The sequence below is a fragment of the Pinus tabuliformis genome, chromosome Q, assembly GCF_031772625.1.
Source record: "Pinus tabuliformis cultivar Carrire ecotype Pingquan chromosome Q, CPIR1, whole genome shotgun sequence".
Classification (NCBI taxonomy): Eukaryota; Viridiplantae; Streptophyta; class Pinopsida; order Pinales; family Pinaceae; genus Pinus; species Pinus tabuliformis.
In genome coordinates, this window is record NC_142296.1 from 612,614,685 (window position 1) to 612,758,863 (window position 144,179).

Consider the following 144,179-nt stretch of genomic DNA (forward strand, 5'->3'; position numbering starts at 1 on the left):
GATTTGATGAAATTTGTCTGCAGCCTGTGGAAGTCAACGAGGGAGCGTTGACATTGAGGTTAGAATCCCTAACCAATGGGCAATTTTCACAGTGAAGATTGGTGATTGGATCATATTCATATGCAGCCTGTGGGAACCATGTGTTGGGGTTGCCTTGAGTGTTAAGAAACCCCAACTTGGAACAAATCTTGTAGTGGAGTACCTAGTGTCCTAGGAAAGGACGAATTGGAGAAGTTTGTTAGCATCAATGTGGAGGTGTTTCCTAGGTGTCGGATTCCCTGACTAGAAGCAGATGTTATAGCAGACTTGGTCACTTGTGGACTATTGGAGGGTAGCGTGAGAGTGGACCAAGTGTGGATAGTGATTGGGCATTTATGATCTGCTCGAGGACAGCGTGATAGTGCCCAAGTTGGAGCTCGGTGTGCAACACTTCCATGGACAAAAGTAGTTGCTAGAGTGGCAGTTGTTGAGCTCAAAGGTTGACGAACCAGAGGAGCCGTTGAGAAGCCCTAGACTTGCGTGTGGAGAAGGACTTCTACACCACTTTATGGGCATTCCTCCTAGCCAATGTTCAATGTGGGAGATGGACATCTTGCAGTGATAGGTGGTAGCCCTTCGTTCCCTATGTTGGTCTTCATCGGAGAAACGCAAGAAGACCATAGTAAGTTGAATTCCCTGAGTCGCTGAGGAGCAACAGTGGGCAGTTGAGAGTTGTTCACAAGTGGAGTTTTGAACAAATCAACAAGAGTCTCAATGTGTTGTGCCCTTGATCGAGTAAGGCACAACTAGTGAGAAGATTGATGGCCAAGGTTAAGTGGCTAGATGGACTTGGAGCATTGATAGAGACGGGAGCTATAGATCGGGAGTCACAAGACCGACCAGGTACAAGGTATGACCGAGAGGAGCTGAGAGAGCATGCTACATCAGCCAAATGGTTAGTGTATCTTGTATGGGCAGATTGGTTGCCAATGGACTGACACCAAGCCCTAGTTTTGTATCTTGTATCAGTGGATTTATGAGGGCCATTATCCTTGGTACAGTAGCCCTATATGGTTGTATTATATGTTGATTAATATAACAAATTTGGGTTGAAAATTGTAAACAGTTGTCCATATTTTGTGCACTAGTAGATTTATTGTTGTTTATATTCCATTGTGCAAAGTAGTATCATTCTGATTCTTGGTTTGGTAGCACCATAGATTTTAAGATTCTATCCTAAACCCAAGATCATGGAAAAACAATAAGTCACAGAGCTCAATCAGCATAATACAATATGAGAATGAAATAATAAAAAATTATGGAAGCGCAATAGTCATTATCTCATCTCTAACCCTAAGAGTGACTATCACCGTTGATTTAGAGTAAAATCCTCATCACCGTTGAATAATCAAGTTGGAAAGACTTCAGTGGATGAATAATCCACAGATACGTATACCACAGGGAAAATAGAACAATAAATTCTTATTAACCTGCCATAAAAATCCAAAGGATACGAGAATAAACCTTAAAGGTGGAAAAAATCGTCGATCTCATCAAACTACAAAAAGACTGTCGATCTGGTAGGTGAGTACGAGCATCCATGGAGGCATTATCAATTGACACATAAGGGCATGGAAGGTTATCGATAAATGTAAATATAAACAACTATGTATAATTTCGAGCCAACACCTGACGCCCTCAACAAAATACCACATTGTTAACAAATAAATATGTTGGTGAACTTTATGATAGAATGGTGTTACATGAGTAGTATCTAACAAAATACCACATTGTTAACAAATAAATATGTTGGTGAACTTTATGATAGAATGGTGTTACATGAGTAGTATAAGAGATAGTTGTCTTAAATTCGATGGTCCTATTATTTTTTATGAAATAGAGATAAAAGACCAAAATTTGGTAAAACTACAATATAAATAGAATAATGTATTTCGAAGTTAAATATTGAGACAAAGTCTATGAAAGGGACTATTCATAGGAATTAGCAATAACAATATAAATGATGACCAAATGGCTAAAGAAAATAAGATAAATGAAAAAAGACCACTATTGGAAATATTTCAATAGTTCAAAGGTAGAGTAGGAACTCCTTTTATACATATCAAAAAACCTTGTATGTGATATTTGATAGAAAACAAGTTAAAAAGGGGGATTGTAGTCCCTGAACATAAATAATCAATTCTAAAACTGATAGGATGTTTTGATCATGAGATAAATGAATTGCAATGATGTGTGTGTTTAAGTATGTATAGTTTCTTTAAAAAAAGATATGGTTAAGTGAGGTACATTACAGCATACCTAGCAATACTTTATTTTCATCTTGAGATTTGATATCTGATTTCTTCCCTTTCTCTTTCCATTCCTTCAAAGCATCATCATTATTGTGCAAAGGATTTTCATTCATTCTTTCTAATGGTTGCAATTCTTCTTTAGCCAATGAAGAGGGCTACTTAGGATCCATTGTATCATAAGGGACCATTGGTGGTTCACAAAATACTTTCACCAAGTGCACATTTCATAAAGCCACACCCCTCTTTATGATCATCTCCAAGGTTAATATCATTCTACAAATCAGAAATAGCACCATCTGCTAAGGTCTGATTCAATGGATTAAGATTTCATAGCTTTTACCTAAATTTGGAGTACATTGAAAATCTGGTAGTGTATGATTACTACCCAATTGTGAGGCAATATCATCAAATCAATTGAGTGGTGATCTCCTCCCTGTGGATCTTTATCAATAGGTTCCTCTTGTTGTATCTCACCACCAAATTCTTGCTTGCCAACATCCCTATCAAAAACTGATGACGGAAAAACCGCCTTCTTCTCCAATGCGCAGCAACGCTGCAACTTTCTTCCACACGCACAGCCTGTGCGTTATGGGCCTACAGAATTTGTTTAATTTCCACAGTGCACATTGTTCGCAATAATAAACTGCAATACAATTCCAAATTGCATCGCAATATTGAGTCGTATCAGACATCACCACTCCACGAGTTACCGCACTTCGCAGAACTATCTCATCGCAGATCCAAACTCTTTTGACCGAATGTGATATGTGATATCGCTCATACCTCACGTTGTTGCCAAAAACCCTCACCAGGAATATACGTTTAAACTTGAAACTTAATTCAATAAATGTACACAAATAATACATGAACAAAATACATAAAACTACATCGATTTCATTAACGTTTCGAGCTCGAATTACAACATGCTTCCATGAGCCAGATCGCTCTCTCGCTCTTGATGTTACATGGTGTCTAGCCCCCCCTACAAATGCACGAAGACTATATTTTATAATGAATACAATACATCGAATGGATCATTTCAAATCCATTCTTTTCTCTTAGGATCTCGTAACAAATTCCTAAAATCACTCACAATCTCTTAAAATAGTAATTTCATTAATAAACAATTAACAAATTCCTGAGCAAATCTGGTTCTCATGTCACGCTGACGTTCTAGAAGGTTCATGAATTTCAGTTTTGACTTGGGGTGGTTTTTCTCCTGCATCAAAAACTTTCAAAACCGAATGTTCCTTGTCCTATTTGACGGTGTCCTCAGTATTCTTATCATCCAGATTAGAGCCCAAGTTCAAAAATTCGACACCCATATTTTCTTGATGTTTTTCTCCATTCAGTGGCCCATCCTCTAATCCAACAGAAGAGTCATTGCCAATAGTACCACCTTCAATGTTAAGATATTCTCCTTTTTCACAATCAAAGGGTGCATTAGTTATGGCAGCTAAAGTTGGCATTCCATGATTGGACATCCATCACTATCTTAATTTATTTCAAATAATTTTGGTTGATCGTTTACCTTATATTTAGGGGGATACAACGATGTCCATGCTTTTGTCTTTGCTTCAACTTTTGTTGCACTTTGTTTTTCATGCTCAAGCTTATGATCAACATTGTTTGATTTGCTTTTCTTGCCACTATTCTAGAAGTCGTCCCATTCTTTCTTTCTTAAATGTTGTGGTGTTTTGTCAACTTCTTCTAATCTTCTATTGCATTCTTGCAACATGATGATATTTTCTGCTTGTTGCTCTTCAATTTTTCTCAAAGTCTCTACTTATTGCTCTTCCAGCGTTCACAATCCTACATACCTTTGCCAAAAAAATTCTTCCAATGCTTCCATTTATAATTACCATCGAGGGTGGCAGGATTTTTGCTTTGATACCATTGTAATAAGATAGCGAAAAAATTTCCCACTTAAAGGTTTCATAGGATTTCAACAAGATTCTTTTTAATACACAACCAATTCAACAAAAATTATATCCTTTCCAATAAATAGTACCAATATTGCGGTTAAATTGAACCAGCAATAAAATTGTTTTAATTCTTCAGTTAATACCACGGCAAAACCCTAGTAATGCAACGTAACATCCATAGATTCAACAATATGATATAGAGACACAATACAATCCACATTCGAAAACTGGAGTCAATTAGACAATATCCTAACCAATGTTTAACCTTGAGTTTTGGATTGTTCAAATGACGATACCCAAACTTGCAACAAATCCCGAATTCGTTTTGTTTGTTTTGGATTGTTCAAATGACGATACCCAAACTTGCCACAAATCCCGAACTCGTTTCGTCTTAGATTTTAAATGCCTATCCTTCGCGATTGTTGTATCCATCCTTCAATTGTAATGTTGACCAGAGAGCCGCTACAGGTCTGTTCTTTAGCTTCGAGACCCGCTACAACAAGCGGTTCACTCCTCTCACTGATCCCACGAACAGTCACGCACGCATCAATCTGAGTGACTCGTTTAATTCAAGCTCGGACCTCCCAGCGGATTTTTGTTTGCCACAAGCGTCTCGATTTGATTTGTCAACAGAACCCCAGTCTACTGCAGGAATGATTTAGGGTGCTTTGTGTGCCTTAGAAACGAATTGTCCAGGACTTCGCTTATCTTCCAGACCAGCTCACATAGCCCAAAAAAATTCCTAGAATTGAATGTTGCTTGACCTCAGTCTACTTCAAGAATAATTACCAAGTAATGCGACTGCCCTTTTCAATACTCGTTTATTCTTCAGATTGATTTGTATGGCCAGAAATGAATTCGGATTGCCTTGTACAGATGGGCATTCCCTGGAACGATTTTTCCTTTTTCCTACAGAGATGCAGAAAGTATATTCAACATTATTCTACCACTCCAGGGTGACAGCCCAACTCATACAACTTTTGTCTTGCCTCCCAGAATTTCGTTTTGACCAGAAACCCTTCCCTGAGTAACTTATCCAACCCAGGATGTAAATCGAACTGCTACAGAATTTCTTCCACATACTTCGCTAGTATGATTGGAGAATTCTTGTGACCAGAAAGAATTTCGTTCTCCCAAAAAGGTTATCCTATACCAGAACAAGAATATCAAATAAACAGAATACCTTGTGACTCTTCATATGATACTCATGTGCCATAACAGAGTGAAAAATGATAGAATTGTGTCAATTAGGGTGGAATCTTTCACCACTGAAATTGACAAGGAGAAAGGGGTCTTAAAACCCTCAAAGCCTCGGGATCAAGAAAAACACAGAGAAAATTTGATTCACATGATCTAAAATGAATCCATTCCTCTCAAATTTATAGATGTCTTAGAGGGGTCTCTTCTTCTAAAATGATTGAGTAAACTTTTCTCTAAGCCCCAAATTTGGAATTCTTTGCATAGATGCCCCAAAACTTGCCCAACAATGGGAATTTTGGGCTTTTTCCCTTTTATGGAGGACTATAGCCTAGGAGGATTGATAGGTTATTTTGTCCCATAGGCAAATAATTTCTCGGGAACGTTACATTGTTCTAAGTGCACTCCTCCCATTAGTCTTTATTCCTTTCGCGATAGAGCCCATTAGGTCCAAGTATTGAACTTGGTGCTCTGATACCACTTGTGACACACTCCTTTCTCTTTCACAAGAATGAGGTAATTGTGTTATTTATAGATAGATAGAGCTATTGTTCTTCTTACAATTATTTTTTAATAATGTTCTGATTACTAAGCATGCCCAATAATTGTTTTTTAAATTGTTACTACAAGTTGCAGTGTTAAGCATGTATGAGCTGGAAGAGGCTTTCCAAGTACACCGACATATCAAGACTATGCAACCTCTTTTATACCGAAGTGAAACTATGGCTTATTGGATGTCATTATCAGCAAAAGGACTGCGATGTTTATCTTCTTGCTTGAGTAGTTGTTCATTGTCAACATTGGAGGAGTTGGTGAAGGAAGATGAGGAGTACATTAAATTTTGAATTTCAATGGATGATGTGATTAGAAACCAGCGGGTAGACTTGGATTACCTCCGACTTATATTTATCCTCAATAGACTGGAAATGTATTTAGCAAGCCATGAAGTTCTTCCAGCCAACTTTAATTTCAGGCATGAATCTCTTCATGCATGGAGAGATATCCAGGAGATCCTACAATATTCAAGCTTCCCATTTAAAGATCATGTCAAACATTTTGTTATGGAATCCAATTGCAACAGCCCTAAAAGCATATTGGGTGCCAATAATATTATTAGTTTCAGTGACTGATTTCTTCCAAAGAACTTGATATGGTAGAGACCAACAACTCGGAGGGTTTCTTGGAGCAAGATATAGCCCGCTTGATAGAACTTGTTTCATTTGCTTTGGATTCCCCTCAAGTTTCAATAAATCATTTTGCTTCACTTGATGATCTGATATTCACCTTATGAATGACATCAGTTAAAGATTTATTATTTGAAGGTATTACAGACTCATGTGCTGGTGTGTTCTGTGTTATTGAAGCAACAGATCGATCAGATTGCCAATACACAGACAATAAAATGAAAAGATAGCAGAGAAATACAGTAAGCAAACACAAAGACACAAGAAATTTTAATAAGGAATTCACCCTATTCTCCAGGGCTACATCTCCAGTCCAGCTTTCAGTGGTGGCCTTGTTTTATTGTATCTTTAAGCAGAGAATTACAATACAAGGACTCAATGTGAGTTCTCCTGAAGCAGGTTTTGTTTGGCATGGTGGATCTTGGATTCCCCAAGCCACTGGAGTGCACAGACTCTTCTTCTTCCTACCAGCGCTATGACTTTATGGTCTACAATGGAAAGAGCCAAATGTGGTGCTCAGTCCAGACAGATTTCTCTATGGGATGGCTCGAATCTTCAAGCTCGCTGGTGCTCGATGCTGCCTCTAGTCAACTCGGCCCTCTGTCTCTTTCTGCTTTTGCTTTACTGTTCTCTGTATTCCATCCTCCTCTCGGGATTCTGGTCTCTCTGTCTTCGTCTCTCGGACTGACTCTCTTAGTAACTGTCTAACGGTGTATTCTATCTTTGTTCATGGCTTTTAGCCATTCGTTCCAATGCATGTTCAGTTCATCTTTCGCCTCTGTCGATTCACCTTCTGTAGTTGTGCTTGAAGTTCCCTGTTCGGCGTCATCATCAGCACTCAGGGGGTGGCCACATGTCCTCCTCTAAACGGCGCCAGCATGCTTCGTCGGTTCATTTCTTCAGTTACATCGTGGATGCGTTCGTCCTCCACCATGGCGGTCAAACAGATTCCAAATCCTTCTAAAACGCAACGTATTCCTTCGTCGATTATGCTTCCTCCATCAAGCGCAATCTCAGCCGTCCGATCTGAGTCCCCCGGATCCAATGCCATACACACATTTCGCGCGGTTGACTTGCTCGACCAATAGCGCGCGATCAACGACAGTTTTCTCTCACCTCCGCTTGCCACATGTCGATCAATGTATGGAATCGCTCCGCTCTCGTCCAAAACCTTTTACCGTTTGAGGGTGCCCCGATCAATACCGCTAGTTTCCAAAGTCCAGGTCCCGCCTTTGCACGTTTAGCGCTTTTTGCATTTTCCGCCCGTGGTTCTCCGGCTTCCCATGCGTCCGTGTGCTCGGGCTTCCTCCTTCACAGCCCTGTTCGCCCAGCGATGCGCGATTAGCACTAATCGCGCATCAAAAACCACCTTCTTTTCCCGATCCGGGGCTCCCAGAGGCTACTTTGACCTCTTGCGCAATGTCCATGGGCCTTTGTCAGCACGCTTTAACCGAGGTCCTCGTCGTTCCACGCTAGCTGCCATTGCCACTGGTTCAGGGGTGTTTTTGATCGTTGTTTTGGATTCTTTAGAGATTTGTTCCGACCTGATACAGTCATGGTTCTTTGATAGTCTTCTATGGATCCAATTTGGATCACAGCCTTCCCACTGAAAAAGCTTTTGGACCACCAAAAGTTGGTTTTTAAGCATCGACTAAGTGAGGTATTGCTTTCTCATTTGTCCAATCTCAATCCACTTTGCACTGCTTGGCTTCGAACCTTTGAGTCCAATCCTGAGGTATTCAACATCTCCCCTGCATGTCATCCTCACCTTCTTGTCCAGCACTGTGTCTTCCTGCAACTCATTAAGGTATTCAGGTAGCAAGTCATCAATAGAAGGCAATTGACTCTACTCTTCAGGGTCCTCAATCATGGAAAGTTCAAACAATCTCAAGCAATCTGCATTTACGACTGAGTAGATGTGCATGTAAGCTGGTAAATCAAGGCGAAAATCATTTTTCCCAATCTTCTCAAGTATCCTAAAAGGTCCATACTTGATAGGCTTTAGCTTTTTACCTTCACCTTGCATCTTGTCCTTGCTGATATACAGTCAAACTTAGTCTCCAACTTGAAAACTGTGCTCCATCTGATGCTTGTCATTCCTAGCCTTGTACTTGGTCTGGCTCTTTTCCAGTTGTTCCTATACTGCCTGGTGGATCTCCTGGATCTGTTCAATGAACCTAGTTGCCTTGTCCACATCACTGTGTCCATCAACCATGGTATCTTTATCAAAGACAAAATCCAAAGGAAACCTTGGTGTGAAACCAAAATAGGTCTCAAAAGAAGATCTCTGTGTAGAAGAGTGTTTTGCTATGTTGTAAGCATCTTGCAAATAACACAAATGTGCATCCCAAAGTTTAGGATGTTTGCTGCAATATCCTCTCAGTAACTGGATCACTGTCATGTTTACTAATTCTGTCTGGCCATCTGTTTGTGGATGAAAAGTTGTGCTTTTCTTCAGTTTGGTGTCCATCAGTTCCCACAGACTAGACCAAAACTTCCCCACAAATCGGGTGTCTCGATCAGATACAATGGAAGTGGGTAATCCAAAATTAAGCATACATGTTCAAAGAACAATTTTGCACTCTGTTTAGCTGTGATCTGTTTACTACAAGATATCAAAATACACATTTTGTTGAACCTATCCACAACAACATATAGATAATCATGACCCTTCCTAGATTTAGGCAGTCTTCCAACAAAATCCATGGAAACACTTTCCCAAGGGTGAGAAGGAACTGGCAATGCAATGTACAAGCCTAGTTTTCTGTTACTGGGCTTGCTTTTAGCACACATGGCACACCCTCTTACATATCTAGAAACTGTCTCATTCATTTTCAGCCAATAGCAGAATTTTTGCAGTTGTGCAACTGTTTTACTTACCCCAAAGTGACTTGATATCATAGAAGTGTGTGCTTCCCTAATTATCTTTATCCTCTCAATTTGTGGAATGCGAGTTTCCCACAATAGTATAAGAGTCGGTCCTTCACATGATAGTCCAATTCTTCTACTCTTTTGCCTTAACTCAAAGTTGCATATACATCTTTAAAGTCCATATCCTGAGCATATTGTTCTATGTAGCTTTCATGTAGTACAAAATTATGTTTAAGTATGGTAGATGCATTTATAATGGGCCTAGATAACATGTCTGCAACCTTGTTATGTATGCCCTTTTTATATCTGATGACTAAATGAAACTATTGTAGAAAACCCATCCATCTATAATGTTTTGATTGCTGCAACTTAATTTGGGAGTGTAAATATTGAAATGGTTGATGATCAATATGTATTACTGTCTCTTTGCCCATTAAGTAATGTTTCCATTTTTTCACACTCTAAACTAATGCATACAATTCTTTATCATATGTAGGATAGTTAACTATTGTAGGATTAAAAGTCTCATAATTATAACATATGGGTTTACCGTGTTGTGTCAACACTGCTCCCATGACATAGTCACTGGCATCAGTTTGGATCTCAAATGGTCTTTGCAGATCTGGCAGTGCTAGTACAGGTGTTGTACTCATCTTTTCTTGTTAGATGATCCAAAAATACTTTATTATCATAGGTTATAAAATTGAAATAAAATAATTATTAATTTAAGAAATTAAATTTATAATTATTCTAGAATGATTAATTATTTTAGAGACAATTAGAATTAGTATATTGTTGTAACAAGATATGACTCTCCAAATGAGTCGTATCTTAGGCTCTATTATAGGAGATTAGTTAGCTAGTTGGTTTGAATAGCATTTATTGTAAATGGACACTTGTAAGTGATCCATCATTAGAGGTAGTTAGGACATGGAGCTTATAAATAGCTCATTGCAAGAGTGTTTGGTTGTTCGGGTGTAAGCTCTTGCAAATCAATTATGTAATTGTTTTTTTCTGATTAATAAAATTACGTGTCTGAGGACACTTCTGCCATTATTGTGGTATCAGAACTCCAGTGATGCTGCAGTTGATTTGAGGAGGAGATTCCAGCAATTGATTTGAGGAAGAGATTCCAGCTGTGAAAAAAACTCAATTCCGTTGAGCAAAAGATTGGTATGCAATTTGCAAAAAAAAAAAAAAAAAATATTTTAGATCTGCCCATTCTAAAATCATTTTAAAAACAACTGCAAATGCAAATCTGATGATTTTTTCAAATTGTTTGAGTGAATTAAAAAAAAAAAAAGAGGACAGCGCTGTATATTTTAATGTTTTTTAAAAAAGTCCTTTTAAAAACATTCAAATCGATGCATATTTATGGAAGTTTCGAGTTGTTGGTTGTTTTGGCTGTCTTGGCGATTATGTTGCGGTGATGCCTGGATTCGTTGAAAGGAAATGTCACAAGCCGAGAAGCATTTGCAGAAGACAGCGGATTTCAGTGTTGTCGAATGGTGTATTTAATCTCTGTAATTGATTGATTGAAAGCCGGCTGCATCTTTCAAATAATTTTCATACTCTATCGAGTATGGCACAATCAAAAGATTGTGGGCATTGAAAAACTTGACATTGCAGAGCGGATTTACTGTTGATAACTCACTATGTGATGGCATATTAAAGAATGAGTTTTTTCGCCTTCGAATTACAGTGAAATAACCAACACCGGAATCCTGCTGGTCCTTGGAGACCATCGCGCTGCTGACTTGATTCCGCATTCATTATTCTGGTATCCGCATGATTGTTCATACCGGTTGCAATGTGTTCGTGGTTGCCTTTTGTGTCAACGTTTCAGACACGCCTAAAATTTGAGATCTGCCAGCATATATAACAGAGCATTAGTGGAGTCCTTTCTGATATAAATCTGCAATCTCTTGCCTCGCTTCTGAATGGATCGCGGGAATTCGAACGGCATACATTGATCTCTCTAACGCTGTGAAAAGGAAAGCCATGAAGGAGCCAACAAAAATGGTTTCACTCACACTCACAGGTCATTAAATCATTATTTCATATTACTTACTTTTCCCAAATTAAATCTTCACGTCATTTTTTTATAAATCACTTTTGGAAAGTGATTTGAAAGTTTTATCACATTGTTTTGTAAAGGTGTTTATAATGTGATCATAAAGTTAATAAAGGATAGCGTATGTCATACATATATTTTTGGGAGTGATAAGTGAGTGGGAGTAATAAGTGATTTTTTTGTGAGAAATAAGGTGAGTTTTATAAAAGTATTTTTTAAAGCTGTGATGAGTGAGCTTTTTAAAAGTATTTTTTTAAAAAAGCTTTATCATGGAGTAATAAGGGTGATGTTTTGAAATTTTTTGGAATAATAAGGAGTTATATTTGTAATTTGTAAATTGGAGAGATAAGGTGTGCTGGGTAATTTGTTTTTAAGAAGTTCTTTGGGATCATCACATTGTAACTCAAAGTAATTTTACTTTGAGGGGGGGTAAATTTTTTTACCAGATTGTGCAAAGCACCATTGTAAAAAGTCAAATTTTGAAAGTTGCCCTGTAAAAATTTGAGAAATTGACTAGAGCCAAGTGCAAAGCTCAGTCAATATTCTCCTGTTTTGACGACTATTCGAGGGTCAAGGCCAAGCCCCGATAGATCGTGTTTTTTGCGTGGTATGTTGTGTTGACTATCTTGTCCTTTCTGTTCTGCTTCTTGGTGCGTCTCTTCATCGCTAAAATGTCTAAGTTGATTAACTTATTTTCTGATTCCGACAAACTTGAGGGCACCAAATCTTATAAAACGTGGCATCGTCTTATTGAAAGCACACTCATTTACAATGAATTATGGCAAGGAATATGTGATGGAGATGTTAAGCCTAATAAACCCACAGATGCAGTTCCACTGGCAAAATGGGAAATCAAGAATGCTAAAGCCTTAGCTCTTATTAAATCGTCTGTGAATGATGAAATGTATGTACATATAGAGAATGCCACAGATGCATGGACTGCCTTGAAAACTTTTAAAGACCTCTTTGATACTCAGCCAGAATCAAAGAAGGTTGATCTACAGTTAAAATTATTGCAACAAAAATTAACTGAAGATGGTGATATTCTTGAATATCTCTCCAGACTTAAGAATATTAAGCAGGAAATTATTAATGCTAGTTTTCCCGCAATTGATGATAGCTTTATGGTCACAATTGTAATTGCTGGGCTTCCTTCTTCCTATACGCATTTTTTAGAAACTTTACAAGTAACTGGGAAATTAGAAAAACTAAAGTTTGATGAACTTTGTGAAATGTTAAGTCAACATGATAAAACTTTTGGGAAGAAGAAGAAAGTTGGTGAAGATGTTTTTCTCACAGAAGCCAGCACAAGTAAGTCATCAGCAGATAGTTCTCGAGGAAGAGGCAGATGGAATCAGAATCAAGTAGCACATAATCGAGGTCGAAGCCAAAGCAGAGGCAACAATTTTAACAGAGGAGGAAGAAATAATTTTCAAGGTAGAGGAAACAACCAAGGAAGAGGCAATTTTCAAGCACAAGGATATAATAGTCAAGGTAGAGGACAATCTCCAAATAGAGGTCAAAGCAGAGGCCGAGGACAATCTTCAGGACGAGGAAGAGACTTAAGTCAAATTGTGTGTCGAAGATGTAACAAAGTTGGCCATTATGCTGAAGATTGTCGAACTTCACTTAATAAAATTCCCAAGTTTCAGCAGCATTCAGCACAATTTGCAAATGATCAAGATGACGACAGCTCAGAATATGTTTTTACTTCCTCACCAGCATCACAAATTTCATCTCATCTTAGAAGTGACTATGAAGATGCCTGGATCTTGGATTCCGGGGCAACTCAGCACATGACATGTCGACGTGATTTTTTCTGGAATTTTCAAGAATGCCAACTTAATTCAATTTTTCTTGCTGATGATACAAAACATACTCCTTATGGAAAAGGAGTCGTAAAAGTTTTTCTCCCTGACATTGGAGAAAAATTGATTTCAAATGTATGGTATGTACCTAGTTTCAAGAAAAATTTGCTCTCTTTAGTCACGATTCGACAAGCAGGACATCAGGTGATTATGGAAGATGGTTTAGTGAAGATTAATTCAGTGAAACAGAACTTGAAAACAGTTATGACAGGTTATGAAGATGGAAAACTGTTACGGATGAAAGGGACAGTTATTCCAAGGCATTCTGATTTTGCAGGGGCAGTGACTACAGGTATTTCACCTATCAGACTATGGCATGTAAGATATGGACATTTGAATTTTGAGAGTCTTTCTCAATTGCAGAAACAAGGAATGGTTAAAGGACTTCCCACATTCAAAAGGGAAAATGCAAAATGTGAAGCTTGCATTTATGGGAAACAAAATAGAGAAAGTTTTCCAACAAGTTCATGGCGAGCAAACAGGGGGCTTCAACTAATTCACAGTGATGTTTGTGGTCCACTACAAACCTCATTTGGTGGTTGCAAGTATTTCTTACTATTCGTTGATGATTTCAGCAGAATGACTTGGGTTTACTTCTTGAAGAACAAGTCAGAAGCATTTGATAAGTTTAAACTTTTTCGCCAACTTGTTGAAAATGAAGTCAAAGAAAAGATAGGTACTCTCAGGACGGATAATGCGGGAGAATTCACTTCAAATGAATTCAAAACTTATTGCAGTGAAAATGGCATAAGACGACATCTCACTAATGTTTACACTCCACACCAAAATGGAGTAGTCGAAAGAATGAATCGCACTTTGTTAGGAATGGCGAGATCCATGTTAACCTTCAAGAGGTTAAGTCCAACATATTGGGCTGAAGCAATTCATACAGCTGTCTACTTAAGAAACAGATCTCCAACTGCTTCTTTAGACGGAATCACACCTTATGAAGCTTGGTTTGGTTTCAAACCTCGAGTTAAACATCTTCGAGTTTTTGGGTCAGTGTGTTATGCCTTAATTCCGAAAGAAAAACGAACTAAGCTTGACTCAAGAAGTTTAAAATGCACAATGATTGGCTATTCTGATGAGAAGAAAGGGTATCTTCTTTTGACCAATGGAAAATTCATTGTGAGCAAGGATGTCATTTTTTATGAAACAGAGAGTAAGAGTGCTGAAGAAATTGAAAATCTTCTTCACAAATTGGAAACTAAGGGAAGTAAAAGAAATGGAAAAATGCAAAGTCAACCAACTTCACCAAATTGGTATGAACTTGATTTTCCTTCCTCTGAAGATGAGTCATCCAGTCCATCTACATCAACAACATCATCCGGGTCTTCTAGCAGTTCATCCGCATCTCCAAGCAGCAGCAGTTCTTCAGACAGTGAGTCTCCACATTCTTCACCTGAACGACGAACATCAGTTTATATTAATCCTCTTTACAGTGATGGGGACTTTACAGAAGCGCAAACAAGTGAGCACCAACTTCCGAAATGGGCAGTTCAACTTTTGAAAGATGTAAAGCCTGATGAACAGAATAAAACTGGCACCAGAAGGACACATAGAAGTGAAGGCAATTTTGCCTTGATAGCAAATGATTTTACTGAACCTTCCACATACAAAGAGGCAGTAAAACATAAAGAATGGCAACAGGCTATGGTTGAAGAATATAAAGCAGTAATTGATAATAACACTTGGAAACTTGTTGATTGTCCAGCAAATGTTAAACCCATAGGATGCAAATGGGTTTACAGAATTAAGTATAATCAGAAGGGTGAACTTGACAAGTATAAAGCACGACTTGTCACCAAAGGTTTTGCGCAGCAGGAAGGCATTGATTATGAAGAAACTTTTGCTCCAACAGCTAAATGGAACACCATCCGATTAACACTTGCATTGGCCGCTCAAAAAGGATGGAAAGTTCATCAAATGGATGTGAAAAGTGCTTTTCTCAACGGGGATTTACAGGAGGAAGTGTATATGACCCAACCACCAGGTTTTGAAGTGGAAGGACAAGAACATAAAGTCTGCAAATTGATCAAGGCTTTATATGGGTTAAAACAAGCTCCCCGAGCCTGGTATGCAAAGATGGATGATTACCTTAAGAAAGTTGGTTTTCATCGCAGTGAATCTGATGATACTTTGTATGTGCGACAACAGGGCAAATATCTGGTAATTCTTGTTATGTATGTCGATGATTTGATCATCACTGGCAATCATGATGATCATATTGCACAGGTCAAAAAGGAGTTACATGCAGGTTTTAAGATGACAGATTTGGGATTACTTCACTACTATCTTGGAGTTGAAGTCTTCCAACGTCCACATCATATTTTCATTTCTCAGCGTAAGTATACCGCAGAGATTCTTCAGCGGTTTGGCATGCAAGATTGCAAGCCCATTCTCACCCCCATGGAGCAAAACTTGAAACTTTCAAAATTTGAAGGGAGGGAAAAGGTGGACAGTACAACTTACAGACAGTTGATTGGCAGCTTGATTTATTTGACAAATACTCGTCCTGATCTATCTTATGCAGTCAGTATTCTTTCACGTTTTATGCAGGAACCACGAGACAGCCACTGGAATGCAGCCCAAAGAGTTCTTCGATATATCCAAGGAACAAAAGATTTTGGTCTTCTTTACACAAAGACTAAAAATTTTGTACTTGGTGGATATTCAGATGCCGACTTTGCTGGGAGTATTGATGATCGAGCATCAACATCAGGTTATTTAATGAACATGGGGTCAGCAGCAGTATCTTGGAGTTGTAAGAAACAAGCTACAGTGGCCACTTCTTCAGCAGAAGCAGAGTACATTTCAGCATGGAAAGCAGCATGTGAAATTGTTTAGTTGCGCCGAATTTTGCAGGACTTGGGCATTTCTCAGGGAGAAGCTACATCATTGTTCATTGATAGCCAGTCAGCGATCAAACTTGCCAAGAACCCAATTTTTCATTCAAAGACAAAGCATGTGGACACCAAGTATCATCATATCAGGTCACTCATTGCCAAAGATGTCCTCAAACCAATTTATTGCCCTTCCGAAGATCAGTTCTCCGACATTTTCACCAAACCGCTTGGCAGAATAAAATTTACTAAGTTCAGGGATGAACTTGGTATTTGTTGTAATGTATCTTTGGATCATAGGGGGGAATGTTAGATGATCCAAAAATACTTTATTATCATAGGTTATAAAATTGAAATAAAATAATTATTTATTTTAAGAAATTAAATTAATAATTATTCTAGAATGATTAATTATTTTAGAGACAATTAGAATTAGTATATTGTTGTAACAAGATATGACTCTCCAAATGAGTCGTATCTTAGGCTCTATTATAGGAGATTAGTTAGCTAGTTGGTTTGAATAGCATTTATTGTAAATGGACACTTGTAAGTGATCCATCATTAGAGGTAGTTAGGACATGGAGCTTATAAATAGCTCATTGCAAGAGTGTTTGGTTGTTCGGGTGTAAGCTCTTGCAAATCAATTATGTAATTGTTTTTTTCTGATTAATAAAATTACGTGTCTGAGGACACTTCTACCATTATTTCTTTCAAGGTGTCGAAGGCTTTTTGATGTTTGCCTCCCCACTGAAACACCTTATTCAATCCCGTTAAAGCATGTAAGGGAGCTACAATTGAGGAAAAGTTAAAAATAAACTTCCTCCAATATTGTGTTGCTCCTAAGAAGCTTCTCACTTCTGTAGCAGACCCGGGATTAAGCCAGTTCACAATGACTGCCACTTTAGAGGGATCTATTTTCAATTCACCTCACCCTACTATATGAACCAAGTAGTTTAGAGATGTTTTTCCGAATTCACATTTTTAGAGTTTAATATAAAGTTTTTCTCTTTTCAAAACATCTAATGTCTGTTTAACATGCTTTAAATGTTCTTCCCACGTTTTACTAAAAATCAGAATGTCATCCAGATACACAATAACAAAATCATCAAGAAAAAGTCTGAGTACATCATTCATTAATCTCATGAAAGTAGCGGGAGCATTAGTTAAGCCAAAAGGCATAACCAGCCATTCATACAATCCCTGATTTGTTTTGAAAGCAGTCTTCCATGCAGCTTGCTTTGCAACTCTGACCTGATGGTATCCACTATGCAAATCCAGCTTGGTGAAATAAACAGCGTCTTTCAATTGATCTAAAAGATCATCTATGCGAGGAAGGGGATAACGATTTTTTATTGTTATCTTGTTCAGTGCTCGGTAATCAATGCACATTCTCCACGAGCCATCTTTCTTTCTCACCAAAACGATTGGTGACCCACATGGTGATGTGCTAGGCCTGATGAAGCCCTTCTCGAGCAACTCCTGCACCTGCTTCTTGATTTTAGCATTCTCTAAAGCAGACAACCTGTACATCCCAATGTTAGGCAATGGAACATCTTGCTGCAAAATAATATCATGTACTATTCCCTTTTTGGGTGGCAGACCTTTAGGTTCTTGAAACAAGACATCAAACTCTGAAACAATGTTTCCTATATCAGCTTGTTGTTCAGCGTTACATCCCTCAAATACATTGGTTTTATCAGGTTTATTTTCCTTAACCACCATCAGTAAGAATTGTTTGCATGAATTTATCATTATTTTCATCTATCCTAAGTTTATGAGAGTGTAATTATTCTTGAGCTTATGAGCTCTTACAAAGTATTCGATTCCATCTTTAACAAGTAGATACTTGTTCTTAGCTCTATAGAAAATAGCCTTTCTATCATACAAGTAAGGACTTCCTAAAACTTCCACATATATCCAAAGGAATTATGTCTAACTCAACCTCATCTACAAATGCTGACCCAAAAAAAAAACTTGAGTTTGCATTGTCTAGTCACTTGTAGTTGTGATTTATCATTCAACCATCCTAATGGGTATGGCTTCTTGTGAGGTGTAGTTGTTAATCCCAATTTCTTTACAATTGCTTCAGAAATTAGATTTACTTGTGAGCCACTATCAAATAAAGTATCAATCTTTTGGTTTTTGGAAATAACTCGAATATGGAAAAGCTCATGTCTTTTTCTCTCATTTTCTTCATCAATAACAGATTGAGCAGAATTACTAGTAGATGCTTCAGAATTCTTACCTTTTATACCTGTGGCTGTTTTAGTTGTTTCATCTCCCTAGTCTGACCCCAAATCTTTCTGAATAGCTGCAGCTGTCTTCTTCTTCTTGCCCTCGGACTTTTTAGGTCTCAGCTCTGAATGCAGAATCCAACAATGCTCATCATCATGCCCCTCCTTTTACAGTGAATGGATGAAGCGTTGACTTTCTATGTAGTGTTAGCCTTCTTTGCTTTCCACTTCTGCTTTCTTTTCTCCTTGATCTTGTTTACAGTGGGTTGGGATGGTCCCCCAACTTCTGGATTTCCATTCTTTCCTCTAGCTTCTACTTTCCTCTAACTTCTAGATGAGTAACTTGTACAAATACCTCATCCATACTAGTGGGATTAAACATGAGGATGGTATTCCTCATGTAGCTGTGTAGACCACCAATATACTTCAAAAGAGTCTCTGGTGAGTCTAATGAGATACCCAACATCAATGCTCTCTCTCTGAATTCTCGAGTATACCCTTGCACACTTTGCCCTTTCAACTGTCAAAGAGTTTGGCAACTCATCATGGCTTGTTGCATGTAGGCCAATGGGTAGCACTGCTTTTTGATTGCAGCAACAAATTCACTCCAAACAGAGATGGTCTTGCCATGTCTTTTCATATCAGCTTGGGTTCTGCCTTCCCACCAAACCAAGGCAATGCCTCCTAGGCGTAGGCTTGCCAATTGAATCTTACTCTTGTCTGAGTCTATGTTCTGTACCCTGCAACACACATCAATTTGTCTAATCCAATTGTACAACTTTTCAACATTTAACTCTCCATCATATATAAGCAAATCAAATTTAGCATCTAGTTTAATCAAAGATGCTTTCTTATTATGCACAGGGCTATTAGGAGGTGTGAGAAAGCTTTTCTCTTTCCCCTTTCCTTTGGAGTAGTCATGGAAGTGAGACTCATCTTCTTCTTTATCTTGCTTAGAGCCTGATGAATCTTCCACCTTATGCTTTCTAAAGACTCTGTACATTTCTTCAACAATGGACTTTATAGCTAGGAAACTCTCTATGAATTGAGGGTCTGGTCCTGTAGAACCTTCCTCTGACATTGTCTTTCGAGAATCGACTCTCCCAATTTCAGGATTAGTTTCCACCAACTCTCCTTCTCCTAATTTGAGCTTTGATCTAGTGAGCATTCACAGCTAAACCAACACAAGCTTGTCTAACCTTACAGCCTAAAGCTCTGATACCACTTGATCTGATATTCACCCTATGAGTGACATCAGTTAAGGATTTATTGTTTGAAAGTATTACATACTCATGTGCTGGTGTGTGTTCTGTGTTATTGAAGCAACGGATAGATCAAATTGCCAATACACAGACAATAAAATCGAAAGACAGCAGAAAAATACAGTACGCAAACACAAGGACACAAGAAATTTTAATAAGGAGTTCACTCTATTCTCCAGGGCTACATCTCCGGTCCAGCTTTCAGTGGTGGCCTTGCTTTATTGTGTCTTTAAGCAGAGAATTACAATAGAGGGACTCAATGTGAGTTCTCCTGAAGCAGGTTTTGCTTGGCAGGGTGGTTCTTGGATTCCCCAAGCCACTGGAGTGCACAGACTCTTCTTTTTCCTACCAGCTTTGTGACCTTTTGGTCTACAGTGGAAAGAGCCAAATGTGGTGCTCAGTCCGAACAGATTCCTCTATGGGATGGCTCGAATCTTCAAGCTCTCTGGTGCTCGATGTTACCTCTAGTCAGCTCGGCGCTCTGTCTCTTTCTGCTTTTGCTTCACTGTTCTCTGTGTTTCGTCCTCCTCTCGGGATTCTGGTCTCTCTGTCTTCGTCTCTCATACTGACTCTCTTAGTAACTGTCTAACTGTGTATTCTGTCTTTGTTCATGGCTTTTAGCCATTCGTTCCAATGCATGTTCGGTTCCTCTTCCGCCTCTGTCGATTCACCTTCTGCAGCTGCGCTTGGAGTTCCTTGTTCGGCATCATCATCAACGCTCAAGGAGTGGCCACATGTCCTCCTCTAAACGGCACCAGCATGCTTCGTCGATTTGTTTCTTCAGTTACATCGTGGATGCGTTCTTCCTCCACCGTGGTGGTCAAACGGATTCCAAATCCTTCTAAAACACAGCGTATTCCTTCGTCGATTCCGCTTCCTCCATCGGGCGCGATCTCAGCCGTCCGATCTGAGTCCCCCAGATCCAACGCCATACGCACGTTTCGTGCAGTTGACTTGCTCGACTGATAGCGCGCGATCAACGGCGATTTTCTCTCACCTTTGCTAGCCACGCGTCGATCGATGTACGGAATCGTTCCGCTCTCGTCCAAAACCTCTTACCATTTGAGGGCACCCCAATCAATACCGTTGGTTTCCAGAGTGCGAGTCCCGCCTTTGCACGTTTAGCGCTTTTTGCCTTTTCCGCACGTGGTTCTCTGGCTTCCCACACGTCCGTGTGCTCGGGCTTCCTCCTTCACGGCCCTGTTCGCCCAGCGATGCGCGATTAGCGCTAATCGGGCATCAAAAACCACCTTCTTTTCCCGACCCGGGGCTACTTTGACCTCCTGCGCAGTCTCCATGGGCCTCGATCAACGCGCTTTGACCAAGGTCCTCATCGTTCCACGCTGGCTGCCATTGCCACTGGTTCAGGGGTGTTTTTGATCGTTGTTTTGGATTCTTTAGAGATTTGTTCCGCCCTGATACAGTGATGGTTCTTTGACAGTGTTCTATGGATCCAATTCGGATCACTTGATGACTTGGAAATTGCTAAATATAGTAACCCTACCATGAATGGCACAGGAAAAAGAAAAATTCCAACACAATATCATTTAGTTTCTCCTCATTCTACATAACTATATCAAGCCCAACATTTCAAACACTTTGTAAATGCTTATATCAATCCCCTACTTATCCTTCACTACCATCTCCATGTCTAATTTTTGCAACCTATGAAAAGCATCCAGCACACAACCATGTACGCCACAATCCCTAAGTACCGACTACAACTCCAATTCCTCAAATAAATGAACGCCCCCGCTTCAATAACAATAGCAATTTTGGTGTAGTATTTATAATATAGGACCTACACCCACCAAATAGGATCCATTCTATTATAACTTATAAGCCTCCTCATGTGGTAAGTGAAAATACATCTAGGAGATACTCCACAGGTAGTTCATCTTGCAAGCGTGTCCCTCATTTTGCTAAACCAAAAAGGTTTTGTCACAAGAATAATGCACAACCCAAATCATGCCTCACAAGATTCAATCAATAAGAACCTTGATATTCTTCAAAGCATAAGGGGATTGCTTCTTGAAGTGAAATCTAAACCAAGGAATGGGAAACAGGGGTGGTTGAATAAATAGAGGAATTAGTTCCTCTGTAAAAGCTACCATCCCCAGAATTAGATCAACGTATGGCACCAAGGTCTGCTATATAATAGATAATGTGGAGTGTGGTATGTAGAAGTGGAAATTGAATTCCTAGAAAGCAAATCATAATCATTGAAGGCAAGTATTGATAGGGCACTTCAGAAATCGTAATCATATGTCAAACCACAAGTTAATACCTCCCCCAAGTGTTGATTTGTGTTGTCAGACCATAGAGTGTCTCATGGAGGAAAAAGAAATGATGAATGATATGTGTGAACTGCTTCCAAGAATTGGTCAAAAGCTAATTAGGAGTCAAAGCATGCCAACAAACATCTTAAGAAGCTTGCTACATGTAATGTACAAATTGAGGGATGAAGGATGGAAGTGCCTGGGTTGGAGTCCAGTATTGATCAGCTCCTATTGATAAATAGTATGTTAGTAGCATAGCTTCCTCATCTGTAGTCATGCAATGGCAACATACAAAGACAACTATGGTCACCATTGGCATGCAATAGTAGCAACTAGAGGTAACAACATTATTAAATGAAACCTCCAAAAGCATCAAGCATGATAAAGCAAGGAAGAATGTGGTATAGCTTGATGCCTTGATGCCTCTCGCTCACCGTGTGGAGACTGGAGATGATGAACCCACTTTCCTTTTGTTAGTGCTTTGAACCTCTGGTCTCGATAGGTTAGTGTTGTTTACTTGCCTATATTCCCTGTGGTGGCAGATAAATAGTTGAAGAGGGCAATTTTGACCTCTGGCGTGGATATTTCTGGTAGGTGAAAAGGGCAAAGCAAATGCACGCACTCCATGTTTAGTGACGAAATCATCGTTTCTTACAAGGGTCACAAACCTTGCCGCTTGCCCTCTGCGAGATTTGGGACCCACGACACACAAGAGGTGACCAAGAACATCATCAGCGTAAAGAATAAAGGAGAGTTGATGAGGAGCTCCATCTCTCCCGGACAGTCTTGTCGGTAATGAGTTTACCAACCATCTTAATCGTGGTTGTAATCAACCAGCAATTCATGCACAGGGAAATCAAATTCTAGTTCATGGTTTATACAGCAATGCAGAATTAATTTACACAAACTATCCACTAGGTGACAGGGTTATGGATTCCAGCCAATGATTCAAACGAAATGATAAAGGCATAATGTATTTCAAGACAGTTGTGTTGCTATGAGGAATGTAGTTTGAACTTCATGCAACGGGTAAGCATACCAAGGGTCACTGCTATACTAAATTACCCTTGTAATATACTACAGAGATCCATTTTTAAGCAGTCGAATAAACCTACAATGATAATTGGAACACCCATAAAACATCCACAGAGTAGATTAATCAATCACACACCACAAACATAATATATTATCGTTACGTGAAACCATGATACAATCACACAGTAGCAGCGTATCCTAATTCATGATGGACCAAGGTGATTTGAGTAACTCACTGTGTACATATCCTGGAGTGAATATGAGCTATTGAATTTGGGGACTGTTCTCATCTCCAAACCACAGATGAACTGCAAAAGAAAGTGGGAAGAATGCGGTGTAGCTTGATGTGTCTCTCTCACTGTGTGGAGACTCGAGAGGATGAACCCACTTTCCTTTTTTTAATGCTTTGAACCTCTGGTCTCGATAGGTTGTTGTGTTGTTTTCTTACCTATATTCCCTGTGGTGGCAGAGAAATAGCTAAAGAGGGCAATTTTGACAACTCCGGCGTGGAGATTTCCAGTAGGTGAAAAGGGCAAAGCAAACGCACGCACACACTCCCATGTTTAGTGACGGAATCATCACTTCTTACAAGGGTCACAAACCTTGCCCCTTGCCCTCTGCAAGATTTGGAACCCATGACACCCAAGAGCTAACCAAGAACATCATCAGCGTAAACAATACAGGAGAGTTGATGAGGAGCTTCATCTCTCCCAAAGTCTTGTCGGTAATGAAAGCGAAACAGTCTTGTTTACCAGCCATGTTAATCGTGAATGTAGTCAACCAAGAATTCGTGCACAGGGAAATCAAATTGTAGCTAAAGGAAGGCATAATGTATTTCAAGACAGTTGCGTTGCTATGAGGAATGTATTTTGAGCTTCATGCAACAGGTAAACATACCAAGGGTCATTGCTATACTAAATTACTCTTGAAATATGCCACAGAGAGCCATTTTTAAGCAATCGAATCAACCTACAACGATATCTGGAACACCCAGAAAACATCCATAGAGTAGAGTAATCAATCACACACCACAAACATAATATACTATCGAGTGAAACCATGATATAATCACATAGTAGCGGCAAGTCCTAATTCATGATGGACCAAGGTGATTCGAGTAACTTATTGTGTACATTACTTGAAGTGCAAATGGGCTATTGAATTTGAGGATTTTTCTCACCTCCCAGCCGCAGACGAACTATAATCAAACTTCCTGTGCAGTTGTCTCCCCCTAGCCAAATTCCAGGGCTGGTGAAGGCTGTTCCCGATACCAAATGATGATGTCATTCGAACCAGGAATCCCAAAGGCACTGCCCAACCAGACAAGCTCCTCCTTCCTATGTTCTCCTAGACTTTTTTTCCTTCTTTGAGTTGTGGCCTCCTCTGTGCTCCATCTTGCTTCCTCCACTTCATAAACTCTCATGCCTTTCCTAGCTCGATTGCTCCCTTTTACAGCTATCCGAAATCTGGTTGTGGTTAGTGAGATCCTAGCCTTGCCCAACCCTTCTGGACCAACCAAAAGTGTTCCACTTGTCCTTTGTGTACATATTTTTGTGATGGTTGTTTCAGGCATCACTACTCAGTCTTGCAGGCCAATGATCCCCATGCCATTTGGCCTTTTCCCCTTGCTCGCCATCTATCCCAAGCAGCATGTCCACCTCAGACCTGGAATTAGTTGTCCCTTTGACTAAACCCATGTGCATATATTTCTTTTCTATTTACAATAAATGAAAGGGTAATCGGGGCTGTCACAACAACTATTGGGGCATGATGTTTTGCATTCGGAAGTCTTGATCAGAAACCCTTTTGTATGTATTCAATTAGTATATGAACATTTAGGACAAAAAATACCAACTTTTGCCAATGATTGGGTTTCCAATCTAGCAGACCAAGGAAAAAGGATTTTGATATTTATGTAATCTAGTATCAATTGAATAGAAAGCTTATTTACCACAAAAGGAGGACAGCGGGTCTTGGAAATCAATTAGTTAATATACTTGTAATGGAAAATGTGGACAGACATAAACCCTGGGTATTGATGATGTCAAGAACATGCTAATCTATATTCTAATTTCTACATTGATTATCAATATCAGATTTTTTTCCATGAAAAAAAATGTCTAAATTATATAGGCAATTACATAGAAAACTTATCAAATTAAGAAAGTTAACTACATCTATAAACTTTAGCTACTGAGCTTGAAATATAATCAGAGCTATATCTATTTACATTAATCAAGTTTAACATATGTTTACATTAATTGAGTTTAAACTGTATTAGAGAGCGTCAATGAACTTTTACTTCAGTTATTAAGCTTGAATATATTACAACAGGGACAGCCACTGCCCAAAAATACAAGTTAGAATATATGGACAGTTTGAAATCAGTGTATTACCTCAAGTTTCCACTACTAGGCTGCAATATTGAGAGAATCTTGATATGTGAATTGCTGTCATCAATGTGTATAACCACACAGCTGGGTCTTGAAAAACTTATTAAACAGGTTTTAACATTGAACTTTTGCACTTTCGCAGGTAGTTACCACCAATATCCGGCAATAAAATTGTTGGTGAGATTGCAACTTTTCATTTCTTAAATTGTAGTTTAGAATACAGATAGATTCAGTGCACTGAAAAAAACCCACAATCTACCTGGGCTGTACAGTCTCAATAACTAACAACTGCAATTCCATCAATTCTTCTAAATTTCTGACTAGATTTTGGACGAGTCAAATGTTTAGACTACAGGGAACTTCTTAGCGAATCAAAAAAATTAACATCTATGACCTCCAGCTATTGAGCAACATCTATTTACTGTAGTTATGAAACTATATTAGAAAACATCAACACATTTTAAGGTTAGTTATTAAGCTGCAATATATTGCAATAAGGGTCTTTGTGGTCCTTTGGTCCTTCGTCATAGTTGAGTTCTATAATTCTGATATAAACATGAATACAAAATTATTTAACTATTCTTTTTAAATATATTTTTACATTTTGTTTACGTTGTTCAAAGATATTTATCTCTAGCGGAATGTTATTAAAACCAACCTACAACAAAAATACCTGAGGAATCAGAATCCAAACCCCATATCAGGATCTTGATAGCACAAATTTTCCAAGTCCCCTGTGAGGATATATTCGATTTTTTTCTGCGCCGAACTAATCCAAATACAAGATATGCCAAAATAGCATTTCCTTCCCAAAGTTTTGGGGCAGAGGGGGGAAATTAGAACCTTCATTGGCTGAAATTGCCCAAATGGAACAACACACGCCATGAGATATAGTCACAAATTTCTTCATACTGCATGTATTAAAGGACCGTTAAATCTAGTTCGTGACAAGGAATCCATCCAAGTTTGCATGTATAATACACTTCCATAAAAGAGCTTTACTTGTTCAAATCCAGTTGGGGATGGAGTATGTACACTTCCATAGACTTTAGCAGTTGAATCTACTGGGTGGAGATGAGTTTCTTGTCCTACAAACAAGGGGTCCCATGCACCAATTTGATATATAATTTGACTGTGACCTTAAAAATAAATTATTGTTATTAATTAAAGAATGCAGATACCAACAAACACCATTTCTTCAATTTCTTAAAAGTTAGAAAATATATTGGTACAAAAAAACTAGTCATTGCCATTTATAGTGGAAACAAGTAGTACAATTCTTGAGAAACCTCATACATTCCACTTGATTCGTCCCATCATATAATGGAATGCGGTGCCCAAAACTCACTGAGAATGGCACGTTTGATTAAAGCTGCAGCCCCGTAAAACATTCTCCACTCAAAATATTTAGTACATCGGAACTGATTATCAGCTTCGAGAATAGGGTGCCTCGCAGCTTTTCACTTCCAGAATGTTCCAGTAGCAGTACACTGGTGAAACAAAGAAAATTATAAAACATACAGGGAAGCAATAACAAGGCAGCATGGAAATAATTGATAGCTTAGTGAGATGCCTTTCATATAAAAAAAATTGTGCTTGCCTGATGCTGACCCAAATTTCAATATCTTAGAATGAAAATACTAAACAATATACAGCACCTGAACTAAGCTGGACTGATTATAGTATGCCTATGGCATCAGCACACTGTGACTACCATCATAGCAGTCCAAATGTTATCAATTACGTGCTTCCGTGTAGGAGAAATACTAAGCAAGTAATTCAAAACCCAACCCCCTCTTTGGGAACCGTCTTGTACTACAATACATTAGCAGGGGAAACTGACAACCTTCAAGCTTTATGAGAATAAATGAAATACATGTGAAGCAATTTTAATTAACTTGTGTTAATGGTGAGCGTGAATCTCTGGGTATGAGGGACTCCTGATGAGGCTTTGACTCCTTCAAAATGCCGTTCTCATGGTACATCTTCAAATCGACATCATGTGGATTATTTTCCCTAAACTCTTCAACAAGAGCTTCAAAGGGAGGTGCACGCATGTTCTCTATCAAATCTCTGCTTGGAATTTCAATGTTCTCTCTAGATGGAGTTGTAGATGTAGGTTGATCCTCCTGAGACATTATTTGAGTGAGAATCATACCTCAAAATGAGAAAAAGAATGAGTTTTCGCAGTTACATTTTCAATTGATAAAACCAAGCTTGCAAATAAAAGGGAAAGAAAACCAGCTAGGAGTCATTACTGACCATATATTCATTGCAAAAGCAGCGCTCTGCTTGCTCTTCAATCTGTGTCACTCTGTTGAGATGGTCATTTTGAAGCTTTTGAAGTGTATGTGAGTGAGCTTCTACAGTCGATAGTATTTCAGATGCAACTTTATGCTCATGCTCCACTGAACCTGGCCAATATTTAGAAAAATTAAACCATTAACAAGTTTTGAAAAACCAAGAATTCAAAAATGGTGAAGGAGACATAAGAGAAGTTAGCCTTACTGTCAACATGAAGGAGAATGCTCTCATTATTCTTCTCTATATCTACTTCAGCTGAAACCCTTGATTGGTCAATTTCAGCATCATGTTTATCATTTGCTTCCACACCATTCCTGTATACAACAACAAATTTACAAGCCAGATCATCATAATTGTATTTACCTTCATAATTCAAGGTTGCAGTCCAAAATTCATGAACTAATGAAAAACATTATGGTTGTTAGGGAGATAGAAGCCACCTGACTAGCGACTCCATTACTGTTACATATTTTCTGCTATGATCGTCACCAGATTTCTTGGTTGTCTTCCAGTGCTGGGAAGCAGTGCTTGTAATATTGACACTAAAGAAACAAAATGAATACTTCCATTAGAAAACAATGACTGTTGAAAAGATAAATGCTAGAAACTATGTATATTAGACCGTTCCTGAGGTACAAGTTTCTATACCACTGCTGAAGTAGCAATTCCATACGGCAATGTTTTGCTGCTGAAAGTGCAGCACTTTCATTTGCATCATTGTCAGCCTGTTTAGCAAAAGTCTCCCATTTCCTTTTGGCATCAGATGTTGCAGCATCAATACTTAATATACCTTGCTGCATAGCCTCCTTGTCCTCAATGACTTTTTCTCTCAAATTGGAAAGTCTTGTGTTTACCTGCATCATAGTTACAAATTACAATGAGACTTCAAATGCATGAATGCCTTTGTTATCCTATACAAGATAATAAAAATCCAAAATCCAAGTGCCACAAAGATACCATGTCTGCTTTCCGGACCATTGCATTTGCAACAAGGTTAGATATATCGTTTATAAGTTGCTGTTCCTCCTGTCTTGATTGTTCCTGTTTTGATACATAAATCAGACACGCCAGATCGTAACAGATTAAAAAAGCTGACACATGACCATATTATTTTAACATTTTAAGACTTGACACCAGTTGTGCATTGGATGTCTTAGAAGAATAATTATGATTGAAAAAGGAACACACCTCGTAAGCTTTCTGAAAATCAATGATACTCTGCTCATGAACTTCATGAGAATGCTCAATGTGTTGCTGAAACTTAGATGCTTGATCTGCTAAGTTCTCAAAGAAACCCATTGTAGCCCCAGATATTGATGTTATTAACTCGATACTTGTGCGGGCTCTCTGACGCAACAAATCCTTACAAATTAATAAAGATGAGAAGGAACTTGAAGTTCTAATCAGAAGTCAAAGATGGATGCTCAAAATTCCCAGTGAACTTTTTTAAAAGCAAATATAAATAAAAGAGAAGAGCAATCACTTCACGCATTTGCTGAGCAAATTCAGCAATTTCTCCCTGCTGAACCGAAAGAGTGGTTTGAAGTTCCCTGAGTATTGAATCGGCTTCCCCCGCTGCCACACCAAGCATCTGCCAGGCAGTTTACATAAGATTGCCAAACTGAGTATAACATGATGAAGAAAGCAGTGTAAACAGAAAATAAGGTTCCAACTAAAATCACTTACTTCCTCAAGTGAATTGCCATTAGTAGAGGCAGCAGATTTCATCTCTTCCAGACTAGCATTTGAGTTTGCCTTATGCAAGCGAACTATATTTTGCAGACCTTGAAGGTGAGAGAAATACAATAATTTCAGATCCATCACTTTTTTCTTCAATTCCTCCAGTGACTGCCATCATATGCCAAACTCTCTAGTAAGATTGATATAAGCAGAAGCATACAAAGCCTAAATGTTTCCAGTTATCGATAGATACGTATGATTGTACATCCTTGAAATGATTCAAGTAAATCAAGATAGGTTTTTCACTGTACTACCTTATCATTAAAATCCATACAAGACTGAAATTGTTGCTCTACGGACTGAAGGTGGTGGTTTTGTTTCATCATTGATTCTACCACAATATTGCATAGAAGTCCTATTTGTTCCGAAAGCTCTGTTTGAAAATTATTCACCAATTCCCGATTTCCAGCATTCACTTTTTCCTTTCTTTCTGCAAGAAAAGCACATTTTTCAGAGAAAAAGACAAAGAAATGGGGAAGAAAATGATATGAAGGCAAGGAAAGTTCTATAACTTGTATGCTAGACATAGATACAATCAGAGCTATACTCACTTTTTACGATGCTTCTTGCATGAGATGATTTTATATTTATAGCACTTGTATATGCCAAACGAAAATTTAGAACAAAAACAGTGATTCTAACAATCCACCAGATTCTAATTGCACAATCTATTCATTTTAAGCATGCTCTTCATTAGAGTTAGTTGATATTAATATCTTTTAGGCTATAGCTACACCTCTAACATTAGAACTATTACAGTGATGGATTTTATATGGGTGTTCAATTCAACCAGCAGATACTTGTTCCGTTGCATAAAGCGCTATCAGATTTAAGCATGGGAAATTAAAATGCCGACCACCCCTTTTAAACTTTACTTTCCCATCAAGCTATCCTAATAATTTAGATCATTCTTGTAATAACTGTGCTAGTTGAACGGGGGCATATTGGTTTGAAAAACATATGGTACTTCACAAGGTCCAAACATGCAGCACCATGACATGCTTTTCCTCACAATTAGGGTTTCTAAGGTGTTGGTACCTTCACCTTCATCTTTGAGTGAAGCACCTTTCAATTTCAGTTTTTTACCTTCAGTTCACATTTTCCAACAAAAAGTTAAGTACAATGGTGGTTATTTTGTTTTATCATTAATGGTTACGTAAATAAGACAGTTATGTTCAACTAAAAATGTTGAACCATCATAGCTCTTTGAAATTTTTCTAAATAACACTCTCCTCTTCCACCTTAGAAAGCAGAGAGGATAACAATAAATATAACTTCTCTATATTTATCCTGTGTGGTTGATGTCTTGGCATATTTAGCACATTCAGAGTGATCGTCAATTTACAATGGTGGTTATTTTGTTTATCATTAATGTTTACGTAAATAAGACAGTTATGTTCAACTAAAAATGTTGAACCATCATGGCTCTTTGAAATTTTTCTAAATAACACTCTCCTCTTCCACCTTAGAAAGCAGAGAGGATAACAGTAAATATAAGTTCTCTATATTTATCCTGTGCGGTTGATGTCTTGGCATATTTAGCACATTCAGAGTGATCGTCAATTTACTGGTGCCTCCATTCTAATACTGGTCAGCCCACCCGCTTCTTCCAGGGCATTGTTTAGGTTTATTTTCATTTCTTTTAGCAATTTTCATTTCAATAATTCCAGAAATATTCAGTCTGGGTTATTTAGTACTGCAGCTAGATGAAAGATGATGTGTCAAAAATATAGTATATAAAATAATCAGGGATTCGAAACACCAATATTCTGCAAAGTTGTGAGTTGAGAAACATGTCAAAAGTGTACATTCTTGGTTTAACATGTTGGCAGAGCACTTGGTGATGATTGTGTGCAGTATTTTTAATCCCGAGGTCTTACCCAATATTTTGGTTACAATTGAGTACAGCATTTTAATCCTCAGGACTTTCCCAACATTATTTTGATCATAATTGAGTAGGGCAATTTAATCCACAGAACTTACATTTGTGCCCTCACAGTCATCATCTGCAATTAGGATGGGGAATAAGGTGTACAGTGAGACCTTCTCAATTCCTTATTGCATAGAACAATGGCATCTTTCATAAAGAGAATCAAACAATTTAACTTTCTCAAACACTATAAATGTCGCCAAAAACTCTCTATTGTGTTTAGATACAAAGCAAGCCCTCCACCTCCCCAACCGTAGCCCAACCGTGTATATTATTTTTCATGCACTTCCTCGACCTTTGTTTGAATGAGCATTTGCACAAATATAAATGGATAGAAGATTTATAATGGTCTCTGATTAAACCAGCATAGATCCATCTTAACACCGTATCTATCAAGCGTCGAGAGGAATCAAATATCTCGAGGTGCAAAACTCCTTTTCGAGTGCAAAAGTTGAGGAAATGTTTGCACCTCGAGAGATTTGATCCCTCTAGGCGCTTAATAGATTTGGGGTTAAGATGGATCTAGGCTAGTTTTAGCCATAAACGGTCACACAAAATTTGTTGAACATCTAATTATTTTGGTCATTTTAAAATCCTAAATAATATCTAAGATTAATTTGGTCATTTTAATTTTGAATTTTCCCAATTACCTCAATTTTTTGAAATGATAGAGATTGTTAATAACTTGACTGATGCAAAATGATGAAATAAAAATTTTAAACCCAGAGTGACAATGTAACACTGTTGTATAATAGAAAATGTGAATAATAAGAATGTTGTCAATTATGATAGTCTTCATTGTGATCATTCTCAAACTATTTTCTTCTATTGTTTTTATTGTCATACTTGTTAGTTTTGTCATCTTTTCATATCGATCATCTGAAAAGAGCGATTGAAATTGTAGACCATTCAATCTTTAACTAGAGCTATTGTAGGAAACGTCATACCTTGTCTCTCTTGCTCTCCAATATTAATAGTAACTTTCTTCAATATCAATCATTGTGACTTATAGAGTGTTAAACCCCAAGTAAGTTTCAATGGTAGTTGTTTATATTACCCTGTTGAATGCAAACTTACTAACAATGTTGGCTGATCAAAAAAGGGAATAATAAAAATGTAGTTAATTAAAAATAGTTTACAATTTCAAGAAGCAAACATTTCATGTAATTGAACATTTTATTTAAGATGAAAATTCAAGTATTTTATTTATGGTTAAATTACTATAACACAGAAATCGTTGCACATTGTCAACAAGTTTTTTGTGTTTACACTGAAATCAATGCACACTATTAATCTAATTACTTTGAAATTAATGTACATCACAAATCTAGTTACATGAAATAAGGTATAAACATCTCCATTGAAATCAATGAATCCAATGCAAGAAATCAAATAGGATTAGAAATCTACATATACACTGAATTTAATGCATCTAGTGCAAGCAATCAAATAGGATTAGAAATCAACATCTACACTAAAATCAATGCATCTAGTTCAAGCAACCAGATAGAATTAAAAATCAAAACCTACATTGAAATCAATGCATCTAGTGCAATCAATCAAATAGGATCAGGGAATCAACATCTACACTAAAATCAATGCATCTATTTCAGTGAAAAAAATATATATTCATGGCTCCTTCGTAAAATCCTTACTTCCTCTTTCTCTATGGTTAATAATGTTCAATATTATACAATACTATATATTATTGTATTTATCTTTGTGTGTCTCTTTCTTCTTCCCTTTAGGCTTTTTCTCTCCCCTTCGTCTTTGTGTCTATCACCCCCTCTCCTCCCTCTCTCCCCTATCTCACTCTCTCTCTCTTTCTGCCTCTCTCCTCCTCCCTCTCTCCCCTATCTCTCTCTCTCTCTTTCTGCTTCTCCCTCCATCTCTATCCATCTCTTCTTCCCTCTCTTTTCCCTTGCAATTTATATTTATATCTTCCTCCATCTCTCGTCTATCTCTCTCTATCTCATACCCCCAAACACACATGTTGTAGGAATTTACAGGGTAAGTTCCTCAGAAAGAATACCAAAAGGACACCGCTCACAACCAGATCTCAAATCAATACACCAGTATTTTTGACGTGGTTAAAACCCTCAAAGTGCAAGGAGGGAAACAGTCCACGGCCTGTCCCAACGTGGGTACTACAGGCAATTTATTAATCAAAGAATGAAAATTTACATAAGCTTCTCTCATGCACGGATTTCCCGAACAATGACCCTCCATGCGCTTTAAATAGAACTCATGGACCAATCGGGTGTCAAGCCACGGATCAAGTGTCGGTAATACCGAGGTGAGAGTCAACCGTCGGATCACTACATATCGTGACCGTCGGATTGTAAGTTACAAAATGTACAACGGTAAAGAAACACACTTTACCTAACTCTAACCTAACTCTATACTAGACCAAGTTGAACTTAACTATATCCTATGTGTCGGAATATCCTAACACATGTTCTCTCTCTCCATATATATCTATCTCTTGCTCCCTCCATCTTTGTCTCTTCTTCCCTATCTCTGCCCTCCATCTATATCTCCCTCCCTTCGTCTATCCTTCTTTGTCTCTATCTAGGCTAGTTTTAGCCATAAACAGTCACACAAAATTTGTTGAACATCTAATTATTTTGGTCATTTTAAAATCCTAAATAATATATCAGATTAATTTGGTCATTTTAGTTTTGAATTTTCCCATTTACATCAACTTTTTGAGATGATAAAGATTGTTAATACCTTGAATGATGAAATAAAAATTTTAACCCCAGAGTGACAATGTAACAGTGTTGTATAATAGAAAATGTGAATAATAAGAATGTTATCAATTATGATATTCTTCATTGTGATCATTCTCAAACTATTTTCTTCTATTGTTTTTGTTGTCACACTTGTTAGTTTTGTCATCTTTTCATTTCGATCATCTGAAAAGAGCGGTTGAAATTGTAGACCATTCAATCTTTAACTTGAGCTATTGTAGGAAACGTCATACCTTGTCTCTCTTGCTCTCCAATATTAATAGAAACTTTCTTCAATATCAATCATTGTGACTTATGGAGTGTTAAACCCCAAGTAAGTTTCAATGGTAGTTGTCTATATTACCCTGTTGAATGCAAACTTACTAACAATGTTGGCTGATCAAAAATGGGAATAACAAAAATGTAGTCAATTAAAAATAGTTTACAATTTCAAGAAGCAAACATTTCATGTAAGTGAACATTTTATTTAAGATGAAAATTCAAGTATTTTATTTATGGTTAAATTACTATAACACAGAAATCGTCGCACGTTGTCAACAAAATTTTTGTGTTTACACTAAAATCAATGCACACTATTAATCTAATTACTTTGAAATTGATGTACATCATAAATCTAGTTACATCAAATAAGTATAAACATCTAAAATCAATGAATCCAATGCAAGAAATCAAATAGGATTAGAAATCTACATATACACTGAATTTAATGCATCTAGTGCAAGCAATCAAATAGGATTAGAAATCAACATCTACACTAAAATCAATGCATCTAGTTCAAGCAACCAGATAGAATTAAAAATCAAAACCTACATTGAAATCAATGCATCTAGTGCAATCAATCAAATAGGATCAGGGAATCAACATCTACACTAAAATCAATGCATCTATTTCAGTGAAAAAAATATATATTCATGGCTCCTTCGTAAAATCCTTACTTCCTCTTTCTCTATGGTTAATAATGTTCAATATTATACAATACTATATATTATTGTATTTATCTTTGTGTGTCTCTTTCTTCTTCCCTTTAGGCTTTTTCTCTCCCCTTCGTCTTTGTGTCTATCACCCCCTCTCCTCCCTCTCTCCCCTATCTCACTCTCTCTCTCTTTCTGCCTCTCTCCTCCTCCCTCTCTCCCCTATCTCTCTCTCTCTCTTTCTGCTTCTCCCTCCATCTCTATCCATCTCTTCTTCCCTCTCTTTTCCCTTGCAATTTATATTTATATCTTCCTCCATCTCTCGTCTATCTCTCTCTATCTCATACCCCCAAACACACATGTTGTAGGAATTTACAGGGTAAGTTCCTCAGAAAGAATACCAAAAGGACACCGCTCACAACCAGATCTCAAATCAATACACCAGTATTTTTGACGTGGTTAAAACCCTCAAAGTGCAAGGAGGGAAACAGTCCACGGCCTGTCCCAACGTGGGTACTACAGGCAATTTATTAATCAAAGAATGAAAATTTACATAAGCTTCTCTCATGCACGGATTTCCCGAACAATGACCCTCCATGCGCTTTAAATAGAACTCATGGACCAATCGGGTGTCAAGCCACGGATCAAGTGTCGGTAATACCGAGGTGAGAGTCAACCGTCGGATCACTACATATCGTGACCGTCGGATTGTAAGTTACAAAATGTACAACGGTAAAGAAACACACTTTACCTAACTCTAACCTAACTCTATACTAGACCAAGTTGAACTTAACTATATCCTATGTGTCGGAATATCCTAACACATGTTCTCTCTCTCCATATATATCTATCTCTTGCTCCCTCCATCTTTGTCTCTTCTTCCCTATCTCTGCCCTCCATCTATATCTCCCTCCCTTCGTCTATCCTTCTTTGTCTCTATCTAGGCTAGTTTTAGCCATAAACAGTCACACAAAATTTGTTGAACATCTAATTATTTTGGTCATTTTAAAATCCTAAATAATATATCAGATTAATTTGGTCATTTTAGTTTTGAATTTTCCCATTTACATCAACTTTTTGAGATGATAAAGATTGTTAATACCTTGAATGATGAAATAAAAATTTTAACCCCAGAGTGACAATGTAACAGTGTTGTATAATAGAAAATGTGAATAATAAGAATGTTATCAATTATGATATTCTTCATTGTGATCATTCTCAAACTATTTTCTTCTATTGTTTTTGTTGTCACACTTGTTAGTTTTGTCATCTTTTCATTTCGATCATCTGAAAAGAGCGGTTGAAATTGTAGACCATTCAATCTTTAACTTGAGCTATTGTAGGAAACGTCATACCTTGTCTCTCTTGCTCTCCAATATTAATAGAAACTTTCTTCAATATCAATCATTGTGACTTATGGAGTGTTAAACCCCAAGTAAGTTTCAATGGTAGTTGTCTATATTACCCTGTTGAATGCAAACTTACTAACAATGTTGGCTGATCAAAAATGGGAATAACAAAAATGTAGTCAATTAAAAATAGTTTACAATTTCAAGAAGCAAACATTTCATGTAAGTGAACATTTTATTTAAGATGAAAATTCAAGTATTTTATTTATGGTTAAATTACTATAACACAGAAATCGTCGCACGTTGTCAACAAAATTTTTGTGTTTACACTAAAATCAATGCACACTATTAATCTAATTACTTTGAAATTGATGTACATCATAAATCTAGTTACATCAAATAAGTATAAACATCTAAAATCAATGAATCCAATGCAAGAAATCAAATAGGATTAGAAATCTACATATACACTGAATTTAATGCATCTAGTGCAAGCAATCAAATAGGATTAGAAATCAACATCTACACTAAAATCAATGCATCTAGTTCAAGCAACCAGATAGAATTAAAAATCAAAACCTACATTGAAATCAATGCATCTAGTGCAATCAATCAAATAGGATCAGGGAATCAACATCTACACTAAAATCAATGCATCTATTTCAGTGAAAAAAATATATATTCATGGCTCCTTCGTAAAATCCTTACTTCCTCTTTCTCTATGGTTAATAATGTTCAATATTATACAATACTATATATTATTGTATTTATCTTTGTGTGTCTCTTTCTTCTTCCCTTTAGGCTTTTTCTCTCCCCTTCGTCTTTGTGTCTATCACCCCCTCTCCTCCCTCTCTCCCCTATCTCACTCTCTCTCTCTTTCTGCCTCTCTCCTCCTCCCTCTCTCCCCTATCTCTCTCTCTCTCTTTCTGCTTCTCCCTCCATCTCTATCCATCTCTTCTTCCCTCTCTTTTCCCTTGCAATTTATATTTATATCTTCCTCCATCTCTCGTCTATCTCTCTCTATCTCATACCCCCAAACACACATGTTGTAGGAATTTACAGGGTAAGTTCCTCAGAAAGAATACCAAAAGGACACCGCTCACAACCAGATCTCAAATCAATACACCAGTATTTTTGACGTGGTTAAAACCCTCAAAGTGCAAGGAGGGAAACAGTCCACGGCCTGTCCCAACGTGGGTACTACAGGCAATTTATTAATCAAAGAATGAAAATTTACATAAGCTTCTCTCATGCACGGATTTCCCGAACAATGACCCTCCATGCGCTTTAAATAGAACTCATGGACCAATCGGGTGTCAAGCCACGGATCAAGTGTCGGTAATACCGAGGTGAGAGTCAACCGTCGGATCACTACATATCGTGACCGTCGGATTGTAAGTTACAAAATGTACAACGGTAAAGAAACACACTTTACCTAACTCTAACCTAACTCTATACTAGACCAAGTTGAACTTAACTATATCCTATGTGTCGGAATATCCTAACACATGTTCTCTCTCTCCATATATATCTATCTCTTGCTCCCTCCATCTTTGTCTCTTCTTCCCTATCTCTGCCCTCCATCTATATCTCCCTCCCTTCGTCTATCCTTCTTTGTCTCTATCTAGGCTAGTTTTAGCCATAAACAGTCACACAAAATTTGTTGAACATCTAATTATTTTGGTCATTTTAAAATCCTAAATAATATATCAGATTAATTTGGTCATTTTAGTTTTGAATTTTCCCATTTACATCAACTTTTTGAGATGATAAAGATTGTTAATACCTTGAATGATGAAATAAAAATTTTAACCCCAGAGTGACAATGTAACAGTGTTGTATAATAGAAAATGTGAATAATAAGAATGTTATCAATTATGATATTCTTCATTGTGATCATTCTCAAACTATTTTCTTCTATTGTTTTTGTTGTCACACTTGTTAGTTTTGTCATCTTTTCATTTCGATCATCTGAAAAGAGCGGTTGAAATTGTAGACCATTCAATCTTTAACTTGAGCTATTGTAGGAAACGTCATACCTTGTCTCTCTTGCTCTCCAATATTAATAGAAACTTTCTTCAATATCAATCATTGTGACTTATGGAGTGTTAAACCCCAAGTAAGTTTCAATGGTAGTTGTCTATATTACCCTGTTGAATGCAAACTTACTAACAATGTTGGCTGATCAAAAATGGGAATAACAAAAATGTAGTCAATTAAAAATAGTTTACAATTTCAAGAAGCAAACATTTCATGTAAGTGAACATTTTATTTAAGATGAAAATTCAAGTATTTTATTTATGGTTAAATTACTATAACACAGAAATCGTCGCACGTTGTCAACAAAATTTTTGTGTTTACACTAAAATCAATGCACACTATTAATCTAATTACTTTGAAATTGATGTACATCATAAATCTAGTTACATCAAATAAGTATAAACATCTAAAATCAATGAATCCAATGCAAGAAATCAAATAGGATTAGAAATCTACATATACACTGAATTTAATGCATCTAGTGCAAGCAATCAAATAGGATTAGAAATCAACATCTACACTAAAATCAATGCATCTAGTTCAAGCAACCAGATAGAATTAAAAATCAAAACCTACATTGAAATCAATGCATCTAGTGCAATCAATCAAATAGGATCAGGGAATCAACATCTACACTAAAATCAATGCATCTATTTCAGTGAAAAAAATATATATTCATGGCTCCTTCGTAAAATCCTTACTTCCTCTTTCTCTATGGTTAATAATGTTCAATATTATACAATACTATATATTATTGTATTTATCTTTGTGTGTCTCTTTCTTCTTCCCTTTAGGCTTTTTCTCTCCCCTTCGTCTTTGTGTCTATCACCCCCTCTCCTCCCTCTCTCCCCTATCTCACTCTCTCTCTCTTTCTGCCTCTCTCCTCCTCCCTCTCTCCCCTATCTCTCTCTCTCTCTTTCTGCTTCTCCCTCCATCTCTATCCATCTCTTCTTCCCTCTCTTTTCCCTTGCAATTTATATTTATATCTTCCTCCATCTCTCGTCTATCTCTCTCTATCTCATACCCCCAAACACACATGTTGTAGGAATTTACAGGGTAAGTTCCTCAGAAAGAATACCAAAAGGACACCGCTCACAACCAGATCTCAAATCAATACACCAGTATTTTTGACGTGGTTAAAACCCTCAAAGTGCAAGGAGGGAAACAGTCCACGGCCTGTCCCAACGTGGGTACTACAGGCAATTTATTAATCAAAGAATGAAAATTTACATAAGCTTCTCTCATGCACGGATTTCCCGAACAATGACCCTCCATGCGCTTTAAATAGAACTCATGGACCAATCGGGTGTCAAGCCACGGATCAAGTGTCGGTAATACCGAGGTGAGAGTCAACCGTCGGATCACTACATATCGTGACCGTCGGATTGTAAGTTACAAAATGTACAACGGTAAAGAAACACACTTTACCTAACTCTAACCTAACTCTATACTAGACCAAGTTGAACTTAACTATATCCTATGTGTCGGAATATCCTAACACATGTTCTCTCTCTCCATATATATCTATCTCTTGCTCCCTCCATCTTTGTCTCTTCTTCCCTATCTCTGCCCTCCATCTATATCTCCCTCCCTTCGTCTATCCTTCTTTGTCTCTATCTAGGCTAGTTTTAGCCATAAACAGTCACACAAAATTTGTTGAACATCTAATTATTTTGGTCATTTTAAAATCCTAAATAATATATCAGATTAATTTGGTCATTTTAGTTTTGAATTTTCCCATTTACATCAACTTTTTGAGATGATAAAGATTGTTAATACCTTGAATGATGAAATAAAAATTTTAACCCCAGAGTGACAATGTAACAGTGTTGTATAATAGAAAATGTGAATAATAAGAATGTTATCAATTATGATATTCTTCATTGTGATCATTCTCAAACTATTTTCTTCTATTGTTTTTGTTGTCACACTTGTTAGTTTTGTCATCTTTTCATTTCGATCATCTGAAAAGAGCGGTTGAAATTGTAGACCATTCAATCTTTAACTTGAGCTATTGTAGGAAACGTCATACCTTGTCTCTCTTGCTCTCCAATATTAATAGAAACTTTCTTCAATATCAATCATTGTGACTTATGGAGTGTTAAACCCCAAGTAAGTTTCAATGGTAGTTGTCTATATTACCCTGTTGAATGCAAACTTACTAACAATGTTGGCTGATCAAAAATGGGAATAACAAAAATGTAGTCAATTAAAAATAGTTTACAATTTCAAGAAGCAAACATTTCATGTAAGTGAACATTTTATTTAAGATGAAAATTCAAGTATTTTATTTATGGTTAAATTACTATAACACAGAAATCGTCGCACGTTGTCAACAAAATTTTTGTGTTTACACTAAAATCAATGCACACTATTAATCTAATTACTTTGAAATTGATGTACATCATAAATCTAGTTACATCAAATAAGTATAAACATCTAAAATCAATGAATCCAATGCAAGAAATCAAATAGGATTAGAAATCTACATATACACTGAATTTAATGCATCTAGTGCAAGCAATCAAATAGGATTAGAAATCAACATCTACACTAAAATCAATGCATCTAGTTCAAGCAACCAGATAGAATTAAAAATCAAAACCTACATTGAAATCAATGCATCTAGTGCAATCAATCAAATAGGATCAGGGAATCAACATCTACACTAAAATCAATGCATCTATTTCAGTGAAAAAAATATATATTCATGGCTCCTTCGTAAAATCCTTACTTCCTCTTTCTCTATGGTTAATAATGTTCAATATTATACAATACTATATATTATTGTATTTATCTTTGTGTGTCTCTTTCTTCTTCCCTTTAGGCTTTTTCTCTCCCCTTCGTCTTTGTGTCTATCACCCCCTCTCCTCCCTCTCTCCCCTATCTCACTCTCTCTCTCTTTCTGCCTCTCTCCTCCTCCCTCTCTCCCCTATCTCTCTCTCTCTCTTTCTGCTTCTCCCTCCATCTCTATCCATCTCTTCTTCCCTCTCTTTTCCCTTGCAATTTATATTTATATCTTCCTCCATCTCTCGTCTATCTCTCTCTATCTCATACCCCCAAACACACATGTTGTAGGAATTTACAGGGTAAGTTCCTCAGAAAGAATACCAAAAGGACACCGCTCACAACCAGATCTCAAATCAATACACCAGTATTTTTGACGTGGTTAAAACCCTCAAAGTGCAAGGAGGGAAACAGTCCACGGCCTGTCCCAACGTGGGTACTACAGGCAATTTATTAATCAAAGAATGAAAATTTACATAAGCTTCTCTCATGCACGGATTTCCCGAACAATGACCCTCCATGCGCTTTAAATAGAACTCATGGACCAATCGGGTGTCAAGCCACGGATCAAGTGTCGGTAATACCGAGGTGAGAGTCAACCGTCGGATCACTACATATCGTGACCGTCGGATTGTAAGTTACAAAATGTACAACGGTAAAGAAACACACTTTACCTAACTCTATACTAGACCAAGTTGAACTTAACTATATCCTATGTGTCGGAATATCCTAACACATGTTCTCTCTCTCCATATATATCTATCTCTTGCTCCCTCCATCTTTGTCTCTTCTTCCCTATCTCTGCCCTCCATCTATATCTCCCTCCCTTCGTCTATCCTTCTTTGTCTCTATCTAGGCTAGTTTTAGCCATAAACAGTCACACAAAATTTGTTGAACATCTAATTATTTTGGTCATTTTAAAATCCTAAATAATATATCAGATTAATTTGGTCATTTTAGTTTTGAATTTTCCCATTTACATCAACTTTTTGAGATGATAAAGATTGTTAATACCTTGAATGATGAAATAAAAATTTTAACCCCAGAGTGACAATGTAACAGTGTTGTATAATAGAAAATGTGAATAATAAGAATGTTATCAATTATGATATTCTTCATTGTGATCATTCTCAAACTATTTTCTTCTATTGTTTTTGTTGTCACACTTGTTAGTTTTGTCATCTTTTCATTTCGATCATCTGAAAAGAGCGGTTGAAATTGTAGACCATTCAATCTTTAACTTGAGCTATTGTAGGAAACGTCATACCTTGTCTCTCTTGCTCTCCAATATTAATAGAAACTTTCTTCAATATCAATCATTGTGACTTATGGAGTGTTAAACCCCAAGTAAGTTTCAATGGTAGTTGTCTATATTACCCTGTTGAATGCAAACTTACTAACAATGTTGGCTGATCAAAAATGGGAATAACAAAAATGTAGTCAATTAAAAATAGTTTACAATTTCAAGAAGCAAACATTTCATGTAAGTGAACATTTTATTTAAGATGAAAATTCAAGTATTTTATTTATGGTTAAATTACTATAACACAGAAATCGTCGCACGTTGTCAACAAAATTTTTGTGTTTACACTAAAATCAATGCACACTATTAATCTAATTACTTTGAAATTGATGTACATCATAAATCTAGTTACATCAAATAAGTATAAACATCTAAAATCAATGAATCCAATGCAAGAAATCAAATAGGATTAGAAATCTACATATACACTGAATTTAATGCATCTAGTGCAAGCAATCAAATAGGATTAGAAATCAACATCTACACTAAAATCAATGCATCTAGTTCAAGCAACCAGATAGAATTAAAAATCAAAACCTACATTGAAATCAATGCATCTAGTGCAATCAATCAAATAGGATCAGGGAATCAACATCTACACTAAAATCAATGCATCTATTTCAGTGAAAAAAATATATATTCATGGCTCCTTCGTAAAATCCTTACTTCCTCTTTCTCTATGGTTAATAATGTTCAATATTATACAATACTATATATTATTGTATTTATCTTTGTGTGTCTCTTTCTTCTTCCCTTTAGGCTTTTTCTCTCCCCTTCGTCTTTGTGTCTATCACCCCCTCTCCTCCCTCTCTCCCCTATCTCACTCTCTCTCTCTTTCTGCCTCTCTCCTCCTCCCTCTCTCCCCTATCTCTCTCTCTCTCTTTCTGCTTCTCCCTCCATCTCTATCCATCTCTTCTTCCCTCTCTTTTCCCTTGCAATTTATATTTATATCTTCCTCCATCTCTCGTCTATCTCTCTCTATCTCATACCCCCAAACACACATGTTGTAGGAATTTACAGGGTAAGTTCCTCAGAAAGAATACCAAAAGGACACCGCTCACAACCAGATCTCAAATCAATACACCAGTATTTTTGACGTGGTTAAAACCCTCAAAGTGCAAGGAGGGAAACAGTCCACGGCCTGTCCCAACGTGGGTACTACAGGCAATTTATTAATCAAAGAATGAAAATTTACATAAGCTTCTCTCATGCACGGATTTCCCGAACAATGACCCTCCATGCGCTTTAAATAGAACTCATGGACCAATCGGGTGTCAAGCCACGGATCAAGTGTCGGTAATACCGAGGTGAGAGTCAACCGTCGGATCACTACATATCGTGACCGTCGGATTGTAAGTTACAAAATGTACAACGGTAAAGAAACACACTTTACCTAACTCTAACCTAACTCTATACTAGACCAAGTTGAACTTAACTATATCCTATGTGTCGGAATATCCTAACACATGTTCTCTCTCTCCATATATATCTATCTCTTGCTCCCTCCATCTTTGTCTCTTCTTCCCTATCTCTGCCCTCCATCTATATCTCCCTCCCTTCGTCTATCCTTCTTTGTCTCTATCTAGGCTAGTTTTAGCCATAAACAGTCACACAAAATTTGTTGAACATCTAATTATTTTGGTCATTTTAAAATCCTAAATAATATATCAGATTAATTTGGTCATTTTAGTTTTGAATTTTCCCATTTACATCAACTTTTTGAGATGATAAAGATTGTTAATACCTTGAATGATGAAATAAAAATTTTAACCCCAGAGTGACAATGTAACAGTGTTGTATAATAGAAAATGTGAATAATAAGAATGTTATCAATTATGATATTCTTCATTGTGATCATTCTCAAACTATTTTCTTCTATTGTTTTTGTTGTCACACTTGTTAGTTTTGTCATCTTTTCATTTCGATCATCTGAAAAGAGCGGTTGAAATTGTAGACCATTCAATCTTTAACTTGAGCTATTGTAGGAAACGTCATACCTTGTCTCTCTTGCTCTCCAATATTAATAGAAACTTTCTTCAATATCAATCATTGTGACTTATGGAGTGTTAAACCCCAAGTAAGTTTCAATGGTAGTTGTCTATATTACCCTGTTGAATGCAAACTTACTAACAATGTTGGCTGATCAAAAATGGGAATAACAAAAATGTAGTCAATTAAAAATAGTTTACAATTTCAAGAAGCAAACATTTCATGTAAGTGAACATTTTATTTAAGATGAAAATTCAAGTATTTTATTTATGGTTAAATTACTATAACACAGAAATCGTCGCACGTTGTCAACAAAATTTTTGTGTTTACACTAAAATCAATGCACACTATTAATCTAATTACTTTGAAATTGATGTACATCATAAATCTAGTTACATCAAATAAGTATAAACATCTAAAATCAATGAATCCAATGCAAGAAATCAAATAGGATTAGAAATCTACATATACACTGAATTTAATGCATCTAGTGCAAGCAATCAAATAGGATTAGAAATCAACATCTACACTAAAATCAATGCATCTAGTTCAAGCAACCAGATAGAATTAAAAATCAAAACCTACATTGAAATCAATGCATCTAGTGCAATCAATCAAATAGGATCAGGGAATCAACATCTACACTAAAATCAATGCATCTATTTCAGTGAAAAAAATATATATTCATGGCTCCTTCGTAAAATCCTTACTTCCTCTTTCTCTATGGTTAATAATGTTCAATATTATACAATACTATATATTATTGTATTTATCTTTGTGTGTCTCTTTCTTCTTCCCTTTAGGCTTTTTCTCTCCCCTTCGTCTTTGTGTCTATCACCCCCTCTCCTCCCTCTCTCCCCTATCTCACTCTCTCTCTCTTTCTGCCTCTCTCCTCCTCCCTCTCTCCCCTATCTCTCTCTCTCTCTTTCTGCTTCTCCCTCCATCTCTATCCATCTCTTCTTCCCTCTCTTTTCCCTTGCAATTTATATTTATATCTTCCTCCATCTCTCGTCTATCTCTCTCTATCTCATACCCCCAAACACACATGTTGTAGGAATTTACAGGGTAAGTTCCTCAGAAAGAATACCAAAAGGACACCGCTCACAACCAGATCTCAAATCAATACACCAGTATTTTTGACGTGGTTAAAACCCTCAAAGTGCAAGGAGGGAAACAGTCCACGGTCTGTCCCAACGTGGGTACTACAGGCAATTTATTAATCAAAGAATGAAAATTTACATAAGCTTCTCTCATGCACGGATTTCCCGAACAATGACCCTCCATGCGCTTTAAATAGAACTCATGGACCAATCGGGTGTCAAGCCACGAATCAAGTGTCGGTAATACCGAGGTGAGAGTCAACCGTCGGATCACTACATATCGTGACCGTCGGATTGTAAGTTACAAAATGTACAACGGTAAAGAAACACACTTTACCTAACTCTAACCTAACTCTATACTAGACCAAGTTGAACTTAACTATATCCTATGTGTCGGAATATCCTAACACATGTTCTCTCTCTCCATATATATCTATCTCTTGCTCCCTCCATCTTTGTCTCTTCTTCCCTATCTCTGCCCTCCATCTATATCTCCCTCCCTTCGTCTATCCTTCTTTGTCTCTATCTAGGCTAGTTTTAGCCATAAACAGTCACACAAAATTTGTTGAACATCTAATTATTTTGGTCATTTTAAAATCCTAAATAATATATCAGATTAATTTGGTCATTTTAGTTTTGAATTTTCCCATTTACATCAACTTTTTGAGATGATAAAGATTGTTAATACCTTGAATGATGAAATAAAAATTTTAACCCCAGAGTGACAATGTAACAGTGTTGTATAATAGAAAATGTGAATAATAAGAATGTTATCAATTATGATATTCTTCATTGTGATCATTCTCAAACTATTTTCTTCTATTGTTTTTGTTGTCACACTTGTTAGTTTTGTCATCTTTTCATTTCGATCATCTGAAAAGAGCGATTGAAATTGTAGACCATTCAATCTTTAACTTGAGCTATTATAGGAAACGTCATACCTTGTCTCTCTTGCTCTCCAATATTAATAGAAACTTTCTTCAATATCAATCATTGTGACTTATGGAGTGTTAAACCCCAAGTAAGTTTCAATGGTAGTTGTCTATATTACCCTGTTGAATGCAAACTTACTAACAATGTTGGCTGATCAAAAATGGGAATAACAAAAATGTAGTCAATTAAAAATAGTTTACAATTTCAAGAAGCAAACATTTCATGTAAGTGAACATTTTATTTAAGATGAAAATTCAAGTATTTTATTTATGGTTAAATTACTATAACACAGAAATCGTCGCACGTTGTCAACAAAATTTTTGTGTTTACACTAAAATCAATGCACACTATTAATCTAATTACTTTGAAATTGATGTACATCATAAATCTAGTTACATCAAATAAGTATAAACATCTAAAATCAATGAATCCAATGCAAGAAATCAAATAGGATTAGAAATCTACATATACATTGAATTTAATGCATCTAGTGTAAGCAATCAAATAGGATTAGAAATCAACATCTACACTAAAATCAATGCATCTAGTTCAAGCAACCAGATAGAATTAAAAATCAAAACCTACATTGAAATCAATGCATCTAGTGCAATCAATCAAATAGGATCAGGGAATCAACATCTACACTAAAATCAATGCATCTATTTCAGTGAAAAAAAAAATATATTCATGGCTCCTTCGTAAAATCCTTACTTCCTCTTTCTATATGGTTAATAATGTTCAATATTATACAATACTACATATTATTGTATTTATCTTTGTGTGTCTCTTTCTTCTTCCCTTTAGGCTTTTTCTCTCCCCTTCGTCTTTGTGTCTATCACCCCCTCTCCTCTCTCTCTCTCTCTTTTTGCCTCTCTCCTCCTCCCTCTCTCCCCTATCTCTCTCTCTCTCTTTCTGCTTCTCCCTCCATCTCTATCCATCTCTTCTTCCCTCTCTTTTCCCTTGCAATTTATATTTATATCTTCCTCCATCTCTCCTTCTGTCTCTCACTATCTCATACCCCCAAACACACATGCTCTCTCTCCATATATATCTATCTCTTACTCCCTCCATCTTTGTCTCTTCTTCCCTATCTCTGCCCTCCATCTATATCTCCCTCCCTTCGTTTATCCTTCTTTGTCTCTATCTAGGCTAGTTTTAGCCATAAACGGTCACACAAAATTTGTTGAACATCTACAACAAAAGTAAACTGTGACCAGTACTGCTAGCTACTGGCGTCACTGGCTATTGCTAGAGGAGCCAAGATCATTTGGATCAACCTCTGGATCAGAGTCAGACAGAGGGCCCCATGGCTACTCCTCATCATCATCTCCAACTGCAACTGTAGAAGTGGTAGCACTATCATGCTGTGCAGCAACTGCAAGCTGAGATAGACGAGATATGTGATTTTGTCGTTGCTCCACAAAAGAAGCACCTGCAACTGGAGGACTTGGGGCTGGCCCTGAAGCTGGTCCAAATGGATCAAGATCTGCATTCAACTGAACATTATGTTCGAGTGTTGCCTCCACTTGTAAATCCAAATCAAGATCCTCATCAGAATCAAACTCTACTCTATGACTCTCCACTACCCAATCTGATGTCGGATCAATGTCTTCCAACATAATGGGATCTGAATCAAGTCTTTTTTCAGCAATTGGTTGCGTCTGAGCCGGAGGTTGTATTGGACATAGACTTGATCATTTAACCATTTTTTATCCAAACGGTTTCTCTTCTTTGTGTGAATCCTCTCAAAGACAGACCAATTGCACTCACACCCAGTACCACTGCAAGTTTGACTCAAAATACGAATTGCAAACCTCTGCAATTCAGGACAATGGCTACCAAAAGCCTCCCACCATTTTGCTGCAAAAATCATAGGAGTGTAATGAGTTAGCTCAGCAAAATTACAAATTATATCAAACTTTCAAATTATAAACGATTTAACGAAATATGTATTAAGAATTTGAAAATTGAAATCTTTGTTTACCTAGCTCATCCACTTCCCTTGCAATCTTTGCTAGGTTCTTCCCAAAGGTACCTGAGGCACTGCTGAAGGTTGTGGCATGTCGGTGCATCTCCAGCTAATCACACTCCAATGGGATCATGCGATCAATGCAGTCAATCAATCCATCTCTAACCTCCCCCTTCAAAGCTCTTATTGCCTTAGCTTTATAATGATATTGTGGGTTCAAAAAATACTCAGCTGCATGTATAGGGCGATGGAGTTGATTGTTCCATCTTTCATCAATTATTGCCCAAATGGGCCCATACTTAGCCACTTTATCCTTGTATGGCCTCTTTATTTGCTCCTTTACTTGATCCATAGCCTCATAAATGAAGCCCATAGCCAATCTTTCCCCATCCACCAACCACAACACCTTAACCAGTGGCTCAACAAGCTTCACAATCTTTGTTGCCTTTCTCCAAAATATTTCTCCATTAACTTTCTTTTTCAATTCTTTGCCTTCCAGTTTGTGAGACCACTGGCTTTGATTCCATTCTTCACTAGAAAAAATCTTTTGCAAGTTTCTATGTTGTGAAAACATAGATTACAATGTCAAAAAATGAGTAGCAAATCTAGTGATGGCGGGCCTAATAATATCCCTGCCCCCTGTGTGTTTCCTCATCAAGCTCAAAATCCATGAATGGTTGTAGATAAATTTTGTTATGCTTTTGGCATGATCTACAGTGTTTTTGACCCAATCTAATTTGCCAATATCCTCAAGCATGAGGTCTATGCAATGTGCAGCACATGGGGTCCAAAAGATGGTTTTGTGCTTTTCCTCTAACAGTTTACGAGCAAGAACATAGTTAGAGGCATTATCTGTGATGACTTGAACAACATTAGCCACCACCACCTCCTCAACAACCTCATCCAATAGCTAAAACAACAATTGTCCATCTTTTACCTCATCAGATGCATCAACTGATTTTAGAAACATGGTTCCCTGTGGGCAAAAGATAAGAAAGTTTATGATGGTACGGTTTCTTTGATCAATCCATCCATATGACATGATGGTACATCATGTTCTTGCCCATGAGTCCTTGAAATCTTTCAAATACTCATTAATGGAGGCAATTTCTTTCTGCAAACGATACCCCCTTAGCTCATGCATAGTAGGGCCTTTGAAGCCTTTTCCAGCAACATGTATGGCATCAAACATAAGCTCATAATATGGTGAACGAGAAGCATTGAACGGGATATCAACATCATACCTCCATCTAGCTATGTAGTGACAAGCAGTCTCCCTCAATTCTTTCTTCCAATGGTCATCTAAAGTGGGCTGCAAATGACTTCTACTAGGTTGAGGACCATGTGCATCTGATAGAGAGGAGGGAGTGAAATAACTTTTGATATTCATATCACCCTTTTTCATTTTACCCTTTCCCTTTTTTTGAATAGACTCAAAAGAGGGAGGAACATATCGGAACGGGTTGGATGCATCAGTACAAGGTGTAGAGGAAGAACCCTCAAAATCAAAATGGGGGTTGGTAGCCAGCATTTTTTGTATATTCCTCTTCCTCCCAATTTCAGCCTCTAACTCTTTTTGCCTAGCCTTATCTTCTTTAAACTTATCAAAGCTGGCTAACAAATCCGTCCTAATCTCCCCAATTTCTGGTGAGGTACATGGAGTAATTTGGCCTCTAATCCCCGCCAAGTGTTGTTCCAGCCCCCAAGACCTTCCTTAATTTTCCTATGGCAAAATTTGCAATGCATTTGACTATCAGCCATTTCAACATATGCCCAAGCAGCATCTTTCACTCTAGGTACCATTTTTTGACTTGGAAATGAAAGCAAACAATCTGAAAATGAAAACAAAACAAAAAAATCATTGATTCAATGTTCATTTCTTACACAAAAAACACTCTTTAGGATTTCTAGATTTGCACATAAAATTTAATAAGCAAAAACAGATTTTTACAAGTCAAAAAAAATACCTCCAAGCACAAACTGTCTCCTCAAGCTTACTCCAAGAAACCAAATCCTCAATGTTGCTCCAAATGGCTGCCCATGAAGCTCCTCACTCCAGCTACAATGCTTGCCCAAGACTCCTCACTGCTGCTCCAAAATCAAACTCAACGACTCCTCACAAACTCTCACTAAAATTCTCACTCAATTGCATGAGATAGTTGTTAGAGAATGAGAGGGGTTGAGTGGGTTAAATAGGGTTTAGGAAAGGGGAATGGACCCCAAAAACCAAATAGTCAAACTATAAACCAGTTTGGAGTCCCAAAAAAAACTTTTCTTTTAAATCGCAGTTTTTTGGTTTCTGTGGGCCAATGTCACTAACTCGGTCAAGTTATAGCGGGCTCTGTATTAACCCAGCCGGCCGAACCGAATCCAGGGCCGAGTCACAAATTCAAGGCCTGGCTCGGACCAACTTGGCCAAGCCGGTCGGTTTTAAAACAAAGATTACAACCTTTGCACAATAAAATTCCATGTGGATAACTTCCTTACATATTTCATTCTATAATTTATAGATATGGTTGCAATAAACAAAATCCATGAAAATAGTTGATACTAAAGTATATAACATACTTAACATCAAATACTTGCCATCATAATTTAAGCCAGTCTTCGCATCAAAAATGGATAGGAATAAGATGTAAATAACTATGCTTACTAGTAGTTCCCACAATTATTAATGTTTTCCTTGGCACTTATATAGGAGTACAACTATAAATGTGTGTACTTACTAGTGGTACCCACCCAAATTTATGTTAGTTTTCTTCTTTAGCAAATAATTTACTTATCCACTTCACATCTCAATTTATTAGTTCTATTACATGATTTGTTTATCGACCACTATTAATTTAGCATTGACCATTATAAGTTATAATTATTTATGCATTTTTTCCAAGAGCATAATTTCTAACCTGAGTTGGAGGTACTAAGTTGTCCTGCAAAAAAATTACAATATAACATAATTATTTATGCATTTTTTCCAAGAGCATAATTTCTAACGTGAGTTGGAGGTACTAAGTTGTCCTGCAAAAAAATTACAATATAACAATTAGAATTTTATTACTTTTATTTTAACTTTTTATTATTAATTGGGACAAGAATTAGATATTCAAACTAATTTGCGGGCACTACAACATCTCCTCAATACTATGTTCTATATTACTCTTGACCTTTTATTATTTTTAATTGAGTCGACATATAAATGTTAAATGTTAAACATTTACACCTTCAAATCCCACCCCATACTTGGTTGCGGAACACCTCTCGGAACAACTAAAGTACTTTGTACTCATTCATTATCTTTTGTTGAAGATTCTTAGTGGTCCAACTGTGCCTCATCCATGTAGAGGTAATAAACTAGTTGTGGGGTTGGCCAAAGTATTTTTAATGAAGACAATTCAAGTTTAAAACTCTTTAAACTGTGTCACTACCTACTCATGACTTGCCTCAATAATTCAACTTCCTTTCCACCAAAACATTATACTCATAAACAAATACAACATGGAGAGGAAGAGTTTTAATGGAAGAGAAGTTCAGAATAATCATTGCCTCCTGAAAATCCTCCTCAAAGGTATATTCCACAAAGAGAAGCTCAAACTAGTTACCCTCACATGTTTGGAAGATGTCTACATACCATTTCCTCTCAAACCTCTTCTAGATTCAATCATGCATTTCTCTTCAGTGTTCTCCCTCCTACAATCATTGTGAAAACAAATTTATCATATATCCATCATTTTCTCAACATTTCCACACTAGCCTTTTACTTGAATATGTCCGACATTATTTTTCCAACATTTTCTAAAGCAAGGGTTTGATAATATAAAGTAGAAAAGAAGTTGCATTAAATATATCTCTCTTCCCAATACACATCCAAATTGGAAATTGGCATGATTTTCCCCTATCTCTTGTGGTTTAGATGTTGCAAATGGAACTACTATTGAAGCTTGTAAATTTTTCTTTGCTTCATAAAATTTCTTAGAGGACACCTCAAGGAAATTTGTAACAAACAAAAACAACACGTGAATCATACACTCCAACAAAAATGCTCCATTGAAGCAAGGTACCCAAAGAGATAACATTTTGGGTCATTCCATAAGGGAAAAATGTGGCAATTGTCTCCTAAATTTTCAATAATTTTAGAACAAATCTCATTAGAAGAACCTCAGAGTCTATTTTCCAACAAAAAACAAGCACTTCAATCCAACTCTCCAAAAGAAAGTTTTCCATCTCCAACATATACCATATTCTACCACATATGTCCAAAACTAGCTCTGACACCAACTTTCAACTTTCTTGTATCTAAAATGGAACTACCATTGACACTATTGCAGTAATCCAAAATACAAAACTAAGAGTAACATAAATCGAACACATACACAAAACAAGGAGAAGGAATGGGGACATATGCTAAATACAAATCTGGCTAGGGCATACATCATCCCTCACTTACAGCGACAAACTTATGTGTTTAACCTCAAAACAATTCGCTCTTCCTTGTTGTGAGAGTTGCTCAAGCCAGGCTAATATCTTGGCCTCTTTTCTTCCACTAAACATAGGTATGATCCTGGCAAACTCCAAAGCAGGTCTGCGGCCAATAAGAAAAGATGAATATTGTCCAAAATTGTCCTTAAATACCCATCGATCTAGTCCAAACATGATTCCAACTACCTCGGCCTTCTGCATGAGGAACTCTGCCTGCTGTAGGGAAGGTTTTCTATATAAAACTAGCCCAGAAATCCTCCTTAAGGATGCGGCCTTTCTTGCAATGACCCAGACTTGCATAAGAAACAATAATGGCCCAAGGACATGCTCTTCGTCCTCCTTGATTGATCTCCTAGGGCAGCGGCCAACTTCAAAGAGAAGAACAACAAGTTGTGGATGTGTCAAATGAGGATGGAGATCACTTCTATATATAGGCAATGGAGAGGGTTTTACTTTGATTAATTTACCCCAAGCCGACCTTAAGTTACACATGAGGTGCTTGCCTTTCAAAAATATGTTTTTCCTTATACAAATTTAGTGATCTTTAGGTCAATTTTGGTCCTCCCAAAAAGAGGAATTCAATGCCACAATTATCTTCTTCAAAAGAGCTCTCCAAAGTGGAATTTGACCCTAGTTTCCAATTTTAATACTCCCTCTCAACTAGGGAGAATTCCACTTGCCAAACCATCCATCATGATGCCAACCTATCATTGTGAATCATCTTTGAATCTTGTCTCTGCTTTGCTAAACACTGATATAGAAAATGAAGAAGAATCGATCAAGAGTGAGTCACAAGACCTTACCACTCTCTGCTGACAAAAGTCAATACAAGGGGAAATCCCAATCAGACTTGATCCCAAATCAAGTTGTTGAACACCATGCATCCAACACATAGGGAGTACGAAAGTACACGATGTGTCCATCAGTAATGCTATGGTCCCTATCCACTTTTCCCAACTCATTGGCCAGATGAGAGGTACTTCCCATGTGTCCCAGACAACATGGGTAGGATGATGTTGGGGCAATAACAGGAAAAAATATATCACATCTTGCTCATAGGGAACTGATGAACTACATCCTACAATCACATGTCAAAACCATCGTAGGGAAAGGATGAACCGCATCCTACATGCATGCCAACCAATAATCATAGGAAGGTTCCTACACGTGGAGAAAGGATGAACCACATCCCACCAACATGTCAACTGCAAATCGTAGGGAATGAGCATTCTACACGTGGGGAAAGGATGAACCGCGTCCCACTAACATGTCCATATGTGACAACAAGCATCTCTCACTTGGGTACTCTCAAGAGACAGTGAACCACTCATCCTGCTCAAATTCCATAGGAGAAGGTGAACCACTCATCGCATGCATATGTCATTAATAGTAGGGGAAGGTGAACCACTCACCCTACACACGTGTTATCAATCATAGGGGAAGGTGAACCACTCATCCTACACACGTCATCCGTCACAAGGAAAGGTGAACCACTCACCATGTACATGACACACCTATAGGGTAAGGTGAACCACTCACCCTATGGTTGCTCATAGCTCAAGAAGTACCGCAAACCCCCAAGAGCTCAATGTTCAATCTAACCAAAGATCCCTTCATATATATAATAGTGCCAGCCTGCTTTCTGGAACCAATACTAGATCTTGGTGATGATATTGATCACTAGATTGTCAATGGGAGCCTCATAGCTCCACCCAGCAACATATAGATGTATACACAACTTTCTACAAACATATTGATTTACAAATAGCCATTTTAGAAGCAGAGATCTAACAGCACTTAGCAATCCTTTGTTTCTTGCATATCTTGTTGAAGAAAATACTTAATTGTTCTTACTCCCTTTTACTCTAGGAGACCACAAGCCTCAAAGGGGCTTCCAAAGGTAGTTTCAAAGGGGCTTCATTCTAAGATATAAGCATCAATAATCAACAATGCATGAGAGGATCCTATCATGGTCCAATCTTTTTTGAGGTGAGAAATCAGGGAGTCTTCAAATCTTTCTTCGAGGTCTAGGCTTTTGCCTTTTCTTTAAGTGTCATTCTAATCTTGATGTTTTGCAGTGATTCAATCAAATATACAGGCTATATTGTAACATATGAGTACTGAAATGGATTTGGTGTAAGATTTGCATGTTGTAAATTATATATAGTAAAACATCCTTGGACTTATCAGAGACCAGTTTTAATATGTAGATCCTCAGCAAGACATATTTTCAATGAGGCACTGCATATTGATTATAACTATAGCATATACTCCATCTAGTAAAGGGTCTTGGTTAGCTAATGTATTCATACCCTTATTCTAGTTATCATTCTTTTTCAAACTTCAATCATCACTTGATCATATCTTAACCTGTAACCATAACTCATGCATGTTGTATTCCATTCGATTCAGTCAAACTATAAATAATCTCAGCAGTGTAGCTTTCAGTTTCATGTAGCATTTTGATCATATATCCTTGATACATCTTATAACTATAGTAACTCTCAAAATACCCTGAGGTGGCATACTATAACTCAGGATCGCGCATACTACAATAATTCAAGCACCTGTAAATTGAGTAATATAGTAGCTCTTGGAATACATAAATCAAGATCATCAACCAATTGAAGTAGTCTTTCGACCTTTTGAACCTCATCATATAACAACCAATGCCTTAGCCAAGTATAATATAAATTACTTTTTATTGCAACTTGGATTAGAAGGGCTTTGAATGGCGCCATAACATGATTCCTTAGATCCCATAGCGATATCATTTGGATATGTGTCCTATTTCTGCGGGGATAGGTATCAAAATTCTCTTTAATAGAGGTCTAGATATGAATGCCATAAGAGATCAAGCAACACTCTTCAACAAGGATCTAAACTATACCTGATAATGGAGGGTCTGGCAAAGTTTGATACTCTTTTTAAGGTCATCTTCACTGGAACACTAAAGTCCTTTCTTTTTTGAGGTTTGACCTTTCTACAAAAGAGAGCAGACTTTTCAAGACAACAAGCCAAATCAACTCCCTTTGTGTCAGTTCATCCTTCTTACTGCATAAGCTATGATGTCGTATAAAGGATCTCGATCTCTGTAACACAAATCTGCACTTTTGAATACATTGTATCATGGTAATCAACAATTGTTAGAGCCAAAAATAACAGGGGTCCTAGAAGGGGAAATTGCTAGGTTAAAGGCAACAATGGAGCAATAGCCCACTGTCACCTCAACTAAATATCCCTTCTCTTTATGAACTTTGACCAATGGGAAGAGACCCGATATGAAAGGAATCACTAGGAAGGATGGATCTATGAATGGATAGAGTGATTCCTAAAGGCCTATCCACAAGAGACTCAAATTGTAACTTGCTTCCTTGAAAGGCAAAGTGTAAAGCTCTCTAAGAAGGGCCAAGGGGATTTCAAAGGCTAGGGTTTGCATATAAGACTTGTAATGGAGGGGCATAGTCCAAGAAATACTTGTGAAAACTTGGATTCTAAGTGGTCTTTGTGAAATTATCTTCAAAAAGTTGTGTGACCACACAAGACCAAGTGGACCAGAAATTAGGTCAAGTAAACGGAATTAGTGGAAGAGAAAAGGATCAATGGACAAATCTTCTTGGAATGGAATGCAATGATCTAGATGAGGTCACTAGCCAAGGGAAACCTAGGGCAAGAAACTGTCTTCGAGCTAGGGCTTGCAATATCTAAAGATCCCATTGTCATATTTGCTTCAAATTTGGAGGGCCTCTATAGCAAACTCCAGCGCATTTGTGGACCAAAAATTGAAGTGTTTGGATGGTTAGATTATGAGATAATTGATGCCCTAGGTGACCTATGTCGGCTAGGCCTAGAGAGAAAGAGAGAAAGGTGAGAAAAATATGTTTTTAGGTTATCACCTATGCAGGACCATTGCCTAATCCTTTGGGAGAAACGGAGTCAAGATGATTCTAATGCTTGGGATGATTTTCACTTGGTCAAGGAGGCCTCTAGAACAATTTCGCATGGCAATTACGTCATGGGACAATTGCTTCAAGGTCTTTATACTTCAATGTGTGATATGTGATGACTTGTTAAGATAAATTTCAATGAAACATCTCTAGGAACCTTCACTTATTCAAACATGGCCCATAACATGACGCAACACTAATAAACGATAAATGTATACCCTTTCATCCAAGAAAAGCAGCAAAATTTCAGCTTAGTATGGTGAAAATCCTAGCATCATTTATGTGGCATAGAAAAGAATATCAAAATAGCATTAAAAGAGCACTTACATGTGAGAACAAGTATATCCAATCATCATCATATGTGAATATAGAAGCTCCGAGACAAAAATGAAGATATCCAAACATCAAAATTCATCCATCCATCCAATTTCTTCCTCCAAGAGAATAGCAAAAATCTCACAAGAGAATCGATAAATCCAAGTGATGATGAGAGAATGAATCAACTCATCATCTATTTATACACTTCCGAATGAATTTGATTTAGCAAATTAGGCCTTATTTAGCCCCTAGAATAAAATAATGTGCATAATAACAACTTTTGGTGACAAGCCCACCAAATAGCTCAATAATACATGAGTAAGCCTCTCAAGAGGTTCGAATGATCAACTAAGTGAGTCGTTGGGCCTTTGAGGAGGCCTAATGAAGTCCAAAAGGGTGCCACAATGTAGGAATGGACTCCCATCATAGTGTTTAGTGGGTGGCCCCTTATTCCCCATGCAAAAACCAATGGTGCTCCTAAGTATGTGTGGGGGCACAAAGTCACCTTCATGGGTCTCCAAATAGATCAAAAATGTTTGTAGACCATCCGTAAGGGTTGGAATAATAACATAAGCCATGCCTCTACTGCAAGGAACAATCCTCTGGACCCTGGAACATCTGCCAAGTGTACAATGCATCTGTGGAGTCGATTGGGCATGGTGAACCAAGTGCATCATCCTCATCCAAAAGGTGGAATAGAAGCAATCAACGAACATTCTTGGGGATCCATGATGTCATCTCGGTTATGGCAAAGGCCCATGGCTCTCAATGCTCACCCTACAAGTGTGAATGTGGCCCTCTAGAGGGCTAGGACCCCGTATAGGGAGACCAAGCCCTAAATGAAGACTCGCCTACAATCCTGCATAAGATCCAATGTGTCACCTTGCCCTCCAATACAACAAATCTTTAAGAATAATCAAGTAATAATGCTTACAAGTTCTGGGATCAATGGGGCACTTCATGGTGGCATGCCCTTCCATAGTGGACTTTGGCAAATACAAATGTCTCCAAGCTCAAAAGGGGGTTAACCAAGGAACCTATTAGTGGGTTTCAACCTCTCAAGGGGAAGGCATGTCCATAGTACATCCTTCAAGAGGTAGGTGGCAAATTATATAATCATGGAATCGAGTGGGTACATTGGGTAGCTACAACAAGGGAAGCCCACACTTAAGTATATAGATGTAGGAGGGAGCAAAACGCATACATGAGTTGCCTCGACCTTTGTTTTTCCACCTTTCTTCATATGCCATTTGCCTTTATTGAATTTTCTTCATAACTGCTAAGGGTTCCAAGCAATGTAGAGAATGATGTCTGAGATGTAGCAATGAGCACCCCCTTAAGGTGGGGCAATTTAATGCCCACTAGGAGTTGGGACAATCATGGGTTCCTTAATGATAGAGGAGGCTCATCTAGAGCCCACAAGAACCATGATGATAGCCATGGGTAAGGAGTAGAGCTCATGTTTGGCTTTTGCCCATGTGCTAAATTTGTATGTCCAGTATATATTTTGCATTTTGTGGTACATTTCTTGTTGAGAGTGGCCAAATTATGCTTTTACTTTTCCTTTTAGCTACATCAACCTCTGGGCCATCATTCTAGGCCCGACCCAAGGTGTGGACGAGGCAAGGGAGGAGGCTAACCCTATGTGGACCCAATCGACACATGTGGACCCGATTGGGAAAATAGATGAATGTGGTTAAAATGAGTCATGGGGGAATGACATAATTGGTACGGGAAGCAGTAACATTCAACGAAAATCAAGATTTCCATGAAATGCCAACCCAAAAGCCAAATGGTCAATAAAGGAGATCCCACGGAACTAGGATACAAGAGTAACCATGAAATTGGGCAATGGAGACAAGAATATGAGCCTAACCCACTCTTTTCGTAAAATCCCCCCACCAATCCATGTCCAAAAATGTCCATGACAAGTAAGGAAAATTACTCAACTATACCAATGAAAAGTCATACCTTTGGGGTCAGAAGGCCCACCTTCAAACATACATTCATGACAAGTGGTCGAGGGACCACATGGATGTCTCAGGTGGCAGAGAAAATGGCACATCGAGCTATCTGGTTGCTGGATGGGGTTGTTGGTTGCCGATTGAGGAACATCTAGGAGAAAAAATTTCTCCCATATATATTACCCACAAAATGATGGGTAACACAACTTTAGGACTGCTTCTCTTAATGATGCTACTACATGGCTCCAAGGTAAGTTACAGTATAAAGAATTCAAAACTAAAAGAGGATAAAGGTTGATGCAAAATATCATATGCTCTTGATAGCTGTAGATTTACTTCATTCCCAATGTGACCAAATGTTTACTGATATAACCTAAGGTTTCAATATAGATATTGCCATTGAAAATAAATAAGGATTCCACGGGTCGAATTAATTGATTCAAACTGAGAGAATATATGTGTTGATCACAATAACGTTGAAGGTATATGTCATGGATCTCATATCCAACTACTCATACTATCTCAGGAATATTGAGAGCAAGGAGATGAGCTTTCTTAAAATCACTCATGAGATGATAAGACTAATGATCCTTCATGCATAAGAGTCTCGACTTATGTTCATTTGAGATAGTCTGGAATTTGAGATGAAACGAGCTAGGCTTCTTCTTTTCTAGGCTATGGTCAGAATTTTGCAGATAATCTGGGCCCTTAGGTTCAAGTATGATTCAAGCCCAAAATATCGTTTTTGTGACAAAGACCATTTTAAATATTTACACAAAAAAAAAAGACTCAAGGTGTCAATTGATCTTTACAAATTCTCATAGATACATCTGTATCATAGAATTTTGGATCAAGAACAAAAAAAATTTCGCACCTTTAAGATGCCAATAGAAGGGCTCGGAATGCCTTACAATTCTAAGACAATCCCTTCACAAAACTTTGGTGAATTCTTCTGATCAATAATGATTATAATGTACATACTAGAGTTGCTCAGAAAATCAGAGATTTGGATGAACGATGTATACCTAGTGGTGTCTCTACTTTTCAGGTAAGGCCTCTCTTCTGTAAGACCTTTTTAATCATTCACTATTGTACTCCTCATGCCTTCACTTGACTAGGTCTTCGACCTTTGATGCGGAGATAAGGATTATGATGAGCAATCAATGAAATGAAACACTTAGATCATACTTGAAATTTCTTTCTAGGAACCCGGATCAAGGTATGCTACAATGTGAGTGACCTTTCCAGCGTTCTTTGAAACTCACATGTTTGAATCCTCAACAGTGGCTGCTTCAGTATGTCGAGCAAACCTCTTTTCCTTCCATGCCTTACTTCGATCTTTCTATTGTTGAACCAAACCCAATAACCCACATATTCTCCAAGAGAAGGAGCCCTAAAACAAACCTTATTGAGACTTAGTCTTGCACAAGGTTACCGACAGGTTTTGATAGAGATATCACCCTTGTAGGATACTTTTCCATCTTAGAACAAAGATCCTTTACTTGGCATTATTACATTTGAACACTTCAAGGAAATCCATCCTCCTCCTGTTGTTAATCAATTTGGGAGTTTGTACTCATCGACACTTCATGAAGACTTACCTTCAAGCTGGTAGATGGAGTAGATCAGGAAGATTGACAACAAACTTCTCTTAGTGATTGTTTTCTCTTGTACTCCTACTTGGGTTTGTCCTCACCTGAGCTCTAATACCATGTTAATTTTAGGTTAACATGTTCTTTGCTTAGGATAATTACTTCAATGATCCACATTAGCCCAATTTACATTTTAATTGCAATCACATAAACCATTATTATATTGACAGTAACTAATGAAATAACATAAACCATATACGCAGAAGACAAGCCAAGACAAGAGAAATGAAAATTGGCACAAGCTAGAGAAAAACCCCAAGATAGGGAAAACCCTTGATCAATCTTCATTATTATCAGTATCAAACGTTCAATAGAAAAGAGAGAGAGAGTACACTCAAAGTCAAAATTGACTTTCCAATATATTGATCAATACCACTGTCCAGATGACAAGGAAACAACCTAGTCAAGTCTGCACTTTTGTCTTCTGACCAAACCAGTGGTCAACAATAGTTAAAGGAGCTACAAAATTGACTTCAAAAGCAACTTGATCTTGGATCTATATATGCGGCCTTCTTTATTGAAGATGAGGAACCCAAAGCAGCTTGATTGTAGGCTGAATACAGATGTGGCCAAGGCACACATCAACCCTAACCTATAGTAGCAAACTTATGTGCTTAACCTCAAAACAATTTGCTCTTCCATGTTGTGAGAGCAGCTCAGGCCAAGCTAATATCTTGGCCTCTTTTCTTCCACTAAACATAGGTCTAAACCCAACAAATTCTAGGGTAGGTTTGTGGCCGACAAAAAAATATGAATATTGTCAAAATTGTCCTTAAATACCCATCGATCTAGTCCAAACATGCTTCCAACTGCCTCAACCTATTGTATGGAAGGTTTTCCATATAAAACTAGCCCATAAATCCTCCTTAAGGATGCATCATTTCCTTCAATGACCCATGCCTGCAAAAGAAACAAGAATGGCACAAAGACATGCTCTTCGTCCTCCTTGATTGATCTACTAGAGCAACGGCCAACTTCAAAGAGAATAACAACAAGTTGTGGATGTGTCAAATGAGGATGGAGGTCACTTCTCTATATAGGAGATGGAGAGTGTTTTACTTCGATTAATTTACCCCAAGCCAACCTTAAATTACACGAGGAGCTCGCCTTTCGAAAATATATTTTTCCTTATCCAAATTTAGTGATCTTTAGGTCGATTTTGTCCTCTTGAAAAGAGGAATTCAATGCCACAGTTATCTTCTTCAAAAGAGCTCCCCAAAGTGGAATTTGGCCCTAGTTGCTAATTTTAACAACACCAACCACATTTATGAGACTAGTGAATAATGTATTACGCCCATATTTAGACTTATTTTTTATATTATATTTGGACAATATATTGGTTTATAGTTGTACCTAGGAGGAGCACATCCCACATCTCATGTAGGTCTTAAAGACTCAAAAAGCACCAACTATTGGCCACATCAAGAAATGTGAGTTTGCTCAACAGTCTTTTGTGTCTTTGGGGCATGTGACCATTCGAGGAGAAATCAAGATATAACCCACAAATATGGAGACCGTGTTAATATAGCCAATTCCTACTTATATCACTAAAGTTAGGAGCTCCATTGGGGCCTCACAATACCTACGGAAGTCCATGGCATCATTTTCAATAGTCGCTACACCTCTCCATGCCATAAAAGGAAGCAATACAAGTCTCTAGTGGAGGAAGAATCAAAAAAAGGCTTTTGACAAGTTGAAACAAAGGATTGTTCAATCACTAATTCTCACATTGCCAAACTTGCATAAGCCTTTCAAAGTGTTGACAGATGCAAGTAAGCATGCCATGGGAGTAATCATGATTCAAAAATTAAGTCAATATGCTATCATTAAAAACTACCCCACTGACGATACAAAACTCTATGCCCTGGTGCAAATTGTGAAGTGGAAGTATTGTTTAATGGGCAAGGAGACCATTATCAACACAAATCAACAACCATTATAATATTTGCAGGCTTCAATAAACAACTAGATGGGGTTTAAACTTTTTACAACAATTTCATCTAGTCATCAAATACAAGAAGGATGGCACTAATAAGTTGGCAGACATGCTTCCAAGGCCACCCACTTAAATTATAGCTTTGGGAACTCTTATGCACAAGGAACCGCTTACCCAAGATGCATACAAAGAGGCATACATGGAATATGAGGACTTCAACGAGGTGTTTCAATAGCTACAAGGAAAGATTCATGTAGAAGAAGGTGAGAGTAAGGACAACTATCATGTGCCTTTAGGTTTTGAAGAACCCTTGGTGTCTTGCTACTATTGTGCATTTGCAACCATCAAGATCTCCCCCTTAAGTGTAGATTCCAGGACCAAATATAACCAATTTTTATAGAAGATGACCTCACCTTCTACTTTGTATTTGTTATGCTCAATGAGTTTGTCCATGAACTCGCAAGCAAACTTATTTTTGGAATATTCTACTGAAAGGTGAGCTTTGCAATCTTCGGAAATTTCCATGAGTGAACATGCAGCTAGTTTCCTGGAAAGTGCATCGACCACAACGTTCTTCTTGTACTCAATACCAAAATCATAGGTTTGGTATTGTTGGCTGCAAGCTACATCTCCATCCCTATATATAGCCTGCATTTTCTTAGTTGATATAGTGCGAGAACCACCATTGGACATATCTCTCAACACTACTTTGTTACCATTAGAGGCCTTGAATTGCATCTCCATCACTTGGAAGTTCATTAACAATTTTCCTAATGAGTACAACCACTATACCCCCAACATAACATTGGTACTTACAATATCTATTATGTAGAAATCATCAATGAATGTGTAATTACCCGATGTCACACTCGAGTGGAATATTCTATGTGCATGTCATGTTGTACCCATCAGTTGACACAATGCTAAATCCCTCAAACTCTTTTGTGGGAATCTTTTTCTTTGCTACCATAATTGCATCGACGAAATTGTGATTTGCTCTGCCATCAACCAATGTTGTGATTTATTGAACTTGTATGATCCCCATGATCCTGAGGTTGTAATATCTAGGGACTTCAAAATGAGTGCCAATACTACCACCCTTAATTCTCGTACAAGGTCAGTCATCCTCCTTAGCTTCCTTATGGGACTACTCCCCCTTCAGACTCATAGGCTCACTACTTGGTGTTGTTATTGGATCCTTTTCATCATAATTGTATGACATCACCTCAATATAGTCGACATTTCCCTTGCCCAAGAACCTATGACCTAGTTCCCATGGTCCTTTGTAAGTGAAACAAAGTTACTTCCTCCTTAGCTCGCTCTAACTCTCGTCATCCAATCCATCTTTACCAGCCCACTCCTTCTGAAATGGTTTCTTTTCCTCACTTTTCTAAATAATTAGGTTTGGATGGAAATTTATTTTGAGGTGTTGCATCTTCCACGTCACGTGTCCTAGTGATGGCATCTTGCAGTTCTTGACCCATTTGCACAATTGTCAACTAAACCCTTCTTGAAGAGCATGATCAACATTTGTTTAGATATATTTGTCATTGTAACAGTCACTCGTTAAAATTATTCAATGTAGGCTTCAAGTGTATCGATCTGCTTGAGTTACACATGGCTCCCTGAAGTGTATCTCTAAATCCTTCTTGTCAAACTGATTTATTAATCTGTGTGAAGTCCTCATAAGAGGTGATGTTGGAATGTCCCAGGGTGACCAATCTTTGGTACCACCATTCATGCGCTTCTCCTTCCAAATGCAAGGACAACCACTCGTTGAAATTCTTCAACGTAGGCTTCAAGTGTGTCGATCTGCTTGAGTTGTCCTAGCTCCATGAAGCGTATCTCTAAATAATTCTTGTCAAATTAATCTATCAATCTTTGTGTGAAGTCCTCATAAGAGGTGATGTTAATGTCCCAGGGTGACCAATCTTTGATACCACCATTCATGCGCTTCTCTTTCCAAATGCAAGGTGGCAAATTTGGTAGCCTCTACTTCCAACACTGGGTTAATTTTGAAGTATGTGTCTAAATTTTGTACCCAAACCCTTGTCAAGCACTAGGGAATGTACAATTTCCCAACCTTGCACAATAGACCATGCTTTTGTTGTATGCCCTTGGTCCTATTTCTGTACTTAATGCTACTAAACTCAATAAAGGTCATGGTTGATCATTCATCCTCTCCTATTATGCGATTTATTAGTGTGCACCTCCCCAACTATCTAAAAAATAGGGTAGTAGAGGCCTAGCATTCCTTCTACTAGTTGTCCCTGTGTTATCTTGTTCAACAATGTTAAAGGAGTTAGGCTTACAATTGTTGCTCCTGTTGACCACTTTGTGTCAACTACCTTATAGCAATACACTTTTTCGCAAAGGGATTCCATCATCTTCGAGCATTCAAATCATCCTGGACTCAACAACCATCAATCATCAGTTTGTCAGAGTTATAAAACCATTTTGCAATTTGTAATGTAAATGGTCTTAACAAGACTGTATGTATGTAACAACCTAGGTAAGCCTACAATTTTGGTGACGATTTCCAACCTAGAAGGTTTTGTGTCTCACTGATTCATATGTGTTTCTAAACACAGATGGTTGGCGAAGATTTTCCCTCCAGCCTCACCCCAAAGCTAGAGTGGATTTTGTCCTCAAAATCCTAGGTGAGTCATAGTGTTCTAATTGAGTCTTCTTTAAAAGTTATTTGGAAATAATTTAGCTAATTGGCTAAATTATTTTATTACAAATCACTTGGTCTACTAGATCATATTGAGTCGCAGAATTGAGTAAAATAATTGAGGATCTATAACAAATGGGTTTTCCCCCTTTGAGGGTTGAAATGTAATTATTTTATGTAAATAATATTTTAGTCATGGTGCTAAAATATTAGAGTTGGAAAAATATATTAATCATCTCGTGCGTCAATTAATTAAATTTTCTAGCAAAAATAAATTAAAAATCTTAAGTCAATAGTTTAATTAATTAGAGTCAAATTAACTCTTAGGGGAAAATCAATTAGCAAATAAAAAGATTTCGTGGGTCCTAAAGAAATTAAATTTTGGAGGTCCTCCACCAAGGAAATATTGAAAATTTCAAGAAATTTTGGACTCTTGGGCCTTGGTGGTCAAGTCAAAGTCAATTTTTTGAAAAAATTAGCTCAAAATAATTAATTTTCAACTAATAAAAAATAAATTAAAAGAGAAATTAGAAAATTCCTGAAAACAGAATAAAATATTAAAAAATGAAATAAAATAACAACGGTGGAAATTAAAAGATAATCAAATCTTTATCAATGATCGAGATTACTTTGACAAGGATCAAGCCAACTAACCATTTGGAGAATTTATCTATAAATTTGACGTCGTTTGCCTCACAAAAGATTCTATCCTTAAATTGTGCACTAGCTCTTGAAGCTCTCTTGTCATTTTTCTGAAATAATAATAATGCAAAGTCTTTGGGGTTTTCAGTAATGGTGGTGTTTCTCTCCTATTTCTTCGGGAATATTGTTCTTAATGCTCTGCTGAAGTATATTTTAAAAGTTGTTGATTTTTAGCCTTTGAGAATAATCTATTGCACAGGTATCTTGCTTACATTATTAGATTTAAGATAGCATTTTAATTCAATTAAATTAGAAGGTATCTCTAATTTTTTAGGATTATAGTATTGTTTTTATGTCTCTATCGATCTGACAACTTGATTTGAGTGTGCAAAAATCTTTTACATTTGGCGTGAGGAGAAGTACCCGATTAGACTAGCCAATTCTTAAGGCATAAGATTGAAAAGTCTTGCTAATTGAAATCCCCATATTTATCTAACGAAGTTTCTCTTGCAAGGTTTTTTGGCTAATGTCTCATTAAAAAAAGAAAAAAAAAAAATCATATACTGAGTTTAATTGATAAATATGGCTAGGAAGAGCTTAATTCTACAAATCTTGGAGCAGAGTCAAACTCATACTCCTCAGATCTAGTATACTCCTCTTTTTAAAATAATTTTTAATTTTTAACATCTGGGTTTTGGGTTTTAGTTTTATTTTTGTATATATTGGTTCTTGGGTATTTTATTTTTCACTTGTGCATGTATGGATGTAAGCTTATTCAATGAAAGTTTTTGGAGTTTGAGACAGATCTAGGTCCTGGAGGGCAAGATCTAGCCTCAAATTTGGTTTGCAGGTTCAAATAATACAAGATCATTCAATGAAAAGCGAAGATCTGAGGTTGACAAATATTTTTTTGTGAGATTTGGGCAAAAATCTAAGCCTTTGAGGCCTAGTATTGTGCTTTAATACCCCTATCATGGCCTAAAGGGTTTTTGCTCCTGCCTAACATGGCCTTTAGGCCACCAGTCAGCCTTCAAAACCCTCCACTCTGCCTTCTTTCCGCTCCTCATTTTCCCTCCTCGTTGCCTCTTCTTTCCCCTGCCTCCCTTAAACATTGTGGCATTTCTCCCACGTTGTTGCAGCTCCCTTCCTCCCTCATACCTCTTCCATTGCCCTTTGTATCCTTCTCAACACCCTTCTCCTCATCCGCCGCCATATTTCCCTACCTATACCAAGCCTTTCAAGGCTTAACACATGCCTTTTGGTCTTGCCTGTTGCACCCTCATATTTACTCTTGTGTTGTCATGATGCCTTAATGCAACCTCATTTGTTGTCTCTTATTGCCCTCAAGGATTAAAGCAACTCTCGTTCGCCACATGTAGCCATTGTTAAGGCCTAACACAACCCTTATCACCTTCATTTTCTTGATTTGCATCATCTTTGATGCCCTCACAAATTTTGCAGTCACTATGACATAAATTTGAGACATTTTCAAAGGTAAGTCACAAAATTTGGCATTCAAATCCTAAAGTGTTGGTGACGTGATTTGTTGATCTAGAAGTTTGTCTTCAAGAAGATTTCTAAACCCTTATTCATTCACTGTCTAATCAGTCAAGATAATAACATCTAAAACAATGGCATTGATTCAAAATATTTGCAAGGCATCTCTGACATAGAGCTACAAATTTAATTTATATATATATATAGATATATCATGTTTTCTAAAGTCTTATCGTAATATTCAATTGCATCATTAATTTGAGTACATCCAAGAGACACATCAATTCAAAATTGTTTGGCATATTTGTTTACTAAATTGGCATTGGCTTAACATCTTAATCTCACTGTTGTCATAAAACAACTTATTGTTGTCCCAATTATTCATTGAAGGTCAGTTGGCATATGTGTGTTTCATGATTGTCACATTCTCTTTTGGTTGTAGTAGCAAAATTTGATTTAGATAAGCAGTGGCATCATAAAAGCACTTTTTTTGGCATCTTATCTCTATTTGCTCACTGTCATCAGAAGTAAGATAAGGAGGAAAATTTTGGGTTTGTTTGTTACATTTATTAACTAATTGTTGTCATATTTTTTCTTGTGCCTCACTGAATTCTCACAAGAGCATAAGTTGGAGATTTAAGAAGATAACTATCATTACAGTGAGCTTATTGTTGGACTATTGTCACATTGCACTAACACATTCCTATCTTGTATGATCTCAAAGAGTTTCAAAACAATCATATTGCTAATATTGCTTTATTTACACAATCTTGAACTGCCTTAGGAGTTGTTGTGGGCAATCTTTTCATTGCAAGTTGGATAATTGGTTTTGAGGCACATAGAGCACGAAACTGTAATTGGGTCTCATCTTGTTTGCATCTTCATCTTTCTTTTGCATTGCATCCATTGATAATCAGAACTGTGGGCTTAATTCCATTAATTGCAGTGTCTCTTGTGTTGATCATATTGCTTGTGGTTGAAATTGTTGCAATTTCACTTTTCTTGCTCATGATTCTAATTATCAAGCTAATTGTCCTTAGCAGCACTTATATCTTGTAACTTTATAAGTTAATCCAATGTGTAAGTATATTTTGTCTTGAGCATTGTTATTAAAGGCACTGGTCTCGTAACTTTAAATCTAAATAGTATAATCTAATTGAATAGCCTAAGCATTGCTTCATTCTATTAAGATTCATTGTGCTCACTTAGTAATCACACTTACATCTAATTTAAGTCAAGCTATTAAGATAATTCTAAGTGCATCTCCTAGAACTTGTTGGTTCCCAACAAGTTTCCTTTCATCATCCACCCTTTCACCTTTTAGGGACTACCCCCTTTAACTTGCCTAGAAGATAGCTAGAACAAAGTAGGTAGGGATCAGAGTGACAGCGCCTACCCTCAGCGTTGTGGCCCTTGGTGTACACTTTGGGCGACAACAGCTCGATTCCACAAAACTCTTGTTACCTATATGACATCGATTAGCAGCATTGTTACTTGCATTGTTCAAGCTTGCCACAACCTGGGCTAAAAATGGGTCATTTGTTGTTGCCCTTGAGCCATTTGTTGTTACCCTTGGGCTAGTTGTTGATGCCCTTGCTAGCTCCTACAAGATGTCAAAAGGGTTAGCTTTTGGTGGTTGCTCTTCCCTATTTTCTATGGCTGAGTTGTGGGTACCCTTCTTTACTGTAACATTTTTCCTGTCTTTCGGAGGCATTGAGAGATAATATGCTCACAGGATGGAAGCATGCAGGGAAATTACCCTCACTGTTGAAAAGGATGCATGTCAATATTGTACCAGTATCACAACATTTCTTCTAATTTCAAACAAAGATGATATTGAATGCGCAACAGTGTAAACAAGTAGTAGATTTTACCAATAACACCAATAGTTCATAGCAAACTACAAATTCACAATCTTACACCAAGTGTTGTTACACCCAACAGAACCAGTTGTACAACACTCATCAATTCATAAACAATAGCAATCTTTTATTGAATGCACCAACAATTTACAAAAGGACTACAACATCAATCAATCCTTTCAACACAATATATTTCACTAATTTAATACAAATAACCAACTTACAAAATCATTAATTTCCTTGTTGCCTTAGGAGACATCTTAACGATGACCTTCAATGTTAAGATTGCACCTTACAAACTTTACTACCCCATAATACCATAACAAACCTTTGTTGCCTACAGAGATGCTCTAGCAATACCTCATTGTTGCCTCACTACTCCCATAAATGCCCTTGCAAGCCTTGTTGTTCTCAGGAAGTTGCCCAAACACACCCAGGGATGCCCTACTAGGCCTCATGGTGCCCTACATTACAGTCCAAGATGCCTCAAGCCCTCATTGTTGCCTCGAGTTGCTTTAAGGCGTTCGTTGTTGCCATAATAGATCTTTGCTACTCTCAGACTCCCTTTCTCTTGACTCAGCATTGCCGTAAAAATCCCTCACTGCCTAAACCAAACCAAAAGGAGGATCCGCCACCACATTTGACCAAACAAAAAGGATCCACTGCTACCCTTGACACCTCAAGGGTAGTTCACGATCGTTAAAAGAACCTCAGTGGAAACCCATTGTCTCAAAAATGGCCTCTTAGATTGGTGGTTGCCTCAATTTTGCCTCAAAACTCATGCATTGCCACAATTTGCCTAAGATAATGGCACAGGGGTGATTTGTAGCCCAAATTATGCCACATAATTAATTTGTTACCACAATTTACCTAGATATTGGATAAAAACCTCACTACCACATAAATGAGCCGCTCTCACAAGTGAGCTTCAAAATTCATGTGTTGCCTCATATAATCCCCTCGAGAATAGGTTGTTGCCTCAATTAAAGTCAGCAGGATGATTCGCTGCCAAATAAAGCCTTAGAACCCTCGTTGCCTCATAACCTTGTTGCCACAAAATGAATCAATGTTGCCTCAAAAATAGTGCCCAACATAGTAAAGAGATGTGGATTGGCTAGGGTGGAATCTTTCACCACCAAAACCAATTAGATATATGGGGTCTTCAAACTCTCCAAGAGTATCTGCTCAAAAATCAAAAAGAACCACAGTCCACGATGTTCAAAAATAAGTCTCGCCCCCTTTTAATAAATTACCTTTAGAGTTTCTTACCTCCTAATTTAAATTTTGAGTGGCTCATAAGTTTCTCTTCATTTGCCCCAAAAGGGGTATATGGGACCAAGAAAAAGCATGAGGAAAGGGGGAGGCAATGGCCAAAAGATTCCCTTGTCATTTGACAACTCAAGAACTCCCTCCTTTGTGAGCATGTCATTAACTAAACTCACAACCACCTTTACCTTATTTCTCTAACAATAAGATACATACTCTTTTGGCAACTCTTAAATTGGTTGGTTTCGAATCTCTAGAGGATACTTCTGAACGAACCATAGCTCTGTTGGCAGTGCTGGACCCACCAACATTCAAGGGATCTCCTTGATATGAAGTCCAAACTAGACCTCACACTGTTTGGTGTAGGTGTCCCATCCGGTACAATGGCCTAATTGCCATTATCTTAAAGATATGCCTTAGATCTTGCTTGTCAACACATGAGAATGGTTTACTTAGTCTTCAAACTGCGAGGTTTGTGTGCCTGGTGAGTGCTTAGTTTCACTTGTGTCAAGGTTCTTTCACAGAAGAGGGAGAGGGTGACAGTGAGTCTCAAGTCGAAAGGGAATAGTCCCAACTCTGTTAGAGACACACAACACAGTAGGACATGCACAACCTTTGGCGGAGTAGTCCACACAGATGTGGCAGTCATAAACACAAGGTGAACAAATAGCACGTACAACACCCAACGGAATAGTCCACACGAGTGTGACGGTCATTATAACAAGTTTACGAAAATGAATCTACCGAGTGTTCGATGGAATAGTCCACACGGGCGAGACCGCGTTAATAACTGATACAACACATTTCCAACTGCATACGCACTAAAACAACCGAAATAGTTCAACTGTCTTAATACAGGTTAAAGCAACATGCATTACAAGCATCCAAAGAATAGTGAGAACGTGATGGCCTGTTAACAGGCTTCTGAATTAAGCAAAAGTTCGAAGACACACATCCGTACATCATTACATCACTAACCCCGATAGCAGGGCGTTGGAGCCACTGCTCGCTCCTCAAAGAAAAGATTACAGACTCTCAAGGCTAAGTGGGATATCCAAGGTGAAAAGTTTTTTGCATGTACAAATGAGGGGTATATATCGCCAAGGGTGAAACTGACCCTTGTGACTCTTTGACTTCATCTGTGAGTCTCTTGGACTTCCACGTTACATTACATTGGTTACACACTTATGACCCAAAGTAGTGATGTGACCGAGGCGACTCCTGACACAGCTCGACATGACGTTGCAGGTATGCACATGTTGCCTATGTAGTTTGTGTCGAGTTGTTGTGCTGTTGAGTGATGAATGTGCTCGCGGTGTACCATAGCTTCACCTCCGCATGGCAGAGTGCGCAAAGTATTCAATGGTCTTGATGTTCACTTGATAGTTCGTGCATACGCATGTGTTTCCTTCACTTGTTATTTGGTATGCTTCGCGTGTTCGTCCAACCGCAAGCAAGTCTTCTAGCATGTGCTCCTTGTTCATCTCGTTCATTGACGCGCATGTGTCATCCATGTAACTGTTTCTGCAATCACTCATGACGAAACAACATCAAATCCATAAATCCCCTAGTCTACCATGATGCATTATCCAGGTGCAAGTGACCGAGAGATAGGACAAGGCTTTGAAACAGCGCAAATCACATGTCACGCCAGTGTGCGAGGCTCCGGGGCACTGTCAAGAAAAATTGCACAAAGGTCACTGGGTCAATGAGATGAGCAGTCTGGAACAACAGTGACATTCTGCGGGATCCAGCTCAGCTGGGAGGCAGAACTGCGCAATTTTTCGAGCAATGCAAAGCACTATCAAGAAAAATTGCACAAAGGTCACTGGGTCAGTGGGATGAGTAGTCTGGAACAACAGTGACATTCTGTGGGATCTAGCTCAGTTGGGAGGCAGAACTGCGCAATTTTTCAAGCAAGGCAGTGCGGACAGCAGAGAGCACTAGCAGTGAAAATTGCGCAAATTTTCAAGGGAGGTTGGGAGCAAGTTGCGGGAGCTTGTTGGCCAAAACTGCGTAAAATTGGGAGGCAGTCATGCAGGACATATCTACGCAATTTTCGAGCTAAGTAAGCAAGGTGTTGGCAAACTAGAGGACAGTCCAAGAAAAGTACGCAATTTTCAAGAGGAGCAGCAGGCCAACTAACAAGGGAACTGACTAATAGAACTATGTAATTTTCAGAGACAGTGCAGTGACAGGCAAAAGGTGCTTGTCCCTTTTGTCTGCGCAATTTCTTCAATCAACGAGCGCAAACATGCTGACAGCTTCTACGCAATATTTGGGAGGAGTGAAGACTGAGGTCATTGCCCGGTCAAACTCTCTGGTTGACTAGCGTGAGGCTTGATGGATTGGCTTGCGAGCAACGTAAATTAAGATGGCTTCTTGGGCAACTTCTGCGTTGTTTTGGGTGACAGTGAGCCAAGTCGACTCCAGGATTGCCCAGTGCAGGCTTCCTGGGAGGCCACCTCAAGCTCTGTGCAATTTTGGGCAACAGTACTTGGTCACTAAGGGCTGAGACTGCGCAGTGCAACTCAACAGAGGTCCAACTAATGGAGGGTGGTGGGTGACAGTGAGCCAAGTCGACTCCAGGATTGCCCAGTGCAGGCTTCCTGGGAGGCCACCTCAAGCTCTGTGCAATTTTGGGCAACAGTACTTGGTCACTAAGGGCTGAGACTGCGCAGTGCAACTCAACAGAGGTCCAACTGATGGAGGGTGGTCCGGTGGACAGATTTTCAGAAAAATGTTGAAATTTGGTATCGGAGGATAGGTGGTTCCCTTAGGCTTTGATCTTTGGCCTAGGGAAAAGTGTCCAAAAGAATTTAATTTTTCTCCTAAAGTGACTTTATAATTTTATAAAGTTAAATCTAATTTAAAAGTGACTTTAAGTGATAAAGTTATTAAGTCTAATTTTAAAGTGACTTTTATAAAGTCAATGAAAAATTAAAAAGGAAAAGTGACATTGGAAATAAATGACTAAGTGGGTCTTTATTAAAGTGGGGTGAATTAAAAAATAGAAAGTGAGATTTAAATGAGCATTTAATCTCAACCATTGATCTAAATCTATTTCAGCCATTGGATTTAGAGATCACCCAAAAGTCACTTGGATCACCCAAAAGTCACTTGGAGTTATATTAAAGGAAGAAAAGGTCATTCATTCTTTCATGAGCAGATTGGGAGAAGGAGACAGCAGCTTGACACACATTCCAAGGCAGCAGTTGAACAGATTTGTACAGCTGATTCAGCACATAGTGAAAGGCAGATTTTTTGCACAAAAATCGAGGAGCAGTTTGCTGATTTTTCTGCACACAAAACAGAGGCCGTACAACATTTATTGATGTCCTGTTTGCTGTAATTTCCAGATTGTTGTGAGGCACGGGAAAGGAGATAAGTTGTAAATTTGCTTGCTGATTTTTTTGCTGAATAATTCTCACTGTAAAAAGGCAATTTTCAGAAATAAAAAAGAGCTCTCAAACTGGTTTTCCCAAAGAGTTGTAGGGGGTTTTTCCAGGGTCAAGTTGACCAAAAATATCAGTGTTTTAATGTGTTTTAATGGCTGTTTTTAATTGCTGATTTTTAATTCTGCAATTTCCAGCATTCTGAAAAATTTCCAGAATTTGTGTTTTCAGCAATATTTATTTTTTTCAGTCTGTTAAATGTATGGTTATGGGAATGGGCATTTAACTACATGGGAGAAATAAGGAGAAACTGAAAACCGGGGTGGGAAAACAGAAATTTTTACATGGTATCAGAGCTTGAGTGCTGAAGGGCAGTTTGGGATAGCAAAAGGAAAAATAACAGTTGCTGATTTTTCACTCAGAAAATTCCAGCAAGCTGATTTTTTCATAAACAGCAGTTTTATCTTTACTACAGCAGTGTTATTTTTCAGTTTTAGGACAGCAAGATGTCATTGGGATTGATGGTGGAGGATAGGCTGGATGGGCATATAAATTACAGCGTTTGGAAGGAGAGAATGCAGAGTATCTTTGAGGAGGCAGAAGTCTGGGATATCATGGTGCATACCGCACAGAACCCTGTTGTTGTGCCCACTGATGTTACTCAGTTGGCTGAGTATAAAAAGAAGAACAATAAGGGTAAGAGGCTGATTCTAGACGGAATCAAAGACCATTGCATTCCTCATGTGAGAGGAAAGAGCAATGCCCATGAGATGTGGACAGCATTGTCCAATCTCTACCAGAGTACCAATGAGAACCGGAAGATGGTCCTGAAGGAGAAGCTGAAGAACATTAAAATGGGTAATGATAGTGCAGCTGGATATCTCACAAAGATTACCAATGTGAGAGATGAGTTGGCAGCGATTGGAGAGGCCATTCCATCCACTGAGTTGGTGCGTATTGCAGTGAATGGCCTCCCCCGTTCATGGTTGAACTTTGCTGATGGGGTTTGTGCACGTGAGACCCTTCCCACATGGGAGAGGTTTTGGGATGATTGCATTCAGACAGAGATCAGGAAAGGACAGCTTGGGGCAGCCAAGCCAGTTGAGCAGGATGAGGATGTAGCACTGGTGGCAGGAGGCAAGAAAGGCAAAGGGAAGAAGCAGGCTTCCACAAGCAGTGGTGGGGGCAAAGGCAAAGGTAAAGGTAAACCGGGGAACACACAGAAAGACTATTCCAAGGTGAAGTGTTGGAATTGTCAAAAGATGGGACACTATGCAGTTGTGTGTCCGGAGAAGAAGAAGAAGAAGGGAAAGAACCAGGACGTGGCAGCTTCAGCTGAGATTGAGGACTTTGCAGGTCGTTTTGACCGGGAGTTTGCGTTCACTACATGTGAGTCCTCTAGTGCAGGATCACCTGCCACACAGGTTCAGAGGGAGCATGCTTTTCCCTCGATTAGCGGAGCATCTACAGGTATTTGGTATGGGGACAGTGGGGCTTCACGTCACATGACAAGAGTCCGTGAGTACTTCTCAGAGCTTTCAGAGAGTGGCACTGATATTGAGGTAGTACTCGGTGATGACAGAGTTGTTAGAGCAGTCGGGGTGGGGACAGTGACATTTCAGAGGGAGTCCAAACCTCCCTTGAAGGTGTCAGAGGTTCTTTATGTGCCAGGGATGAGGAAGAACCTCATATCCGTCTCAGCTTTGGAGGACAGAGGATATGACGTACTGTTCAGGGGAGGACAGGTGTTGATGTATCCCAGGGACACTCCAGCTGATTCAGCTAGAGTGATAGGTGTACGCCATGCAAAGGTGTACAAGTTTGCATTTCAGCCCTTTTTGGCATTGAGCAGTAGTACCGACAGCAGAGCTAGCAGTTCTGAGCTGTGTGAGATTTGGCACCGCAGGATGGGACATATGTATCATGGAGCCTTGAGGACATTGCGGGAGATCACTACAGGTGTGCCAGATTTCAGTACTGATCACTTTGATACTTGCAGAGGTTGTGCGATGGGCAAATTTGCCAAATCCCCTTTTCCCAGCAGTGACAGCAGAGCGACGGGGATACTTGATTTGATTCATTCCGATGTGAGCGGTCGGATGTCTCATGTTTCCTTGAGTGGGTATGAGTACTATGTTTTATTCATTGATGATCACTCCAGGAGGACCTGGATTTATTTCTTGAAGACCAAGAGTGAGGTCTTCAAGCGGTTTCAGGAGTTCAGAGCTCTTGTGGAGACACAGACAGGCCGAAAGATCAAGTCCTTGAGGTCGGACAATGGAGGAGAGTACACCCTTGGAGAGTTTGTTGACTATTGTGCGGAGGCAGGCATTAGGAGGGAGTTCACTGTTCCTTACAACCCCCAGCAGAACGGGGTTGCGGAGAGGAAGAACAGATCCATCATAGAGGCTGCCAAAGCTATGTTACATGATCAGGGGTTGCCATTGTTCTTGTGGGCAGAGGCCTGCAACACAGTTGTTTACTTGCAGAACAGGAGTCCGCATCGTGCCTTGGGGCACATGACTCCGGAGGAGGCTTTCTCTGGGAAGAAGCCTGATCTTGGTCATCTTCATATCTTTGGATGCATTACATACTCCTATATACCCAAGGAGAAGAGGACCAAACTAGAGCCCACCGCAGAGAAGGGTTTCTTTGTGGGCTACAGTGAGACCTCAAAGGCCTTTGGGATTTACATTCCTGCACAGAGGAGAGTTGTTGTCAGACGGGATGTGAAGTTCGAGGAGGACAGGGCCTTTAGGAGGTCACGGGAGTTAGAGTATCTGGATCAGCCAGACCCTCAGCAGCAGTTGAGTCAGTCGCAGGGATCCAGTGGGCAGGGATCAGGAGGATCCGGAGGTACATCTATGAGGATGTCAGGTCCGTCAGTGAGCAGTGGCTCATCGAGCCAGAGGGGTGGTGCTCCGGGCAGCATGCAGAGCAGTTCACTAGAGAGTCCACTGATGGACAGTTCACACGGTACCTCAGCTTCTACAGGTTCAGGTGCAGGCAGGAGGACAGCAGACAGACAGTCAGGAGTTCAGGCTACTGATGATGAGGAGGAGGAGTTTCATTCTCCGGTGGAAGAAGTGCGCTCAGGGAAGAGGAAGCCCAAGTGGCTTCAGGACACCTTGAGAGATGCCACATCTGTTGCTGAGCCGAAGAGGCAGGTCAGAGAGAGTAGACCACCTGAGAGGTTTTGTAGTTATATGGCGATGGTTACCAGCATCCTTGACTCTGAGCCTTCTAGCTATGAGGAGGCAGCTAGCCAGCAGGTCTGGAGAGAGGCCATGCAGGAGGAGTATTCTTCTATCATGAAGAATGATGTTTGGGAGGTGGTGCCGAGGCCTGAGGGCAAATCCGTGGTTACTTCCAGATGGCCTTACAAGGTAAAGCATGCTGCAGATGGCAGCATTGAGAAATTCAAAGCGAGGTTTGTGGCTAGAGGGTTCTCCCAGGTAGAGGGAGTTGATTATGAGGAGACCTTCGCTCCCGTGGCTCGATATACTTCGATCCGCTCCATTATATCGATAGCAGCAAAGATGGGTTGGAAGATCCACCAGATGGATGTGAAGACCGCATTTCTCAATGGCTTCATACAGGAGGAGGTGTACATTGAGCAGCCACAGGGCTTTGAGGTGCATGGGAAGGAGTCCCATGTGTGCAGATTGAAGAAGGCCCTTTATGGCCTGAAGCAAGCTCCCAGAGCTTGGTACTCCAGGATAGATGCATACTTGCAGGGGATGGGTTTCACAAAGAGTGAGGCAGATCCGAACCTTTACTTTATTGTGATTGGTGAGGAGCCTCTCATTCTGGTGTTGTATGTGGATGACTTGATCATTACAGGTGCAGAGAGACTCATAGAGCACTGCAAGAGAGATCTTGCGGCGGAGTTTGAGATGAAGGACATCGGCTTGATGCATTACTTTTTGGGTTTGGAGGTGTGGCAGGAGGAGGGGCATTTCTTCCTGGGGCAGGGGAAGTATATTGTGGACATCCTTAGCAGATTCCACATGGAGGATTGTAGACCCATGTCGACACCGATGATCACCAACTGGAAGAAGCTTCATGCTTCGGATTCCGAGTTGGTGGATCCCACATTGTACAGGCAGCTGATTGGTTCCTTGATGTATTTGGTCAACACTAGACCAGATATCTGTTTTGCAGTCAACACGATGAGTCAGTTTATGTGTGAGCCTAGGAAGGTTCACTGGGTGGCTGCAAAACACATTTTGCGGTACTTGCAGGGGACAGTGGATTATGGTCTGGACTACAGGCAGGGAGATGGAGTGAGATTGGCAGGATACACTGATTCTGATTGGGCAGGTTGTGCTTCTGATAGGAAGAGCACTTCAAGGTGTTGTTTTGGGTTGGGTTCAGCAGTAGTGTCATGGTTCAGCCGGAAGCAGCAGTCAGTAGCACTGAGTTCAGCGGAAGCAGAGTATATGGCAGCCAGTCTAGCTAGTTGTGAGGCCATCTGGCTTCGCAAGATGTTGTTTGGCTTATTTGGTCAACCGTTGAGACCTTCAGTGATTTACTGTGATAATCAGAGTTGCATTAAACTCACGGAGAATCCAGTATTTCATGACAGGTCAAAGCATATCGGGATCAGATATCATTTCATCAGAGACTATGTTCAGAAGGGAGCTGTGAAGCTTGAGTATATTTCCACTGATGAGCAGGTTGCAGATATCCTTACCAAAGCCTTACCACGGGGCAAGCATGTCTACTTCAGAGACAAGATGGGTGTGGTGAGGAACACCTTCCTCGGTAAGAGGGAGTGTTGAAATTTGGTACCGGAGGACAGGTGGTTCCCTTAGGCTTTGATCTTTGGCCTAGGGAAAAGTGTCCAAAAGAATTTAATTTTTCTCCTAAAGTGACTTTATAATTTTATAAAGTTAAATCTAATTTAAAAGTGACTTTAAGTGATAAAGTTATTAAGTCTAATTTCAAAGTGACTTTTATAAAGTCAATGAAAAATTAGAAAGGAAAAGTGACTTTGGAAATAAATGACTAAGTGGGTCTTTATTAAAGTGGGGTGAATTAAAAAATAGAAAGTGAGATTTAAATGAGCATTTAATCTCAACCATTGATCTAAATCTATTTCAGCCATTGGATTTAGAGATCACCCAAAAGTCACTTGGATCACCCAAAAGTCACTTGGAGTTATATTAAAGGAAGAAAAGGAGGAAAAGGTCATTCATTCTTTCATGAGCAGATTGGGAGAAGGAGACCAAGAGAGCAAGAGAGATTTCTGAGCAGGGAGGAGAAGGAGACAGCAGCTTGGCACACATTCCAAGGCAGCAGTTGAACAGATTTGTACAGCTGATTCAGCACATAGTGAAAGGCAAATTTTTTGCACAAAAATCGAGGAGCAGTTTGCTGATTTTTCTGCACACAAAACGAAGGCCGTACAGCATTTATTGCTGTCCTGTTTGCTGTAATTTCCAGATTGCTGTGAGGCACGGGAAAGGAGATAAGTTGTAAATTTGCTTGCTGATTTTTTGCTGAATAATTTTCACTGTAAAAAGGCAATTTTCAGAAATAAAAAAGAGCTCTCAAACTGGTTTTCCCCAAGAGTTGTAGGGGGTTTTTCCAAGGTCAAGTTGACCAAAAATATCAGTGTTTTAATGTGTTTTAATGGTTGTTTTTAATTGCTGATTTTTAATTCTGCAATTTCCAGCGTTCTGAAAAATTTCCAGAATTTGTGTTTTCAGCAATATTTATTTTTTTCAGTCTGTTAAATGTATGGTTATGGGAATGGGCATTTAACTACATGGGAGAAATAAGGAGAAACTGAAAACCGGGGTGGGAAAACAGAAATTTTTACAAAAAATGGCTAGGTTTGTGAGCGAGTGAACTCGTGTATACATGACCTTGAAAACACACAATCAACATGACTCGACAATAAGACACCTCAAACCAACAAGACAAAATGTCTCAGTGTGACTGACTACAGGACTGTTTAATGTTGAAGGTGACAAGTGCAACACTTCGAATAAACCTTCGGACGACTGTGACAACACTTGCGCAACAGTGCTTACAACATCGTGTGTGAGTGCCATAGATGTTTACATAGCGAACACAACTCAAACACAAACCTTTAATCATCACCAAAACACGGTCCCAAGCATGACATAGCAATCAACATGTCGAAGACTACAGTTGGTCAAACAGGCAAAAAGGAAGCAACACATGTACAGGGAAAACACATTAAATGACCTTTTGTGTTTGCGCACATGCATGTTACTGAGGACAGGATGATATGACAATGATAAGCAGTCCTGCAAACTCAACTAGAAGGTGTACTTCGAAAGGTCTTCTTTACTTACCATACTTACCCTCGAGATGATCATGCATTCGACGAAGTTTGCATGCGGTCCTAATCTTTTTCCATTACTTGGACCCTTGGTCCTTCTCCCCGGTTCCTTGGGAGTGATCTCAGTATGTCACCTTTTCCTGTAGTCACTAAGCGATAGATCAACGTGGTTTCAGCGGGAAGTGACTGTTGCCACGATGAGGCCCTAAGAGGCCCATCTACACAATTTCTGCATGCAAGACCGACAGGACAACTTGGACAACACTGCGCGTTTTGAGGCACTGGACATCGTTGCGGGATGGGGCTCCTTGGAGAACACCTCTACACATTTTCTGAATGGATGGCAGTAGAACTGCTCTACGCATTTCTGGAGAGCACTGCTAGCTACATGACTTCTCTGTGCATTTCTGGAGAGCAGTGTTGGCTAGGGTCTCTGCGCACTGCGGTGATTCAGTAGGCAAGGGAAGAAGCTTGATGGTTGCAGAAGCAAAGTGCACAGTTCGATAGGCTAAATGAGGCTAAGCTGCTTGGGAAATTGGGTAAGTGTGAGATCGATGAAACATGTGTAAACATTGATAAGAATTGACTATGGTCGCACACCAACACTTAGTAATACAACGTAGACCATCCATAACAGTGTTACTTGGGAGTGGGAGCAACATTTTCAGAAGCTCCCGATTTGGGAGCGAATCCCGGAGCGTTTTTATATAATATATATATTTTTTATATTTTGATACATATATGTCAACAAAAACATGTAGAATAATGAATTAGATATAAAAAACATTAAATAGAAGAGAACAAATGACAAAAAAAAATAGATTGAACCATATAACAACAATCATCTAGAAGTTATAATCTTCATCAACCACGTCCACAAGTTAGTAACATAGTAACATACAACATATTGAGCCTCATGATTCATCAATTTAAAGTTTCAAGCTTTCAAAATTCAATATATAACATTTATGATCATTGATCACCGAAGTTGTAATTGTAAGCTAAGTGTAACCATTACAACAAATAATATCTAACATGAAATGAAATGTTATAAAATGAAATGAAATGAAAAAACTTTCAACTTTCATGAAGCATCATATTCATAATTCATTACTAATGAGTTATAATTGCCAACTTCAAACTTAAATTGTCATATATTGTTTAAAAAAATATCATCATAAATATGAAAGAGTCAATAGTTATAAAAGCTACTAGAAACTAGAAAAGAGAAGCAAATCTATTATCTATTTCTTATGCTTGGGCCTCTTGCCACCACGAGAAATGTCTAATTTTTTAGTCTTGTTGGAAAATCAAGATCTTTGTCATTAATATCACCCTCTAAGCATTAATATCCAGAGGTATCTTTGTCATTACCTCTGTATCTGTATAGGGATCTTTGTCATTAATATCACCCTCTAAGTATTAACATAAGATAGAAAAGGCATAGCATGTCAAGATTTTGTTTGAGTGATGCGTACATTTTTAGGAGGGTCATGATAGAGGAGTTCGACAACCAATGTCACTAACATCAAGGTACATAGAGGGATTGGTGCTCTTGATTAAATACGAATTCCATACCCTAATACATGACAAAATTCAATGGAAACATTGCAATCCCCCAATCCTAAAATCCTAAAAAACTAATAAGTCTGTTGGATTTTGAATGAAATCTAAAATTCTACTTTCTCCATATGAAATCCAATGAAGCTGGAACCACTCTCAAACATCCTGAGTAATTTCATGGTAATGTTAAAAATTTAAGTAAAAGGATGAAAATTAAGATTAAGGAGAATGACACTTTTACTTTAAGAATTTAACATTACCATGAATAACATATCAATACTAGGGCCTAGACTTGATCAATAAGCTGCCCCACTCAAAAATTATTTGTTTCTTTCAAAAAAAATTGCATTTCGAACATTACTACAAAAAAAAAATATTGCAAAAAAGGCAAAACGCTCCCGAAAAGGCAAGGAGCGAAATTTTTTTTAGGAAGCGCGCTCCCGAAATTGCTCCCTTTTCAGGAGTGATTTTGGGAGCGTGCTCCCAACCCACTCCCAAGTCGCTCCGCCCAGAGCGCAGATTGGGAGCAAGATCGGGGGGGGTGTTCCCCCACAACAATGATCCAGAATGTATAGACATACTCTGCTTGATGCAACAACCTTGGTGACAAAGAGTGCGTGTAGTGAGTGTGAAACATGTCTATGTGATAATAACAACTCATGAGCACATGCTTTCCCTTGAAGCAAACAACAACTCCTATGCCCAAAGATGACACATGTTGCATAAAGATGAGAACACAGACAACTCTTAAGATCAAGGAGGGGAGCTTGAAATCATCAGCTTACCAACAAGCGACCAAGGATGATCGATCGCAGGATCCAAGGTAGGCTCCAAAGTTTGCATGCGAGACAAAATTTTGGATGGTGTTGTAACCGCTACAACAAGCTCCAAGAACTAGAACTACTACTAGGAGAGGTGTGGTAAGCCCTTCTACTACGAGACAACCTACCCCTCCTACTAGGCAACTATTCCCTAATAACAATACCAATCCTAATCCCACTCCTAGCCTTAATCCCAATCACAATATCTCCATGGCTAAGAGGTGGAATCTTGCATCCTTCAAACCTTTTAACTTTGTTAGCTTCCCTGGAGCCCCTCATCAATTGCCTGAGAAATTCCATGAATGGTTGCCCAAGTTTGATCGAAATGTTGTTATCTTTGTTGAAAGACATACGAACAACTTCCTTTGGGCTATATATGCTAGGAACATTAATGAGGAGGATATTGTTATGATGTTATTTGCATTGACATTCGAGGGTGATGTTAGGGATTAGTATGTTGGCTTGCCTCAAGGAAGCATTGCTAACTTTGATCAACTCAAAGGCACTTTCAAGAAGAGATGGGCCCTTTATTTAGATGGAACTGTGGCTCTTGACAAGTTCCTCTGAATGGCTAAAACTGATAAAGAAAATGTCAAGGAATACATCCAAAGATTTGACAATCTCCTTAGGGAAATCCTTAATAAATTGAAACCTTCTGATGCATTATATTAGAAAGGTTTATCAAGAGAGCTCATGGACATTTGACATATGCCCTTAGAGATAAGAAGCCTAAAATGTTAGCAGCGACAAAGGAGATGGTCGTTAAGGTTGAACAAAACATAAATGAAGATGTTCAACTATCCTAGGGCTTAGATTGAAGCCAAATCAAAACCAAAGCCTCAACTCGAGGAAGTGGTTTTCGACAAACTATCTGATGATGTCACTAGTGGTAAAAAATCCATCATGAGTAGGTTAACCACACTTGAAAGAGACAAAGGGTCGAAGTCAAATTATCCTCCTTAGAACCAATTCAACAAGGATAAATCCTTTCCTAAGAAGAATACCAAGAGAGACCGTGTTGTGCAACAAAATGTTCCCAACACCCTTGTTCCAACCAATATAGTAGGACAAGGAGAGGAACCCCAAGAGGCAGTTCATATGAGTAAAGAGAAGAGGAGGAAGCCGAACAAAAGAATAATGTAGATGAGACTCGTCCATTTAACATCTTGTTGGGGAATAAATATGTCCATTGACAACCAAGCAAAGTTAAACACAAAGAAGAGCAAGAAGAAGTGTTGGTTGTGGAGAATAGTGGGAGATTTAAGGTCTTGCAATATTATAGAAAGAATAACAAGCATGCCCAATCAAGCTCTAATGCAAGCCATCCTCAAGAAAAGGGGCCTTCCCAAGAAAAACACAAGCACAAAGCCAAGGACCATGAATTGAATTAGAAATTCATGCACGTAACAATGTAGGTAAAATGACCATGTAGGTTCCCATAAAAGAGAGTAAAGCTAGCTCCACATAGAAGGCACGTCAAGAAGGCTCTTGGACTTGATGATGAACTCAATGGTCCCCTTATCATTTTGCAAAATTGCACTTTAATAAGACAAACCCTAGTCGTGAGTCATTCTTACTGACTTTGGCCATTAATAGGTGTTTCTCAATAATTTTATGCTAGATTCAAGAACTTCTGGGAATATCATGCCACTTAAGATCATGCACCAATTAGAGTTGGATATTACTAGATCTTATAGAAATATCTATGGCATTGATTTTAGGTCCATTCCCATTCTTGGGCTCATTAAGGATTTGAAAATAACTTTAGTTGTCAATAATCATATCTCCATGCACATGGATGTTGTTGTCATTGATAAACCTGATGTGTGGGATATGTTGTTGTCAAGAAAGTAGGATGCATCAATAGGTGGACAATTACAAAGGTACTTGTCATATGCCACTATTCCCCAGCTTGATGGGACCCCATTTATCCTCTACATGGATCCTTGACTCCCAAATCATGTTGACGATATGGACCCTTTGCCATATCTTGGTCAACAACCTAGGACCAAGTGTACAGGACCTCCCGCTAGCCAATCCAAGCCTGTCAATCTTCCCCCTTCTCAGGAGGTATGCCTTATTAATAAACCTAATCCTAAGAAAGAATTTAAATTTGGGGAAGTTGTTTTAGTTGAGGACCATCCCATCCCTTCTAAGATTCAAGGGTAGGTTGGTGTGCATTACTTTTACATAGCTAATCTTGATGGTGAGATTTGGCCCTCTTTGATGAAGGTTAACCATATCACCCCTTTCTTGGACACATGATATCACATGTTATGCATGGTAGTGTTGGATGCATTGTATATTCCTTTTCCATGGCTAATATTATCATATCATGTTCTCATGCTAGATTAGATTACATGTAGATTAGATTTACATTTTTGTATGGATTCTTTCTTTCAAGAACAACATGGGCAATTATAGTTCACCCAGTGCACATGCTCCCAAACAGTTGTATTGGGATGTGCAAGTTATAGGTTTGCGGTCCTAGGGGATTGTTGGAGTTCTCATGAATTCCCTGTTTGAGTGCATGGATCATGCGCTCTACAGTAAGCTCATGTCCCAATTGGAGCCAGATGTTACCCGCCAAAAGTAGGTGACCCCTAGGAGAAAATTTTCTCCTATTCATCTTGTCTAACCAGTAGCTAGCAACCCTTAACAATCACCTTGTAGTCGATGTGACATTCATATCTCTGCCACCTGCATAAGTTATATGTCTCCTCGCCCATTTGCCAAAAGCACATGTTGGAAGGTAGGCTTCTAATCGAAAGGTACATTCATTTTAGAATCGTGTGCTTATGTTTGTTTGTATCTGGGCATTTTGACATGGATTATGGGGTAACTTGGACAAAGGAAGGGCCCTAGTTGTGATATTGTTCCCTCATCTTAAATGAGGGATTAATTTTCAATCCTAGTCCAGTGGGACCTCCCCCAGTGGCTCATGGCTTTAGGAAGGGGCAGTACTAGGGAAGTCATGATTGAGATAACATAACCCCATCTCTTCCCATGCCATACGTACCACTTTCCATCTTACATTGAGCCCCTATTCCACTTCCCTTCTTCAGGTCCAACTAACCATTGGTTCTTTGGGATTTGCCACCCACACGTCCTCATAATTGGGTAGGGCCTGGAAATGTACCATGGGAGGTTTGTGCAGCTAAAGGAAACAGAAAGAGCAAATGATGGCCACAACAAAAACAAAAGAAGAATCAAAATGCAAAAGATGGTTGGGACTTACAAATTAGCACATGGGCAAAAGCCAAGCATGAGACGTACCTCATTCATATGGCCATCAACCAATTCCTAGGCCAATGTTGACCTATCTCATAAAATAGAAGGAACCCTTGCATGTCCCAACCCTTAATGGGCGATGCATTGCCCCATCCTTAAGGGGGTAATAATTGTTATACATCATGCAAAGCAAGCTCTCATTCCTTGTGCTACGAGCAGTAATACAAAGAAAAATCAAGAAAAAGTAAAAGGCATTTAGAGAGGTCGAAAAACAGGGGCCAAAAGTAACTCATGCATCCATGATTGCTCCCTCCTCACATCGATACACACAAGATGAGGTACATTATCATTGACAATCCCTTTTACCATGGCACTTGACCATGAAGTCTTTTTCCCTCCACTCCGTCATTATTCACATGGCACCTATCAATTGAAGGATGGACCAACGACATGTCACTTCCCCTTGGGGGTTGAGAACACCTAAAATGATCATCTATTAACCACTCCTACCTAGGGAGCTAACATCATTATGTGACCAAGGCCCCAATTTTGGAAGAGAAGCCTTATATGAAGTGTTAAAGTGCCCATTTCTTTCAAGCTTGGTTCACTTGCAATAATGATTAATATACCTAATGGTGAAAGTCACAGGCACTAGATATTGTGTAATTGGCAGGTGGTTCCATCGATAGGTTTGGGCAACTGAATTAGGTTTCAAGTCCTCCAGAGGGACATATTGACACCCACAAGTGATGCGTTGAGAGCCATGGGACTTCAGACAATTGAAGAGCATCATTCATATCCATGGGCATCTTCAACACCCATAGAGATATTGCACTTTTCTCTATATCGTTTATGGGATGATGCACCTGAAGCAGCATGCTCCCAGCCAAATTAGTAGTACTACAGTGTCAAGAAGTTGATCTAGGGCCCAAATGAGGTCTGTCTTATGCCTTGAGACATGGGAAGTCTAGCATCACCTTCAGTGCCCCTCAACATTGGAGCAGATTAAAGCATTCACACCACCAAGGGACCCATGAGACCCATTTTTTGCCCCAAGCCCAAAACTGGGGCCCACGTAGGATTTTGTCAAATATCTAAGGGCCAACCCCTAGAGCATGATTTTAAAGGACCTGTACACTTGTCATGGCACTCAAGGCCCCAATGCAAGCCCTAGAAGGGAAATCCACTAGCTTGTGATCTTGCTTATAGATTGCCCATTATTTTCTTGTTTGATGGGCTTGTAGGCTAAAATAGGCCTTAGTAGGACACATAAATTAGAAATCATGTCATTGTGATCTCTCATCATCACACATTAGAATTTCAATCTCTTTAGAGGAACTCGGGCATGCTTTCTTGTGGAATTTTGCAGATTTTTGAATGCATTTTGATGTTTGGAGTTGATCTTGGATATTCTTTGCAAATATTCTTTAGTCTAATGGACGGAAATCTTACATGTTATCTTTTAAGTGTATTTTATTGTTGAATATCTATTTATTGAATGTCTAATGTATGGAATTATTGATTCTAGGTTATGTTAAAGTGTGCCCTAATTTGTTGAAGATCACTTTGAATACTATCTAGATCAATGTTGCATGCATTGCTCATACATAAAATGTTAAGAACTATCTTAAGTGAACACCTAGTAGCTCTCCCATAAAACTCCATTTTCCATTAAGTGGTTAAATGCTTGAAATTTGATTGCTAGGGCATCAACTTTTGGCTTCCTTAGGAACAATTTTAGCTAATATTTAAGATCCTTGACTCCATATTACCATGGGACAAGGCACTTGTCAAGTCAATTTGCGATCATTCTCAAATTTTATCCATATTTAATCTTTCTCAATTCAATCCTATAAAGGGTAAGTTAGGAAACTAGGGCCTAGTGCAAAACCCTAGGCAAGAACAATTTTGGTGGTTGGGCAGCCTAAACATCAAGAAGATAGTATTTGCCACAAATATATCCTTTTGGCAAGCATCCACTTAAATTTCATCCATAAGAATCCTTGCCCTAGCTATTTTCCTAAGAGGAAAACCCTAGTTCTCCTTCCTCAACTTAAGGTTTTTCTTGAAGGTCTCATTTGCCTTGGCATAGCTAGTATACATTGCAACAAACATTTTCTCCTAGCCTTGACCTTTGGTTACTCCAACACTCGTCAAATTGACAAAACCCTAGGTCTTGTGCCCTCTTTTCTAAGTCTCATCATAGAAAGCAAATTGCTTCCTTGTGAAGCCATGGACCTAAGTTGTGTCTTTCTTGAAGAGCTCCTAGCAAGATCATTCCACACATTATCCATACAATATCTATTATAAGTGATCTCTCTCCTACCAAGACTCCTCCCATAAGTGAAAATTTGTAAAGAGCAAGGGGTTTTCGCTGTGGTCACTGTGGGCCACTACCCCATTGTTGTTTCTTGGTCTAGCTTATGCTTTGCAAGGTCTCCCTCTCCAAGGCTTGCTAGATTTTGCGGCAACAATCCAGAAGTCTAAGCTACAATTTCTCTTTCAATAAATAGGGATTCCCTTATTATGTAATGAAATCTATCTTTATATTAATGAAAAACTACTTTTTATGTCTTAATGGACATGTCTTGGAGAAGTCTTGCCAAAAATGATGAAACCAATGAACTTTCTCTTAGTACAAGTTCCTAGCACCTAACCAAACTAGAGGATGGATCCAAGATAACTAAACGTAAATATGGTTGGAAGTTTATTGAAATCAATTATGTTTCATCAAACATGATTGTTTACTCTTCAATGTCCAATGCAAAACAAGGGTAGTTATTTCTTTGAATGCACTCTTTTCTTGACTCAATAAGCAACTCAAATACAATTTTGTAAAGCTTTTACTCTCAACAAGTTTGAAGATAGAAATAAAATCTATAGAGATTTTTCTTTTCACCTCCTTTGTAGCACCTAATGTAACTCCTTGATAGGATTACTATCATGCTAGACCTAACAATACTTTAATTCAAATGCCTTTAATGTCTTATTATGGTAAGAACCCAAGTTGCAAAAAACTTAGAAATGCGTACAAGTTTTTAAAAAGAGACCCCCTACCCCCACCCCACCGAACGAGTATGTCCATAGAAAAGAGATACACACAAATTATCTTGCAAGAAACAAAAATGATAGGTTAACTTGTATGTGTGTTTAGAAACAAATTAGACATTAATTGCCTTTTATTTCCATATATAGAGGGCTTTGAGACTTACTATAGGTCCCATGCCCTTCATGAGCACTTGTGTGGGCACAAAGAACTTAAAAAACACACCAAAACACAAGGATTTCATTAATGATCAAAAGATCCACAACTGGAGAGTTTTCGGCAAATCCACCAAAGCTCTCCAATTGTGGATCTTTTGATCATTAATGGAATCTCATACCATATAAGTCTCAAAACTTGAATTGGGATTTCATGTCGAAATGCCTTAGAAATGTCCTAAGCCATATCATACAATGTTTCCAAGTCACAAAACACCATACCATGCAACGCAAAGACCTTTCAAGTATTTTCAAGGCATTTCCACATTTTAGCAAGTCTTTGCTACTAGTATGAGGACGGGTTACATGTTTCTTGCAACTTAGAACCAATCCCATCAAAATGTTTAGAAATGGTAAAAAATGCCTATTATGTATTAAGAATGAATTTGAAAAGTTGAAAAGGCATGATTAGGGTAATCAAGAACGAAAAATAGAAGAAAATGGTTAAAATCCCTACAGATTAAAAAGAAATAATGCAAAGTAATGGTTAATAGTTGAAGTTGGAATTTGAACAACCAAGCCTTAGACATGGGTGCCTCATGCACCAAGGAATGAATAAAATTGCAAACGCAAAGTTCCAAATTAAGGTTGTAACTAGTAACCAAATCTCATGCATTCACTGTAGTTTACATAGCTTGCATAACTTGACATATGAAAATATCTAGTAATAGGAATGGTTTCCCATGAAATTGTTGTCCCTAAAAGAGTATAAAAGACTTTTATAATTGCTTAGCACAATATCTTTTCACGAAGAAAACAAGATCTTGAATTTTCCTATGTAGTTTTAACTTATTATCAATCTTACACCCTTGTTCTTACACACCTTAGTTATACTGGATATGGGCTATTTAGATTTATTACGTATATATTCCTGTAAGCATCTAATTCATCTTTGAGGTAACTTGTTCTTTTGGTTTGGGCAATGATGGAAGAAGAAATTAAAAAATTAAAATTTATGGCTATAGTAAAAAGTCAAAACAATGAGAAGTCAAATCAAATAATAAGAATAAGCAGCCCTAAAACTTGGAGAATGAGGTTTTCCACAACACTACAAGAAGAATTCCAATGCATAATCTATGTTTATAGCATTGAACTCTTATTCTTTCAAATAGTATACAATGATGCATCAACATAAAAGTTTTTACCAACAAAACACTATCCAAGCCTTTCATACAACAAAAAGCTACTGCATTTTTGTCAAATATAAGATGGGAAGATTCAATTGTCTTTCTCGATTGTAATGGCATTAGATTCAACTAATTGACACATTAAATGAAATAGAAATATACTACATTCAGGGCACAACAATATAGCAAAATAGATTTTCCCATTTATTTTTGAAAATATACCTATTTTAGCAAACAACCCTGATATATCTTGAACGGACTTCTCCAAATCAGAGCGAAGCATGCAAGCCTGATCAGTCAGAGCATTTTCTGCTCAGAACACATTGCAAGAGTAAGATTTTCTATTGCTAAAATGAGGATATACTTTGAAACAATATTCTTAACCTCAAAAGCAAGATCACAAACCTGATTTCTTGTGCCTAGATATTATATACTCTCTCTCTTTAATTGCAAATTGAGCTTGCCTGTGATCCTCTTTTATAGCCAGTAGCGATTTCTTGGTTTGATCCAATATTTTCTACACAATTTAAGATCATCATAAAGGTAAGCTTATCATATCAATCTCAAGGATTTGTCGCCGTGAATAAGACAAAAAATGAATCAATCTTAGACTCACCTGTGTGAAGTCAAGCTTTGAACTCAAGTCCATACAAAGTTGTTGCTTGGCATCATATCGCTCTTGTAAATCTTCAAGTCGCTGCTTATTTTCGCCGTTAGAATATGTTAACAATTAAATCAACAGTGGCTAAGCTCTAGAGAATATCTGGAGGTAAGGAAGTTACATTATTGTTTCATATATCATTACAAATAGCCAAATCATAGTGCTTTACCTTATTATTTACTTCTAAAGCACACTCCATTTGCTCAATCCTATCAGCCATGGCCTGTAGTGGTACTGCATTAGCATTGACGAAAGAACAATAGAGAAAAACAACCATTGAACAAGGAATAACAAAAACAACAACAAAACCTACACAATCAAAAGGGAAATTATTTCTGTGGTACATAAATACAAGTTCTAGAGGCATAACACAGCCTTTAAGAATCCTAACCAAAAAGTTTATTATTGAGTGAAATTAAGTTTGCAATTTGGGGATTCCACTTAGGTTCATCTATAATTTCACTTTTTATTATGTCTTGCAGAGCAAAAGAAGACAAAGTTAAAAGCATCTATCCACCAACATCAAATTTATTTATCTTGTTCTAAAATGTTCAAAAACGTGATGGCATATGTTACTGAGGACTCACTTGGATGAATCTGGTATACAACAAAATGTTTTGATTTGTTACTAAACAAAATTAAATATATTAAATTACAATAAGGGGTGGGTAATTATTCAAAATTCGAATGTTTTCATTCTAATAAATAGAGAAGAACCATTAAATTAGAATACAGAATGGATGAATCAACCAAAGCTTTTCTTGTTTTCAAACCTTTTTCTCAGCCTCCTCCTGATAATATCGCTCCTTTGGAATATATACTCCACTTTTCTCACGAGCAGCATAAACCTCTATTCAATAAAAACATTTGATCAGGTTAGGACTTTAAAAATCACTAACCTATTATTCTACAACTGATTAGCAGGTCATGGTTTTAACTCTTGCCATTAAATTATAATTATATAAATAAAACAGGAGCACTATGACAGCAAACTTTGGAGTGTCATAAATATCTAACTGAACTCTTTCTTTAGACATTACCTGTTTTAAGTCTTTCAATTTCACTATAGAGATCCTTGATAAGAGTAGATTTCATCATCTTTTGGTTCACCTACACAAGCAACATAAAAAACAGATCTGTGTGAACAATTCTTCCTATAAACCATTTGCCCTGTGTTAGAATATGGTACACAGAACTAGACATCCTCAAATTTGATCATGTAAAACAAGACAACCATTTACAACTTTTGAGCCACATGCATGATATCAATTATATTGCTTAACAACATATCCCTATGGGGAACAATTATGTCCTACTCTATGAGTTAATCTGTGAAAGTTGATCTACCTCCACATCAGTTGAATATAAACATATGAGAACCTATACCATAAATCCAGCAGTAATTGTAAGCATAATGATATCCCTTATTTCCTTTGACCACTTCCTCATGATTACCAATTCTCTCACTTGTGGTCGTATGATTTGATAACCGATCCCCACTGAATGTATTCCCATGTGATCCTTCAGCTCGTTACCACGTACTAAGATGCACATCATCCAAAATGCCAGTCCAAAATTCCATCAAAATAACAAGTTGATAAGGGAGCCAAATTCTGCTTTGTTTGAGTAAGCTCCAACTTATGTGAAATGAGTGTATTAACCAACCGATAGTTTTAAGACTAGGCAACTTAAGTATAAAAGCTTATAGTAGCAGGAAATCCCACTCACCCAGTGCCTAATCCACTTAAATCCTATGAAGATATTTAAGATCCCAAAAAACATTTTCTTTGAAAGGCCATTCTACCAGTTATCTATCCCCTTAAATTCTATATTTTGCATCCCACGCAATGCTCTCTTTGAAAATCCAAGATTTTTGGACTTAATGAGATTTCGATTATGTGCCAACTCATTCACCTGATTCAGATAAGCAAGTACAAGACAGTATAGGCACAAGAGACATTTTAACGGCATATGTCCTGATGATAAAATGAGTAGTCACTTTCTCAGCATATATTGCTATTCCCAAGTTTAAATACCTCACATGGCTAAGATAAAATCCTTTTAGGAATCTAAGATTTCACATTAAAGCAGAGATTTTAAGGTGTTAGTGAGAACATTTCTCACTCGTTTGTCTTTCATGTTAGGTTTTGTACTAGTAACTAATAAATCAAGAGACTACTAAGAGAATCTTACTGGAAGATTATAACTTTGCTAAGCAAATTGGAAATGTTTCAATTAAGAAAAACTTGCATGCATACCCCATATTTTCTGAAATTTTCTCATTGTGCTCTGTCAAACAGCTATTCGTGCAGTCAAGAAATTAGGTCCAACAAGTCTCATCTTCTTCCTTGACAAGAATGCAATGCCACTTTGCAGTGATTGCCCTCTTGCTCTGAGCTGAGGCAAGTAAGAAATAATACTGGAAGGTATAAATATATGTAAAAGCTAAAATTGGGCTTCCTACTGCCAATGTTGACATTCCTACATTCTCACCCCTAACCAAATTTTCTAGTAGATTTCCAGGCTAGCAGCAAATGCCTAACAATTTTTCAAAAAAGCACTTCAAAATATCAGATCAAAATGCTGTGGGGTTTGTAATCTAGAGTGTGAGGATACCTACTAACTTTAGTTTGTCTGAATCTTTAATTTTGAAGCCTGATTTTTTTAAAGATCACGGTCCTGACGACTGAAACCATTTTACCAAAAAAAAAAATACAATGCACACTAAAGCAGTTGACACCAAAAACTTAAAAATATGAACAATAAAAATGACCCAGGACACAATTTTTTCCAAACTGCTAATATAAATGCTTTTGTAAATGGACTCTGGCCTCTTGCAGACATTAAAGGTAAGATCATTAATGTTGTCTCAATTATTACAAAATGCAACACTAGGAGAATGAAGGCATGCCATCTAGATATGATATAATCTCTGAAGTACTAGTATGCAGCTAGGAATACAGATATGGCTATAGCAGATAACAGAAAGGGCAGACAATGAGACCTCTGGCTTATTTTTGATGTTTTTGGCCCTGTGGGCATAGTCCAAAGTGCTGAGAGTTTCTTCGAGACAGTGAACAGATGGTGAAACAGTTGCTATTATGCAAGTCTTTGTCCTCCCACCCAACGAATCACGTAACAGTCTTGTAAGTTTACTATCCCTGCACCCTTTTTCAAAGTTAGATACAAAATTACAATTACAGCCTAATTTCATTCTCAATTACACTAAGGGTCAAACTACTTACTTGCCAAAAATAAACTAACCCAAATATACCTGTAAGGAACATGTCCAAGATGCTCCACAAGAGCAGTAATAACACGACCTAATGTTAGTAAGCTTTTGTTGATCTCCCCTGCCTCCCTTGCACGGCCCTGCAAGATTCATCAAATAAATTACACTTAATATTTTGTCTTTAATCCCTCCCTGGATGTATGCTGTGAAGGTGTAGCAACATTTGACCACAAGATTCCAATTTTACAAACCTTAATATATTAGATGTCATTCCAATTTATATACAAAGTATAAAAATAACCTTGAACTTTACCATATACTAATAGTTGGATAGTTTGAATGACCTTACCTCCCTGGCCCCTGACCGGGATATGTTTTCTGAACCAGCAAGATCAACCAGATTAAGCTTTCCACATTTAATCAACTCTTCACCTTCTGGTGTTGGTTCTTTGATATGAATTGTGATAGAAAATAGCGAATGGGAGCGACTGTAAAGAAAAAAATAAAATTCACAACTAAAAGTTAGAACTAATCCCAAATGTGAAGAGAAGAAAAAACGTGGAGTATTTACTTTACCTGGATTGCTTGTTGAGAAGTGTTTCTGCTGTTCGTCGCTTAGCAGAACCTCTTTCAAGTAAAGTAAAGATTTCATTCGCACTGGTTACTATTTCTTCCTCAAGGCCTCGTACAAGTACCCCGCCTTTTCCATCCTCCATCAATGCTAAGGGCTTTCGTTGTTTATCATCTAACATAACCTTAGATATCTCATCAGGTGCAAGTAAGTCAGTGATTTCTTCATTGTACAACTCCAGGAAGGTGACCTTAACACTGTATTCAGCATTTTGGCTTTCTAAGGTGTCAAATATTTGCTTAACAGCCCTTGGAATCACACCAGCATCAGATGGAAGGTCCCCATTTGATGCACTCTGCAGATGCAATGGGTACAATGGTTATACCTCTATCATAAAGTTTTCATCTAAGGCCAATATATTGCTACATCTCAAGAGACAGTATTTTATAAATGATGATGACAAATAAAATAAGTTCAATTTAACAGGTGCCCCTTGAAGATGTGCTAGAAAACCAGTTAGAATTAGTCAGCCATGATTTCAAGGAAGTCTTTGCAGAATGCACATACAGTGAAAAGTATAAACTGGAAAATAGCAATGTAGAAATCTATCAGACAGTAGAATGTAGCGCTGGGAATCAATAAAAATGATCTTCACAGAAAAAGCATTGGAACTTACTTTTGACTTTTTCCCTTCACCTTCCATGGTATAAGTTTTTCCTGTGCCAGTTTGGCCATAAGCAAAGATTGTGCAATTGAAACCTTCTAATACTTCATTTACTATTGGAATGACAGCTTGATCATAGAGATCCTTCTGTTGTGCAGATGGACCAAATACCTGCAGGTTTACGAGATTTTCATGTAGTTACATTTGCAGAGACAGAGATACAGTAATATTTACATTACTTCATGCCGGGATTTGTGGTACATCCAAAAACTGCAACAAAAAAATGGATGAATATGCTGCAAGATGAATTTCAACAAAATATTGATTTTGTTCAGTAGTTAATTATTAAACATCTATGAAAAACTTAATTGGAATGAAAAGTAGAAATTTTCCATTTTTAGTATGAAAGTAGGTCAAGGAGATAAACTACACAACAAATAGATTCTTAAAGAAAAAATTAATGCCTGCAGGTTAAAAAAGTTAAAGTGCAATATTAAAACAGGAATATTGTGTGTACTTAATCAAATGCAATACATACAATCTATACACAGCTGGATTACAGAACATTCTTGCATTGAAATGTTCAACACATGTTAACAGTACATCCTTAGTATCAACAGAAAACTGGAAGTACTATAAGTAAATCTGACTCTTACTATTAACTGAAACATATCAAACTGAAAATTATAATAGCAAGTACAGCATATCTGAAATTCAACTCATGTCAATGTTTTATTCCTATGAATACATGAAATACTGGAATCTTTGAATCCTAATCCAAACATGAATCCTAATCTAAACATTCACTGCTCTCTGCTGAAATGATTAGCAATAGAGACCCTGCCTCTCTTTAAAGAGGAAGCTAGGGTTGTACACTAAAAATAACCTAACCCTAAGCACCTCGGTTAAAGTGCCCAGTCCGCATGCATACATGATACATGCATGAGCTGGCCTTCTAGAGAAATGTGTCTAGACTGGAGTAGCCTACACATGCACCTCACCTTCACCCTCTCCTCAGGATCAGCACCCTCTCTCCAAATCCTATCTAATGCTATTTCCTCAAACTGGAAAAGTAAATCATAAATACAAAAACAACTCAGAAATAGAACTGAACTAAAATAGAAAATTGAACTGAACTGGATCTTGCTAAATCTGGAACAGAGGTGAACAGAAGGTGGCATATGAAAATAATTTATAGATTAAGACACAATCACAAATGCACCCTCTACTCCCCTACTTAACTATGCCTCCCTCACACTGTTGCACACATGAACCCAAGCAGAAGACTGAATCACACATGTGTCCTCTACTCCCCTACTTAACTATGCCTCCCTCACAATCTGTTGCACACATGAACCCAAGCAGAATACTGTATGGACCTGCTGCTGACTAACTTACTGTTATGTGCACCCAGGTCTTGGACACGTTCACAGGTGGCTGCTGAATTAACAGATGTGCCTACAACAAAAACTCTAACACACCCTCTTACCAGAGAAAGTCTTCCCTGCCAAACACAAGATGCAGTCACCTCCCTCACTACTGGGGCCTGATCAAATAGTTGACTTCCTATAAACCTAAAGAAACATGATGCTAGATCACTGTTTGCTTCTATACTCTAAACTCTCTTTGGAATCTTCAAGGTGAAAACCTTCAATACAAGGAATACTGCATCAGTAACCAGCCAACATCCTTTGTCGTTCATGTCAACTTCACTGATCTAAGTCTTCCCATACCACAACATGAATTGTTCTAGATTTCCTACAATTATCAACTCATATATATACATGGCCAAAACAAGTTTATCATATCTATCAAATAAATAACTGGCATCTACACTAAAATTATAAAATCCCAGCATGAATACAAACACATTGGTACCAAAATCCAAAACTAGTAATGCATGCATCAACCCATCCAGGGCAACTCCCACTTCTTCGTAGAATCCTTAAACCACTGGAGTGAGAGTCTCATCAAGGTCAGTTCCCTATCCCTGAGAGAATCCTTTGTAACAACCTTTTCTTGGCATTCTTCCATACTCCCATCAACTGCAATAAAGGAAACCATCATTGATTCCACAATCAATTCTATAATTGTCTCCTTGAGGCTAAAAGAATTCCCCTCCATCACGGCACCCTATCATACTTGTTCAACCAGATCTATAGGCAGGGGGCAAAGGCCACTTTTTTACAGTTTTTTGGATGTTGTCTTCAGTGGTAACTTGATGACCATCAAACTTAACCAAACACTGTAAATCTATCATGCATGAAACTGAAAGCAAGCTCTTCATTAAATCAGGAATATATAAGATAGCAATTAACTCGAACATCAAGGCATCTAGAAAGACATGGAGTACAATCCCTTAACAAGATAGGTGGCATACTCCACATGCATTCGTCCCAAAAGCCATATGTATATCAAAGCTCCATTGCACACATTCGACCTGACACCATAGAGAAGGTAGTATCAAGCTTAGCAGTCAACTCATTCACACTTTAAGCATCTGCACTTGCTGCTAAGTCACATGACACAGCACACGGAAATACAAGTGTCCAACACAAGACACGATGACCTCAACTGCAGGATACATACAAATTCAATCTTCCAACTTTTGCTCGAGTCCACTGTTATGCTAAAACAGTGTTTTTTTCAGCATTTGATGCTGTTGCAGCCACACCACTTCCAGCAGATGGAACACTAGCAGACCCTGAAGAAAAATGAAGAAGGGGGGAACAACATCATTGGGGGCATTCCTCCCTTTCCTTTGACCTTTCCCAGCTGCCCTTGACAATTGAGTCATGATTTCTGTGAAATGAGGAAGATAATGGATTGTTGGGGGGAAAAACTTGGAGATTGGTGGACAAATCCACTTGCTCAGCACTTGGAATCCCCACACTGCACAATAACCCTCAGTTGCACTCCAAAAACGTATCACACCTCCAACCTGTTGAGTGAAATGAGCTCAAATGAAAAGGAAAACATGTTTTTTTATGGAACATGGGCCTCTTTTACAAGGGACACAGTGAGGGCACATGTCCATAGGAGACATGTCGAACACATGCCCTCATGTATCATTGTCCTACACATAGGATATGTGACAGGCCCCTATTTGGAGATGTCTCATTACTTAGACTTCCTACAAATTGTTGTTGCTTCTTCTAGGCCGTCTTCCCATCAAGACATTGAGATGCATAGTAGCCCATCTATTCACACTTGAGGCACTTGATATGACACAATCTTTCTTCCCCTTAATATGATTCTTCCTCCTTGCTTTTCTGACCCCTGCCTCAGATCCTCCTTTCATTCCTCCTCTTTGGTAGTTCATCCTCAAAACCATTTGAGACTTGTTATGGTCTCAACTCCTCCCCAATGAAGGCATCCCACAACTGTTCAAAGTCAATGAATTCCCACCAACAAATAACCTGAAAAAGTGGTACCAAGTTGAACTAAAGCCATTCAAAGCAATCATCTTTGACTTTGTCACCAACTGTACCAAGTTGGTCTCTCAGCTCTGCTAACTTTACCAAATGACCTGCTACTGAATCTGTCTTGCTCATGCAAGTCATGGTGAGATTGTTCCTTGAGAGCATCTTCCCAGATAAGTTCACACGCTAGCATAAGGTGCCCAAGCTATCATGCATTTTCTTGGCAATTTTCTTCTTGACAATATCAGCAACCAAATGATCTTTCATCAAATCTGACAAGACTCACTCACATTCACTGCAATCTTAATGTACTTCGCTAAAGATATGTAGATAGTGTGACGTTTGTGAGTGTCTCCAAAAGGCACGATAAATTTAAAGCTCTAGGGGATTCTTAAATCTGCATTTCCATGGTACAAAATTGATAGCACCCTCCAGATGTTAGACTCACACGTACAAGAACAACCTCAAAAAACAAATCAGTCAACACAAAAATCAAAGTCGCAACTTACCCTAAGTGCAGATCACCTATCTCCTGTCAAATTTAATCTTCCAATCACTAGAGGATCCTGAGCATCAACAACTTCTCAGCCCTTCTCTGGTTCACATGTGACAATTACTGGCATGCTTCAACCCCTGAAGTTACTTGGGCTTCACACCCTCTGAAATATTCTGAGAGCTAGTCTCTCCATACACAGAGTCTGGTATGCAATAACAGTCTTATCAATCTGACCTAGCCAACCTACTTAGGATAACAGAAAACTGAAAGTACTATCAAAACTGCAATTTGATTTTTATTAGGAACTGAAAGTTTGAAACACATCAAACTGAAAATTATAACAGCAACTCCAACGGATCTGAAATTCAAATCACATCACTGTTTTATTACTCCAAAAACAGGAGATACTGGAAGCAATAAATCTGAATTCTATCACTCACTGCACCCTGCCTCTCTTTATAGAGGTTTGGGTTGTACACTAAAAATAACCTAACCTGAGCAACTAGGTTAGAGTGTCCAGCAGACGCATGTGTGCTGCCCTCCTAGAGAACTGCATCTAAATTGGAATAGGCTACAAACACCTTGCCTTCACCCTCTCCTAGGATCAGCAGCCTCTCTCTAACACCTATATAGTGCTCTTTTCCTGAAACTGGAAAATTAAATCATAAATAGAAAAGCAACTCTTAAATAGAACTGCACTCATATAGAAAACTGAGTTAAACTAGAATTTTATAAATCTAGAACAGCAGGGAACTGAAAGTGGCAAAACTGAAAATAAACTAAGACCGGTGCCCTTAATTGCACCCCCCCTCACACTCTCCTGCATACAATAACACAAGCAGACTGCTGTAGAAAGTACAAACCTGCTGATGTGTGCTCCCAGACCTTGGAAACCTTTAGAGGTACCTGCCAAACTGAAAGATGACCTGCTGTAACTCTGTACATAACGGTGAATTGAGAGGGCAACATTCCAGGTTGACTGTCAGCTAAAGAGACTGCAATATTTATCTGTGTGTGCTCTGTATTGTTATAGAGAGTCGAGACTACACAAATAGCTGTGTGTAACAGTTACCATTGTCATCCTGCCTTAACCCTTCTGCTGACAAAACATATATTCCTGTGATTAATGAGGACATCACCAATTAACTTTTGAACTCATCCTTGACCATTCCACAGAACATAATCAGTTGCTTCGAAACAGTTTGATGTGATTTCCACGTTTGTGAATGTTAACAATTTGCTGATAACTAGTGTGATGAGACTTTCATTGTGCATTCAATGCTAATTCCAACAGTTACGGCCCTAATCTAAAAGCACCAGTGTGAAGAGGATTGATTCTCAAGCTCATTTTCTTGAAAAGAAATCCTTGAAAAAGAAACGAAATGTGTTTTTCATCAAGAAAACCATGAGATCCTGCCCTCAGTTATATAGAAATCTCCTGATTCAGGGAAACACTTGTAAAAGCTTGCTCAAAATTTAAATAAAAAACGGCAAACATAATCAGCCAAGCTGCAGAGAGACCTTAAATCAATTTGACTGAAGGAGACTTGCAAAAGGGTCAACACTTGTCACTTAATGAACTTTGTAAAAACAATTCAACATTTACTTGTGGTCAAGGTCGTTTGTTTAATATGTTTACAGAGGTCTTAGGCTCGTAAGAAGAAATTGATAAGGCTTGGACCTGGGTCCCGGAGCATTAGAAGGGTATAAATTTACACACTTAAAAAGAATATGACGCAAATGCTCCAAAAATGTAAAAAACTTTACAAGACCTTCTCTGTCACTTGAAACCCTTACAAAGTATATGAAAATTTTCTACCTTCAAAGGAAGGAGGGATTGCGAAATAAAACTATAAAAGCGAGTTGAGATAAAATCTAGGCGAACGACCTAATTTGCCACTGCAGCGTCTTTGTATGCGATGCTTTAAGTTTCCACGCAACTACAATACATCTCGTTGAAAGTCAATATTTCGATGCAGAGAAAAAAATTTATTGTTTAGCATTCATCCTGGAGCTCGTTTCATATTTTCCCATCGAATCGGAACTAAATGATGTGATGTAATTTCGTTTTGTGCATACCAGACTAAAAGCAAGGATTACAAGGCCTCTGCCGGATGCAAATCTAGCAGACGGCACTTCCTCCAACTCTGGAAAGCAAAACAATGTGGGCTTTGCATCCAAGGCAAGCTGAATAATCCCTAATTGAGGGCTAAGGCCAAGCTCATTATTACCATTAATCTTGACAGAACTTCTGCGACATTACCTTGTCAAATGTAAACGTCCGATCTATTTGCTTGCTGGCAATATTTTGACAGACAGTAACTTCTCGCTGGAAATCATTGCAAGTCACAACCTGAGGCGCGTTGCTTCTCAATTCTTCCTCGCTGAACGGCCTGAGTTGCACAACCATATCAGAAAACTCGCCATAGAAGGACCAAAAGCCAGCCAAAATACTATAAATAAAATGCAAGTAAAAAAAGGACCGGCAATGAAAAACCTCCATACCTGCAACGGAGTAGAACCTGGACATTGACGCCCTTGTCCTTCTCGTGGCGGACCGACATTTTTGTTGTAATGTCCAATAATGGATGAAGAAGATCCAAAGGAGGAAACCAAACGAAGAAACCTAACAGAGGGTCAGGTAAGGAAAGGAGGGTTTGGAAATGGTGAAGAACAAGGGTTCCAGTTTGAAAATCCGTGTTCCCGCTCGCATCCTGAGTGCCCAGCGCTCCTGCACTTTTTGATTTTGAGAGGGTTTCTCTCTCTACTTTCCTTGTATTATCTCTCTCTAGACTTCCTTTGCATTCACGAGCGGGACGGATGAGAAGGCAGCATGCGATGAATGCATTTTGAATTTCAACTCTCCGTGCTTCTCTCTCCTAATATTAATAAATAATAATGTTAAGATATTTGTTTTTTTAATTTAGGCGGTAATTCGTCATTTTTCAGACAGTCTGCACTATTTGAACAGCCTACTTAATTTGCATTGACAACTGGGCAGAAGCATATTTAGTCGTGGTTTGAACGGGAATGGGTTAACCGGTGGTGCTTAAAAGTCGGAAGTCGCGAGGTCGAATCCCATGAAGGGTTATCGATGCATTAAGTCTGAAGTCCCGAGGTCGATCCTGGGAATGGTTATCGATGCATTCAGTCGGAGGTCGCGAGGTCGAATCCTGGCAATTGTTATCGATACATTTGTGATTTGAATTGGTGTCCAAGTTTAACACTGTTAAAATCGTGCTCCTCCTTGTAACGGCTACTAAGCTTATCCTTGTCTAGCCGTCGGGGTCCAAAAAGGACCAAGGTCCAAAAGTGGTGTTGGTCTAGAAGAATTGACAGTGCACTTTTTAAATATAACGAATATTTAATATTTACGTTTATTTAAAATTCTATTTGATTATACTCTTTAAAAATATAATCGATATTAATAATTCTCTTAAATGTTTTTCTTTTCGACTTTTATACATAATCCATATTAATAATTGTTGTAATTTTTTCTTCGGACTATAACGGGTATGAGATTAAGTGGATTACAACGGGGCCATGAACTCTAGCTGTAAGGATTTTTTTAAAAAGTTAGATTTTATAATGGGGAAGTGATTATGGGCGAAGTTTAACGGAAGAAATTTAATTTTTTTTTTGTTGAACATTAATTAATAATCGAATTTATTTTATTTATTCAAAGTAGGATTGATTTTGAGTTTTGGGTTGGGCGCTCTGTATCTATTCAGTATGGAAGAGATGTTATGTATTGTTATGTCATATAAACATTTTGATTTCGTCAAATTGTACAAAAGTAGAAATAAAAATAAATAATAATTATATCATAATTATTAATTAAAACATTTTGATTTTGTCAAATTGTATAAAAATTAATTAAAACTTTTTGACTTTGTTAAAATTGCATAAAAATAAAGGGGTGGCAGGAGGGAGAGGAATTCTCATGAAGGAACAGAATCAAAGTTCTCATGGGGACTTAGGAGAAGATCTAACAACCAATCAAAAATGTATCGTCTTCTTCAAAGATTAATCATTGTAAAAGAAAAGGATGTGAAGGAAATAATTGTCTTGGGAGACTCATTAATCACAATTCAATACCTGAACAACGAAAATTCCCCAAGGGATAACTATCTGACTAGAGTGCTTTTGAGGATCAGAAGAATAATGACAAGTTTCAGCTTTAGAAAGTCATATCACATTCTCATGAGTAATAACTCGAAAGCATATATGATGGCAAACAAAGCATGCCCACTGGTTGAAGTTGACTTAGTGATCAATAATCAAACAACCAGATTCCTCATCCCTTAATGAAGGTCGTAATATGGAACACAAGGACCAACTTCATGTTGGTCTCAAATTCGAATATGATTTGGAAAATTACATTTTATATTATAAAGTCATCCTTCTTATTTCACCTTCCTCTTTCTTTTCCCTTTCATTGCTATCAGCGTAATTTCGTCGACTTGGTTCATTCAATGTACTTGGTGGGCAAAAAAAAAATCGACAACGTGTCAAGGTACATGATATATCATCACGCAAAGGTATTTATCTATGCTTCGCATGCTTGAAACATTAGTTGCCACCTTGGAATTTCTCCACAATCAGAATATATATTCTTAGTTGAGTCTCGGGAAAATTTAATGCAGAGGAGATGGAGCTCATGCGAAATGATAGAGGTTATTATGTCAATTCGGAGGGTCGTTTTCCTTATCATATCCCAGTGGTTTGGGAGGTGTCTAGGCATTTGTCCTTATCAGGTGAAGATCGCCAATCTCAATTGTTTAGTTGGTTAGAGTTGGAGTGTTTGCACTGGAACTCTCAGGTCATAGGCTTAAAGGACGAGAAGTCAGGCCAGAGACAAAATGACAATTCATAGTTAACTATAATTTATGCTTTGTCTCAAAAAGGTGAGGCTGAATTGCTTAACTGTATCATCGATATATTCTCCAAGTTGAATTTGAATGATAATTTTTGGATTTTTGTCCTTCCCTGCGGCCCCAAGGTGGTTTATTGGTTTGTTATATATATTTTTGTAAGTCAATTTCTATTCATTCAGCATAAAATTAGTACATAGATATCAAAATGCAAATGGTCTCACTTTGACTAGGTTTATTAACCATTGTTATGACCATATTACAAATGTTGAAAATGGCAACAAAAAAATCCTGATTTAATTTTCCCTTGAATTAAACTAGGAGGAAACCGTAATTCCACATCACAAGACAACTAGAATGAGTTAACTAAGTTAATTTCACTTAGTTAACTCAGTTAATTCGAGTTGAGGGCCTAACTTGAGTCATGTGGTGATCTAAATTTAAACAAGAACGTAACAAATTACAGATATAACCATAAATACATAGATGCAGCAGAAATAACACTTTCTTTGATTAATATCAAATAATGAAATATGCTTACAAACAATATGGAAATGAGACTAGCTCTACGATGGTAGCTTATCTCTCAGAAGAGACATGGTGGCTACATGTCTTTGAACTGCGTTACAACAAGGCTCAAGGGCCTTTTTATTATTGAACAATAAGAGCAAACCCTAAACAACCAAAACCCTAACCCGAGGAGATGTAACACCAAGAGTTTATGGGCCCTGTTAGGGTTAGCTGGGCAGCCAACTTCCTAGGGTCGTGACTTGGTCATATTATCTCTGTTTGACGCGCATGATACCCCGTTGGAAAAATCTCTCCAAGGACTACGACAGAAAAAATGACTTGGATAAAGTCGTTGGCGGTAGATTGCCAAAAAAATGTCGTTTAGTGCCTCAAAACAGCTCTGGGAGTTTAAGACCCAAAAAACTGCTAAAAATAGTAAACTATGCTACAATTAAGGAAACTGAAAAACTGAAAGAAACAATGGTGGTGGTCCAAGTGCAATTGGAGGGTGGACACCAATATCCACTTGGATCATTCCTCCCCCCTTAGGAAGCAATGGTCCCCATTGTGTTGAGTTCCTCCATGAGATGCGAAAACTTCTGCTAAACTTGGTCCTTGGTGAGCCACTTGCCCTGGTGAAGGAGTTGGCCTGCTTTGACAACTCAATACAGTTGGATCTTCTGTTGGTGAGTGTTCTTGATCTGCGTGTCCATGATCCATTCAATTGCAGCTTGTTCCATGCAATCTGGATTTAACTCTGTTGTTGTGAGTTGTTCTGCAATGTCGGATGTGTCTACTAATGGTGGAAAGTATGGCCGAAGGCGATCCACATTAAACACTGGGTGCAGGCCAAGGAATGGGGAAATGTTGAGATCAAAAGCAGTGTATCCCACAGCCTTAGTGATGGTGTACGACCCATATCGAAGCAGGTGAATCTTGCAGTGGGGCCTAGCGAGGCGCTCCTTCTGCAAATGTAGCCAAACTTTGTTGCCCACCTGGAACTTGTGTGGCATCCGATGCTAATCATGTCGCTACTTGTACTTGGCATTAGTTTTGTCCAATATGTCATGGACTTGTTGGCGAATGTGTTGAATATGCTCAATGAAGCTATTTGCCTTGTCGGCTTCAGACTGGATATGAGCCGAATCTCCCTGAGTCGTTGCAACTGGTATGGCCACATCAATGGGACATAGTGGCTGGAATCCCAAGCCCACCTGAAAAGGGTTGTGGCCAGTTGAGCTATGGAGAGCCCGGTTGTAGCTATGTTGGACATAGGGGAGGCTCTCATCCCATGTGCGTGGATGCTTTGAGTTGTACATGCGCAGAATGTGTACGATCATCCTGTTGACGGCCTCTGCCTGGCCATCAGTTTGGGGATGGAAAGCTATGGATTAGTGAGCTTGGTGTCCAGCATCGACGAGAGACTAGACCAAAACGTACTAAGGAACATGTTGTCCCGATCTGAGATGATAGATTGTGGGATCCCAAAGTGTACCCACATTCGTTCAAAGAAGAGTTTAGCAGTGCCTTTTGTTGTGATACTCTTCTTGAAGTCGCCATAATGGCCATATTCGAGAATCGGTCGACGACCACAAAAACACAGTCGTTGCCATGCTTAGTAGAAGGAAGGCCTGACATGTAATCCATGGAGATGGATTCCCAAGGTTGACTAGGGGTAGGCAGCAGAGTATAGAGACCTTGCTTCTTGATGGTCGGTTTGGCGATGGCACAAGCAGTGCAGGATCTGATGTACTTCCCAACATCCTGTCGAAGATTCAGCTAATAGAAATACTTCTGTAGTACTGCCACTATTTTCTCAACCCCAAAATGCCCAACGACCACACTGTAGTGCGCTTCCCAAATCATCTTCGCACTCTCGCTTGAAGGAATGCAAAGGTGTCCCATATGGCATAACAGAGCATCCTGGAGGTGAAACCTAGAACTTGCTGACCCCTCAAGAACATATGGCATGTGTGGCCGAATTTTGGGTCGCTTTTATAGAGAAGTGGCCAATTAGAAGTCTCGTGCCCACAAGAGTTGAGCACGGTAGTTAATGCCATGATCGGTGGTCAGCTAAGGCAGTCTGCAACATTATTTATGCTACCCTTCTTATACTTTATATTCAAGTGGAACTGTTGCAGGTATGTGGACCACTTCTGATGGCGATCATTATGCAACTTCCCTTGCGTCTGTATGAATTGCAGGGGTTGGTGGTCTATTTGGATGATCGTTTCCTTCCCCAAAATGTAATGTTTCCATTGTTGACAGGCCTACACAATGGAATACATCTCTTTATCATAAGTGGGATACTTATGGACCCTGTCTGAAAGTGTCTCACTGTGATATGCCACTGGATGCTCTTGTTGAGTAAGGACTGCCCCAATAGCATAGTTAGAGGCATCTGACTTAATCTTAAATGGTTGTTGCAAGTTTGGTAATGTGAGCACTGGTGTATAGCAGAGGCGATGTTTCAACTCTGCGAATGCCTTCTGTTGAGATTCAGACCAAAAGAATTTTGCTTTCGCTCCTCCTTTGGTGACTTGACTCAAGGGCCAAGTGATATGAGAGAACCCCAACACGAACCTGCGGTAGAAATTTGCAAGACCCAGAAAGCTGCGGAGCTCTGTGAGAGTGGTTGGGGCTGGCCAATCCCAAATGACTTAGATCTTGGCTGGATCCACATGCACCCCCCATTCATCAATAATGTATCCCAGATACTGAACCTGGGTCATGCCAAAAGTACATTTCTCCAAATTGGCACACAGCTTGTGTTTCCGCAGTGTTTGGAGAACCTGTCGGATGTGGTGGAGGTGCTCTTCCCACTCTCGCTGAAGATCAGGATGTCATCCAAGTATACCACTACAAATGAGTTGGTGAATGGCTGTAAGATGTCATCCATGAGCCTCATGAAGGTTGTAGGAGCATTCGTCAACTCGAAAGGCATAACCAACCATTCGAAAAGGCCCTCCTTGGCTTTGAAGGCAGTCTTCCACACATCGGAGGGTTCGATTGATACCTGGTGATATCCGGACTTCAAGTCGATCTTTCTAAAATATTTTGCTCCCTTGAGTTGGTCCAAAAGGTCATCAATCAGTGGTATCGGGTAACTATTTCGGACATTGATCTTGTTTGGTGCCCGGTAGTCAATACAAAGTCTCCAAGTCCCATCCTTCTTTTGTACCAACACGATCGGGCTCCCACAGGGCAATGAACTCGGCTGAATGTGACCTTTCTGCAGCAGCTCCTGAATTTGCCTCTTGATTTCATCGTTCTCCAGAATGGAGCGTCGATAGATTGGTCCATTGGGTAATGACGCACCTGGGGTCAGATCGATGGAGTGCTTGAACTGACAGTGCAGAGGCACCCTGACGAGGGAGGTGAAGATGTCCTCGTACTCCTCCACGACCTTGTCCTTCTGTTGTTGTCATGTGGAGGGGCCTTGTCTGGAGGTCATGGCCATTGTATTCTTCTTTCCTTGAGGGCATATCATCAGGAAAACAAATTTCCCGATCTTTGAAATTAGCTTACTGCATTGTTTTGCAGTAACTAGAGAGATGGTGGTAGGCGAGGCTTCCTACAGTATCCTGTATAACTTATTTCCTAATGTAACAATAACAGCGGGAGGCCTTTACTCATACACAACATGTCGCTTCCACAAGTATGGTTGGCATAATAATACATCACAAACATCAAAGGGAGAAACGTCACGTAATACCTCATACATGAAGGGCTTGATGTTGTATGGAAGGCAACATTGTTGGCTCACGCGCAAATCCTGTCCTTGGTGAAGCCACCCAATGGTGTACGGTTGTGGGTGTGTTGTGGTTGGTAAGCCCAGTCGCTTCATGACCTCTGCTGCAATGAGGTTCTTTTGGTTCCTGCTATCGATAATGAACTGTAGCGGGGAACCCTTCACCCACATCTGGGAGTGGAAGAGATGCTCCTCCTCCTCTGGATCTTCGAGTTCCTCCTTCTGCATCTTTGTGGTGGCGACGGTGGCGTTAAGCTCCGCATAAATAATGTTCTTCCCTTTGTCATTCCCCTTGTTAGGTTTTGACTTAGAGTCGGAACATGCATCTGATTCTGAAGCCTTCAGCTCAGCCACCAGTGATTGCTTGGCCCGACACTCACTTGTGTTGTGGGTGGAGCTCTTATGGAACTCACACCACTTTCCCGTGTCCTTCTTCGGCTTTGTAGTGTTGTCCTTTGCTTGTGGCCTTGGCGGGTTGTCCTGGGTCGTCCTGCCTTGGCTTTGTCCTTTGTTTTGCGGTTTGGGGGCACCTTTCCCTTGCTTCGAATTCACAGATCCACAGTATCGCTTCTTCTGTTTAAACTTTTGCTCGATCTTGACGGTGTATCGATACGTCATGCCGAGTGAGGAGATGTCCAGGAACTCCATCTCGTCCTGGATGTATCTATGTAGGCAGTCGCGGTACTTGAGTACCAAATGTTTCTTAGAATCCTTGATGCCCAACTTCGTGTGCAAGGTATGAAAAACATTGGTAAGATATGGCACATCTTGGTCCCTTCCCTGCCACAACGTGGTCCACTTTATGTATTTGTCCTCATAGTTCCTGACAAGGTAGTACTGCTCCTTGATGGCGTCCTAGAATGAATTCCAAGTGGGAGAAACTGAAAACAGTGAGTTCATACTTTCATCCTTCTGCTCACAATAGGTTTCCCACCAGTCCTTGACGTGGGGGGCGGCTTTGAGAAGAGAAAAAGTAATATTTTCTCGGCTGGAAAAATCATGAACAGAAAAATATCCTTCTAACAGATTTAACCATTTATCTATGGCGTCTGCATCTATTTGGCCCTCAAATATGGGAATGTCAAAGTTTACTTGTACCTTAAAAGGTGTGGAGCCTCCAAAGTGGCTATTGGTTGTGGATGCGTCACCAATGGGAAACCGTTGAAGGATCTAGGCAAAGTTATCCATCATCGCGTTCCTTTGTTTCTCGAGGGCCTCCTCGAGCAATATTTTGATAGGATCTCCTACTCCCTCGTCTTTTTTTTCTTCCTCCATGGGAGGCCGTCAGGATTTACAAGGATGGTCTCGCAAAGGTTCGACTAGTTCAAGCCCTAACTCCTTATATGCGACCTCGTTGGGGACATACAAATAACAACAGAGAAAGAGCAGACAACTTTGATACCACTGATCCGAATTTAAACAGGAACGCAACAAATTACAAATATAACCATAAATACAGAGATGCAGCAGAAATAACACTTCCTTTGAATAATATCAAATAATCAAATATGCTTACAAACAGTATGGAAATGAGACTAGCTCGGAGATGGTAGCTTATCTCTGAGAAGAAATGTGGTGGCTACATGTCTTTGATCCTCAGTCTCATAAAACTTTAAGGAAACCTTAAATTTCATCTTAAGCCCCTTAAGGTTATTTTTAGAAGAGTTATTTTTGAAAAAATACATTAAAAAACAGTTTAAAAAGTTAGAATTCTGGCTCCCAAGAAGATTCACTATACCAGGGATCCAAACCCTGCTACTATAGTTGATGACCCAGACAGAATCCGAAGAAAACCAAAACAGGTAGAAACCCAGGCCAGTAGTAGCCAGTTAGTCAGAGCAAATTCACTCCCTGAGGAGTTGTCAACTTTAGAGGAAATCCCTTTTGATTTGTCATTTGACCTCTCATTATTTAGAAGTAAATCTGAGAATGCAATCCATGAAACAGTGTTAGACCCTAAGTTTGTTCAACTCATTGAATCAAAAAGGATTATCCATTCAGATTTAGATCAATTTGTCTTAGAGACTTTTGAGAAGTTAGAAGCTTTGACCTCTACATTGATAAGCAATATAGGTGATGCTTACCTTCAACAATCTGTTGAAATAGCTGCCCTTACTACTGCTGCCCCTGAAGTTTCTGCACAAACTTCACTCACTGTAAGTACACCTTCACTTACTACCACCTCACCAATAGTGTCCACCATAGTCCAATCCCTTAAACCACTTATTCATCAACCATCCTCATCATCATCTAGTTCATCTCCATCCAGTTCAAGCCCTTCCTCAAGCACCACTTCTTTACCCCCTAGTCAAACCAGAATCATAGCTATGGCAAATCGATATGCTCCTCTGATTTTACCAGCACAACTCAATGCCATGCCCCAAGATTATCATAGCAAAATCTTTTTGTTCGATGCTACTCGTCAGTACACTGCCCAACATCATGTGAACAAGATGACTGACTATTTTGAGTTGCATGAGATAGATGAAGTAGATGTCCAGATGAGGTTGTTTGCCCAAACTTTACATCGGGATGTTAAGAAATGGTTCAAAGCCTTGCCTGCAAATCATATTGCAGACTTAGCTAATTTTCATATATTATCCCTTGATAGATGGGAGAGAAAGAAAAACCCCCTACAAATACTTTCTGAGTATGACAACATTATAAGAGCTCCTAATGAGTCAGTTCAGGACTATTGCACTAGGTTCAATAGTATCTACAATGCAATCCCAGCCAATATTAAGCCTCCACTTGACCTAGCATTGATTAAATTCCCTGATGGTTTTGACACTGACATGTCATACCAGTTAAGGGAAAGAAACCTTGTAACATTGGAACAAATGCAAAGCAATGTTGTTAGTGTAGAGGCCAACCTATTAGCCAAGAAAGCCAGAATGAAAAATGAAAAGAGAGTTGTATTTAAAGAGGAAACTTCCACTTCTGATGGAAAAGTAGATAATTTAGCTAAAAGCATAGAGAGAATAATGGATAGAATAGATAATATGGAAAGGAAAAATCAATGGGAGAATCAACAACCACCCCCAATAAGAAACCCTAACTTTAGGAAGAACCAAAACACTAGAAAGAATGTTATTCCAGATCAGCAAATTAGGCCTCCCTTCCAGGAGAACTATGCTGAGGGTTCACTTGAAGCAGAGGATGACACCCAAATAAACTTACTAGAAATAAAAGATGAAGATGTTGTTTTTCTCACTCAAGAAGAACAAAAGTCATACATGTTGCAACAGTTGCAGTTAGAATCTGGTGAGTCAGCTATATATGAGGTACACAAACAATATAGCTTAAGGAGTAAAAAGAATAACGAAGCTCCCATTAAAAAATCAATCCAGACCCACAATAAAAAGATAAAAGAAGCTCTGGTTACTAAAGTGTTACAAATCCTCCCTAGGGGAACACCAGATACTTCTACCCCAAAAATTATAGATATAACCTCCACTAACACTGAAACACAAACTGAAACAATCACTGAAATCAATCCTAACAGGGAAAATCAAAGCAAAACAGTTGAAACTCAGACTGAATTGCCTAGTACTAAGAAACAGGATAAAAACATACAAATTGCATTTGTTAAGGGAGATCTTATCCAAACAAACAGAGCTCATCTCCATTTCAACATTAAAACCGAAATAGCAAAATTAAAAATATCAGTTCCTTTGACCGAACTAATAAAGAATGAAACCTATAGGTCATAGATAACGGAAACTTTAAACATAGGAGAGGGAGAAAATGTTGTTAATTTGAAAGATGATTAGCCTGAATTATTGTTTGGCCCTGAGGCCAATGGTACTCATCAGCAAGGGGGAGTCCCTCCTTTCTACATTAGCCTAAACATTCATGACAAGATATTGCATAATGCTATGTTAGACTCAGGGGCATCCCATAATCTGATGCCAAAAGAAATTATGGAGAGACTGAACCTAGACATCACCAGACCATATAGGGATTTGTTCTCTTTTGACTCCAACCAGGTTAAATGCCTTATTTTGATCAAAGACTTATGTGTAACTCTAGTCCAATGCCCAACCAAGAGTATTCTAATGGACATAGTAGTTGCAGACATCCCTCCTAAATATGGAATGTTGTTATCTCGCTCATGGGGAGCAAAATTGCATGGATCCCTGCAGTTAGATATGTCTTATGCCACCATATGTGTTGTTGGCCAACAAAGGAAACAGTATAGAGAGACATTGATGAAATACATGGTAAGTAGTGCTGAAAGACCACAAAACTTTCCCATATACTTCATGCATTATGATATGGACTCCTTTATCTTGTACAATTGAGAACATGACAATAATCAAAACATAGCTGACAATAATCAAATCACAGCTAAAGAACTGAAATACAAAACAGCTGATAGTGAGAACATCTTTCATGAGTCCCAATGGCATCTAGACTTTGATGGATCTGTGAATAGGTTAGGGGCTAGTGCAGGAGTATGGATCCATAATATGGAGAGTAATCATTCTGAGGAACATGTATGCAAATTAAACTTCAAGTGTACCAATAACATCACTGAATATGAAGCCCTAATTTTAGGGTTACAGATCGTCAGAAGACTTGGAGCCAAAAGAGTTTCCATACTTGGAGACTCATAACTAATTATTAAACAGATTAATGGTAAATAATCTGTAAACAATCCTAGACTTAGTCAATATAGGGAGACTGTCCTAGATTTGATTAAGGACCTCCTGGAAACAAACTTTACTGTCATTCCTAGAAAACAAAATATGCAGGCTCACAATCTTGCCACTTTTGCTAGTACATGTAAATTGCCATTTCAACCTAACCATCAGTACACTGCAGAAGTGAGACATAGGCCTGTCATACCAGACAACTTGAAGTATTGGCAGATTTTCTCCCAAGATTCCCAGATTTATGATTTCATGAATGCAGAAGGAGATTTTCAGAATTGTAAAATAGATACAGACTGTACAATAGAAAATAACATAGAAGATAATATAGATGTAAATATTTTAGAAATAGGTAATCCTACTAAATTCACTCAAGTAGACATAGATAACTTAGAAAACGTAGAAATAGATTAAATAATCAATGATGCTTCTGATATTCTTAATCTTAAAAACATTTTTTTGCCTAAGGGATTAGTCCCCTTAGAAGACTTGTTTGACTCAAACGATGTAGCTAGAAAGCTGAAAATGGAACCCCTAAGAGCAGACATAGAAGAGTGTAATATAGGAACTGAGGATAAACCAAAACTCATTAAGATATCAAAAGCCTTACCTCCAAAGGAAAAGGTAAAATACATAAACCTGTTTAAAGAGTTCCAAGATGTTTTTGCCTAGAGTTATGAAGACTTGAAGTCTTATGACACCAGCATAATTCAACACAAAATACCTCTCAAAGAGGGTCATAAACCTTTCAAACAAAAACTTAGGAGAATAAACCCGGTTCTTATGCCATCCATTGAGAAAGAAGTTAAAAGAATGTTTGATGCCCAAATTATAGCTCCCATTAGATACTCAGATTGGATTTCAAACTTAGTCACCACTAGGAAAAAGACTGGAGAAATCAGACTTTGTGTAGATTTCAGAAATTTAAACAAGGTCTCATTAAAATACAATTATCCTCTCCCAAAGATGGATCATATCCTTTAGAGGGTAGTAGGATCGTCCAGAATCTCTTTACTTGATGGATTTTCTGGTTATAACCAGATCTTGGTTCAACCAGAAGACCAAGCCAAAACTGCATTTACTACTCCTTGGGGTACCTTCATGTATTTGAAGATGCCTTTTGGATTAATGAATGCAGGAGCCACATTTCAAAGAGCTATGGATATAGCTTTTGCCAAGGAAATCCATGACTTCTTAGTAGTATACCAAGATGACATTACTATCTTTTCCAAATCTGACAATGAACACCTAGATCATCTGAGAAGAGTATTCATCAAATGTAGGAAATTTGGGATTTCTTTAAATCCCAAAAAGACACTCTTTGGTCTAGAGGAGGGAAAGTTGTTGGGACACATCATATCTAAAGATGGAATTAGGATAGATCCTGCTAGAATAGAGGCCATTTTGACCATTGCCCATCCTAGAAACATTAGAGAGTTACAGTCATTTCTAGGCAAGATTAATTTTCTTAGGAGATTTATATCAAATTTAGCAGAATTAATTAGGGAATTAAATAACATGCTAAAAAAGGACTCAGCACTTAAATGGAAAGTAGAGGCCAAACAATCCTTTGAAGCTATCAAGGAAGCCCTAACCAAGACTCCAATCCTTATAAGTCTTGATTTTCATAAAGATTTTATTATTTTTTCTTTTGCTTCAGAACACACCATTGCAACAATCTTGCTACAAAAGAACGACCAAGGATATGGACAACCAATTGAATTTTTTAGTAAATCCTTGAGAGATGCCACACTTAAATACAATATTATGGAAAAACAAGCATTAGCTTTAGTAAAGGCTATCAAAGATTTCAGAATTTATATTCTTTATTCTCACATTATTGCTTATGTTCCAAACTCTGTAGTTAAGGACATTTTGACACAAAATGGGCCTGAAGGAAAGAGAGGCAAGTGGATTGCCACTATATTGGAATATGACATAGAGATAAAGCCCACTAAACTCATCAAAGGCCAAGGTTTAGCCAAACTCATGGCTGATTCGAACTATCAGGCCCTAGATATTAATTTTATTGGTGCCCTTGATGAACAAGAAGAGATGGCGACTCCACCGATTAGTGAACCTTTTATTGATTCAACTTGGTACGCAGATATCATATTTGTATTACTAAACTTACAAGCTCATCCTGGCTTAACAAGAACTAAAGCTAGATTTTTGAAAAAGAAGTCATTAAAATATTGTATCATAGATAATGCTTTGTTTTGGAAAAACATTAGTGGTATTCTTTTAAATTGTTTACTGAAAGATGAAGCTGATAAAATCATGCAAGAGTTTCATGTAGGTGATTGTGGAGGACACTTGTACTGGAAGACTACTGCTAACAAAATTTTGAGGGTTGGTTTCTACTGGCCCACTCTATTTGTAGATGTTAAAAAACATGTGACCTCCTGTCATAAATGCCAGATCTTTGAGGGAAAGAGAAAACTTTTACCTTTGCCTCTTAAACCAATCTCCACTGAAATGCCATTTCAACAATGGGGGTTAGACTTCATTGGAGAAATACACCCATCCTCCTCAGCTCAGCATAAATGGATTCTGACAGCTACTGACTACTTCACAAAATGGATAGAAGCCATCCCTTCTAGACAAGCCACAGACACTGTCATAATCCAATTCCTAGAAAATAATATCCTATCAAGATTTGGATGCCCCCAAAAGCTCATTACTGATAATGCAACTGTCTTCAAATCTAAGAAATTGGTAGATTTATGTAACAAATACCACATCACCCTTGGCCACTCCACTGCCTATTACCTTCAAGGTAACGGACTTGCAGAGTCATCTAATAAAATCTTGTTCAATATCAGTAAGAAATTACTGGAAGACAACAAAAAGACATGGAACAAAAAGTTAGTCAATGCCTTATGGGCAGATAGACTAACTACGAAGAAATCAATTAGCGCATCCCTTTATCAGTTGGATATGGGATGGATGTTGTTTTTCCATCATCTTTAGGAGTACCAGTAATGAAGATCATCCAGGAATTACAGGTGGAACCAAATGATATCCTAAGAAGGATAAACCAGGCCATACACCTGCAGCAGACCAGAGAAGAAGTATATGTAAAAACACAAGTCATCGAGGACAAAATCAAAAAGATTTTTGATAAAAATACTAACGCTGATGATTTTTACATAGGCGATAAAGTTCTTAAGTGGGATTCAATGAGAGAAGACAAAGGCAAGCATGGAAAGTTTGACTTCTTATGGTAAGGGCCTTATGTCATTTATGGTTACAGGGGTAACAATGCTTTTTTCTTGAGAGAGATAGATGGATTAGATCTACCTAGAGGACCTGTCAATGGTAGAATGTTGAAGCATTACTTTTCCATTGATTCACAATAGTTCACTTTACTTTGCATCATTGTATATAACATTGCAGATTGTAGATTGGATTGGATGGTGATCTTTTGAAGTTGAAGCCCGGAGAGAAGGCCCTGAGCTTTGAAGGATTTACCATCATAAGTGTAAATAAGGCAGAAATCACAGAAGAACAGTTTACAGGGTAACTGCAGTCACAATTCAAAGGCTATTGATCTTAAAGTTCTTGACATTTCACCAGGAAATGCCATCCCCATGTGGAACCACTGTTAGGGTCCTATGATAATAGGATTCATAATTTTGAATTGGCTAATGTTGAGTTGTGTAATATTGTACATACCTTTGCTTTTCTGCAAATGTTTTCCATATTTAAAAAAAGAAAAAGAAAAAAAAAAGAGAGTATGTCCTAAAAGAAATATCAAAGTACAAAAAGAATAATAAAAGTGAAAAAAAAGTGAAAAAAATATGAACCCTAAACAAAAATAGATCATGAAAGTGTGCAAGTCCAAGTGCCACTAGTTTTTACTTTACTGTGCAAAAATAATGGTTGTGTGCAGCTTGTCATAAATGCCACAACCCATGATAGTCAAATTGTTTATTCTTGACTACTTCATGCTTTAAATTTTTTTATTCATAGTTAGAGAATAAAGATCTAGCCAAACAGTTTAATCTTGGCAGATCAATAGATTAGGTAGAGAAATAAAATGTGCTCATAAGCTTAATCTGAGCCATTGGAAGATATAAGGTTAGAATTAGATAGTTTACTTTTCAAAAAGAAAAAGGAAAGAAAGGGTTTGCTAGCTTAAATGCACCCATAAAGTGAAGAAAAAATGTTAGGGTAAGTAAGAGGGTAAGTAGTAGAAAGGTTGCAGAAATACATAGCTAGTTGAAGCATAAGCACTTCATCATGCTTAACTATATGTTTCAATGTGCAGGAACAGTTAAAAGAGTGAAAAGATGTTCACAAGCTGATTTGGTTAACTTCCCCTTCATTTCATTTCACCCCCCACTACATACTTACTAATTTCCCCTTTTACCCCTTCATTTCTTATGAAAACACCTTTTCCCTTCATTTGACCCCTACCCCTTGGTTTCACACAATTCCCTAGCAAATTACCCTCCAAATTCATTCCCCTACCCAAAACCCCTTTTCCCTAGTGTGAAACCCTTTTCCCCTTTGAAAAAATCACTTTCCCCTTATTAATTTCCCCCAAAACCCACAAAAACCCTTTTATCCTAACTATTATTCCCCCCGCATTACTTTACTAACTCCGCCAAACCGATAAAACCCCTCTTACCCAAAGTTGATTTACCCCCGCATTTCTTAACTAAAACCTTGCCGCAATTAACAAAACCCAGTGGGACTTAAACCCTGGTCCCATTCCTTTTAAACCCATTCATTACACCTTTAAACCGCACCATTTAACTATTAAATAATTACACGTTAAGTGTAATTATCCCCTGGGCCCTGCTAATCCCCGCCTCCTCTACCTATCGTGCAACTCCGCCGCGCGATAGCCGTTGGATCTCATACCCTCAAATCCTATGACCCACAGCCATATCACGCGCTCCTGATCTCTGAAGTTTACCCGCCCAAGAGCACGCGATATGAGTGGTTTTGCTTGGGCCCCCTGTGGTTATGTGGTAGCACCACGTTAACTCGCGTGCTCTCCAAATAAAACTGCCCATCGCTCAAAAGCGGTGCAATGGCCTCCGATACCGCCTCCCCGCATAAGACGACACTGCTTACTGTTCACAATATCAAATCCCACGCCAAATTCAAAATGTTACTCGTTGAAACCCTTAAAACCCTCGTTTTCATTCCTTTTTCCGTTTACACAGATTAAACTATTAAACACTTCCGGCACCACCGTGAAGCTCTGCAACACAATTTGACTTCCGGTTACCTTCATAACACTGCCAGGACTCTATCCACAGACATCCAGTGCAATAAAGCCATCAATTGCCTTCCCTGCCTACCTGTGTTTTCTTAATGATTGTTGTATTTTGCAGGTAATTAGCAGAAGACCAGAGCTTGGATAAACAATTTTGATACTAGTCACAAAACTTGTTTACTCCAAGACTCGAAAGGAAATCTATTCAGAAGCCTTTATTTAAGAAGAAGAAGAAGACAATTATACATAGAACAGAGAAGAAATCATTTACAGACATAAATACAGTTAAAAGATTGAACAGAGGAACCAGACAGAGCATACAGTTGAAAGACAAACAGATCAAACATACAGAAATATGATTAATATCCATTACCAGGTGCTGATACATATAAAAAATTAAATAATTTACTGTTGAAATACAAAGTAAAAGGTTAAAATGTAACAGTAAAAGTAAAACACAGTAAAGGATATTGACAGGTCAGCAAGGTCAAAGAGTATCAGATTAAAGAGTATCAGGTGAAAAGTCATAAGTAAATATGACATCCAGTGTGAAGACCAAACAACCAAGCAGCTTAAAGGGCAAAAGATCAGACATCAAAGACAACAAAACCTAAATAACAGGGACAACAAGCAACAGTTGTAAAGCTGTCTCTATCTTCTTGCATGAAGATATTTTCCTTTTCCTAGATTAGTTCTCAATACAGTTTGAGATATTTTGTAAATTACTTTGTATAAATACTTCACAATTCGAAGTATTTAGGGTGGATTATTATACATTTGTAGAGTGATTTTGATCTTGAACCTAAGGGTGATTGTACCAATTTCAAGTCAACAGACTCGAGCAAGTAATAAGAGCATTGAACTGTAGGATTCATGAGATGAGCTATTTGCAGTGAAGTATCTTCTTTATGTGATTTTGTTACCTTCTTATGTTTTCATAAACTTAATTGTAATTCCAAATTTGAATGTATTAACTTGAAATATAACTCAGAACTTGTTTAAGTACACTTTGTTTTCCAGAGTTAGTCATTTTTATGTTTTCCTTTGATATCCGGATTTGAGAACCCTTAATTGCTCTCCCATCCCGGTTGACCTCTTTCATTACTTCCATAATCCGGCCTAGGGAACCTTTAATTTCTCCCTGTTACTGATCCATTTGGGCACATCAAATCCCAACATTCAGATCAATGTTTTAGGGCTCATCAAACCCTAAATTCAGTTTTTTCATGCCCTAAACAAGTCAACCCTTCGAATGTCTCCTTCCTAGACAGTTTCATGACTTGAAGACATCCAGAAATTGCCTCTAGAGGGACCAACGCAGGTAAGCCCTTATGAAGGTGCGCTGCAGAGCAGTTAAGTCCACTGCCAGGGTGCTCTGCAGAGCACTTAGGCTTCCTTTCACCTGCGCTGGGCGAGAATGAGCAAAATTCACATAGGGTTTGGGGAATATTCTTATCTTTTGGAGTCATCTAGAAGTTTCCCTGTCTTATCAACTCCTATGAGCTCGAAAATGGATGAGGAATGAGTTAAGGAGCATCCTATCCTCTCATCCCTTCCTCCATGGAACTAATTCTAAGTATGGAAGGCCATTCAATGTCACCATTAATGACAAAACCTCCTTCATCTTCTTATAAATTGACCACTCATCTAAGTGATTAGGGGCTGGATTATGTTGAATTGTAAGGAGATAATGCTGCTATGAGACTTGACTTTGGAGCAAATGATGTGATGCCACAAGCTTGTCTTGCTTTTGATGTGATGTGGATGGGATCCAAGCTAGGAATGAATTTGAACCAGACACTGATGGTTGTAATTCCTTCTTCTATCTAATAAAGTGTTTGAACCTTTTTCCATATGTTGTGTTCTTTCATAATGCTTATATGTATGAATTGCTTCTAATTCCTTTCATTTATATTCAATGGATCGTATGCTTTGATTGGTTTTTGTCTTTTGCTAAGTTTACAGGGTACTTTTTAAGCGGATTAAGTACAGGAAGGAGCGACGGAATCGATAAAAGGGAGACGAGAGGAAAGCGGAACTACAAGTAGGCCTTCTATCCTCTCTTCTTATCTATTGCTTATAGGAAAAGTCTAAAACACTTTAAACTATTGTTGTAGGCACAACTACTTGTCTAGTGAATTAGTATTTATCCGTAGATGCTAAATTCTCCAAAACAAATTAGCGACTCTATTGGGGAAACTATCACCTTTCCTAGTAGCTTATTCACCTCCTAAGACATTCTTGTAGACCCTACTTGTGTTCATTGACTGTATTTCAACTCTTTTGCATTGAATTTTGGTAAAAAATTGAGGTTAGATGACTCTTGAGTGGCCTCTCAGAAATCAGCATAGGCTTGGTCAGGGGACAATGCTCTGCAAAGCACCCTTGAGTGAGAGACAGTGCTCTGCAACGCAGTTAGGCCCTCTTTGACCTGTGCTGATCAACCTTAGGTCAAATTCCCACCTTTGGAAAGTGTTTTTGCCAACTTTTCTCTGTTTGTTTGCTTGCTGATTGATCAATGAATGTCATGTCTCAGAGAACAAATTTTTATCTCCTTTGCTAGCCCTACTTTGATTTGATTGATTAATGTTTCTTTAATGTTTTCTTTGTCATTATCAGTCTATAGTCAAAGTTAGAATATAGTTGATTAATCTTCATTCGAAAGAAAGTGTCGTAAAGTCTTATTTTCCTTCGAAATAGAACTGTTGTCAAAGTCTTCGTTCTTATGAAAGATTGATTGATTGTATGTGCATATTTCCTTTTTTTTCATCATAACATTAAGGGATTCGAAAAGAAAAACTTGCATCATTCATATTGTAGTTTGTGAATGCTTGAAAGGAATAGCTAGGGAAATTGCATTAGATGTGCTCTTTGCTCTTTGTCAAAAATCTGATTTCTCTATCCCTACTAGCTAAGGATTTTCATTGTTAAATTGAATGGAAAGAATGCTTATCATATTAGTTTCATTTCAGGAATTGCAAACATATCCCATGGTGAACCTTGAAAGGCAAATTCCAAAGAAGATCAACTTAAAATTTATCTAAATTTACCTAATGGAGCATTGTCACCTAACGAGACGTGTTCTGGCGTCGTAAAACAAAGCAGTTGTCGCTAACTTGTCTGCAATACATCCCAAGTGTGATATCTCAATCCACGTACATGAGTATATCGTAGCTCGTCCACGTACCTTCGGGTATATAGGATGGTGTTACAGTACGTAAAGTATATGGGAATGCTCTCACTGTGCGGTTTTGCATTAGATAGCGCTTATACGGTCTGGGCCTCCACATATCTTCAGGTATAAATGGGAGGACAACTCTAGGTTGCTATCCATCCTTCATCCTTAAGTAACCGAGTCGGCCACCTTGTAAACTGTGATACACCGAACACAACATTCGGGGAGATTGCCTGCCTGTACTTCTTGGTTCGCCGAGAGGTATTCTGTAGTTCATAGTTGCTTGGTAAACCTTTTGCCTAGATTATCCCTCTTTTGTTTTGTTAAGTTACTTTGATTAAAATAAATTAATTGACCGCGGATAAAATCCTCCACGCTCGCTCCTTAGTTGATCTTAGGTTGAAACATATAGCAACAAATCCGGAGGCCACAGATCAAGGAATTCCTTTTGATGGGAATCTTAGTCCTTTTCCTTCTTTTGGAAATATTGGTGCTCCCTATATGGCTACATTGTCCCTTCCAGGATTTACCATTGGCTTACCAATATGGTTATTTTCAACCTCCTTGGTTCAAAATGTCATGATTTCTCCGCAATCGAGTACTCCTCCAATTGGACAAAATCAACCTCCAATTGATCCTAAAGTTGACCCTTTTCCTTCTTCCTTGGTTGTTTTTTCTTCCCCTTCTTCCTCTTCGCCTGGTGAAAGTATTGCTACTAGTAACCAGGTGGCTAAGAAGAAGAAGAAGCAAATTCAGCAGAGGGCCAACCAAGCAATCATTGCTCTGAATGCAACATCTGATGAGAAACCGTCCATCAAGCCTCACAAAGTTCGATATCCATGCAAACTTTGTGTGAGAGACCATCTTCTTCGAAATTGTCCTAATATTCCTCAGATCTTAGAAGAATGGTCTTCCCATTCACATCATCTTGTGTCATCAACTTCTAGAGATCATGTTGGTGACACACCATCAACTAGTTGCAGTAAAGGTCATGGAAATAAGGGTAAAGTTAAGTTTCCCTGTAGGTTATGTGAAGGGAATCATCCCATTCACCTTTGTCCCTATCTGGATGAAGCCAAAAAAGTGTTGGATAACCATCCTGCTTCACCGCAATGACTTCCATCTGGTTACAGGAGACTATCCCTTAATCCTTCACTAGTTGATGAATTGACTGACTCAAATCAACCGTCGGTCAAACCCACTCTCTCTAAAAGTGAATCCTATGAGTCTATACCTGACCCAAATCAACAGGTCAAGGTAACAGTTGGCCTGATTTCACCTTCAGTAAATCGTACCTTTCCCGAAGAGAGTGAATATGATACCACTCTGGTTCTTTTTGTTTCTACAAATTCCAATGAGCTTGGGGGCAATCCTCCTGTTCAATCAAGACAGGAGGAAAATCCTCCCGCTCTCATAATTCAAGGGGTTAATTCTCCTGTTCTTACGACACCCCCTCCAAGTAGTCTGATCACTTCCTTTGATTGGAATCGACTTGTAGGATTCCATCTTCCTTCTTATGTGCCTTTCCAGATCATAGTACAAATTTGTAATATGATTGTATCTGACACTATTATAGATGAAGGTGCATAAGTGAGTATCATTTCCTCTACTGCTTAGCAAGCGTTCGGTTCATTGCCGCTTGTGCCTGTTACCCGGAATCTGTTGGCTTTTAACAGAGGAACCAGTCAACCATTAGGGATCCTTCCTCAATTGCCTATTACTTTGGGAGGAAAAATTGTTTATCTGAATGCGATGGTAGTCCCAGCCCCTTTAGATTACAATTTACTTCTAGGGTGCGACTATGTTTATGACATGGGAGCTATTGTTTCAACACTCTTTCGAGTGATTTGTTTCTCGCATGAAGGAAAAATAGTCACCATTGACCAACTTTCATTTCCCGGTCCAAATATGGCTTCTAGTCAACGATCTTCCCTAAGTGGTCCTTTTGTATCAATGGTATCATCCATGCCACAGGTTAATTATGTGGCAACCCGTTCCATGCCTACATCAACTGACGATCAATTCAGTGATGTTGTACATTATGTACTGGGGGCATTAGAACCAGATCTCTCCTTCATGAGCTCTTATGAGTTGTGGTCCAAGGATACGAGGATAGTTCTTGGTCTTGTGTCAACCTCGTTTAAAAATGAAACCAAGGCCTATGAGGATAGTTTTTTTACTGTGTCAACCTCGTTAAAAAATGAAACAAGCCCATGAGGATAGTTCTTTTACTATGTCAACCTCATTTAAAAAATGAAACAGGCCCACAAGGATAGTTCCTTATCTTGTGTCAACCTCGTTAAAAAATGAAACAAGGAATATGAGCATAGTTCCTTGTCTTGTGTCAACCTCGTTAAAAAATGAAATAAGGAATATGAGCATAGTTCCTTGTCTTATGTCAAGCTCGTTAAAAAATGAAACAAGGAGTATGAGGATAGTTCATTGTCTTTTGTCAACCTCGTTAAAAAAGAAATAAGGAGTATGAGCATAGTTCCTTGTCTTGTGTCAAGCTCGTTAAAAAATGAAACAAGGAGTATGAGCATAGTTCCTTGTCTTGTGTCAAGCTCATTAAGAAATGAAACAAGGTCCCTTGGAGCAAAGTTCCAATTTGATTCTTTGATTAGATCTCGTAAAATCCTAGTCGAGTCTTTCACTTGATCTCGTAAAAGAACCTTCATTCCATCCACCTGATAGCCATGAGTAATCTACTTAGGTGAATGTAATGAAGCTTGGGGGGCATGCACCTAGTGGTAAAGTTAAGTTTCCCTGTATTTTATGTGAAGGGAATCACCCCATTCACCTTTGTCCCTATCTGGACGAATCCAAAAAGGTGTTGGATAGCTGTCCTGCCTCACTGCAACGACTTCCATCTGGTTACAAGAGACTCTCCCTTTCATCATGCTGGGGGCATGTAAACCGATCTCAAGCATAGTTCTTCATTTCAAGCTTGTGTAAACATGAAACTAAATCCAAGCATAGTTCTCTATGGTTCAAGATTGTGAAAAAATGAACCAATTTCCATTTTTAACCCTCGTGATTGCCATTCTATCAGCCTCTTTCATCAGATGAGCCTTGGTTGTTTTCATCCCATCGCCACCATCCCTTTGGCCGATCATACGCTTTCACTTGGTTGTTTACCCTTTTTGAGGAACAATTGCAATGAGTGGTCTTATTAGCCAGCCTCTTCACATAAATCAAATTTTTTTGAGAAATTCCAACATCACCGGAACCAGTTGCTATCCTAGACACCACTCATTCCTCAAAGCGGAGTCTTCTTTAAGCTCTTTTCAGACTCTCTAAATATGAAAATATTGCCGAGTGCTTGTCCTTTCCAGCTCGTTAACAAATTGGAAATGATACCTCTCTTGTATTATTTTACGCTTTTTCGGACTTTAGAGATTAATTTACGAAAATGAACTTGTGGAGTTTTTTTTTTTTTTTTTTTACCTTTTCAAACTCTCTAAACATGAAAGGACAGAGTTATCTTTGTCGTTAAACTCGTTAAAAACATCAAATAGCGACAAACTTGTCCATCTAGACAAGACCGAGTTTCACCTTCGCTAGACTCGTTAAAACATCAAATAGTGATGGATTCGCCTGAAGGGTGAAATTATACAACAAGCATATGTTATCCTCCTCAAGCTTGATAAAAATAAAGAGGTATTGGTCAGCAATGACTGGGGAAAATGGAAAAAGGGGAAAACCACTTTATGGTAGCAAGTCGCTCTTGAACATGACACTTTCACTCCATCACCGTGACTATCTGGGTTGGGTTATTAGCTTGATGGTTATCACACCGTTGGTCTATCATACCATCCATCACTTTGTTTTGGGTCAATGCTACCAATTCACTTTAGTGTCGCCGACATGTTCAAGAGAAGTCATCCAGTCAAAATCCATCTTTTGCAATACCATAAACCTTCATTTTCATGACCGCCATTCCTGAACCTTGTGTCGTCAGTCAAATTCCATCTCTAAAATCACTACACTCATTTCGTGTCGTTGATGTGGGATACATCAAGGCCCTCCTGCGACGAGTCGCTTCTTGTCGACATCAACTCATTATCCAAGAAGTTGACTTAGAAACACCCATTCAGTACCTTGAGGCTTGCATGCATCAATGGCAGGTTTCTCGCTTTCGGCGATAGGCATACATCAATGGCCTTCGACCAAAAGACTTTGTATGGTGTTCGACATCAAATCATCCATTCACACCATACATAATGTACTGCAGTACCTTGAGGATCATTATCATTATCGGTGATTTCTCTCACATCTGTTAACAACTTACATCATTGGCTGGTAATTAGATGGTGTCTTCCCATGTTCAACTTCAGATCACATATTCACATGGTTAGACTCGTACTTGAGTGAACGGTTGAACGAGATTGAAGACCTCAAATCTAGTTTCATCCATCCGGGCTGCGATATCAGGAGTACTAAATCATATGTACAATGGCTTTACATTGATAGTCATTCCGATCATGGGTCTATATCTATAGACGACTATTTATGTACATGTAATGAAAGTTTATAAGCTGAGCATGGGTATGCCTTCCCTCAACAATTCATGTAAAATCAAATATCATGATATATGTATTGTAATTGATGCAGGTCACCTTCCACTTCGATACCTCCTCATCACATCGTAAAGCATTTCATTCGACATTGGCATTTTTCCGACTTCATGCTTTAGGGGGCAACTGTTACAGATCCATTTGGGCACATCAAATCCCAACATTCAGATCAGTGTTTTAGGGCTCATCAAACCCTAAATTCAGTTGTTTCATGCCCTAAACAAGTCAACCCTTTGAATGCCTCCTTCCCAGACAATTTCATGACTTGAAGACATCCAGAAATTGCCTCTAGAGGGACCGGTGCAGGTAAGCCCTTATGAAGGTGCGCTACAGAGCAGTTAAGTCCACTACTAGGGTGCTCTGCAGAGCACTTAGGCTTCCTTTCACCTACATTGGGCGAGAATGAGCGAAATTCACATAGGGTTTGGGGAATATTCTTATCTTTTGGAGTCATCTAGAAGTTTCCCTGTCTTATCAACTCCTATGAGCTTGAAAATGGATGAAGAATGAGTTAAGGAGCATCCCATCCTCTCATCACTTCCTCCATGGAACTAATTCTAAGTATGGAAGGTCATTCAATGTCACCATTAATGACAAAACCTCCTTCATCTTCGTATAAATTGACCACTCATCTAAGTGATCAGGGGCTGGATTATGTTGAATTGTAAGGAGATAATGCTGCTATGAGACTTGACTTTGGAGCAAATGATGTGATGCCACAAGCTTGTCTTTCTTTTGATGTGATGTGGATGGAATCCAAGCTGGAGGAATGACTTTGAATCAGACACTGATGGTTGTAATTCCTTCTTCTATCTAATAAAGTGTTTAAACCTTTTTCCATATGTTGTGTTCTTTCATAATGCTTATATGTATGAATTTCTTCTGATTCCTTTCATTTATATACAATAGATCGTATGCTTTGATCGGTTTTTGTATTCTATTGTGTTTACAGGGTACTTCTTAAGCGGATTAAGTACAGGAAGGAGCAATCGAATCGATACAAGGGAAATGAGAGGAAAGCGGAACTACATGTAGGCTTTCTATCCTCTCTTCTTATCTATTGCTTATATGAAAAGTATAAAACACTTTAAACTTTTGTTGTAGGCACAGCTACTTGTATAGTGAATTAGTATTTATCCGTAGATGCTAAATTCTCCAAAACACTTCCTGGATCCGATTAGAAGCCACTTCACCCTTCAGCCTCTGAGATCTGTAAAAACTCACCTATCTTGCCCTGTAGACACTGTCTTTTAAAGCTTGATCCAGTCTAGCTTGTCTGATATTGACTCCATAGCCCAATGGTAAAAGAAAACCTTTTTTCATCTAAGTAAGTGATCCCACCACTCAAATTCAAACCAAAACCCAAGAGCAACCATAACTAGCCTAAAATTTATTAACTAAAACAAAGATAAATCATAAAGAGAGAGCCCTCTCTGAGATTAGGAAGGCTAGGTCCTGATCTCCAAAAGTGGTTTGTGGTTACCTCTATTATTTCCTTCTTTTAATAATTTTTCAAAGGAAATTTTGGAGTGATAACAATGAGCATCTGACAGTAGCAATATGAAGATCGTTATGCAACAAGGAATGCTTAAGAAGTCATAATGCCAACAATGCACTATTAGAAATATAGCAAATTCCCCCCCTAAACCTGTGCCATATGTTCATTGTCATGACTAATCATATTCACTATCAAAGTCATCAAAGCAACTTCATCAATTAGTAAGGCCATCAAAGCAGTAATGTCATATAACAACCATCATAAGCCAATATCACTTCTAAGTTTCATTTGAGCAACAACAGACTGTAACCAGTCAACATTAGAAGCAAAGGGCCAAAGAACCACTGACTGAAATATACCAGAACCTCTCCTTGAGTTTGTCCCATAGTTTCTTCTTCATAGAGAAACATACACTACTATCTAGAACCAAACTCATGTATATACGCGACTGTCCTTCATGGGGTCCATGTATAGAAAGTAAACTGCAATAATTTTCAGTCTCAACTTCCCCTAAACATGAAATATTTGTCAGAATGATTAATAAAGTGATGAGGCAGAGACCACTCCTAGTTTCTGTCTGAGATATTCAAAGGGATCACGTGGAAGTGGCTTTGTAAATATATCTGCAACTTGTTCTTTTGAAGGAACATATTCCAGTTTGACCTTCTGTTCAAGCACTTGTTCTCTCAGAAAGTGATATTTGATTGGAATATGCTTGGTTTTTTAGTGCATGACAAGGTTTTTAGAAATACTTATGGCACTAGTATTATCACATATAATAGGTATAGGTTGAGGACAAGTTATTTGAATGTCTTGCAATTTTTGCATTACCCATAGAAGTTGAGTACAACAAGATGCAACAACAACGTATTCAGCCTCAGTAGTAGATAAAGCAATGGAGCCTTTTTTTTGTTGAACCCTGATACCAAGCGAGGTCCCAAATAAAATGCTCCTCCACTAGTACTCTTTCAATCATCAATATTACTTGCCCAATATGCATCTATGTAAGCATGAAGTGCAAAATTTGCATCTTTGGGATACCATAGACCAAAATCTTGAGTTCCTTGTAAAGACTTGAATATTCTCTTGACTACATGGAGATGAGTTTATTTAGGATTTGCTTGAAATCGTCCAACAATCTCAATTGCATGCATAATATCTGGTCTTGTGCATGTAAGGTAGAGTAAGCTCCCAGTCATAGATCTGTATTTTGGTTGGTTTACTGAAGGAGAATCATCATGTAAACTAATATTACATCCTGTTACCATTGGTGTGCATACAGGTTTGCAGTCTTCCATTCCATATTTCTTCAAAATCTGCTCGAGGTACTTGGTTTGTGAGAGAAAGATACCATTCTTTACTTGATGAACTTGAAGACTAAGAAAGTTTATTAGTTCACCAAGTAAGGAAATTTCAAATTCTTGTTGCATAACTGAAGCAAATCCTTGACTTACAGATTCTTTGTTGCTTCCAAATATGATGTCATCTACATAAACAACAACTATCAAAAGTTTATCTTAGACATCTTTATATATAGATTGCTATATGTAGACCCCTTGGTGAAGCCTTGTTGTTGAATACACTTGTCAAGATGATAATACCATGCACGAGGGGGCTTGTTTTAGCCCATATATAGCCTTCTTAAGTTTGCATACAAGATTTTTATCAATGCCTAGAATGAACCCTTCAAGTTGTTCCAACTTCTTCTTTTAGGTCCCCATTTATAAATGCATATTTAACATCCATTTGATATACTTTAAAGTTAAGAAAGCTTGAAATGCAAGGAACATTCTTATGGCTTCAAGTCTGGCTACGGGTGCAAACGTTTATTCAAAAGTATATTCCTTCTTGTTGAGCATAGCCTTTGCATATGAGTCTTTTTTTCTTTCTAATTACCTCTCCATTTTCATTCAGTTTGTTTTTGAATACCCATTTTTTCCCAATAACATTTTTATCATGAGGTCTTGGTACTAATTCCCATGTATGGATTTTTTCTATTTGATCAAGTTCTTCATTCATTGTCTTGACCCAACATTCATCTTTGCTTACATTTTGAGATTCAATTGTGGATGGTAAGTCTAGATAACTGGAAGTTCCAGCAAGAGTTCTTATAGTTTGTACTCCAGCTTCCTTTTCACCTAGAATTTGAGATTTCGGATGATTTTTCTAAACGTACTTTGAAGGATTTTTTTTTATATTCTTTCGTGCTTTCAATTCCTTCTTCTGGTGCTTCATTAATTCCCTCTCCTACATCCTTTTGGCTTGTTGTAGGAACAAGTTCATCATCTGTTGGTGCTTCCCTTTTGGTACCTGTGGATGCTTCATCAATTACAACATCAATGCATTCAACAATCTTTTGAAGCCTTTTATTATAACATTTATATCCTTTGGTTCTAGAGGAGTATCCAAGGAAAAAAATTCATCAGCTCTAGATTCAAACTTTCCAAGTTTATCATCATTATTCTTTATGTAACATTTGCTTCCAAAAACTTTGAAATGTTTGATAGTTGGAGGCTTACCAAACCATAGTTCATAAGGAGTTTTATCATTGTTTACCCGAATATGAGCTTTGTTGAGGATATTTACGGTTGTATGTGTTGCTTCTCCCTAGAAGTTATGAGGTGTTCTGGACTCATCAAGCATGGCACGTGCCATTTGTTGGATTGTTCTATTCATTCTTTCTTCCACTCCATTTTTTTGAGGAGTTTTAGCTATAGAAAACTGCCTCTTGATACCATGTTGTTCACAAAAGTCGAAAAACTCATCTGATATAAACTCTCCTCCTTTATCAGATCTAAGACATTTGATTTTTAAGTCTAACTCATTTTCTACTAGAGCTTTGAAGACCTTAAATTTATCAAATGCTTCATCTTTATGTTTCAATAAGCCAATCCAACACATTCTAGTAAAATCATCAATGAATAATATGAAGTATTGTTCACCTCGAGGAGACTTCTTTCTCATAGGACCACACAAATCAGTATGAATAAGTTCAAGTGGCTTACTTGAAGTACCTTCTTTAGCATTAAACTGAACTCTGGTTTGCTTACCGAATTGACATGATTTGCATATGCTATTTTCTGGCAGAGAGATGTTAGGCAAGTCACATACTGCTCCCATTCTACTTGACTTGTGTAATTGAGTGAAGCTTAGATGTCCCAATCTTTTGTGCCAAAGCCAACTTTATTCTGATTTGCTCAAGTAACAATGCTCTTGGTTGCCTTCCAAGGCATGGACATTACTTGGAGTTATTGTTCCCTTTATTATGATCTTACCTGTATCGAGATTTCGCACCACACAATTCTTTGATATGAAAACAACCTCATGTCCTTGGTCACACATTTGACTAACACTCAACAAGTTATGTCTTAATCCATCAACAAATAAAACATTTCTAGCTTTAACCTTATCCTTTAGCAAAACAATTCCTTTCCCTTTGATAGCAACATGTGAGTTATTTCTAAAGGTTACATTCTTTTCTTTCTTTATTTCATTAAATGACATAAAGTTATCTGTCACCTATCATATGATTTTAGCATCCACTGTCAATGTACCACAAATTTTCTTGATCTCCTACATACAAAGCTAAACCACAATTTTCAGATTCTATGGTTTTATTTTTCCATACCTTGGATGTTGTTGCCTTTTGTTCATTCTGAAGAGTTGGTCTCATTCTGCTTCTGCATTTAGTTTCTCTATGCCCAAAGTTATTGCAAAAGGAACATTTTGTTTCATCTTGGAGAGGTGAGAAAGTATTGTAAGAGTATTTCTTTAATCCAATCTCATTCTTTTGTTTTCTTGCTTCTCTAGTCATGATAGTTTTATAAGTGACACATTGAGCAGCTTATGACCAAAATTATGACAAGTGAAGCATTGACCATTGAAGTAGAAGTTCCTGTGAGTATAGTACCTTTTTGTGTAATTTCCCTTTTGATTGTGGTAAGGGTGATTTACTTGAGAGACATTTGATCCTTCATTCCTTTCCTGAGAGCTGGAATTTTGTTGACTACCTCCCTTTACTGCATTGATATAGCTTCCTGTACCTATTTCAGAAGATTTTACAATCTTTGATGATTCTCCATTATATCAAAAACATGTTTTTATTAAAGGAGAGCATTGTACTTTGATGATTTCTTCTAGGGTCTCAGATCCTTTAGCAAATCTAAGGTTTATACCTTTTGTTTTCTCAATTTCCTTTCTTAGACTTACTATTTCTAGTTCTAACTTTTCATTATGCCTCTCCTTTTCTAGAATTTGTTTCTTTAGTGCTTCTACTAGACGAATTTTAAGTTGAGTTATTTCTTCAATGAGATTATCCTTTTCTTCTAGGGCATCCATAAAAACATCATCAGACTCATCAATACATTTATCTTCAAATGCCATAAGTAATTGATATTCTTGATCAGACTCACCCTCTTCACCATTTGAAAGACCATCACTATCTTCGCGTGTGTAGAAAATTTTCTTGTTTTCAAATCTTCCTCTAAAATTACATTTGCATAAATTTTCCCTTTCTCATGGTTTTCTTTATAAGGGCATTTAGCAGCATAATGACCAACTCTTCCATAAGCAAAACATTTGAAAGGGAGCTTACCTCTAAATCTATTAGTTCCTACTTGGATTTTCTTTACAAAGTTTACCTCTTCTTCATCTGATACATAGCTTGAATCCTTAAACTCCTCCTTTTCTTTTCTTTTAGAAGTAGATTTGAATGCTACTTCTCTGATATTTGAAGGACACCCTTTTCTCATTTCATAAGTTGTTAAGACCCCATGTAGTTGATTAACAGTAAGGTTCTTCAAATCCTGCATTTCTTCAATGGCAAAGACTTTCAAATCGAATTTTGGGGTTAGAGATCTTAGGATTTTCTCTACAAGCATTGATTATTTTACTTCATTACTAAGATTTAATATTGAATTAACTATCTCATCTACCCTAAGAAAAAAAATTGCAATACTTTCATCATTATGCATTCTGAGGGTTTCATATTGAATTCGAAAGGTTTGAAGTTTGGCACTCTTTACCTTAGTGTCACCTTCATAACTCTGGATGATCTTGTCCCATATAGTCTTTATGGTATTCAACTGCATGACCTTTACAAATTATGATTCTTCCAAGCTTCCCAACAAAGCATTGACAACCTTTGCATTGGTCTCATATTTTTTCTTTTCTACTTCATTTGTGGGAATGGAGGATGGATACTGATAACCTCCTTCAACAATTCCCCAAACATCAGCTCCAAGTGACTGCACATAAGCTCTTGTTATAACTTCCTAGAAAACCAAGTTGGTTCCATTAAACAATGGTGGCCTTACAGATGCTACTCCCTCTTGATTGCTCATCTTGATGAATCTTCCTTCAAGCGATCAAGCTTCTTCTGAAGGACCCGCTCTGATACCAATTGTTAGGAAAAATATTGGGGGTGGTGGTGGGGGGTGAATTGGTATTTTAAAACTTACTTCAACTTTACTTTTCTTATTCCAATTTCTATATGCAACTATTATTCAGTGAACACGTGTACATACACGACTATGATGAAAGCAAACTGCATATATCCAGTCAACTAGCTTTATATATAATTCATCATTTGTTAATATTTAACCAGTGCATGATTACTTCGTTAATACATGTGTTAAGCAGAAACTATGAGCAATAAAGAGCAGATAGATCATCAACACATAAGAAACACATGAACACCAAAATTTTAAGTGGAAACCCAATGTGGGAGAAAACCATCGTTGTTGTCTTACAATCTTGTACTGGTGCAGACTTTAAGAAGTATGCATGCTCCTACCTGTAGAAGGCTACAACCTTCTCTAATGTTTTAGCTCCTACTTGAAGGGAGATACAACCCCCTTTCTGAAGACTGCTATCCTCAGCTCTTCATGGATCACTTTTCAGAATGTTTCAAACTGGATCCACTTTCAACTATTATGAAATCAATTACTCAAATATTGAACCAATTGAATCATCAAATCAACTGTTGTAACCAATGCAACTAGATCAAACCCAATCAAAACAGATCATGCCAATGCATAGCCACTCATCAATATACCAATCCAAACATTGTTACCCATCACAAAAACCAATTGTTGCCACTGCAAACCCTGATCAAGCATACATTAGATTGTATATGTTATTGTTCTTAATCATACCTGTGTATGTACACACTTCTCTTGAATAATACCCATGTATAGATCTAAAAAATATTGATACCTGAATCTGAATCACTATCACACTGAAACAATCACTGTATCACATACTAAACCCATCACAGATCACAAAACCAAATACAGGTCATTATATAGCAACATCATCACTTAGTTAACATTTCATTCCACAATCAGTTCAACCCAACCAGTACTGTCAAACACAGATCATTATGAGAGAGACACCATTGACAAACAACAACAAACATAACTGAATTGGTCAACCATCATTAATAGTTCATGCTTCAAAACCATATAAATTGTACGCGACTCTTATAAAGGACATTTGTATGTACGATCTTTTAATACTTCACACCTGCGTATAGATTCTGAACTTTTGCAGAATATATACGTGAACCCCTTGAAGTAGATCCGCGTATGTACGTGACCTTTATGAAGAAAACCTACGCACAGATCTGTAATTACTGAATCATTCCTTCACTGCAACCATAAATCATATTTCACAACCCTTACTATCACATGTTCATGTCAGAGTATCATTATCATCACAGATTTATCATTGTTAGTCATAATCATATCATGTTTATTAGTTACTACAATGCTTTCAAATCTATTAAATATGAACCTCCTTCATGCTCCTTGGTGCACACTTGTTTCAGATCAAACCATTCATTAATAACCCATGACTTGCACCCTTAGCACTTTGATATCCATCTCCTTATATAGCTTAGGCCTTAGCCAATATCTTAGGCCAATCCCTTAGTAATGTCGATGTTATTCTTTGACAAGATCAAATATTCGTTGTCGCGCTCATTACTATGGGTCAATACCATGGTAAAGACCCTTGGTATTGGGAATACTATGGTGTGGAACTTGTACCCAACTTTGCTTCACCATACCCGCGTATGTACGCGATCTTTGTTCACAAGACCCGCGTATATTTTCCTACACTTTACCTTTATCATTCCTCTGTCTCTGAACTAATATTCCTTTGTCCAATATTTTTGTCACATTTTTACTACCATGTATACTCATCCTAATACCATTATGTTGACGTCTTTATCAAGTAGGTTGCCATAAAGGACAACACATTAGTCATAATGCCAATAGAAATTTGAGTTACCTAGTTGAGATTGGAGTTCAAGGGCAATGTACTATCAGTTGTATAATTTTTCGAGTTGTACAAGTGGCACATGCAGTCAGAGAAGGGCCTATATGGATTGCGCAATTCAGGATGGGGATTTCCCTAATTAATAGGGGGTTAATTCATTGAGAAATAACACAATGAAATAGGAACTTGGCAGGCAACAGAAGTGGCTAAGTATTGGCCAGAGTCAGCTTGTGAGGTAGTGAGATAGATTGTACTAGTGCAAGGTTTCTCAGGCTTGAGCAAGTATTGTAAATCTTCTTTATTTTTCTGATCTAATGCAATATACAGATAGGAAGGGGTTTTGAGTAGTAAGCTTTCCCCTTATATAAATCTCTGAACATATGTGATTGAATCTTGTCTCATGTTTCGTGATTTCTCGTTCGATTAATTGTTTTCGCTGATGAGTAGAGTAGATTCAAGCCTTTTATTTTAGAATATTACATAACACATTTAAATCTACAAGGAATTTGTACATGGTATCAAAGTAAGAATCACAATAGAAGAGAATAATTCGAGTTTGTCCTTGTAGGTAAATCAAATTTGCAGGATCATTCTTCAAAGCCAACAAGTTGTCATTCTATGGATTGAGACTCGAGTATGCCTTTGAGGGTAGCTCAAATTATATTGATTAGAAGGAAACGATGGAGGTAGTTTTGAAAGATAATGTGCTGAAGGAATTTATAGACAATGATATTCCTAATCCTCCAACAACTGATGCTCAAGATCTGGCAGAGTGGAAGAAATGTGTGGCAAAGGCGAGGAGTATCATACTAGAAGGAGTTCGAGATCATATTGTCTCGAATATCCACGGGAAGGATACGCCATATGCAATGTGGCAAGCCTTAATAGACTTGTTTCAAAATAACAGTGACTACAAGAAGTTGGCACTGGAGGACTTTAGAAGATCAAGATGGAGAAGGTGATACAATACCACAGTACCTGAGCATGTTCACCCAATTTTGGGACGAACTTGGAGTGTTGGTATTAAATTTGTTGAAGATGATCTAGTAAGCTTATCACTTCTACGCCTTCCCAAGAGGTAGAACAACTACCAAGATTCAGTAAATGGGAGGGATAAGCTACCAAATTGGGAGAAATCGTGGTTCGAATTGGTGTAAGAAGAGATAAGGTAGAACACCAGAGATGGAACCTCATCCAAGGATGACGATGAGGGGAATTGTGCCTTGGATGGAAAGGCAAAGAAGAGGAAAGGGAATAAATCCCAATCCAAAGGAGATTCTAGTCAGGGTGGTAAGAAGAAAGACTTTTCGAATATTAAATGTTTTCATTGTCATGAGCTGGGACACTATGCCACAAAGTGTCAGCACAAGAAGGTTGGTAATAAGCCCTCAGGAGGAGTGGCAGGTGAAGCTCTAGCTTTACAATTCGAGTTGGATTTCACACTGATTGCATGTATGGTGACATCAGTGATGGGTAGTGTGTGGTATCTGGATAGTAGAGCCTCATTCCATATGACAGGAAACAAAGAATTTTGCAGTGACTTAGAGGAGAAGGACCTCCAAATGCACATCGAGATGGGAGATGATTGAAGCTATAGCAAAACTGATATTAGTACAACTACTTTTCAGAGGGAGTCTAGTTCTCCTCTCACATTAAAAGATGTCATGTATGTTCTGAGTCTGAAGAAGAATTTAGTTTCAGTTGCTATGTTGGAAGACCATGGCTACGATGTGATATTTAGTAAAGGAAAGGCTTTCCTTAGACATATCGCCACGGGACAAGTGAAGTGGATTGAGGTTCGGGTGTAGAACCTCTACAAATTGGATGTAGAAGATTGTGCTACTTTGAGCACAAAAGCATAGGAGGTGCAGAGCCGAGACATCGGTGAATTATTTGGCTATTTGCACCATGGAGCTTTGAATACCATGCAACAAATTTCTACAAGACTTCCCAAGGGTGCACTAGAGCAATAAGATACGTGCAAAGGGTGTACATTGGGGAAGTACAGCAAATCCACCTTTCATGATAGGGACAATAGAGCACAAGCGTTCCTTGAAAGAGTTCACTCATATGTGTGTGGACCATTCTCGACAGCCTCCACGACCAAGAACAAATATTATGTGATATTTGTAGACGATTTCTCATGTAACACCCCCTCCTCCTAGGTCCACCCAAGCAACTGACCAGCCAGGGTAAACATGCGACGAGAGAGGTCACTATAAGGGATTCAACTTCCTTGGTGACCTTAAGGAAATGGAATCGATGGAACATATCAAACAAACCCATCCACATCAGCAACAACACCCTTAGGAGACATGTCAGCCACTCAGACATCTTATCCCTGAGTCCCACTGATGATTTAAGCCTTTTAAACCCTAGTCTCTCTCATGCTTTAAGCAAGACAACATCCAAAAGCCAAAGTCGTTCTCACAAGCCTATGTGCCAACTTCCCTACACTCTTTTCAACAGACTTGTGCCAGCATCCCTGAGATTTGAGCCACTTTTCTAGCCCATAATCTTGGCCTCTGTCCAGAACTTGTTATAACCTTTAGAATCCATCAAAGACATGATGACAATATAAACAAATAAAAAATCAACCTCAGGACTAGGCCTGAGCATCCCCAACCGGGATTGGCATTCTGTCAAACACTTGGCATCAATGCAATCTACAGATCTAGGATATAAGATAGAGCATAAATGATTGAAAGAACTTATGAAACATAACCAAAAGGATCACCACCTTCTCCATTGAACTATTATAACATTAATTAGGTCTTTCAACCATCCATTTAATAATTACAAGTAAATACATGAAATAACCATGAGATCAACCAGTCATATAACCATGCTTATAACCAACATAAAACCATATAAATATCAAAGATATGACAGCCATTAAATCCACATATAAACCATTGCAAAAGTAAGAGAACTTAGCTTTTATTAATCATAGGAAAATCTAACAAGGTTCGGGACTTCCATGAACCACCCAACCATAGACACGGTTGAAACAAATCTCTCTTTTAGCCAGTCACCCTTGTGCCATATTCCAAGCATGAATGTGGGATCTCATAGAACAACCAAGGGAAGCCAGAGGTTAAACCACCTCCACCCTCATTAAACTATGATCACACCAAAACTGGTGCTCCGATCACAACCGAACCAAACTTGGAATGCCATTCAAAATCCGTCTTTACCCTTGAGGAATTTTATGTCTCCTTGTCTCTCAGGCTTTACCATAATCCAATCTTTGATCACTAGGCCTTAAAACAAGACTAGTCTCTCAGGATTTACCAAAATCCCAACCCGTATCACTAGGCTCTAAACCGAGACTTCTCCCACAGGATTTATCCCGTATCTCGCCAAAACCGGTCAAGGGATTCCTAGGCCTTTAGGAATGAAACTTGAGACCACCTCCGCCCCGGATTCCGAAATCTATCCGGCAAACCCAAGCTCAAAATCGAGATAAACATCCCAAAATTGAGATAAACATCCCAACATACTATGGCATCCAGAAAAAGGCAAGGCTAGGCTAAAAACCACTATCATAACCCAACAAAACCATGCCACCGAAAAAAAGAGAACCATACACCAACATGCAAAGCCATGCATGTCCAAACCAGCTAGGAAACCACACATGCAAAAGGTTACCTGCAAGTATTCCTACTGAAGTTGCTTGATCCCACTTTTCCTTCCTTTCCATTTGCTTGCTTTTCCTTCCTTGCTCCAAGAAAACTCTAAGTGACCGAGAGAGAGAGAGAGAGAGAGAGAGAGAATAAGAATAATGAGAGAGATCCAAACTTAAACTGACAAAAGGTTACTAACTGATCCTCAGAAGCCTTTTTATTAATGAGGCCTCTATTTTCTTCATTTTCCATTATTTTCCTTCATTTTCCTCTTAACATGCAACCTGTGACCTTTCACCTTACTTTTCTCCTAATTTCCTTTATTTTCATAAATAAATGTGCCAAAAATGCCTTTTTGCCTTTTAATGCCTTTTCCTTAGCCTTTTCCAGTTTTCCTTAGCCAAAAACACATATTCAGTGATGCCCACTAGGATATCTTTGCCTAACATTCAGCTTGGAATAAGTGTCCCTTAATCGTGGTCTTATTTTGCCTTTATTAACTTTTATTAGATGGAATTTTCACTAGGGCTGTTACAGAACCCTCCCCCCTTGGGGAACACCATCCTCGGTGTTAAACCAGACCATGACCTCAGCAAAATTGCTAAAAAGAAAACATACTACCCATGGACCTTTATAACTTATTTCGTTGTAGTATTTACAATGAAAGACCTGCTCAAAAGCAAAACATCACGACAACATGACAATATAACAACCATAATAACATGACAACCATACCGCTTATTGGAGATTTATAACTTAGCTCATGGCAGTATTTACATACATATACATATACATTACCTATACCAAAAATTAGCAAAACATATACCAAGCATATACCAACATCAAACCAAAATTTCTTTGCCTCAACCAACAAACAATGAAGGATATAGGGCTTGCATTTGATTTTCCATCTTCCATGCAGCTTCTTCTGGCCCAAAGTGCTTCCACTACACTTTAAATTTCTCTATGGCTCTATTCCTAAGCATGAGATGTTTTTTCTGCAGTATGCACATAGGCTCTGGTTGGAACTCTCCTTCTTGCTCCGCCTGCAATACAGACCGATCAATAACATGATCAACATCCTTTATATACTTCTTAAGCAATGAAATATGGAAAACATCATTGAATTTCACTATTGGAGGTAGTGCAAGTCAATATGCCACTGGTCCAATCCTCTCAAGGATATCAAAAGGGCCGCAATACTGTGGTGCCAACTTGGCACATGATCCAATCCTCAAAGAGATTTTCTTGGGCTTGATGTGCAAATACACATGCTCCCCAACCTGAAACTCCTTGAATACCCTGTGCTAATCCGCATAAATCTTTTGTTTATCTTGTGTTGCCTTTAGATTCTTCTTTATAACCTACATTTCCTACTCCATGTATGCCAACATATCTAGTCCAATAAGTACCTTGTTCACTAGATCACTCTAGCTGATGGGAGTGTTACAACTCTGCCCATACAATGCCTCGAAAGGACTCATCCTCAATGACTCCTGATAACCATTGTTGTATGTGAACTCAACCAATGGAAGATACTCCTCCCATTTCCTCTACTGGTGCATCATGTACATCCTCAACATATCCTCCAAGATCCTGTTGACCCTCTTTGTTTGTCCATCTGTCTGTGGATGATAAGTTGTACTGAAGGCCAACTCTGTACCCAAGCTTGCAAATAGCTCCTTCCAAAACTTGGAAGTGAAATTTGCATCCCTGTCTAATACAATCTTCTTTGGAACACCATGCAGTCTCACTATCTCTTTGATGAACACCTATGCTACCTCACTGGATGAATATGTAGTCTTTACTGGAATGAAGTGAGCTACCTTGCTCAACTTGTCGACCACGACCATAATAGAATCATGCTACCTCGTTGTCCTCAAAAGACCTGTGATGAAATTCATGGAAATGACCTCCCATTTCCATTCCAGAATCGCTATAGGTTGTATTAAACCACCTGGATGCTTACATTTTGCCTTTACCTACTGACAATATAAACATCTAGCCATGAACTCTGCCACTTCCTTCTTCAGATTTGGCCAATAGTATAACTTTTTCATTGTCGTCAACGTCTTCTGATATCCTAGATGACCTGACTACGACTTGACAAGAAACTCTCTCAAGATAAGTTTCTTGAGCTATGAAATTTAGTACATAGATCCTGTCTCTAAATCTCACCAAACCATCTATCGTGAGACGATAGTATGCACTCTTACTTGTACCTGCACATGTACCTATGCTCTGTTATAACCTGTGCATGATCTCCATGTATTTGTCATCCTGTTATCCTACCTGCAAGATCCTATCCTGTAACTTTGTCCCATAAGAGCTCATAACTGCAATATGATTTACCTATACCTTCCTGCTAAGAGCATTTGGAACTCGGTTCTCCTTCCCTTTGATGTATCTCATCTCGAAGTCAAACTCACTATGGGTAGCCAACCATCTAGCTTGCCTGGAATTCAGATTCGGCTGATCAAACAAATATCACAACCCATTGTGACCGTTCATCAATGTAAACCTCCTGCCAAGAAGATAGTGCCTCCACATATTCAATTCATGTATAATCGATGCTAGCTCAAGATCACGCGTTGGATTGTTTTGCTCGTGCTTATTCAGTTTTCATGACTCTTAGCACACTACCTATCCTTCTTGCATGAGAAATCCTCCAAGTCCTGTCTTGCAAACGTCTGTACATACTACAAACTCCTTTTCTGGATCCACAATATTTAGCATTGGTGCATGTGTCAATTACTGCTTAATTTGCTCAAAACTAGCCTCACATTCTTTTGTTCATTCGAACTTATTACCTTTCCTCTACAATGATGTGATATGATATGCAATGCATGAGGAGTTCCTAAAGAACCTCTTGTAGTAACCTTCCAATCCCATAAAAGATATCACCTTATCCACATTCTTAGGAGCTGCCCACTCCATGATGGCCCTTATCTTTTTTGGATCTACTACTATGTCATCCTTGGAGACAACATGCCCCAAGTAATGTACCTTAGTCTGAAAGTTGCACTAGCTAAGTTTAGCATGCAACTGATGCTCTCTTAGCAATCTTAACATTGTTGCTAAATGCTCAGCATGTTCTTCCTCATTCTTAGAGTATACCAGTATGTCATCAATGAATAAAATAACAAATTTGTCCAGATAAGGATGCAAGGAACTATTCATCAAACACATGAATGTAGTTGGAGCATTAGTCAAACTGAATGGAACAACAACAAACTCATAATGCCCATACCTAGTATTGAACGCAGTCTTGAAGATATCCTCTTCCTTGATGCGTACCTGATGGTATCCCGATCTCAAGTTGATCTTAGAGAACATTGTTGCTCTCTTGAAATAATAAAAAAATCATGAATCCTCGACAATGGGTACCTATTCTTGATCGTTACTTTGTTTAGCTGCCTGTAGTCAATGCACAATCTAAGAGTACCATCTTTCTTCTTCACGAACAACATTGGTGCGCCCTAAGGTGATACACTCGGCCTAATGTACCCCTTGTCCAACATTTCCTTCAGCTGCAACTTTAACTCAACCAACTCCAGTGTGCTCATCCTGTAAGGTGCTTTTGATGCTAGAGTTGCGCCTGGCACCAAATCAATAGAAAAGTGTACCTCCCTGTGAGGTGGAAACTCTGTAATGTCCTAAGGAAATACATCCTAAAACTGCTGCAAAATTGGGTACCTTCTTAACACATCTGCATCCTCAACCTCCTTACCCTTGTCACTAGAAATGTGTACTGCAAACATCACACAACCTTTTCTACAACTACGCTTAGCCTGCATAGTGATAACCATCCTCACTGATGTAGGCTTCTTCTTCCCCTGCAAAGTCCTCTTTTCCCCACTATCATCCACACACTTAATGGCCTTGCCGAAGCAATCGACTTTGGTCTTGTGAAGGTATAGCCAATCCATACCTAAAAGCATACTATACGATCCTAGTGGTAATGCGTTCAAGTGTGTTGATGTAGGAATACCATTTAACTCAAATGCACAAGCTCTCACCTAATGGTGAACTCTCTTCTTCGTACCTATAGCTAATTGTACCAACCAAGATTTTGCATGCACTTCTTTTCTCAAACCACACTGATCCACCATGTCGAGATTAATATAACTATAGTTAGATCTAGGATCAATTAAAATAGCTACAACTTGATCACAAAGCTTACTGTCCATCTTAATGATCGATGCTTGATGATTTGCCTACCTGTTGTCCACAACTGCATATATTCGAGGAATTCTATGACCAACATCATCAACTATATGCGCCTCCTGAGCATTGTAGATCTGGGGTCTACCACCACTCTGATACTACAGACAATCCCTCTTACAATGATCCTTACCACATATCCAACATTGTAATGGTTCCCTACCATCGCCTCTAGCCTGCTGCTCTCCATGTCCCTTCTCAGTTGCATTGAACCTCTTGTAAGGAACTGTGTTTTCTTTCTCACTTTCCTCTTGAGGTCTTCCTCTCTTTGGTGGCCATTTTCCTTTAGATTTCTCATTTATTTTCAAGTCATGCTTAGGCTCAAGTTTGCACTTCGACTGCTCATAACAATGTTTCAACTTTTGGATGGCCTCCTCCAATGATCTAGGCTCATCGAACTCAATCTGGTCTCTATATGCAACTAGGAGTCCACTGATAAATCTATGAATCCTAGCCTTCTCCTTCTTGAGGTAAGGCACATATCTCAACAACTCCAAAAATCCGCTAGTATATTCATCATCTGTTATGGAACCCATCCACAACTCATAAAACTCCTTATCCCTGCCATCATAGTATCTCTTATACAAGTACTTATTCTTGAAGAGCCTTTCAAATGCATGCCAAGTCAAATCTTCCTCATGTATACCTTTGACATTCTTCATGTCTTCCCATGAAATGTTTGCTTTACCTTTGAGACTGAAAGTGGCTATCTTTGCTTTCACGTTTTCTGAATAATCATGCAATGAGAAAAATTTCTTCATACCAAGCAACCATGCCTCTACATCCTGTGATTTATTAGTTTCTCCATCAAAGGTAGGTGTCTTTACTTTCTTAAAATCATCTGGAAAGTATCCCATATCACTCATCCTGTAAGGATGATAACGATGACGATCATGATGCCTATCAGAGCTAGAGTTGGAATAGTACCTGTGTCTATCACCTCTCCTATCCGAAGTGTCCAACAGCCTTCCATCTCTGATCATGTCAGATCTATCCGACTTGTGTCTACTAGGAGACCTACTACCATATGCCCCATTAGTTTTGTCCTCATGTCTGTGGCTCATCTGAAGTGGTCCCTGTTGCTGCAATTTTGACAAACTCTGAAGTAGTACCACATTCACCTCTGCTTGTTTCTCTTGTGTCTACATGATTTTTTCATTATATGCTTTACAACTCCTTATTTATTCCTTCAGGATTATCAATGTGTCTGCCAAGTT

The 144,179-nt window shown here is 38.3% G+C and overlaps 1 protein-coding gene across 1 annotated transcript; it reads right to left on the bottom strand.

The window, feature by feature from the left end:
• Window positions 1–27,000: 27,000 nt before the first annotated feature.
• Window positions 27,001–102,442, bottom strand: LOC149220933 (kinesin-like protein KIN-5C). Its single transcript, XM_089384955.1, has 23 exons — window positions 102,064–102,442; window positions 101,822–101,951; window positions 95,653–95,811; window positions 94,982–95,331; window positions 94,755–94,893; window positions 94,448–94,545; window positions 94,178–94,334; window positions 92,214–92,283; window positions 91,947–92,023; window positions 91,343–91,396; window positions 91,129–91,209; window positions 90,918–91,029; window positions 90,735–90,821; window positions 29,755–29,930; window positions 29,447–29,608; window positions 29,244–29,351; window positions 28,949–29,107; window positions 28,718–28,801; window positions 28,409–28,614; window positions 28,201–28,302; window positions 27,965–28,074; window positions 27,719–27,870; window positions 27,001–27,585 (listed from the first exon to the last, which is right to left on the bottom strand). Exons 1-23 carry the CDS (start codon window positions 102,120–102,122, stop codon window positions 27,346–27,348), a joined length of 3,072 nt encoding a protein of 1,023 aa, XP_089241081.1. The 5' UTR covers window positions 102,123–102,442; the 3' UTR covers window positions 27,001–27,345.
• Between the last annotated feature and the right edge of the window lie 41,737 nt (window positions 102,443–144,179).

Bases quoted from the DNA above. Each gene is read 5' to 3' on its own strand.
- LOC149220933 (XM_089384955.1), bottom strand. From the start codon at position 102,122: ATGTCGGTCCGCCACGAGAAGGACAAGGGCGTCAATGTCCAGGTTCTA. The intron at 29,352-29,446 runs GTAAGTGATTTT...ACTGCCTGGCAG, and splicing joins ATGGCAATTCACTTGAGGAA to ATGCTTGGTGTGGCAGCGGG. The intron at 29,108-29,243 runs GTGATTGCTCTT...TTGTTGCGTCAG, and splicing joins TTGCTCAGCAAATGCGTGAA to AGAGCCCGCACAAGTATCGA.